The following is a 141,135-nucleotide window of genomic DNA, read 5'->3' on the forward strand; positions in this document are numbered from 1 at the left end:
CAGTGGCCTGTGGCGAGCTATTGCAGCATCTCTAAGCCAGGAGGAGGACTTTCCATTTCCAGCAATGGCTCTGGCTGGCGTGTGAAGCACGGATAAAGGGGAAGCTCAAACTGGAGGCAGGGAGGCCAGGGAGGCTGTGGCAACCTGCCCAGCAAGTTAAGACATTAAGGACATTGTGTATCCACGGCATGAACTTGTGAGGGGGTGAAGGAGAGAGGGAGCCAAAAGGACGCCCAGGCTCCTGGCTTGGATTTCTGGGTCCTCTGGGATGGAGGACCAGGAAGGCCCAGATCTGGGAGAAGGAGGGATGTTCCTTCAGATGAGTGGATCTGAGGAGGTGACGGCCGGCTCATCTGGGCGTGTGAGACTGGAACAGAGGAGAGGGGCCTCGGTGGAGAGTCATCAGGACATACTGGTAATTGTGACCATGGATATGTCCCAGATGGCCCGAGGAGGGGCGGGGTGAAGAAGCAAAAGAGAAGACTGCCTATGTCAGAATTCAGGGGACCCGTCCCCGTGAGGAGTAAGCAGAGCCAGAGGAGGCTGCACGTCTAAGCTGGGATGTCCAGAGAAGCAGGGGGAAGAGGGGTCCAGAGGGGAGGCGGGGAGGAGGGTCAGTGTCAGCACAGGCTGAGGTCACTCCTTGAGTCGTGCATCTGGTCACTGAGTGGCTTGGAATGGCAGGACCTTGGGGCAAGCAGAGGCGTGGGGGGACTGCAGGTGAGGGTGCCCAAAGGAAGCTGTCTCCGCAGAAAGCAGGAAGGCAGTAGTTGGGGCTGGAGCAATTGTCCTAGGCCTCCTTCTCCCCACACCAGCCCTGCACTAACCCCTTGCATTCTGCCCCAAGCCCTCTGTACCTCTTTCCTGCATGTGCATGTTTGCAAGGCGCCATCACCCATGAGCCAGCTGTGGCCCTGTGTTTGTCATTATCGACCCCGTGGCTGACGGTCGGCCCGGGTGCCTTGTGTCCCTCCCAGCTGGGAGCTCTCTGGGCCGGGGCTCGTCAGAGTGGGCCGCTCAGCCCGACCTCACCCACCCACCTCCCCCCGCCGCCCCCAGTCAGGGCCTTGGCAGGTGCCACCCTCAGAAACCAAACCAGAATCAAAATTACATTTGCAAGAAAGTGGGAAACTTTATTGAATTAGCTTTTCTGTTTAGTAGAGAAGCAGAGGAATCAGAGGAGACAGGTCAGGGGGAAGAGGAAGCAGACCCAGAGAGAAGGGCGGGGAGTGGCTGTCCTCGGGGGGGTGTGGGCCGAGAGCGGAGTGGCCGAGCCTCGGGTCCTGCATTCCCTCCTTTGCTCCTGCAGGGAACCGTCAGCTCTCTCCTCTGGGTGCTGAAGACAGAGGGAGGGCCTGCCCGGCAGATTTAAGGCTTATTTTTTTTCTATAAGGCGGCGAGTGGAGCTGGTGGTGCCGCTAGTAGAGATGATGGTGTTTCCTGGGAAATGGAAGAGGCAAAAGACCTTCAGGCTGGAGAAGACCCAGCTCAGGCCCCCCAGGAGGGCCCCAAACCCCTAGTCAGTCTGGTGGCGTGGGGGGTAGTTGATGGGGACTGTGTTATTGTCTGGGGGACTCCCTCCACGACAGCCCCGTGGGTCTGCGGGGACAGAGCCACCTATTCTGAAAGGAAAACAGAGGAGCACGTGACCACTTCTGCTCCAGTACCATCCCCCCTCCCTACACTGGGGAACCCGGCACTGCCGCCCAGCCCGCCCACAGGGCAGGAGGCTCATCGCCTCTCCCACTGGGTTATTTCCTTACCTCCTGCGGCGAAGGCAGGCAACCTGGGAGAAAGGAGAGAGGCAGCCATGAGCGGACGGCCACTGAGGACAGCCGCCTACCTGTCCTCAGATGGAGTCGCTCAGATCATCACTTGGAGCCCCTGAGTTGGGCTCTTTTCCCAGCTGTGCCCCCAGCCCCACAGAGCAGCAGCAGCAGGTGACTCCCAGGCCTGTCCTGTCTGTCTGTCTGTCTGTCTGTGAAGCCTCAGGAGGAGATATTATTAGGCATTTGCTGGACGTCTTATCCTCCCTCTGCTTCACTCGACCCCTTACCCCTCCCTTGATCCCACAAGGATGGCCTGATCCCTGCAGATAGTCTGAAGGCAGTTAAATCTCTATTTTAACAGCTTTGTTGGGCTGCCCTGAATCCAAGCTAATACTTTTCCAATATGAGATATTTTCTCCATAGTCCCTAGTCCTGCCAATCTAACCTGGAGGCCTGAATTAAAAAGTTAAAGGGGGCTTCCCTGGTGGCGCAGTGGTTGAGAATCTGCCTGCCAATGCAGGGGACACGGGTTCGAGCCCTGGTCTGGGAAGATCCTACATGCCACGGAGCGACTGGGCCCGTGAGCCACAACTACTGAGCCTGCGCATCTGGAGCCTGTGCTCTGCAATAAGAGAGGCCCGCGCACTGCAATGAAGAGCGGCCCCCGCTTGCCGCAACTAGAGAAAGCCCTCACACAGAAACGAAGACCCAAGACAGCCATAAATAAATAAATAAATAAATAAATAAATAAATAAATAAATAAATAAACATGCGGTCTTGCAAAAAAAAAAAAAAAAAAGTTAAAGGAAATGCCCCTACAGTCTGATGCCAGAGGACAAAGAGGAAGCTGTGGTCCTGGCTCTTGGTCCAGGCTGTTTAAGCTGACAGGTGTCCTTCCCTCCCAGACACAAGGGCCTGATCCCTAAGGCCCTGCCTGCCCTGACAGCCCAGGGTCCCACAGTCACTTTCCCACATGACCTACCTGGCGTCCTGGCCCTCCAGCAGGCTGCGGTAGGTGGCGATCTCCTGCTCCAGCCGCGCCTTGATGTCCAGCAGCATCTTGTACTCCTGGTTCTGGCACTCCATCTCACTGCGGAGCTCGCTCAGCTGGGCCTCGACGCTGCTGATGAGGCCCTGGATGTGCTGTAGCTGCAGGGCGTAGCGGCACTCGGTCTCCGCCAGCGTGCTCTCCAGCCCGGCTTTCTGGTGGGGCGGCAGAGGAGAAGGTCTGAGGGGAGCCGGGCCAGGGGGAGGGGCCTAGAGGGGGCAGCCACTGGGCAGGGGCAGCAGGTGTACCATGCTCAGCTGGGACTGCAGCTCAATCTCCAGACCCTGGAGTGTATGCCTGAGCTCCGTGATCTCCGTCTTGCTGGTCTGGATAACGGCGGTGCTGGAAGACACCTCCTTGGTCAGCTCTGCACTCTGGAATTCAAGCAGGACCAAGGTGACGGAAGAGCCCAGCTGGAAGGCCCGAGCACCCCCTGGCTCAGCGAGGTTAGAGGGCCAGGTACCTTGCCACGGAACCATTCCTCGGCATCCCGGCGGTTCTTCTCCGCCATGGCCTCATACTGCTCCCTCATCTCCGTCAGCACGCGGGTCAGGTCAATGCCTGGGGTGGCGTCCATCTCCACATTGACCTGGCCGACCACCTGGTTTCTGAACTCCTTCATCTCCTGTAGGGATGGAAAAGGAAGATGCATGAAGCTCCTCAGCCTGCCCCTCCTTGGCTCTGAATGCTACTGGAATGTTCTGGAAAGTGCTTCCAGGTCCCACGGTGGAGGGCTGAGCCTGGCTGCGGCAGAGGGCTCTCTGTCATCACTGAAGGTGATTCAGCCATGGCAAGCACAGCCCACCTCTCACCTCCTCGTGGTTCTTCTTCATGTAGGTCAGCTCCTCGGTCAGGTTCTCAATCTGCATCTCCAGGTCGGTCTTCAGCAGGGTCAGTTCGTCCATCACCCTGCGCAGGCCGTTGGTGTCGGCCTCCACGCTCTGGCGCAGGGCCAGCTCGTTCTCATACCTAAAGGATTGTTAAATTGAAAAAACAACATAGAAATGGTATTAGGAGTTTGGGTTTTTGAGCACAAGTCACCCATTCTCCTTACTTAGCCCTGCAATAAACCTTTCTCTGCTCCAATAAAAAAAAGGAAGGAAGGAAGGGAGGGAGGGAGGGAGGAAGGAAGGAAGAAATGGTATTAGACACTCCACTACCCCTGCACTGGACTCTGCTACTTCCGCAAGACCTTCACTCCTGGGATGCTCTGGTTACATTGTTCAGAGGAACATTTGTCTAAAACTATAACTGCTGGGAAAGGGGAATGAGGGAAATAAACTCACTTGAGCCTGAAGTCATCGGCAGCCAGCCTGGAGTTGTCAATCTCCAGAATGATGTGGTTGTTGTCGATGGTGGCTGCCAAGATCTGCAAAATACAAAAGGTAACCAACCACTGGAGGGTCCACAAGCTTGGGGAGCAGGACTGAGAAAACACGGGCAGGACGGGTGGCCATCAGACTCTGCCTCTTCTCTGCCCCTGTGAGCTGGGGCAGGGCACTTCTCTCTGGGCCTCAGTTCCTCTTCTGTAAAGTGAGAGACAGGACAGGTCCCCTTGGTTTGTTCTGTCACTCCATCATTCTATGTCTGGTCATGGTGGGAAGGATCGGGATGTACATTTCAGGGGAACGACCCCACCAAGAACATCTGTGGTTAGTCACGTCTCTGCAGCGTCAGACTGGCAACCTCTCGAGGCTGCTGTCTTGAGAGCCTTTCTTCTCCTTAAGATCAGGACAGAATCAGCCTGGCTCCTCACAGTTCATGATAACATCACTGGAGCTGGCCTCCCCTCTGAGCAGGGTGGAATTCCAACAAATACCCCCATCCATTTGAATTTCTTGTCTAAACTTTTGTGTTCCAAAACATTTAAAATCCACCCCACATAGCTGGGACTCAGCCCAGGCAGATGGATTTCTGTTCCAACAAGCTGGCATCACAGCGTGATGGACAGGCCTTGACGGAGAGAATCTCAGCTTAGCACTGCCTAAGCCTCTGCCTGCATCTCCCCTACCTGGTCGCTGCCAATTGAGAATGCCAGTTTAAAGGAGGCCCCTACAAAATAGTGTTCCCAAACCAATGAATGAACATGCATTCCTTTCTCTGTTGGTTTTAGCCATTCTTAGTGGCTTTTAAAACTTCCAAATAACCCAGCACAGCTTCCAAATAACCCAGTGGGTTAGGATTATAGAGATCAAGTCACTAATAACATAACTGGAAAGCAGTAAAAAATGTTGGCATGAGTAAGAACAATAAAAATGAATAATGGGAGAGAACACATAGCCTGAGAAAACCCATCAGGAATAGAGATGCTTGATAGGCAGTAAAAGACTAGATTTTCCCCCAAAGGAAGGGTAAGAATTCTGCCCACACTGCACCTTCTGGTCCCTAGGGACCCTGCTTTTCCTGGCCATCGCATCTCTGCCCTGCTCAGAGGAACCCTCCTCGACCTGCAAGGACTCACCTTGCCCCGGAGGTCCTCGATGGTCTTGAAGTAGGGGCTGTAGTCGCGCTCTTGGCTGACTGGGCTCTTCTTCAGATACCAGTCATGGATCTTCTTCTCCAGGTCGGTGTTGGCCTCCTGCAGGGCGCGCACCTTCCCCAGGTAGGAGGCCAGGCGTTCGTTGAGGTTCTGCATGGTGATCTTCTCATTGCCAGAGAGGAGGCTGCCATCACCACCACTGAAGTCACCAAAGCCACCTCCAAGGCCACCTCCAAAGCCACCTCCAAGGCCACCTCCAAGGCCACCTCCAAAGCCACCTCCAAGGCCACCTCCAAAGCCTCCACCCAAACCACTACCAGCCCCTCCACCGAAGCCGCAGCTTATGCCACCTCCAAAGCTCCCAGCTGATCCCCCAGAGAAAAACCGGGTTGAGCCGGTAGAGATACTGCGACCTCCTCCCAGGTTGCAGGAGCCACCCCCAAAGCCACCTCCACAGCTGGCAGAGGAATTCTGCGGGAAACTGTTCATGGTGAGAGCGAGATGGGCAGAGAGCTGGTGCAGTAGGATCTTGGCTTGGCCTGGCTGAGGTCTGTGGCTCTTCCCCGGAGTGGATGCCTTTTATACACCTTCCAGGGGGTTGGACGGTTGCCCCATCTTCTCTCCTCCCTTCCCCACCCTCTTACTGGTGCCAACTGCACGTCTGTTTCCCACAAGCTCATGACCTCTGTTCTCCAGGGTGGGTTGTGCCATTGGGGGAGGGGGCATTTTTTTTTCTTAATCCTTAACAAAAGTGATGATTCAGAGGGAACGGTGTTGTACTTGAGACTACCCTTTGACAACTGAATTCTGTCTCACCTCTCCACTTAGGGAACTCACTCCCATCGGCCCCACCCAATGTTAGAACCGGGACTGAGCTGCACCGGTCTGTCAGGGAGCCTCTGCCGAGGAAGGGTGGCTGCAAGGTGGCCCCGTGTTGTCACTTCAGCCCTCTGCCTCCCTTCTTCCTGTTTCTAAGAGGTCTGACTGGAATGTTCTGCGTCTTTCTCAGCATTTCATCTACTCCAGTGCTCCCAGCAACAATGACAAACTTTGCTTGGTCCTGTAGAATCAACAACCTTGAAGGCTTTTAGGCTGAGAAAAAAATGGCTCCAAGACCATCAGGTAAAGTCATGGTGGCAAGGGACCTTAGGGACCATCCAACACAGCTGGGGAAACTGAGGCATAGAAACAGCAAGTGGCCCTGCACATTATAATAGCTAACACCCTGAGATCCCTCACCATATGCAGGCACCGGGCTAAGAAATTTATATTGACTGCCTCATTTAATCTTTGCAACAGCCCAATAAGGTGAGTACTCCTATTATCCCCATTTTACACAGGAGGAAACTGAGCCTTAAGGGCAGAGTCAGGACTGAAACCCAAGTCTGGTCCTGTCTACACTAGGCTCATTTTTTTAGGCATTTTTTTCCTACAGTAAAATGGACAAATCATAAGCATCCAGCTTAATGCATTTTTACCCACGTATGAAATTTTAAGCATGTGTTTACTTTGTAACCACCACCCAGAACATTTCCAGCACCCCATAAAGCTCATTGTACCTTTTCCCAGTCAATCGCCCCCCCATACACTCCGTGCCCCTAACATACCCATAATTCCAACTCTGTCACCATAGATCAATTCAGATGTTCTCAGCCAGGGGCTATTTTGCTCCCCAAGGGACATTCGATAGTGTCTGGAGACATTTTGGTTGTCACAACTGGGGGATGCTACTGGGATCTGGGGGATAGACACCAGAGATGTGGCTAAATATCCTACTGTGCACGGGACAGCCCCCGCCCCAAAGAATTCTCCAGCCCAGAAGGTCAGTAGTGTCGAGGTCAAAAAGCCCTAGGTCAGTCTGGCCCATGGGTTGAATTACTCCATTATAGCAGCCACAGAGCCACGGCCACGTCCAGAAAGGAAGTCTTCTAATACTGAGCAGGGCTCTTTCTAGCCCCCCAACCACATGACACCTGCCCCAGCTTGTGAGTGTTTGACCAAGAGGCCACATAGAGGATGTGACCCAGAGCCTGGGGCCAGGGTCTCTGCCGAGGAGCCTGGGATGTAACTGAAACTCAGGGTGTACTTAGGAAGCCGGCAGAGGAGGCCTCACCACTCAGGCTGAAAGAAAAAAGAAATGGGCCATAAGCTGGCCTCTCAGAAGCCCGGGAGAGAAGGAGAGTTTCCAGGGCTGAGAGTGCAGGACACTGGACTCGAGCTCCAAGCCTCCACTCACCAAGGGGGCCAAGGTTGCCGTGAATGGCCTCCTGGGAGCTGCCTGCCCACAGCAGCCTGAAGGGCTGGGTGGGATAGGCCAGGAGCTGGGGTGAGGTGACACAAGCTTGAGGTTGTGCTGGAAGCCCCTTCGCTGATTCAGCAAGACCAGAAAGGAGGGCTCGGAGTCAGGGCTTTCTTGGCCTTTGTTTTCTGTGGGTAGGGAAGTGGGCCTGCGTCTCCCCCAGTGGGTGTCAGTGTCAGGGAGAGAGCCAGGCCAGGCTGCGGTGCTCTAAGACCACGGGGAGGCCAGGGATTCAGGCTGACCCCTGACCCTGCCCGGCCTTCCTGCCCAAACTGATGGCTCAGCTCTCTCTGAAAACGTGTGATTCAGCCCAAAGCAGGAGCCCTCGCTCTCTCAGTGGGGATCAAAACTGACAAGAAGGTGATTAATGGAACCTGCCAGACCTGGAATGACAATCCTCCTGGGGCTGAAGAGCAGGTTCAGCCAACGCCTCTTAGAGGAACAATAACCACAGATCCTCCAAAGCCCCATGGTGGCCAGGACATGCCTCCCTCACAGGGTCAGGGCACGGCCCCTCTGCACCCCTCCCGAGCAGGGTATGTGATGCCTTGACACCTGAATGCCTTCCTCTGACCCCAAGTGAACCCCAGGGCCCATGGGGCGGGGGGACACATGCCAGCGCTACTGAAGGAGCTGGGTAGAGACCCATCCTGGGGACCCCATTTCTCCTCTCCCAGCCCTTGTCCAAATGGGGCAGGACAGAGTGCTGGGGCTGAGGCACTGCCCACATGTCTAAAGCTTCCTTCTTTGCTTTCTGGCAAAATCACCTCCGCTATAATGTTTCCAGGGAAGGGGAGGGAAAGCCCCATTTATGAGTGACCCCTGCTGAGGAAGCTGAGCTTAACAGGTTGTCACACAACAACAGGAGAGGGGTTTTATTCGCCCCATTTTATAGATGCGGCAGCTGAGGTTCAGGGAAGCTAAGTCACTAGTCCAAGGTCACCATGAAGTCAGGATTTAAACTGGCATCTGGCTCTCTCTACCCCACCGGTTGGTGTCTTGGAGCCTTGCTGCAAACTCAGTGTCTGATCTCTGAGGGTTCCATTCTGTATGTGTTAAAAGATAATAAAATAACACTAGCTAACATTTCTGAATACTGTGTGAAACACTCTACATGCATGACTTCATTTGGTCCTTGAGACAACTCTGCTATTGTTATTGTATCCTTTTTGCAGATGAGGAAACAAAGGCCCAGACAGGTTAACTACATTGCCCAAACTTGAGTATGTCAGAGCCAAGATTCAAACCTCTGGCTCTAGGGTCTGCGCCCTTAACTACTGCCTGGTCGATCCCTTTCAGGCCAGTGTTAGCGCTGTCCCATCCAGAGGGCCTTCTCTCTTGCCCTCTCCATTCTCAGGCCTCCTGTCACCCAAGACCCAGCTGGTGGATGGTCCTGCATCCCACAGCGGTTAGGCCTGTGCAGCTGTTGGCCTGATGGTCAGCCTGTCTGCTGTCTGGCCTGATGTGAGCTCCAAAGCTCGGGGGCTTGTAAGGGTACTTACTCAACGCAAAATGTCAAAGCCTAAATTGTCATAGGAAATTCCCCATCCAACTCCTTCATTTCACACGTGGGAAAAACTGAGACCCAGAATGCCAAGGCCCAGGGCAGTGGGAAGGGAAGAGTAATGCATGGATCTCTAGCTCTACCACTGATTCATTGCGGGCCTTATGTTGAAATGACTTCTAAGTTTCCTTCAGCAATGCCCTCTGAGGCTCTTGTTCTCCAAAATTTATCCAGAGTCACCAGATTGTTCATCTGCAAAGCTGAGGCCTAGACCTCATCCCCCAGCTCCTAACCCAGCGGTCCTTGCTTGAATCTTGGGTCAGGCTCCTCCCTCCTTCCCTCTCTCCCTGGACAACAGGGGGCCCAGAGCCCAGGCTGGCTGACCACCTCCCAAAGGGTCCTAAGGCTCCCCCCCAGGGGAGGGGTCTCTTGTGAAAGGCAGACCCACCCCAGATGGTGGACCCGGGCCCTCTGGCAGCCCTCCACCCTCAGAGACACCTGCTTGACACAGCAATCCTCAGAAGCCTTCTCCAGACTAGCCTCAAGGCCTCAGGGCTTCACGTTTCTACATAATCAGCTTTCTAAAATCCCTTTTATACCACCAGGGCTCCCCAGAAACCCAGCGAGGCCAGCAAAGGCTTTGAGTTAGGTGGACCTGTTTCAACCCTACTTCTGCCACAGACTGGCTGTGTGACCTTGGGAACGTTACTCAACCTTTCAGTGCCTCGGTGACCGCAACTGAAAAATAGGCATTCGATGAGTTAGTATTTGAGAAGCACCTGACCCACAGGAGCTCCCGGCAGGCGGAAGGTTACTCTTCCCTCCCTGTTACAAATGAGGAAATGCGAGCTTCTCCTTGTTAGATGACCCGTCGGAGAATTCTTCTGGGCCTCCTCCATCCAGGGCCAGCTCGTCGCTTCGCCTCCCTCTCTGGTCTCTGCAGCCAGCACGGCACCCACGTCAACCAGACATGTGACAGTTGGTGGCATTCCTGTCTTATTTCCCCCACTCGGTCTTACATTCCCTGAAGACAAGGGCTTTGTCCTCCAAATACTGCTCCTGGCACAGGGGAGCTCTGGCTAACCGTCCGAGAAGCTGTTTCAGAGACACGCTGCCTGCTGGCTTTAGGTGAGAAGGAATATCTAGCAGGAATGGTATCAAGTGGGGTCACCCCAGCTGCAAATCTCATGGGAAAAGCTGCCACCTCCTTATTTCCCCTCGTACCGCCAGCTGCCCACGGAGGGACAGGTGACCCCCAGGTGGGCACATGCCCAAGACATGAGCGAATGTCCAGAGCCATGTCTAAGGCAAGAAAGAGCAGAAGAGAAGAAAGTTCATGCCTTCGTGCAACAGCTATTTATTGAGCTACCCTTCTGAGGACTCAGCAGTGCAGGGTGCAGACACAGCCCCTGCTGTCGCAGATCCCACAGGCCAGGCTCCCTTCGGAGGTCCCAGGACGCAGAGCAGCTCATAGACAACCTCGAGATCATCTCGTCCAGTCAGACGCCTCCATTTAAAGATGCGGAAACTGAGACCCGGAGGAGAACAGGGACCAAAGTCCTCGGGGAGAGAGGGGTGGGCATGCCCCACGCCTGCTCTGGGAAGGCCAGCCTGAACACAGGACACGCCCGGGGCCCTAATCCCTAGTCCCAAAGCTGCCCTCTCTGTGGGGAGGAGAGCGGCCTGCTGCCTGCTTCCCGGATTGGCTGGAAAGCCAGCCCCACCTCCATCCAGGGGCAGGAAGCGGGCTGTCTCTGCCCCGAAGATGATTTAAGGGCTCAGCCAGGCACGAGCTATCCCTAGGTGTGGGCATCTCACTCCACGGTCAGGCAGGGCACAGGACTTGGCAGGTTCCAAGGGCTTCTCTGATAGCCTGTCCCTGAATCCCAGCAGAGCAAGAATGGGGATTCGGGGGAGATAGAAGCAGCCTCCCCTTCCCACCCACCCCCAGCTCAGGGTCTGGCCCAGAGAGAAGGCTCACTGGATGAGGGCTGAGGCCCCATGACACCCTGCACCTTTGCAGATGTGGTTATTTTTGCAAGCAAAGAAGACTCTTCGGTGGCTGTTTAGAAGGCCTGAGCCCTCTCAACAGAGGCCCGGAAGTCGGCGAGACAGGAAAAGCAGCCCGGCCTCAGTGGGGTCGGAGAGTTCCCAAAAGGAGCCTGGCTGATCCCGGGATGTTGGGGACATGGAACCTGGTGCTCTGGGCTTGAACCACAGCGTGAGAGACCAAGGTGGCATGTGACGACAACCATTCTGACTGTAATGGCTGTGTGACACTTGAACAGGCTGCCCCTAGAGGTTAAGAAATGGGTTTCAGGGACTTCCCTGGTGGCGCAGTGGATAAGACTCTGTGCTCCCAATGCAGGGGGCCTGGGTTTGATCCCTGGCCAGGGAACTAGATCCCACATGCATGCAGCAACTAAGTAGCCTGCCTGCTGCCACTAAGACCCAGCACAACCAAATAAATAAATATTTTTTTAAAAAAGAAAAAAAAGAAATGGGTTTCAGACCAGCACACCCTCTAAGGAAGGTGTTGCCAGCTTCTGTCACCTTTATGGCATCCAGGGAAAAGCAAAGGTCTGGAATCAAAGAGACCGTCCCAAACCCAGTTTCACTATTTCCTAGTTTATGGCTTCATTCAAGTGACTCAGCTTCCCTGGGCCTCGGTTTCCTCTTCTGAAAACTGCCGCTGAAGTCTGACCCCCAGCTTCAAAAGCTGTCTGGAGAGTACATGAGATGCCATCCATTGAATGCCCTGCCCAGAGCCTGGCAGTGTGCAGACACTTAATAAATTCCCTTTCCTTCCTCCGGCCCCAGGGAAATCTGGTCTCAAAGTGTGTACTCAGGAGACACATTCCAGATTAAATCTCCCCCAGAAAGAACAGATGCCACCTTCTCTCCAGCCATGGCTGCTGGGTGAGGAGTTGTACCCAGCGAGACCTACGGGTTCCCTCTCAGAGGGCCTGGCCCTCCTCCCAAATGATCTGATTCTAAGGAGAACAGCGGCACCTCCTACCTGCTCTTCCCAGCAGAACAAAGAAACCGGTTCTCCCTCTCCCCGCAATCCTCACCGGAGCCCAGCCCAGCCATGGCACCCAGAGTTCTCCACTTCCTCATTCCCTGCCCTCTATCAGGGGCTATGAATCCCAGAGGAAACAGCCCCAAACCAGAAGCAACAAATCAGGTGTGCATGGATATCGCTGCTCTAATGAGCCCTCAGGTGGAGACTGGTGACAGGAGAGCAGGAGCAGGATTTAGACAGAGAAGGGCAAGTAGGGGTTGGTGTTGCTTTGGACTTAAGCTTGGAGAAATCAGGGAGGACTTCCTGGAGCTGGCGTTTTTCCCTCTGGGCACTTTCAGTGCTTTGTGGGGAGATGGCAGCTTCGGAGGGAATGGGGACCAGCTTTGCAGGGGGGCAGAGTGGGGAACTGGCTCAGCCGCTCTGGAGGTCAGGTGTGCCTGGCTGGAAAAGAGGGGAGGTTCAGGGGGTACATATGGTGAGGGCCAGAAGCAAGGAGGAAGGTCCTGGCAATGAGCTGTGAAGAACCAGGGCCTGGGGTCCCAGAACAAGCCCTGGTCTTGGAGTCATACAGGTGTGGGGCCCAGCCCCAGCCCTGCTGCTTACGATCCATCCACGAGGCCTCTGGGCAAGTCATCAGCCTGACTTCCTCATCTGTAAGTTTCTCTAAGTTCCCTCATCTCTAAGATGGAATAATAAATCCTGACCACCGGCAGTTGATTAAATGAGACCCATAGGTGGGTGTGCCTAGCACAGTGCCAACCATACAGTGGCGAACCAGAGCCATCTATTCAGTCAACCATCCAGTAAGTGATTAGTCCATGTGTCCAGCCCTGTGCTAAGTACAACACACTGCTCTAAGGAACCCCGCATCCTGCTTCCGTGATCCCTAAATGGGGTAAGCAAGACAGCAAGTCATCTGAGCCACCTGATTTGTCCCAGGCGCTCCAGGTACCCCAAAGAGTGACCGCGCAGGGACGAGTTCAAAGTCAGGGGCAGATGGCAGCGTGTGGGCCCTGGGCTTCCTCAGAGGCCACCAACAAGAAAAACTGGACATACTACCAAGAGATATTTGCAAAAGGAAAAGCAATTCTTTATTGCATGGACATGGTACAATCTATGAGCTTGTTACACAATACAGCTGTTTCTTGCACCTCCCTGCTCTAAGGGAGGTGGGAAAGCTGGAGCGGGGTCCGGGAAAGCATGTGAAGCACCCAACTAGGAGATGAGGGACCCCTTGAGCTGGACCCTCTGAAGGCAGGGCCTGGAGTTTGCTTTTCTGGTCCCTCCGGCCAGCTGTCCACTCAGCCTGGGGAGGGTGGGGATGACGGGGGTGTCTCTCCTGCGCTGGGCACTTAGATGTCTCTCTTTCGAGAAGAAACCACCTTCCCATCCACTGACTCCTCAACGTTGATACGGACTTTGCCACTGCCACCACCTCCCAGGGAGGCTGTAGAAAGAAGAGGCAAGCTTTAGAGTGGGAGACTCTCCCTGTCCTCCCTCCCAAGGGGCCAGGACCTTGGCTGAGCTCTGGGAGAACTGCACAGCACCCCTGATAATGGCCATTGGCCCATCCTCCCAGAGCTGCCAGGAGGACTGGTGCTGAATCACTCATCAAAGAGATTGGCGGCGGCAGCGGCAGGTATGCTTTGCACTGAACAAGAATGTTAGGGCTTTTAAGCTGTACATAAACAGAAATTAATCATGGGCATCTTACCATAAGTGCATGAAGGTGGGGTGGGCGGGGTGGGGGGGAGGCAGTGGGGGGGCTATGCCCTGGACAAAGCTTACCCATCCTGGAAGGTTCTGAGTAAATCTTCAATCCCAACCCTACCTGGGGCTGATAGAGGGGTCCCACTGGGGAAGAGGTACCTACTGGAATGGGCATGTCCCCACCCTATTGGGATGCTTGGCCTCTTTCACCTTCCTCCCCATTCCAAGAAGAATTGTGGCTTCAATAGCTTCCCTCTCCCCTCAACTCAGGAAGAGTTAAGTCTCTTGGACTTCTCTGGCGGTTCAGTGGTTAAGTCTCCACACTTCCACTGCAGGGGGCACAGGTTCAATCCCTGGTCGGGGAACTAAGATCCCACATGCCGCCCAGTGTGGCCAGAAAAAAAAAAAAAAAAAAAGAAGAGTGAAGCCTCTTACCTTCTCTGGTACCAATGCCAGCCATCCTGAAAGAGAGGGGGAAGCAGATGTAAGCAACGGACAAAAGCTCAGGTCTGCCTACAGGAGGCCCCAGGAGACAGCTAAGCCGTCCTCCCCAGCCCTCACACCACCCTCACTCCCACATCTGACTTCTCTAAAGCCTGGGACATCCTGAGAGCCACCCCCAAGCACACAAATTCTGATCTATGATAACACCCCATCTATTTCATGCTGGAAATGGAACCAGCCTTAAATCCAAGACCACAAGCCCAATTGCTATCATTTACAGAAGGCACACAGGTCCAGAGAGGTGACATGACCTGCCCAAGGTAACGGCCAAAGACCAGAGCGCAGAGTCCGGAACCTCTTACTCCTTGTTCGGTTCTCTTTTCACTGTAGATGCTGCACTTAAGATGACTCTCCCCCCCTCAACCACAACTGGCCCCTCCCTCACTGCCCCCTGCACCCGAGCCCCTGCCTGGCGTCCTGGCCCTCCAGCAGGCTGCGGTAGGTGGCGATCTCCTGCTCCAGCCGCGCCTTGATGTCCAGCAGCATCTTGTACTCCTGGTTCTGGCACTCCATCTCACTGCGGAGCTCGCTCAGCTGGGCCTCGACGCTGCTGATGAGGCCCTGGATGTGCTGTAGCTGCAGGGCGTAGCGGCACTCGGTCTCCGCCAGCGTGCTCTCCAGCCCGGCTTTCTGGTGGGGCGGCAGAGGAGAAGGTCTGAGGGGAGCCGGGCCAGGGGGAGGGGCCTAGAGGGGGCAGCCACTGGGCAGGGGCAGCAGGTGTACCATGCTCAGCTGGGACTGCAGCTCCATCTCCAGCCCCTGCATCGTGCGTCTCAGGTCTACGATCTCCGTCTCGCTGGTCTGGATCATCTCTGCGTTGGAGGCCACCTCCTCATTCAGCTCCTCCGTCTGTAGGTCACGCACAAGACAAGTGAGCTCCACGGGCCTCCCAGGAGCTCAGGGAGCTGGAGCGGGGCTGGCAGGTCAGGCCCACCTTGCTGAAGAACCAGGCCTCGGCATCCTGGCGGTTCTTCTCCGCCATGGCCTCGTACTGCTCCCTCATCTCCAACAGTACGCGGGTCAGGTCCACGCCCGGTGCTGCGTCCATCTCCACGTTGACCTGGCCGGCCAGCTGGTTGCTGAACTCCTTCATCTCCTGCAGGGTGGGTGGGGCCCATTCAGAGACAGAGGGCGGAAGCCAGAGCCGAGTCTGGGGTCCCACGTGCCAATCCCGGCTCCATCCCTAACTCACCACGTGACGTTGGCTCTGCCCCGTACCCACCCCGGGCCCCTGTTTCCCACTGCGCGTGAAGAGTTTTGATCGCACGAGCCCCTCAGCACTAAGGGTCCCTCCTCCGCTCTAGGTCCTGCCGAGGGAAGACCTCAAGACGGTAGGGCCCTTGTGTGAGTTCATGGAGCAAATCAGGACAGCAGTGCCCACGGGCCGCCTGGCCTGGCTGTGGATCAGAGGAGAAAAGGGGTCTGGGTCGACAGTGCCCCTTCCTCTCCATGGGGACCCCTGTGTTGGGGGGTGTGCATATCTGAACCACGAAGCCCTTCCCCCAACTATGAGGAGACCCCAGAGGCCCCACTCTGCGTCCCATCAGCCCCAGCCACTGCCTGGCTCTCACCTCCTCGTGGTTCTTCCGGAGGTAGGCCAGCTCCTCGTTCAGGCTCTCGATCTGCAGCTCCAGGTCGCTCTTTGCCAGGGTCAGCTCGTCCAGCACCCTGCGCAGGCCGTTGATGTCGGCCTCCACGCTCTGGCGCAGGGCCAGCTCGTTCTCATACCTGGAAAGGAAGAGGGAACCCAGGTGAGGAAGGGTGAGGGGTCTGGGCCGCTTGAGTCGGGAGACAGGGCAGAAGGAGCATACTTGAGTCTGAAGTCATCCGCAGCCAACCTGGCGTTGTCAATCTCCAGGATAACCCGGGAGTTGTCGATGGTGGCCGCCAGGATCTGCAGGAGACAGGGAGCTGGAGGACCCCTCCCTCTTCCCTGCTGCTCTCCCCGCCCTGCACCCCAGGTGGGACCCCTCACTAAACATCTCCCCTCTGACACCAGCAACGGAAGCCTGTAGGACCCCGGGGCAGAGTCCAGGCCACCACTTGGTCTGCCCCAAGCCACCCTCCTCGTCTCCAAAACGTGAAAGACCAAGGAGCCAGGGTTGCAGGGAACCCCCTGTGGAAACTGCCTGGCCTGGAGAGGGTGCCCTCTTGGGGGTACTCCACCAGCCTCCCCTGTAAACAACTCATGGTCGCCAGCCTCCTGCACACCTTAACACAGCCATGCATCTACAGAACATTCCAGTCAGGGGGAAACTGGAGGGCAGCTGCAGAAACTGGTGCAGGTGAGTGAAGGGTGAGTGAGTGGCTGGGAGAGCCCATACCCAGTTCCAGGTCTCCTAAGGTCCAACAGTGCTTTTGCCACCCAAGACATTCGAAGGGTGAGGCAGGCAGTCCTGGCGTTCTGGACTCCTAGAACCTGAGGTTCATCTCTACACCTCCGTTCTTGCAAAAAAAACCAAAGGAACGCTCTAGGCAAAGCCCTGCAGGGTGTGAGCACTGCCCCCTCCTCGGCCCCTACTGGTCGAGACCAGCGTGCCAAGATGCCCCGCACTGCCAGGCTGAGCAAATGTTTGCGGGCATCCACACCTGGAACGCATTCCCCGTGCTCCAAGTTTGCCGAGGTTACACATCATTACCTGGGAAGGAAAGGATTTCCCCCAGGCGGCTGGCACCAGCCACCTGCTCCCCTCTCCCTGACACCTGAGGACTCACCTTGTCTCGGAGTTCTTCTATGGTCTTGAAGTAGGGGCTGTAGTCCTTGATCTCAGTGGGCCGTTGCTTCTGGTACCAGTCGCGGATCTTCACCTCCAGGTCAGCGTTGGCCTCCTCCAGGGCGCGCACCTTCTCCAGGTAGGAGGCCAGGCGCTCGTTGAGGTTCTGCATGGTGAGCTTCTCGTTGCCAGAGAGGAGGCCGCCACCGCCGAAGTCACCAAAGCCACCACCAAAGCCACCTCCAAGGCCACCTCCAAAGCCTCCACCCAAACCACTACCAGCCCCTCCACTGAAGCCGCCCCCATAGCCCACTGCTGACCCCGAGGAGACAAACCTGGCAGAAGAAGCTGAGATACTGTGGCTCCCACCTCCCCCATAGAGACTCCCCCCAGCAAAGCCTCCTCCCCCAGCCGTGAGGGAACCCCCCCAGGTCGAGCCACCCCCAAAGGTGGAGGAAGAAGTCTGCAGAAACGTGGTGCTCATGGCCAGGCAGCAGCTCTGAGCTCTCAGCGGCACAAGCAAAGCTGGCAGGAGGCGTGAGCTGGGCTGAAACCCGAGGGCTGCGCCTGTCACCCCCAGCCCCAGGCTCCTTATATACCCCTCCCAGGGTGTTGTGGGACCATGTCTCCTCCCCCAAAGGGAAGCCAACTCCTTCTGCGTTCCTGACAAACACAGCTACCTGCACACCTCTACGTGGCTGGTATGGGGTTTTTCTTTTCTCTCTTTCTTTTTTTTTTTTTTTTAATGCAACAAAAGTGATGATTCAGAATGAACGGTGTTTTGCCCCGGGCCATGGTTTTAACACTTGGATTACAGGTTCATCTCTACACTCCAGGAGAAAATCGAAAGGAGCAAACTCGCATCACATCTGCCAGGCCTCCGCCTGCACTCTTAGAGGCTCAGGCCAACTCCACCCTCCGCTGGACTTCTCTGCTGCCCGCAGGTGGCCGGTTCCCTGCTCTCAGTTTGAGAATCCACTTTCCATCGCTGCCCTGTGTGGTCCCTCTCACAGATCCCATGTGCGAGCCTGCAGGCTCTGGGTATTGGCTGGCAGAGGTACACAGAGGAATGCAGGGCCCACGGGGACAGACTGAGGACAGGAGAGGGATCCTGAGTCAAGTTCCAGCTGAGGTGACCGGAGGGGCCAGCATCTGTCACTTCCCTGATGTTCCAAATGGACCCCTCTCCTCCTCTCCTCCCCCACCCACAGTCCCCCTCCTTCTTCTCCAGCTCCCCCCACCCCCGCCCTCAGCCCCATGGCACTGGCATCCTCACAAAAGCCAGCGGGCTCAGGGCTGACAAGGGGCTGATTGATAATCCCACCACCTGCCAACTACATGTCACTGAACCTTTGCTTGCTCCTGGGACGAGTTGGGGCAAACCTCTGCAGATAAGATGGGAGCAAATTCCAGAAAGCCCCTGCTTTCTCCAGGGAGAGGCAAGTCGCTGCACAGCGGGGCTAGATTAACCCTGTTTGTCCTGTCAAGCACCGCGGGGCTGGGGAGGGACCCGATCCAGAAAGCTGTACGTGCCTGAGCACCATGAGGAGGGAGGGGATAGAGGGGCTTGGCGGGCGGGCTGGAAGACACCTCGGAGATCTTGAAGGTCAAGGCACCGCTTCAGAGAGCAGGATGCTGAGGCCGGAGAGGGGAGTCCAACACTCAGGAGATCCCTTTTCTCTGCCGCCAGCTCAGGGGCCCGCTCTCCGGGGATACCTGATACCTGTGGGCAGTGCCACTGGAGGCGTGGCCTGGCCCTCTGGCTTTGGCTGCGGGGTTTAGAGAGAGCCAGCGGTGGGGAAGTGAGCAAGACCAGGCTGGAGAGTCAGGAGGAGGATTCCTGGACCACAGCTGCAGCACCGTGAAGTTGACGGAGCTCTGGATTCCCTGGGACCTGGCTTCAAGCCTGGCTCTACCCATCACTGCTTGGAAAACCTTGGACACGGTACCTTTCAAGTCTCAGTTTCCTTGTGGCAACGGGCACTCTCAGCTCCCACTTACGGGGAAGCCCTGAGGCCCAAGAGCCCCCATCCTGCCTCCTCCTTGCTCCCCGTCTTCTGAGGCGCCGGATAGTGGGGTGCACGTCCAATACTTAGGACTCCCAAGTACCATCACCTGGGGGGACTTTTTTTTGTCCTTGGGCATCAGATCTGCCCTGTGAGTGACCATCACACTCTGCCATATTCTTCCATAACCAGCACCTATTGGGCAATGCGGGTCATTGTTATTATTGCTCTAATAACAGTAAATTCTTACTTCCACGGCATCCTTCAGTTTACAAAGCACTTCTGCATCCACGCCTCCTCTGTTCCTCACAGCTAAGAAGATGATTCCTGCCCCTATTTCAGAAGAAATGAAATTGCAGCTCAGAGAGGGAAGTGATTTGTATAAGGTGGCACAGCTAGTAAGAGGGCATCGCCAGGACTCACTGGGTCCTCTGACCGCTCCCCCCCCACTCAAACAGGAGACAGGAAAAGAAGGTGTTACCCTCCCCAGACCCCAGATTCCTGCACCTGAGCAAGGGTAGTGGAGTATTCCTGGTATGTGGGGGTGGGCTTCTCCTTGCCCAGCATCACAGTAAGCCAGCCTCTGAGTGCTGGGCCCAGACAGTGAGGTATTGTCTCGAGGGTGGGAGGATACTGTCTTTTCCTCTGAAAGAAAAATAATCAAACTCAGATCAACCATAGCTCATTAAAGCCTCTGCAGACATTACGGCCCCAGCAATTACCCCGGGGAAAAATTATGTGCCATCACCCCGGGATGAGGGAGGGCTGGACCCCAGCCAGCCTCTCTCTGCACCCTGACTCCCCTCCAGCAGCCCCTCAAGGGGGCTTTCCCTACACTCTCAGGCCCAGGCCAGGCAGCAGCTGCCCCAGTCACAAATCCCTGGTTTCGGTCCAAACAGTTCCTATGAGCTCAAGGTCTGGGTGGCCGGAGTCTACTCGTAGCACCAGAAGGTGATGGCTGGGCAAGGGCAGAGATCAAGCTCCATTTGGCTCCAGCCCAGACTGCAGACCTGGGCCCTGCCCCAGGCAGCCTGCCCAGGTTGCTGTGCCAGTTTCTGTCCTTTGCCCACTGCAGGCAGACAGGCTGCGCCAGAGCCGGCCTTCCCTCCTTGGGATGGGACGATGCAGCCCAGTGGAAAGAGCCTGAGCTGGACTCCACCTCTGGGTGTGACTTAACATCTCCAAGCCAGGTTCCTGACTTAAAATTGGGTCATTTTCCCACTTACATGAGGTACTAAGAAGAGTCAAAATCAGAGACAGAAAGTGTAATGGTGGTTGCCAGGGGTGGGGAGGGAGAATGAGGAGTTATGGTTTAATGGGGATAAAGTTTCAGTTTTACAAGATGGAAAGAGTTATGAGGATGGAGGGTAATCATGCTTGCACAACAACGTGCACGCACAGAACTGCCACAGGACTGTGCACCGAGAAATGCGTAAGATGGTAACGTTTATGTTATGTGTATTTACCACAATAAAAAAATTTAAAAAAAAACAAAACACTGACCCCGTTAACACTGGCCCCAGCTACAGGGCCACGGTGAGCATTCAGCGTCACAGGGGGAGTGGGGACCTCCACAGACGTTAGGATCCTCCCTCACTCCTCCGCTCCCCAGGGAGATGCCAGGGTCAGAGAGAGGGCATGCCCTGGGGCCTGGAGAATTCCTCATTTCTCATTTATTAGTTATGTGGCTTTGAGGAATCAAGCCTCCTCTCTCCGAGCCTCAGTCTACCAATTGGAAAAATGGAAATAACTCTGGCCCAGTCTGATTCACGGGGATGGAGCAAGATGACGGACTGGAAATGCTTGCAAACTGAAGTGGTCATGATGACCAGCAGGGCTGGAAAGACCCTGCCCCCCCAAATCCCCTCCCCCCGCCTCTCGCTCCCTTTCCTCTATCCCAGCTGCTTCTGTCAACACGGTACCCCTAGTTTCAGCTCCCAGACTGAGACAGGAAAGTGTCCACACACACACACACACACACAAACACACACACATGCGCGCGCGCACGCACACAAAGGAAAGCTTTCTTCCTGACACCCAGACCTGAGACCCCGTCACCAGCCCCACCTGTATGGGGCCCAGACCCCGCCTCACAGCCACATTCCAGGGACCTCTGGGGCACAGGGGAGGGTTTCAGCTGTGACAACAGAGGCTTTCATGAACAGGGGACAAATATCTCTGGGCAGTCCCAGGCTGGGACTGGGGGTGCAGCCAGGCCTCTGGCCTCTAGCTCCAAGGCCTCCTAAGTTAAGTGGGAGAGTGGGCCTATAGGTGCTGATGGCCAGAGCGGAATAGCTGGGGAGGTGGCAGAAGGGGCTCCTGGCCCAGGGCTGCGGCAGGGGAAGCGGGAAGAGCTGGGCTCTGGGGTCACCAGCCTGTGATTTGGAGTAAACTAATGAGCCTACCAAGCTCCACGGAAAATGGCGAGAAAAGCACCCCCTTCAGGATGAACACCAGGTATGGCGGGGTCCTGAGCCTCCTAGCGCAGTGCTGAGCACAGGTGGCAGAGCGACGATCTGTCCCCCCAGAGACCTTCCGCCTCACTCAGCCCCCTCCCTCACAGGGTCGGCCGCTGTCACAGACAGATCCACGGGGCCTGAACAGACCCGCTCAGCCTGAACCTCTCTGCTGGGGGAAGTGGGACTTATTTACCTTTAATTGGCCTCCGTTCTTGGCAGCTAAGTTGTAAACCACAGGGGCAGGACCATACCAACCGAAGGGCAGAGTTGTACCAGGAAGCTGCGACTTGCATTCCTTTGGGGGCCCAGGACGGGCCCCAGGCAAGCCAGTTTGGGGGTCTCTGTGGGAGGTCTGGGTCACAGCTGGGTCCTATTCCAGGCTCTGGGCCCAGGTATGGGCTGGTGGGCGTAAGGAGCTTACGCAGGGCTGCCAGGGGATGGAAGGAGGTGTCAGTGCATGCGCACACACACCCCTACGAGGGCGCCCTCTACAGCTCTGTTCTGAGCTGGTGTCCGCCCCCTGACCCCAAAGCCCCAGTTTCTCCTTAAGTTAGGTGGAGAAACCTGTCAGGAGGAACTGCCTCAGGGGCCTTCACACAGAGCAAGACTGGAATGTACTGAGGAAATGGCACAAGCAGTGTCATCCTAGGAGACGGGGTGCAGGGGTGGCACTGTGGGTTAAGAATCAGGAAATGTAATTCTGGTCCTAGCTCTGCCATGTAGTTGCTATGTGGCCTTGGTCAAGTTACTTAACCTCTCTGAGCCTGTTTCCTACTCTATAGGATATAACTCATACTACCTTTCAGGGTTGTTTGATTAAATAGCACTTAGTAGGTGCTCAGTAAACATTAATTACAGATACACGAACACACACCAACCCTTGGGGTGAGTTCAGTGGAAAGAAAACTAAATCTGGAAGCAAAAACCAGTTTCAAATCCCACCTTTGCCATGTGTTAGAACAGTTATATATTACAACAACCCACCTCGCCTCTCTGAGTCTTAGTTTATCCCTCTGTAAAATGGGAGCAATGCTTATTTAACAACCTTGTTTTAGGGAACAGGTGAGATCCAGGAAGACCTCTGCAAACAGGAATTCCTGTAACAGCTGGAGTTTGTGAGCGCCCTCCCTCCCCTTTCCTGGGAAAGCGTGGACTCTGGTCCAAATGAAACCTAAACAATAAAACCTAAACAGTGCCAAGGTCTGGCCCCCGCACCCCGCCCCGCCATGGGCTGAAATAACAAACTCAACGTCCTTCCTCCCCTGGGCCATAAAGTTTTATTGGAAGGTCAGGGGGAGAGCCAGGGATAAGGGTCCCTCCCCTCCCATGCCCCTACCCAGGGGAATTCCTCTGCAGCAGGGTAGGAAGGCCAGGAGGCTGCCAGACTCAGAGGACCTTCGGGGTGGGCAGGTTGTTGTAGAAGGCGTCCTGGCCCTCCAGCAGGTTTCGGTAGGTGGCGATCTCCTGCTCCAGCCGGGACTTGATGTCCATGAGGTGCTGGTACTCCTGGTTCTGCCGCTCGGTGTCGGCACGCACATTGCTCAGCTGGGCTTCGACACCACTGATCAGCGCCTGGATATGCGCCAGCTGGGCTCCGAAGCGAGCCTCCGTTTCGGCCAGCGTGCCTTCCAGGGCAGCTTTCTGAGGGCAGGGAGAGGGAAGGAGACTCAGCAGAGCCTGGTGCCCAGCGATGGCACGGGCCCAGCCACCACCCGGGCTGCCCGAGGCCGCAAGGACACGAGTGTGCGTCCCACAGGGCAGAGGGCACATACCATGCTGAGCTGAGACTGCAGCTCGATCTCCAGACCCTGGAGGGTACGCCGCAGGTCGGTGACCTCCGTCTTGCTGATCTGCAGCTGCTCCGTGTGGCCAGCGACCTCCCTGTTCAGCTCCTCGGTCTGCAGTGAGAGGAGGCAGAGGGAGTAAGCACTGAGGCAGACCCTTGCCTGGGAGCATTAAGCCCGCTCTCCTTGCCACCTCCCGAAGGGGCACCTGCCTCCCCCTCCATACCTGGCTGGTGAACCAGGCCTCAGCATCCTTCCGGTTCTTCTCAGCCATGACCTCATGTTGGCTTCTCATGTCGCTCAGGATCTTGGCTAGGTCGATGCCCGGAGCGGAGTCTACCTCCACGTTGACCTGACCTCCCACCTGGCCCTTCAGGACACTGATTTCCTAGAAAGATACAGCAGAGATGGGCATGTCAGGGCCCAGAGCCTGCTGGGCCTGAGCCACGTCACTCCCCTATCCCCCAGGCCATCGGGGGGCTGGTTTTCAGGTGCAGACCTAGGAGCCAGCACTGGGGTACAGACGGGGTCACCACCATCCCCTGCTGGAACCCTTGGGATCCACATGACACACTCAGGGCCAGGTCAAGGGTGCAGCAAATGTGGCCACAGTCAGAGGATACAGGATAAAAAAAAAAAAGTGTCCTCAGCTCTGGGAAGCTGGGCTGGGATGGATGGGAAGCCCAGCTTGAAACCCACCTCCTCGTGGTTCTTCCGGAGGTAGGCCAGCTCCTCCTTCAGACCCTCGATCTGCACCTCCAGGTCAGTCCTGGCCAGGGTCAGCTCGTCCAGCAACCTGCGCAGGCCGTTGATGTCGGCCTCCACGCTCACTCGCAGGGCGTGCTCCGTCTCGAACCTTTCAGAGGAAAGAGTTGCAGTCAGGCCAGCATTTCCTCTGCACCTCTGAAGACTTGCCCACCTCCCCTGGGTTCAGGGGCCCATGGGGGATGGGGTGTGCTTCAGACCAGCTGGGGTGGGTGAGAGCAGAGTCCATTCCCCCCAAGGCACTGAGCCCCGTAAGGGCCTGAGATTGCCCCCCTCCCCTGCCCTGGCTCCTGCAGCCCCCAAGGCAGAGACACTCACTTGGTTCGAAAGTCATCTGCAGCCAAACGGGCGTTGTCGATCTGCAGGACTATCCTGGAATTCTCAATGGTGGCACCAAGAATCTGGAAGGCAGAAGGCAGGAGGTTGGCACCAGTTCAGTATATGGGCACTGTCCACCCACCTTCTTCCCAGAGGAGAGAGAAAAGCAAAGGAGTATGCGTGCCTGTGTGCCTCCACCGCCAGGAGACCAAAGCCTCGGCCACCCCAGGCTGCCCATCAGCCTGCTCTCTGGGAGGCCTTGGAATGGGTCCAGGCCCGGGAGCTGGAGCAGGAGAAACTACTGCGAGGGAGGCTGAGCCAGGGGGAAACGGGAAGGGCAGGGAGGTAAGCCTGGGGGAAAAGTCTCCACGACCTGCACCCAGGGAAACTCTAAATGCTCGTAGGGAGGCAACTTCTAGTGATTCGCAAACCAGACGCAGGGAGCACAGGGGTCACCCTGTGGTCTGACCCCCACTCAAAGCACATTCTGCCTTCAGGGAAGGGAAAGCCTTCTGTTGAGCACGTATTACGTGCCGGCACTTTGTGCCTCCTCTTTGAGGCAAAATGTATTCCCTCGTGTAGGTCACAGTTTATAAAGTTTGAAAGCACTACGCTCGTTGTTTACATCTCTAGCTCTCCCTCATCTACGGGTCTGGTCTAGGCCCCTGGCACCCAGCACCACGCCAGGCACAGGGTGGGCCCAGGCCTACGCTGTGGGGACTGTGCGTTTGGAGACCCAACGTGTGAGGCTGTTAAATGTCCCACTGGCTTTTGAAACATTTCTTCTGGACCCAGATCCCAGCTCCGAGCTGTTCCCTGTGGGCAGAGACCAAGCCCCACCCTGAAGGACCCTGAGGGCCCCCTAGCAAGAGGCTGTGGGTGAGACCTGGGGTCTCCACCCACACGGCACTGGGCCTCTGCACAGAGGTCTTCACAAGCTCAGCATTCGTCTCTCCTTTACCCAGTTCGGGGGCCACAGCATATGTCCCTCCTTGACCACGGGCCAGAGTTGGCCTCTCCCATTCTTCCTAGAGCACTTCTAAGTCCCTAGTGGCCCCCTGGGCGGGGGGAGGGGCTTCAGCCTCAGCGTGATGGAAACCAGACCCGCCCGGCCGGGAGAAAAGGAATGCAGAGGGCCTCTCACCGGGGGCAGCAGAAGGCAGGTCTGGCCCGGCGAGAACCAGATTCCTCCCTGGCCAAACTCTTGCATTTCCCTGTTGCACAGAGACTCCGGTCCAGACCTCAGGGCAGCCCACATTGCGCCCCATCTCTTCCCCCTCCTTCCTCCCCCCTTTCCCAGGCCTAGCCGACCGGCGCGCCTTCTTCCTCCCGCCCTCGAGTCCCCCACATTAACCCGCCGCCCCCCCTTCCCCGCCCCACCACCCCCCCAGGCCTCCACTTCCTGCCCCGTGGTCCTGCCCCTCCTCCCCGGCCGGCTTCCCTCCGCCCCACCCTGCGGGCCCTCCCCGATCCTAACACTCGCTCCCGCCCCGGCCGGGAGGGGGCCCTGGCGCCCGCCGTCCCCGCCTCGGGCCTCACCCGGCCCGCGGGGCTGGGTATCCGCGGCAGGTGCACTTCCCGCGGCCGGGCCGCCTCCCACCTGGCCCCGCAGGTCCTCGATGGTCTTGAAGTAGTGGCTGTAGTCGCGGGCGGGCCCGGGCCCCTGCTTCTGGTACCAGTCGCGGATCTTCACCTCCAAGTCGTCGTTGGCCTCCTCCAGGGCGCGCACCTTCTCCAGGTAGGAGGCCAGGCGGTCGTTGAGGTTCTGCATGGTGACCTTCTCGTTGCCCGCCAGCAGCCCGTCGGAGCCGGCCAGGGCGCCCGCATAGCCGCCGCCGTAGCCCCCGGAGGAGGACGAGGACACGAAGCGGGCGGAGGACACCGACACGCCGCGGCCACCCGAGCCCCCGTGGATGCTGGGCGCGCGGAAGGCGCCTCCCGCCCCGAAGCGCATGGAGCCGCTGCCCAGACCCCCGAAGGACGAGGTGGCCGACGACTGGCGAAGACTGTAGGAAGTCATGGTGAAGGAGGACGCGGGCGACACCGGTCGGAGTGGCTGCAGTCGGCAGGAGGAGTGGCGAGGCCCTCACCTGGCGCCTTTTATGCCCGGGGTTGGGCGGGGGAGGAGGGACGGTGTCGGGCGGATATCTGAGGGCCCAGGAATTTGCAGGCTCCTGAGTGCAAATACGGGCGCTCTCCCCATTGGTCAGTTCCTGGCGGCTCTGCTTCCGACTCTCCCCTCCCAGGGGCCAGAGGCTCCTGCCCTCCGGAGAGCTGCCCCACACCAGCCCACGCCGACGCCCAGCCGCACACCCCGCTGGCACACTCGTTCGGATCTTCACCCCGACCACACGCACACTTAGATATCCCCGCAATTCACATTGCTGGCCCTCCCCCATTAAGATCACCCAGAGTTTGACACCCCCCAGGAATTATAGTTTTTCTGAGAGTACACGCCGAGACGTCAGCCCCCCCAGTGATCCCTCACTCAGAGTCCCCCCATCATATTCTGAGCCCCTTCCTTGTGATCAAAATTAACCCCCCCAAAGTACATTCACCTGATTCCTACGCCCCACTGGGAATTACAGCCTCTCAGAACCTGCCCCTTGGGGATCACCCACACCCTGACCCCCCCTCAGTCCCCCACATGAGGTGCTCTGAGCTGCAACTTCCCAGGCCTCCTGAGACAAAGCCACCCCACCCTGCTGTGGCCATACAAAGCCCCAAGGTGACAATAGGCTCCTGGGAACAGCTGCTGGGAGGGGTTCTGCAGCTGGACTGTAAAAGGCACCTTCAGAATCCGGAGCTCAAGCCAGAACCCCACCTGGGAGCTGAACCCCCGACTCAGTACTCTCACCAACCATCCACCCACGCTGCCCCCCCACAACCAGGACAACCCTCTACCCTCCAACCCCCAAAGCATGCATTCGACACAGACTTACTGAAGTGATGCTGTAGTGAGGCATCTGAGCCTAAGGGAGGCGAGTAACTCGCCCATGAGATTTTAGCACCTGCCGCCCAGAGACAGGATGGAATCCCTCCCTCCTGTGAGCATCTCCAAGGAGGGTGTCAGAGGCTGAACCCTCCTGTGCCTAGCAGTCCTGTCCCAGTACATGGATGAATGACTGGATTCCTAGGGAGGGCGCCCACACACAACGTGGAGAGTTTCGATAATAGAGGAGGGAGTCCCTCCGCTCCACACACAACCCCCAGCCCCGTTCTTCATCCAGCTCAGTAATTCCACCCACCTTTTTGATCGCCTTGGAGGCCCCCCTGCCAGACACTGCAGGGCCCTGAAGCAGCCTCACCCCGGTTCCTGTCCGCAGGGACCTCACCCCTCCTCAGAACTGTCCCCACAGTTCCTTTGCATCCTTATGTCAGAGCAGCCACCCAATCTCAGGACAGAGGCCCGGTGCCCTTTAGACAGGGTGGTAGGGAGATGGGTCAGTTACTCTCGGTTTCCTGTGAAATCTTAGGCCTCCTCTCTGCATATTATCACCTGGGTCACCTGTGGCTAGATGAAGACCTGTCCCCAGCCTCTGAAACCTGTCCCCAATAAACTGTCTTCTGGCCACCAATTGATCCAGGAACAGGGGCAGCAAACCCCCCCTACACACACACATACACACACACACACACACACACACACCCATAACCCACCAGGAGCAGCCCCGAGCCACTAGGAAGACCAGCCTGAGGCTGTTTAAACTAGTGAATCAGACCTGCAAATGGGTCCAGGGGCTCCAAGGGGGAAGAAGACTCAAGGCTGGCCCTGAAAGCAGGGTGTGGCTGGGCCTTCACAAAGGTTGTAGCTGCCAGGGCTGATCTGACGTGAGTCACTATTTGGCCTTAAGGAGGAGGCCTGCTCCTGGTCGGGGAAGGGGGAGATTGGCCAGAGAGTTGCTAGCACACCAAGCCCCAGCTGGAACCTCTGCTTCTGTGGCCTGATAGGAGAGTTTGGGAAGGGACTTTGCATTAGGAAACAAAGAATAGGACCAACAGTTCTCCTCCAAAGATTAACGGGTTGTGAGTTCACTAAACTTCAGAAGAGCTTAGAGTCCCAGCCCCCTACCCCAAAGCCATAAGAACAATTGACTGCAGGGTAGTACCATTTACAAAGCCTTTTCAGATCTCATTGGATCCCCACAGCAGCCCAGTGGAAAAGGTATTCTTATGCCCATTTTACAGATGAGGAAACAGAAGCTTCGAGAGGGACAGCCAGGAGCGTCAGATTCTGGCTTCCAGCCTCTTAACCCTCAGCCCCATGGCCTGGATTCCTGAGTGCAACAAAGGCTGCACTCTCCCTTCCAAGGAAGTCCCAGCTCCAAAACAACTCCTTTGGGTCTCTTTCCCCCCAAATCCTAGGCTAACTCCAAAGACAGTCCCCTGCTCCCACTCTGGCCAGAACAGTGCCTAGCACCTTCCACCATGAGTTGTGTGGCTTTTAAACACTTCTCTGGCACATCAAGAACTCAAGAGAACAAACTGTAAAGTCTGCCCCCCACCCCGCCACCCCCAGAGACAGAACTGAGGAATCAAGCTGCGGTTCCCATTCGGTAAACAGACTGCCCACGAGCAGAGTCCTTGATCTGCCTCTGGCTGAGTGAGGGCAAGAACCTGTAGAACCTGATCGAGTAGCTCCTTTCCCAAGTCCTGATCTCCAGCCTGGTGATCCGCAGTCTGCAGAGGAGGGACACACAGGGTCAGGAGTGATGAGAAGGGAATGTTTGAGCATGAAGGGATCCCAGAGAGGAAACTGCCCAGCCTTCCCCCCGCCCCCACTTGTTGCTGCAGAGCCGCAGCCCCACGACATCCTTGTGGGAAAGGGGGGCCACTGTCAGATAGGATCAGAAACACTGATGTCCCCACTCCCTTTTGGAAATTCACAATGCACAGTACTAAAGGCTGTGAAAACCTCAGTCCTTCATTTGTAAAACAGGGATAATAATCATAATAACAATCTAGTTCCTGGAGTTGTTTCAGTGGTTAAATAGATGCTAATTAGATAGATAGTAATGTACTATTTAATAATAACAATGTGACACAATAAATACTTATCATTTGATGGTATATAATGTATTATATACATGTACGTATTATATTATTATAAGTATTATTATTTAACTTCATTGAATCAGCAGTTCCAAAATATACTGGACCATGGCGTCTTTTGTCAGGTAATGCCTATTAATAATCCATATATCACAAGAAAAGCTGATCCAGTCCAAGGAAGCTCAGAGAGGTAAAGTGACTCGCCTGAGGTCACATGGCTAACTTGTGTCCAAGTCCCGAGGCCAACGGTTCTCTCTGCATCTCAACCTGGACCTACCCTAGAAGCTTCTTACACTAGAGCAAATGCAGATTGCAGTTCCCAGAGGGGAGAGATTGAAGGTAGGGGAGTTTTCATCATCCCTGAGGAAATGAAATAGTGGTTGGGGACCACTGGAAAGAAGTGAGAGTCCTAGTCCCTGAGTAGAATGAAATGGTGTGACTATGACAATAAGGGCGACGATGATAACGATGACAAAGGTGATAATGATGACGAAGGTGATGATGATGACAGCCAGCATCTACTGGGCCAGCCTCTAGGTTAAACACTTTGTATACATTATCTCAACTAATCCTGTGACTTAAAGTATTATCATCCCCATTTTACAGACCAAAAAACTGAGGCTCAAAAAGGTTACTGACTTGACCAAAGTCACACAAATAAATAGTGGACCCAGGATTCAAGCCCAGATCTTTAACTCCCTAAAGCTGTAGTCCCAACCACTAACGCTGTCCCTCCTCTCATGAGTTGAGGGTTAAGGTGACTTCTTCCACTGGTCTGGAGAAAGGGTCATCAAGTTGGGAAAGGCATAGTGTCACCTGCCAAGGTCCCAACTTGTCCTCCCTGCTTGGATACGCAAGTATCTATTTGGTCAGTCAGTGGGTCATACAAACAAGATTCAAAGTTCAGCCTTGAAGAGGAGATGGGCTCGTGTATATAAACAGAACAGAAGTCGTAAGCTGGAGGACAGAAAGGAAAAGGATGCAAGACTTCATGAACTTGCCTGTCATGTAAATTGGTAACCCTTCCCTAAGCAACATCCCCTTCCTAAGGACCATCATCACAAGATGCTCAGCTATCAATACTTTCTCACTCGCTCCTCCATTCAGCAAAAGTGTATCAAGTCCTATCCCCTATTTGCCAGGCAAGATGCTAGATGCTGGGATACAGAAGTAAAAACGAGCCTTTCCTGCCTCTAAGAAGCTGACAGTCAGGGGATTATAGAGACATTTCGTTTTGATTAAATGTGGTAGATTGAATACCCACATTAATCTTTGCACCTTCCTAAAACCCTGTTAAGCTGACAGTAAAGGACTATTTTAAAAGAATAAAAGAAGAGACAACAGAAGATAATAAATGGTCACAATAATTTTAAAGCTCGAAAATGGTAACTAAAAGCAGACAAGAGGAAGCTGAGACCTAGGGCTTGGGAGCATAGGGAGGGGACAGAAGAGAGGAGGGCAGGAAATCCACAGAAGCAAGAAGATTCTCAACACAAAACCCAGAAGCTCGGGAACTGGGGCACCAGGGACCCTGAAAGGAGAAGTAGAAGATGGGACTATGAACAGGGCTAGCTAGAAGTTTCTATAAACAGCACCAAGTTAACTTGAAAGAATAGATGTACACTTATATGTATAACTGAATCACTCTGCTATACACCTGAAACTAACACAACATTGTTAATCAACTATACTCCAATATAAAATAAAAATTAAAACATGAAGTAGGAGTTGGGAAACTATGACCCATGGGCAAAAAAAAAAAAAACAGCACCAATTTCCCCTCCCAGATCCCCAGCCCAACTAAGGGCAACCAGGAGAAGATGGGAGATTCACTCTTCCCTATTAGACTGGAAAATTACAAAGTTTGATAACATCAAGTGCTGGGGAAGATGTGGGCAAATGAACTCCCACAGACACATTAGTGGGAGGCAGGTTGCAGCTACCACTTTGCAGGGCCATTTGGCAGTGTCTTTCTTTAAAAAAAATCCACACACCCTGCAAGCCCCAGTTCCACTCTTCTGCATTTACCCCAAAGAACCCTTGTTCATATATTCAGGGAGGCATATAAAAAGATACTCTCTGAAGCATTGTTTGTAATAAAGGAAAGACGGAAACAACAACAGGTAGGGGGACAGTTGAGTAAACTATGTAACATTCACATGATGTGAGAAGAATTAAACAGAATGAGTCATGTCAATATTTAGTGACGTGAAGAATCTTAAAGAACCAGTTGCTGGGTAAAATAAAAGCAGCGGGAGAGCAATACATATAATTAATGCTGACATACACTTAAAAAGATGATATTTCTACAAGTACATATGAATATGCACATAAGCACATAAATAAGGAAGGAAACACACCAGACCGACAACAGAGATTTCCTTGGAGAGAAGCTGATTGAAGGATAGTAGTCAGGGGAACCCAGGCTTGTCTCTGCTATTCTAATTTTTACAACAAGAATGTATTTACGTATTACTAGTTAATTAAAAATGATTAATTGCTAATTAAAAATAATTTCTTAGGAAACACTATATGATGGACATTTAGAACTGGCCATATTTAATACAGTAAATCCCTCTTCCCCTCCCCGTACCCACAACACCGACCTCTGTGTCCCCACTCATACACTCTGACATTCTAGTCTTGGGTTAGGAACGGAGAGAGGAAGTTTTGGAAAGAGGAGCGGTAGATGTGGGGAGAAAAGAGCCCGCCACAAAAGGTTTCTAGGCTCCTGCCCCTTCCCCTGGGTCCTTTGCTCTGATTTTCCCTCTTTATGAAGCAAGAGGGTGAGAAGGGAAAAGAAGAGAAGGCGACAGAACTTTTCTTTTCTTTTTTCTTTTTTTTTTTTTTGGCCACACCACGTGGCATGCAGCATCTTAGTTCCCCGACCAGGGATCGAACCCATGCCCCCTGCAGTGGAAGCACGGAGTCTTATCCACTGGACCACCAGGAAATCCCATGACAGAACATTTCAAGAGGGACTTGGAAAGAGTCTGAGTGCAGGAGGGCTCCTTCAGCTCGGATGACTTGGACCCGGGGGGTTGGGAAGGAGGTCCCTTCTGTTCTGGTTCCCCAAGGATTGGAAACGTTAGGAATACCCGGTGTCACCCTCTGGCGGGGACCTGGGGGTTCCCACGACGGGCAGCCAGCCTCCCCAGGTAGTGCACGTGGACGGGTGAGCTGGAGCTGGAGTGACCCCCGCCTGAGCCTGCCACCAGCAGCCACCTTGAGAGCACATGGGAGACATTTGTGGGGGAGTTTCTAGGGGTGCTGGAGGGAGTAGCCACTCTATGGGCCACGATTCTGAAGCTGTTGAGTCAGGCTTCCCTGGTGGCGCAGGGGTTAAGAATCGGCCTGCCAATGCAGGGGACACGGGTTTGAGCCCTGGTCCGGGAAGATCCCACATGCCGCGGAGCAACTAAGCCCGTGCGCCACAACTACTGAGCCTGCGCTCTAGAGCCCGCGAGCCACAACTACTGAGCCCACGTGCCGCATCTACTGAAACCCGTGTGCTCTAGAGCCCGTGCTCCACAACAAGAGAAGCCACCGCAATGAGAAGCCCCCGCACAGCAACGAAGGGTAGCCCCTGCTCCCCACAACTAGAGAAAGCCCCCATGCAGCAACGAAGACCCAACGCAGCCAAAAAAAATCATAAACAAAAAATAAAAGTAAATTTATTAAAAAAAAAAAAAAAATATATATATATATATATATAACTATTGAGCCAGTAGGCATGTGGACCTCAAACAAATCAGTATAATCGGGTGTGTGGGTGCCGGGAATTCCCACGCAGGAGCGGGTGGGCGGGGAGGGGGGCAAAGGGAGGGAGCCCTCATTTCTGCCTGGGAGCGAGATGTTTCACAGAGGCACCACCCTCGAGCAAGAGGCTGAAAGACCTGTTGGTGTTTATCAGGCAGGAGGTCCTGGGAGAGTGGGAGCACTGGGGCCAACTCGGGGGCCATTGGACATTCAGTTCAGTTGGGGGCATGTGGGGGAGGGGCGAAGCCAGGGAAGAAGTCACAGGGGCTGTAAATCTCAGCCAAGGAGTTGATTTATCCTGAAGACAGTGGAAAGTCATTTCAACCAGGGATGTGATGTGGTCAATTTCATATTTTAGAAATTGCCGTGGGTTCCACGTGTTGAATGGGTTGGTCGGATGAGCGAGGCATGGCCAGGGGTGGGGAGACCAGGTTAGGTCTGTTGAGATGGTCCCCGTTGGGGATAAAGAGGGCCTGGACTGAGTCCTAGGATTGATGATGTAGAGTAAAGGATGGAGACAAGAAACGGTTGGCCATGCTATGGAGTGGCTTGCTCAGGCCGGGTGGGTGGTGTCACGGGGACCGAGGCCGGCGGTGGGGTGGGAGCTCCCCCCGACCCAAGTCCGGCTCCCTCTGCGGCAACTCATCGCTGTCACTTCCCACAAGTGGGGACCCAGGGAAGGTGGGACACAGCAGGCTGGCCCAGGATGACCCCAGGTGTTCCTCTTAGAGTCCCCAGGGGAGGAAAAACCAGCCTGACCGGAAAGGGGACCAAGCATGGGGGAAGGGAGGGAGCGCTGAGTCCTGGGGAACTGCCCCAGGTCCAGACCAGGGCGGGAGGGAGAGGGTCAGCCTCCCCCCAAGTGCCACATTCCACGCCCCAGGGAGACAGGACTGCCTTCTCCCTGCCCTGTCCCTCCCGCGGGGCTGAGTGTACGTGACCAGGTTCAGCTCCTCTCCATACAAGCAGGGCCCTGGCCGGCCTCTCAGCCAGGGGTACCTCTCTCTGCCTCTGCCCTGATTCTGGGCTACTTGGGCCCCATTTAGAGTCCTGCGCCAAACCTCGGCCAGTACCACGTGAGCTGGGGCATGGGGAGGACCAGACACAGGACAGAGAGAAAGAAAAATGTCCCGTGTCTGCCCTGATTTCCTAGAGCCCACCGTGGTCCCCTGAGTGGTCTTCTGCTAACTTCCCTCCCGCCAGCATCCTCAAGGGAACCGGCGCTTCCTCCCTCAGGGGCAGAGGCTCTAGGATGTGGGATCCTTTCCATTTCAAAACTGATCTGATCCTCTGAACCCTACAGAGCCCTTGCTGACCTCCCCAGAGCAAGGTTCCTGTCCGGGAACTGGAACTGTCTTCCTGAAAATCAGGTGTGGCTCCTGGACTCAAGCTATCTCAGCATTTTCACCAAACACCTGCTGTGCACCAGAGGCTGACCCGAGGCCGTGAGGGCCGCATCCCTGCCCTCCAGGAGGGGAGCAGGCCCTTCCTCAGACCTGGCGCATCGTCCCTTCTCACCTGCCTCCTTTACCTGGATGCCAGTAGCTCTAGTCCCTCTTTCAGCGCCCAGCTTGGCCATCACCTCCTCTGGGACGTCCGCCTGAGCCACTCAGGCTGGGCCAGTTTTTCCCAGCCTCCCCGGCCCCAGTCCCCGGATTCGCCCCATCACATGCCCTGGCTCTGTCTCCCCAGCTAGACAGAGCTTCCCCTCCGCATCTAGCCCCAGGCCAACACCAGCACACGAGTAAATGCTTAATAATTATTTGCTGGAGAAGCTGAAGAAAAAGGGAGAAGACTTTTTTTGTTTTCATTCGACCCACAATTACAGATCACTCTCTATGTGCCAGTCACCTTCTAGACTCTGGGCTTCTAGAACAAAACAGTCAAAATCTCCCTGCCCTCCTGAGCTTTCATGCTGGGTTTCTGCCGGCTTTCACACTGGCAGACAGTGTGATTCTAGGAGTGAGGGGCACACGGGGAGAAGCAAAGAAGGGAAAGAGTGAAGGGCGCTGGGGGAGCGTGGAAGAGAGGACCCTGAGGAGGTGGCACATGGACAGAGACCTGAGGGAGGCAAAGGAGCCTCCAGATCCCTGGGGACCGGGCTGAGGGCGCAGCAGAGGCAGACTCCCGGAGGAAAAATGCCCGGAGCTGAGAGGCATGTGCCAGGGGCGGGTGTGCAGGAGGCGAGTCCTGGAGGAGGCCAGGCACACAGGTCAGCAGTCTTACTAGGGAGCTGGGCTTTCTTCTGAGAGTAAAGGGGCTTTGATCCGAGGAGCCCTGGGATCCCTGTGGCCGCTCTCCAGATCACAGACCAGGAGCCAACGGAGGAAGCTGGAGATCTGATAAGAGACTCTGACAAAAGTCCAGGCGAGAGAAGCTGGGGGCTGGATCCAAGGAGATGTGAGAGGTTGGTGAGAAGTGGCCTGACGTGGGGCGTATCCTGACGCAGAGCCTACGGATGGAGCTGATGGAGTCACGAGGAGCACGAGGGAAGGAGAGGAATCTAGAATGGCTCCTAGCCTGGGGCCTGAGCCTGGCATGTGCACTACAGTCAGAGGACTGGTCTGGAGCCGTGGCTTATCCGATTCCGCCCCCCAGAAGGTCAGTGGTCACCCCCCACGGTCATCCCTGGATCTGCTTTGGATAAAGTCCAGAAATAGGTTCTAATTGGGTTCTACTCACCAAGCACTACCTGTGCGCACGTCTGCCAGCGCTGATGCCCACTGAGGGAGGGGGAAAGACAAAGGCTGTGTCCACACAGGCCCTGCCCACACGGAGCCCACAGTCAGGGCCAGGAGTACGGAGGTGACTTCTGACCAGAACCTGCGTTTTCCAAAATCTCAACAGAGCAACAGTGAACATGTATCACCTCTATAATCTGGGATGGAAGGTGTTTACATATTTTCAATTCTGACTTGCCCTAGGCTTCAGTGGCCTCAATCTGGCAAGTGCGGCCCAGCAGACTGGGAGAGGGGTGATCAGGTTGGCCAAGCTCCTGGAAAAACAGCTACCTCCCCAGGGAGGAGGGCAGATGGAAGGGTGTGTGTTGGGGGACGAGGGGTAGGGTACATTCTTGAGAGCAGCCGGAATTCAGAGCCCTCTGGAGACAGAATGCTGAGCCTTGACCCTCCTGGCCCTTCCTGGCTCCTCTCGGCTCTTCCTGGCCCCTCCTGGCTCCAGCCGGCTGCAGGATAAACATTCATTAAGCAGAAACCGCAAAGAATCCCAGAACAAGGCGGGCTGCCAGAAGCTGGGAACAAAGGAGGGCCCCAGGTCTGGGGTGTGCTGGGAGAGAAGCCCTTTGCCCAGAGAAAGAACGACTGAGGCCCTGTCCTCTGCCAGGGGCCTGGTATCCAAGGGGCGTTTTGGTCAACCTACAGTCGATTGGGAGGGAAAATGCGCCCTGCCCCAGACAAACACACACACACACCATTAATGGAGGACGAAACCTCATTGGCACCCTTGGGTGCTTCACTGCCATTCCAGGCAGGACCTATGGGATGCCAGCGCCAGCCCTCACCGGGGCACCCAAGCACCAGGCCTGAGGCCTCCCAGCCGCCACCAGGGAAGCTCGGGGAATCAGCTCTGGAGCCCCAGGGCCAGGAAGCCTTCCAGCCACCCCGGCCTGAGCCCCAGCCCTCTCCAGTGGAATGTGCTGGGGTTGAGGGGGGGCGGGGACTTCCTTTGCAGGCCTGGTCTGGGATTAGGGCAGGGGACTGACGAGACCAGAACATGCAGCGAAGACATCAATCCTAGCTCAGTAAACACACAGAGAGGTCCCCGGTGGGCAGAAACCCAACCAACACCTTCAGGCAGAGATCCATATCTGGGGTTTCAGAAGGAAGGGTTTGAGCCAGGGAGGGGGAGGGGAGGCCCTGGGAACCCAGAACTTGCCATTCCTGCCAGGCCCACTTTACCTTGTCCTCACCGGCATCTTGACCACTAAGAAATACGGTAAACCTCCGCTGCAGGCCGATCAAGAGGACTCAGATGAAACTCCTACACCTGTAGGACGGGAGGGCGGAAACTTCCTCACCCCGAGGTTTTCAAGTCTGGCCTGAGGAGCCCTCCGCAGAGATGCCAACTGAGCAGACCTCTGCTGACCCCACACACTCACACACACTCACACACCCACACTCACACTCATACATACACATTCATTCACTCACTCTCACACAGGTGTGCACACACTCGCTCACTCACACACCTGTACATATGCACACGTGCACACGCTCTCACACCCTCCACACTCAATTGAGTGCTCACACATACACTCACACACTTACACACACTCACATGCTCACTGTCACATGCATACACACTCATTCACTCACACACGTGCACACACTCCCCACATGCATGTAGTCACGCACTCACATGCTCACACATACACACACACACTTACACACTCACATTCCTCCATCCAAAGCAGCTCTGCTCTCACTGGTTTCGCACAGCCAGCTTCCTGTAAGGTTTTGCTTGAGCAGAGGATTGTCCCTCTTCTAAAGCTCAACGACTGGCACTTTCACCCAACTCCATCAGTTTGTAGGTCAGGAGACAGAGACAGGAGAGAGACTTGGCCTCCCTGAGGTCACACAGCTGGTTTCCCGCAGCCGAACTGAGACCAGCAGGCAGGTGCCCTGGAACCAAGCTGTCTGACCCCAGGGGAAGACCTGAGCTCACGGAAGAGAAAGGGGTTAACACTGCAGGCTCCTGACAAGAGCAGGTGACAGGCCAGGGGCAGAGGAGGGACACGTACAGAGGACTGCGGGAGCTCAGGGAAGGAAAGCCGCTGTGTGAGGCCTGGGGTGAGCAGGGAGGCACCCCTGGAGGAGGCGGAGTGAGCAGAGCTCAGGGTGAGCAGAGTGAGGACACCAAGGTGGCAGATGGGTGGAAAGTTCCAGAAAGGATGCTGTAAAGACAGCCCAAATGTATTGAGTCCTTACTACATGCCTGGCTCTGTTCAAGTATGTAGGAAACTGACTTGTTTCAATCATAAAAGCTCCCCTGTGCTGTAGATACTGTTGCAAACAGCAATATCCCCATTTTACCAACTAGGAAACTGAGGGCCCACACAGGGATGGTGGACATATCACATCCAATCCTCCTATTGGTGTTACAAGCTATCGGCTATTGAAGGCTCTCCCTGTGCCAGGCACTGTTCATTACATATGATTTTTATTTATCTTGCACAAGCTCTCTGAGGTTGATGCTGTTAGCCCCATTTCAGAGATGGGGAAACTGAGGTTCTGAAATGTTAAGTAACTGGCCTTGGATGACATGGCCTTAAAATAAATAGTGGATCCATGAATCAAACCCAGGCCACATTTTATAGGGGAGGAAACTGAAGCTCAGGGCGGTGAAGCAACTGGACCAGGCTAATGAGTAGCCTTTCACTACAGAATTTGTGGGAACAACCAAGGGGAAATATTGGCAAGCTATATCATGAACCCACAGCCAATAGCCTTAAGACATTTAGAGTTCCTACAAATAACCAAGTAAGAGATCAACAACCCAGGAGGGAAAAAGAGCCAAGCATGTGAGCAAAGAGTTCCCAGAATATATATATATATAATATATCTCAGGATATACAAATTGCATTTAGACATATGAAAATGTTCAACGTCACTCACAATAAGAGAAATGCAAATTTAGACTATCATGATTTCTCATTTTTTACATGTCAGATTGGTAAAGATGAAAAGGGTTGATAACTTACTATTTGTTGGGCATATGGGGAACTGAAAAATCCACCCATTATTGATAGCAGGAAAATCAGTATAAAATCTATGAACAGTGATTTCCAACTTCCATCAAAATTTTAGATATAGTTCTTTGACCCATCAACTTCTCTTACAGGTATTTATCTTTTGGGTGTATTTTTGCACACATGCAAAATGACATGATGTACTAGGATGTTCATTGCAGTGTTATTTATAATAGCAAAAGGTGGAAACATCTAAATATCCATTATATGATACCTCTATACAATACAATACTGTGCAACCATCAAAAAGAATGAGGCAGCTCTATATGGGACTGATGGGAAAGATTTTCCAAATACTTAGATGAAAAATAAGATTGCAGAGCAAAGAATATCGTTTGCTACCCTTTGTATGTGTGCTCCAGGGAAGAACTTGAACACACGTATATTTGTATATGCACAGGATAGCTCTAGAAAAATACACAAGAAAGTGATGGCAAGGAATGCTTCCTGGGAGGGGAGCTAGGAGATTGGATTCAAAGGATGCAGGAAGACTAACATTTTGTTGTCTATCCTTCGTACTTTTAAATTTTGTACTATATTGTGCATGTAGCACCTCTTCCAAAAGCTACATATAAAATACATTTGTGAAAAAAAAACAAACTTGGGCTTTCAGACCCGCCAAGAAATTTGGATGGCCTGGGACCCCAAGCCTGGGCCCAGTAGGGCCTCAAGACTTCAGCCACTCTGGATCTCCATTGCTGCAGGTGGCCCCCCTGACCTGTGTCCAGAGCCACGCCCAGAAAGTATCATTCACGGCCTCACTCATTTGTCTGCCACGCATGTGCTCTGAGCCAGACCCTGCGCCAGGTGCAGAATACAGAGCGAGATGAAAGAGACCCAGGCCCAGCCGCTGGCCAGCTCCCTGTAGAGTGGGCAAGGTGGAGGCGAAGCAAAGAATATCTGTACAAATAACTACGGGGCAGAGGCTAAGCAGTTTAGTGCAGCAGTTAAGATTAATGAGTGACTGTGTAGTAGGCCAGTGACAAGCTGGCCTTTGAAACGAGCCACACCTCAGTTTATGAACTACTCATTAGCCTGGTCCAGTTGTTTCACCGCCCCGAGCTTCAGTTTCCTCCCTTATAAAATGTGGCCTGGGTTTGATTCATGGATCCACTATTTATTTTAAGGCCATGTCATCCAAGGCCAGTTACTTAACGTCTCAGAACCTCAGTTTCCCCATCTCTGAAATGGGGCTAACGGCACCAACCTCAGAGGGCTTGTGTGAGATAAATAAAAATCATACGTAATGAACAGTGCCTGGCATAGGGAGAGCCTTCAACAGCCGATAGCTTGTAACACCAATAGGAGGATTGGATGTGACATGTCCACCATCCCTGCGTGGACGGCCGCTCAGCAGGTGCTGATTTTTGTCAGTGAATGCAGGGCATTCAGGAGCTGGGAGTGGTTCAGTGTGGCTACGGAGTAAAGTTGGAGGCGTGGAGGCTGGGGAAGGTCATGGAGGGGAGCAAAGTCCAGACCCACACTTTCACGGGGGAGAGAGTGGTACCGATTCTAAAGCCGTCAGCTGCGGGGGTCACATGGGTGGGAGGGGAGCAGGCTAAATGGAGAACAGTCACTGAGGGACAATTACAAAGGCCAAACTGGCCATGACTGGTACCTCAATAAAGCAGGGGAGTGAAAGCTAAACGCAAACTGGTACCCACAGGGCCCGCCCCAGCCCCACCATCCCTCTGGGGCAGTGTTTGCCCCCTCATCTCAGAGGCCAACTATGTGGATTTGGAAATGGAGCAGGCACTGGCCTTTCAGCTTTTCCAGGCCTATTCCCCAAAACCACACCTTCCTGCAACCAGACGCCAGGTGGCGGCAGGAGCTGCTTATGTCCTCAGGCTCCTGTATGCTCCACCATCCCCTCCACCTGCGGTGTCCTTGCCCTCAGCCATCAGAGCTCGAACCCTAGCCCTTCTCCAGTGCCCGATGTGATAGGCAGATAGTGACCCTCCAGAGATGTACAAATCCTAATCTCCGGGACCCGCGACTATGTATCTCACATGGCAAAAAGGGAGTCTGCGAATGTGATTAAGTTAAAGACCTTGAGATGGAGACATTATCCTGGATCATCTAAATGGGCTCAGTGCAATCACAAGGGTCCTTATAAGAGGGAAGGAAGATGGTCAAAATCAGAGACAAGAGATGTGACCACAGAAACAGAGGTTGGAGTGATGCACACTGAAGAAGGAAGGGGCCACAAGCCAAGGAACGCAAGTGGCCTCTAAAAGCTGGAAAAGGCAAGGAAACAGATTCTCTCCTAAAACCTCCAGAAGGAACACCGTTCTGCTGACACCTTGATTTTAGCCCATAAGACCCATTTCAGACTTCGGACCGTTAGAACTATAAGATACTAAGATTGTGTTGCTTTAAGACACTAAGTTTGAGGTAGCTTTTTCGAGCAGAAATAGGAAACCAATACACCATTTCCTCCTTCAAGCCTCTGTGACCCTGGCACCCTCTCCACCCCAACTCCTTCCCTCCTCTAGCCCATCTGGTGCTTTATCTGACCCTCTCCTGGGGCTGTCCTCTCCCCACCTGGTGAGAGTTAATTGGCTCTTATCTCCTCTACTAGACGGTGAGCTCCTTGAGGGCAAGGTCTGGCTCTTTATGTTTGTGTCCCCACCGCCCTGATAATTCTTCTGCATCCTTCCAGATGTATTTTCGACCCTTCTTGGCCCTGCTCTGTGCCCCGACGGCTAATCTCTGGCTGCCCCGTTGGATCAGCCAGTGGGAGGCAGCTGCAGGAGATGGAAAGGAGGGAAGAAAGAGGCTGGGCATATACTCCCCCACCAGGACAGCTGTGGTCGCTGCTTCGGCAGAGCAGCCCTCCTGGCCTCAGCCCCCACCAGCTCCCATCACACTGCTCCCCCCTCCACTGTCCCTTCAGCTCCCATGCTCCCCCCCACCCCGGTTGCTACCCCATCCCTGCTCCTGTCCAGACCTCCAAAAATAGTTCTTTCTCTAAAGTCCTTTCAGCTGACCCTGAGAGTCATTGTATTCTGCGGGCACCCTGACCCGTGCAGACGTGGCAGTCAGCTGCAATGGGCCTGCTGCCCATGTGGACACCGCCTCGGTCTGTTCTGTCTTAGATGGTGACTCCACCAGGGCTGGGAGAGGCCCACGGAGCATTCCCCTCCACCCCCAGCCATGCAGGCAGGAAGAAAAGCCTTAGCAAGGGGGGAGAGCAGGAGGGAGTGGGCAGCAGGTGGAGCAAAGCAGCCTGGCCCTCACCCCCATCAGGTTCTCTGGACCCCAGTGCCCACACCTGGAGAGATCCCAGCCACATTTCTCCTCTGGCTCCACCCCTGCTCCTGGGGCACGTGGGCAGGGCAGGAGCTGGTGGGGTGGGGCTGGCACGGTGCCACGCCCTCGCCTCCTTCTGCAGGGCTGCCTCGGTGCCTGGTGTCTGGTGCCTGGTGCCACCAGGCCTGGCCAGCTGCCGTACTCCTTCCCCTTCACTCCCCAGGGTCTGGGCTGCTAAGTGACTCACCCCACATCCCTCACACCCTGACCCTGCCCCTGACTGGTTCCAACAGCCTGAGCAATGCTGCCCCACGCTCTGCACCCCCAGAATCCAGGGAAGCTCGCCCCTGCCTCACGGAGATACAGCAGGCCTCTGATGTCCCAGCCCAGACACGGCGCACCCCACATTTCCAACACTAGCTACCCTAGACCAGGCGCCCAGATGTAACGCGTTGCATCCATTTTGTACAACTTTCCAAGGAAGATCACCAGCACCAGCACCCATTTCACAGATGATGACACTGAGGCACAGAGAGGTAAGTGACTTGCTGAAAGCTACAGGGGCAAGTGGCAGTGGAGCGAACTCCAAAGCCCTCTGCCTCCAGCCACCGCAGCTTTCCTGTTTACCCTGAGCCAAACTCAGGGAAGTCACAGTATGGAGGAAAGGGCGCTGGGTGTCGAGTCCAAAGCACTGGATGGAGTCTGGGCTCTGTCTGAGAGAAGAGGGAATTGCAAGGCGGATCAGAGGCTGGCATCTGAGCCACGGAAGGAGGCGGTGGTGTCCGCCCCGCAGCCAGCCACGGCTTCGGAAAGAGCAGGCTGCGGGCAGGCTGCGGGCCACCGGGCTGACTTTACAAGCTCCCCGGCCGCCTGCAGCTCCCTTTGTCCTCAGCGTGCTGAGCTCATTACGCCTGTGCGGCGGGCGCCCAGGACCAGGCCAACTCGGTGCCACAGCGCCCCCTGGAGGCCGCATGGGGACTCGCCGCCCTGCCACGGGATGCGGCCCTCCCCTTTCTGCATCTCTGACTGCTCAGTTCTGAGAAGAGAGGAAGGGTCAGAGAGGTCTGTCTGGGCAAGCGCAGGCCCTACACTCCAGTCTACTCCTTGGCCTCCCTATGGAGAGCAAACGGGCACTGAGCTGAGAGTGGTACAAAAGAAAGAGCCCCAGAAGGGCTGGAAGTCCAAAGACCCAGATTCTACCTGTGGGACCCTGGGCGTGTGTCTTTCCCTCTCTGGGCAACAGAGGAGTGGAGGAGGCCATCTAAGGAAACGTACCTCCCCTCCCAATTCTAAAATTGTAGTTTGTCTGACACTTAGTTGCCTCCCTGCAAAATGGCCACAAGGGGGCGCTGCAGCCACAGCTATGAAAGAAGCTGGCACTCATAGAAACTGGCCACACCTTCCCAGCTGAACTACCTGGCCGCGCCACAGCCCCGGCACGACCCCGCGGGCAGTCAGCCCAGCCTCCCTCATCCCAGTACCATCCCTGCCGGAATCATAATGTAACCCAAATGTTTACAACCTTCCCAGAATAGGACAGTCCCCTCAATTCATAGTTCTATTGGGGGTGGAGCTTAGTGGGACCATTAGGAGATGGAGCTACAGAAAGCTGGGCAAACTAGGAGCATATATCCAGTGAGACCTAGAAACACCCCTAAATCCCTTGCAAGGGGCTAAGACAAGATGCCAAAAGGAAATCCGGTCAGCCATGGAATCCCATGTGCGTGGGCTCAAATCCAGGAGGGTAGGGAGTCCCCAACTAGCTGTTGGTCCTTAGACAAGTCAATGAACCTCTCTGAACTTTGATTTCTTCCCAGAACCACCTGGTAGGAGGAAACCCTCTGCAGGTGGGGTCAGTATTTGAACTGGGGGACCCACCCCCAAGTTCCCCCCATCCCCAGCAGTTGCCCTGCACAGATAGGAAATGTGGGCATAGGCAAGGGGCTCATAGCAGCCTCAGAGCAACCCTTGAGATCACTCTAGAGATGTGACATTAGAAGATTCCTCAGCCTAACCCTCCTACACTGCTGTAGGGAATGTAAATTGGTGCAGCCACTATGTAGAACAGTATGGAGATTCCTCAAAAAACTAAAAATAGAGTTGCCATATGATCCAGCAATTCCACTCCTGGGCATATATCCAGACAAAACTGTAATTTGAAAAGATACACACATCCCTATGTTCATAACAGCACTATTCACAATAGCCAAGACACGGAAGCAACCTAAATGTCCATCAACAGATGAATGGATAAAGAAGATGTGGTACATATATACAATGGAATACTACCCAGCCATAAAAAAATGAAATAATGCCATTTGTAGCAACATGGATGGACCTAGAGATTATTATACTAAGTGAAGGAAGTCAGACAAAGACAAATACCATATGATATCACTTATATGTTGAATGTAAAATACGACACAAATGAACTTATCTATGAAACAGAAACAGGCTCACAGACATAGAGAACAGACTTGTGGTTGCCAAAGGGGAGGGGGCGGGGGAGGGTTGGATTGAGAGTTTGGGATTAGCAGATGCAAACTATTATATATAGAATGGATACACAACAAGGTCCTATTGTATAGTGCAGGGAACTATATTCAATATCCTGTAATTAACCATAATGGAAAAGAATTTTTTTAAAAAAAGAAGGATCCACAGCCTGAACACAGGACTCTACATGGGTACCCCTCTCCAGCATGGCTTTTAAAATCCTTTGTGATCCAGCCCAGCCTACTTCTCCACCTCCAACCCTCATCACTCTCCCCCTCCCACCATTCCAAACTTCTTCTGGTTTCTTTCTCTTTTTTTAATTTATTTATTTTATTTATTTATTTTTTTTTTTTTTGGCTGCGTTGCGTCTTCGTTGCTGTGCACGGGCTTTCTCTAGTTGCAGCAAGCGGGGGCTACTCTTCAATGTGGTGCACGGGCTTCTCATTGCGGTGGCTCCTCTTGTTGTGGAGCACAGGCTGTAGGCACACGGGCTTCAGTAGTTGTGGCTCGTGGGCTCAGTAGTTGTGGCACACAGGCTTAGTTGCTCCGCAGCGTGTGGGATCTTCCTGGACCAGGGCTTGAACCTGTGTCCCCTGCATTGGCAGGCAGATTCTTAACCACTGCGCCACCAGGGAAGCCCCTGGCTTCTCAAATGTGCCAGGCTGGCCCTTCCCTCCAGGCTTCTGCAAGTGCCCTCCTTATTACCCATTCCACCACCAGCAGCACCTCCACTTTGTCCTCTCCCACCTGTGTCTCCTTAATCCTCTCCCTAGTCTAGATTGGGAGTCCCTGCACCGAGCTCCCCAGCCTGTATTCCTCCCCATGTTTACCTGTGTGTCCCTGGTGGGTGGTGAGGTCCATGGGAACGAGGGGCTATGTGCTCATGGAAGATTTGCCAACTGCACGGATGACCTGGGAAGGGGACTGAGGACCCAGATTTAACGGCAGGAGCAGCTTTGGACACAGCCTCTCTTGTTTTCCTTTACCCTTAGTCCCACAAGCTTCACTCCATCTCACAGGGTCTTAGAGGCTCTGAATACTCCTTGTTCATTCCCATAAAGTTCTCCCTGTGCTTCCCAGACATTTCCTCTGAAAATGCCAAAGCATCTCAGACAGAACCAAGAAGAGAAGGGAAAGGAAGAAAACCAAGAGAAGAGAAAAGAGGATTTTTTTTCGTGTTTGGGCCTAAGAAAAAACTAGAGCAACTTTCCCCTGCGGCTGAGGGGAGCCATGACATTGGAGAGAGAGATGAGAGGCCCTGCAGGGAGGCGAAAGCTTGAGGAAAATGCAGATTTTCTTTGAGATTGATGAGTTTCGGAATCATAAATCAGTAGAGCCAGAGGGTCCCCAGCCCTGGCCGCTGTTCTTTCATCAGTTACACTTCAACATGTGTTCAACAAGCACAGACCTCAGCCCCTCCGCGGAGGAGAAGGGGTTGGTTTAGAAGTCAGCACAGCTTGGGTTCTCACCTATCTGAACCCCTGTCATCGGAGAATTGATGGGAAGTCTTCTCTGCCACTTTGGAACCAGGCCAAACCTGGTCACTTATATGTTAAGTGACCTTGGGTGAGTTGGTGAACCTCTAAGACTCAGGCTCTTGAGACAGCAAGACCTTCCTCAAATCGTGGTTGTGAGAATTCATGAAACAGCATATCTAACCTGCCTGGGACAGGGCTGGGACCTAGCTGAAACTCGACCAATGGGCGTCATTTACTTTGTTTTTTTTTTTAATTAGTAGTAGTAGTTGTAATATGGTTCTTGTGGCACACGTTGCAAGAGAGAAGGTCCCCAGCTCAGGGGCTTAATACGCGTGATGGTGAAAACAACGCGTGATGAACTGACACAGACATCCGTTGGGACAATGGCAAGGCTCTGCCTTGATAGTTGCTGGGAGGAGAGATAGGCTGGGAGGTGGTGATGGAGGCAAGGAATCCTTCTACCATTCCCCACGCTCTGCTTCTACACACTGAGGTAGAGCCACAACTCTCTTTTCCCTTGTCCCATGTGCCCTGGGGCTGGAGTTTCTCAGAAACTCTGAGATGACCTGTGTCCATCTTCAGTGGGGGCCCCTTCTAGAAGTTCTCTGCCCAGCTGAGGAAGGTGGGTTGGGGGACCCCAACCACCCTATCAGCATCCTTCAGAGAGCACCAGCTCTTCAGCAAACTGATGAGGGAATTCTGGGTACTGTTACCTCCTCTTGGAAACTCACAAAGCACTTTAAGAAAACAAAGGCTTTAAAAAGTCCTGCAAATACAGAAAACTGTTTTGACTTGTTTACTTCCATGTTTCCCACTGGATTTGATCTCAAGAGTTTTGGTTGTGGGGGGGGGGGTTATTTTTATTGGCACCCCCGGGAAAATACATTGGAAAACTGAGAGCCTCAAAGAATCTAGGAAGGGACTTCTGTTAGGAACTATTATTAAGAGGATGCTTTGAGCAAGCCCACCCCAACACACATACATACTTTTTGCACCTCAAACAAAACTATTTGCAGTGGATTTTGAATTTTGTTTCCTTTGTATTTATCTGAGATATCTGCCAGGGCTGACAGAAGTTCCCTTGGAAAATCCCAGCATGTCATGTTGAAGAGAACAGAGAGAAGGGATTTGGTTTGGTTCATGTTTGGGCCTGAGAGAAAGAAGATGGTGTGGCCCTGAGGTTGAGGGGGTAGCAACAAGACAGATGGATATAAGACCCCAGGGGCAGAGAAAATTCAGAGAGATTATGAATGATGGATTTCCCTGGCTCCGGAAGTCCGTGGAGACCACCCACCCCAGTGCCCTCATCCCTTCAGTGTCAATCCATTTGTTCCACACACTGAAGACCTCTAGTGGGGAAACTGAGGTCCAGAGACAAGAAATAGCTGAGACAGGGACTCATTGTTCATTTGTGGCTACTTGCTTCCTAAGAAGAGAATTTCCAAAGCTTTCCTGCTCGTGGGAGGTGTTCATCTCTGCACTCAGTAGGTGCCCAGGGATTATTTTAGATGGCATGAGATGATGAGGGTGGGCTTGTGAGTCAGACCAACCCAGATCTTTTGTCAGCTGAGTTATGTCATCTGTCTGAGCCTCAGTTTCCCATCTTTGAAGTTGGTTGGTTGTGGGCAATCAAGTAGATGACTTACGTAAAGGCCTGCCACGGGGCCAGCACAAAAGAGGTGCAGCTGCAATCATGATGAGGATGGGGTGGAGGCGGAGGACAAAAACGACAAGGAGACTTAGAGTTGTTACCAATGGAGCATAACTTTGGAGAAAGGAAGGGACCCAACTCAGGCACAGTTGTAAGCTGGGGGGCGGGGTCCTCACCAGTGATGGGTGTCATGGGCGCACACAGGGAGCTATTGAAGCCGTGGATACAACTCAGCCGTGGTGTTTACGCAGAGAAAGCAGGTGCTGGGAGTTTGATAAATGATGCTTCCCAACTCTAGTGTAGCTTCCGACCAGATTGGAGACCATGTATCTATCTTCTTGCCAGACTCATTCTCTACTAGGAGGATTGCATCCGGACCAAAGATGGTGGCACTTTTTGGCCAATGGGGCTTTGTCCCCCACACAGGCTGGGAAAAGGTGAGTGTAGAGAGGTCACGGGCTTACCTGGGGCCCTCGGGATCCAGTTCAGTCTCCTCCCCTTCACCGAACAAGTCCTCCCCTTGTCCCATCCCCAGCCCCTGCCAACCCAACCTGCCCTCTCACCAGCCCCAGAAAGCGGGTTCCAGTTCCTCCATTAGGCCACACTCAGTGTCACCTCCAGGCCTTGACAGCTGCCCCTGCCCAGAGCACTGGCCTCTCCGCAACACACACATGCACACAAACACCACACCCCCATCGATTTTCACCTGGATAAATCCAACCAGTCCTTCAGGTCTCGGCCCAGCCCTGACTCCGTGGAATGTTCCCTGACTCCCAAGGCTGGGTTAGGACCCGTGCTGTGTGCCCCAGAGCCCCCGGGCTTCCCAGAGCGGAGCTCAGCACCCTGGGTTGTGCTTCTGCTACTCGTTGGTCTCCCCCCATAAGACTCCGGGGCAGAGCCCGTGTCCACCTGGGTCCCTGTCGTAGCCCCGGTAACCAGCAGCGTGCACAGAGCAGACCCTGGATAAGTGCGTGTTGTGAATGAAGGGGTCAATGACTTGGTAAAGGTAGACAGGGGCTCCACTGGGGACCCCCATGAGCAGGAGGCTCGGAGGAGCCAGCTTCCCCCCCACCCCTACCCCACCTTGGGATCTCAGACTTGACTCTTTCTTACAGGTTTTGTGTTTTCTTGATTCACTTTCCTGAGGTTTCCCTCTCCCTTGACGAAAGTACTTCTGATAATGGCCCACGTGTCTCAGTCATGCCGAGGGGAACAGATGAGAGAGATCACAGTTGGCTGGGTCGGGCCTGAGTTAAGGTGAGAATGGCAAGTCCCTGCGACTGAGGGTGCTGGTGGCAGCAAAGATGGATCGAGAGTCTCCAGGACTAGAGACTCCCCAAAGTTCAGGAAGATCAAAGCCATCTGAAGATGTCTGAGTGTCAGAACCAGACAGTGTTGGGGCAGAGGAGTCCTTAGGGACCATCTGGTCCAAAACCCTCATTCTTCCTTAGTGTCATTCATTCATTCATTCCCTCAACAAGCTCAGACAAAGTGCCTTCATGGGGGAAACTGAGGCCAGACATCGCAGAGCTTGCCTAATTATTTGCACAATTGTCTCAGAACAGCTCTCCTCTGCTCTTCAGAAGCCCATCTCTGACCTTAGAAAGTGCTAGAATAAACCATAATGGAAAAGAAAATGAAAAAGAATATATATATGTATAACTGCATCGCTTTGCTCTACGGCAGAAATTAACATTATAAATCAACTATACTTCAATAAAATAAGTTTTAAAAAAAGTGCTAGAAATTGTTAGAGGCCACATAGGCAGAATTAGGATGGCAGCATCTGGAGCCAGAACAACCTTGGTGTGTGTGACTTGGGCAACTTACTTCCCTCTCTGAGCCCTGGTTTCCTCATCTGTAAATGGAAACAACAATAGCTACCTCTCACAGGTGTTGTGAGAAATAATGAGATGTTACGGAACATCCCTGTACCACACCTGTCATAGGAAGCGTCCCCTGCCGCCATGGTCAGGTCAGCGGGCCTGTGTGCTGTCTCAGCCCCTGTTCCCTCCCATCACCAACTGCACACACCACATTGTCCAGCAATGACCAGGCTGCTTATCTGCCCCCAGCACTAGACTGCGAGCCCCATGGGGAAAGAGACCTCATCTGTTTTGTTCACAGTTTTATTGATTTCCACCCCCTGACCCAGAAAAGGCACCAATAAATATTCGTCGAATGAATCAACAGATGAATGAATGATCTGAAGAAGCAATTAAAATAGAGACTGCAGCTAGAGATGTTCACAGAGGCACAGTCCCCACACCCACCTTTCCTCACCATCTTTTAACCTCACACTGTACTGTGGCTGCTGGGTTTTATTTGTTGCTGATGGTGGTGGCTCGTCCCCTTGAACTTTATTTTCAGTTTCACAGGAACCCCCTCCGATAATCCCAGTGATCTCAGTCTAGTAAGAGTTACAGAGAAGGGAACTGATTATGTTCCTGTTTGGGCCTGAGATAGAGAGAGAGCCTCAGGGCTCCGAGGCCAAGAGGGCCGGCAGCAGCCTCGACATGTAGCAGAGACTCGAAGGGGAGGGAAACGCAGGGAGATCAAGGCACTCGGGGTTTATGAGTGTTGGAGTAATAGATGCTGGAGCCAAGAGGATTCTTGGAGACCATCCAGCTGTCACCCTCATTCCTCCACTATCCGCTCAGTTACCCGCACCTCCCATTGTTCAGCACTGAGCCAGGGCCTTAGGCGGGGAATCAGGTCCTGGGAAAGAATCCGCGTGTGGAAAGTCACCCATCTTCTTTTTTTTTTTTGTATAAATTTATTTATTTATTTATCTATTTATTTATGGCTGGGTTGGGCCATTGTTGTTGCTCATGAACTTTCTCTAGTTGCAGAGAGCAGGGGCTACTCTTCATTGCAGTGCGCGGGCTTCTCATTGCAGTGGCTTCTCTTGCTGCGGAGCACGGGCTCTAAGCGCACAGGCTTCAGTAGTTGTGGCATGCAGGCTCAATAGTTGTGGCGTGCGGGCTTAGTTGCTCCACGGCATGTGGGATCTTCCCGGGCCAGGGCTCGAACCCATGTCCCCTGCATTGGCAGGCGGATTCTTAACCACTGCGCCACCAGGGAAGTCCGTCACCCATCTCCTTCCCAGCCCTTTGTAGAGTCATTGCCTCCCACACAGGGCACTTCTGACAAGCTTCTGCCTATGGGAGTTGTTTGTCTCTGTATTCAGTGGGGGCTCAATAATTGTTTGAGGACAGAGAGGGCAGGAAAAAGCACACCTGCTTTGAAGCCAGGCCAAACTGGATTTCAGTCTTTACTCAGTCACTGATAAGCTGTGTCGCCTCAGACACGTTACTTAACCTCTCTGAGCTAGAGTTTCTTCATCTGTAAAATGGGCATAATAACCCCTGCTTTGTTGGATCAGACGTCCCATATTCAAATCCTGGCTCCACCACTTAGAAGCTGTGTGATCTTTTGGGCAAGTCATTTAATCCCTCTCAGCAAGTGTACTCATGTGTGAAGCGAAAATATAAGCAGCAGCGTGAGGTTGCTGTGAGGATTGAATAAGGTAATATATATAAGGGGTTTACCACAGTGCCTGGCACGCAGTAAGCATTCAGCGAATGCTTGACCCTGCCCATTCCTTTTGTGGACAGTTGTTCTTCCTCTTGGTCACCCAACTCCTTTGAAAAGGAATTCTCCATCTGGTGGCTATGCTCCCCATGGCAGAAGCCAGAAATTAGCCTTCCAGCCTCCCTTGCCTCTGGAGCACAGACACGTGACATGACCAGGATCCCCCCAAACAAACACATCACAAAAGCCTGCAGGTGGCAGCTAATGTCCTAAGAAGGAGGTGCTCCATGGAATCCCTCTGGCAGGAGTGGCCACAGAGACATCCAGCTTCCAGAAGCAGCAATGCCAGAGATGTAGCAGTAGCCACGAGTGGAACGTGCCGCCATGTCTGTGCCCCCAGATGGTGGCACGAGTGGGATTCCTCTAGCTGTGCAGTCTTCAAGCCTCGTTCTCTGGAAGTTCTTCCTGAAGATTCTAGGACTTACCTCACATCCCTTAACAAACTGGCTTCGAAGTGAGGGTTCTGATCTTTGCAGGTAAAAACACTGATTGATACAGAATTTAGTAAACGGAGTGATTGCAGGCAAGAGACACCTAAGAAATCTCTACTTGGGGGCCTGTCTTAGTCTGCTTGGACTGGCACAAAATGCCACAGACTAGGTGGCCTACACAACAGAAATTTATTTTCTCACAGTTCTGGGGGGTGGAAGAAGTCCAAAATCAGGGTGTTGCAGGTTTGGTTTCTTCTGAGGCCTCTCTCCTTGGCTTACAGATGGCCGCCTTCTTGCCGTGTCCTCACACGGTCTTTCTCTGAGGAAGCACAACCCTGATGTCTCTCTGTGCGTCCAAATTTCCTCTTCTTATAAGGACACCAATCCTTATAAGACTGATTGGATTAGGGCCACCCCAATAGTCCCACTTTGACTTAATCTCCTTTTTTAAAGGCCCTATCTCCAAATACAGTCACATTCTGAGGTACCAGGGGTTAAGGCTTCAACATATGAACTTGGGGGGACACAATTCAGCCCATAACATTGTCTAACAGACCTTGTAAATCTAGCATGTCCAAAACGGACTCACCTTTCACCCGAACCGCCTCCACTCACAGCCTTCCCATCTCGCTGGGTGGCAACCCCTCTCATCCAGTTCCTCAGACAACAGACTCGGAGACATCCTTGACTCCTTCCTTTCTTCAAGAATCCTGATGGCTCCACCTTCAAATTACGTCCAGAACCAACTGCCTCTGACCATCTCCACAGCAAGTGCCATTGTCTCTCACTAAGATTACCTCTGTCCCAACCGATCTCTCTGCTTCTACCACTGATCCCTCGGCCTCTTACCAAACAATAGCCAAAGAGATCCTCTTAAGACGTAACTTAGATGGGGCTACTTCTCCACTCGAAGCCCTGTGTGCTAGTCATGCTTGGCAGTGCTGGTTGCTGTAACAACCTCAAAAACGCCACTGGCTTAACGTGATGAACATTTGTCACTTGCTCACGTAAGGACTGTGTGATTGACTGTTCCTAGCTCCCCTCCAAGCAGTGAACTCAGGAATTCAGGCTTCTACTATCCTCTGCCATCTGCCATCTTGGAGTCCTTCACTTTCACCTGTGCCTTCGGTGGCTCCCCGTTTCACTGGGCATAAAAGCCAAGTTCCTTAAAGGGTCCCACAAAGCCCTAAGTGAGGTAACCACTCATCTCTCTGACCTCGTCTTCCATCACTTATTTCCTCACTCTCTCTGCTCCAACTACACTGGCCTCCCTACTCATCTCTGAACATATGAAATACGTTCCCACCTTAGGGCCTTTACACACCCAAGCCCTGTGCCTAGATTGCTCTCCCACCGTATACCCACCTGACTGCCTCCCGCACTCTGTCAAGTCATTGCTTACATTTCACCTTCTCAATGGCCCTGACCTTGGCCACCCTATTTAAGGTTGCAACCTTCCCCACCCCACCACAGCACTCCAATCCCCCCACCATTCCCTTCTTCTCTTTGCATTTATCACCTTAAAATATAATAATTTATTTATGACACTTAGTGTTTTCCCCTCCCCCTACCTATATGGTAAGCTCCACGTAGGCAGGAATCTTTGTCTCTTTTGTCCATTGAACAGTGTCTTGCATAGAAGGAATTTAATGTATATTTATCCAGTAAAGTTTGTTGCATGAATGACATGAGAATCAGAATGGTTATCCGGCTTAGATGGGCCTGAAGGCAGTGAAAATCCAGCTATTATTAAAATATGGGACTCTAGAAGCCCATGCATGCAGTGATAAAAGAGGGGTTGTCTAGTTTCTTCTAGTTGCACTGGAGAATTTCCAGAAAGAGTAATATACTCAAATTCCTAAGGTCTGGACTCTATGGATGGTCACAGGACTGGGGACTTTCCATGATAATACAGAAAAGATCTCTTATTTCTTGTACTTACAAGGCTGAAGTAGCTAATAGTTCATCTGAAAGCTGACTTCTCCAAGTTGCCAAACCACAGCACCAGTTGAAATCGTAATCTTGCCAAGTCTCTTATGTAAAATTTAGACCATCGATCGAGAAAGAGGAGCACCCACAGAACTGGAAGAGAAATAGATGAGTCAGTTTAATTGACTTATAGTACCCCCAAACTCCAAATTATCCTCACACTCCACCCTACCATCCTTTATCGTCTCCAAAATTATAAATCAGACCCCCAAGGGAAGAGGTCCATTATAAAGCCAAAGCTGAGAGAAAAAGTCTTACTCGCCAAGAGAATTTCAAGATGTTACTAATCTGTATCAGCAGTAATGTGAATACTGGGTTTGGGAATGGACCCTAATTTTTGATCAGGCTGAATTAATCAATATAGAGGCATTAACCAGAGATTCACAATTCAGCTGCTAGCTTGAGTGTCTACGAGTTGGTCTAAATATTAGTTCAGTTGGGTGGCAGAAACTGAACTCAATAGTGGCCTATACAAAATAAACTTGAGTTTCCATAAAATCCTTGTTGCAGAGAAGGAAGGAATAATAATAAAGGAAGAGGAATAAAGAAGAAGAAATGCAACCAGCCAGGGAAACAGAAATGTTGGGGTGGAGTTATCATGTAGAACCCATTCAACCAGTTCCCAACTATGAGAGCCCAGAAGGCACTGTCTAGACTCTGGCAATTAAGAAATACCTAGACAAGAGGGAACACAGTGTCTTTGAAAAGCATGGTAGCAGTTGTTCTTTGGAGTTGTGGATGGGAGATGCTACAGTTGAATTAGCCTCCCTGATTTCTATAGAAATGGGGTCCCAGGTGGCAAAGGACAAGTAGGGACCCTTCAATGCTGGAGGGCTGGAATAGTAAGCAGAATGATAAGACCTGTAGGGATCCATATGATGATTAGTTCATCCTGGATCTCTATGACCAAAAGACGAGGGCAGACCACCAAAATCCTGCTTCAGTGAGCATTCAGTTTAAAGTAACAGAAACAAATCTCACTTTCTTAACAGGAAGGAATTTAATACAGAGCATTGGCTGCTGACAAAAATCATTAGAAGGCTGGAGGAGCAGACTCTAGGTTGGGCCTCTAGGAAGGGCTCCCAGATTAACACCACAGAACCACCCCCCAAAGGAACTCCTGGTCTGACACAATAAGTGGCCCTAGGACCATATAGTAACTGGTAGATCTATTCCAACAAAAAACGCTTCCTTCCTCCAGATCTCTTTCCACTCAACTCATGTCCCACAAAAGTGCATCTGATTGGAAAAACCCAAATTACACCTAGATCTGTAACTGTAAGGGAGTCTAGAAAAAGTAGGGTTAAAGATTATCTGTCTCTAGAGAATAGGAAAGTTCACTAGAAGGATGTGGGAGCTGATATGAGCAAGTCAGTCTGTCATATCTGCCATAGTTTCCTACCCCACCCCCCAAAAAGAAAACTTTAGGCCGGGAAGAGGCCTGTCTTAAGCCTTGTGATAGAGAATGACAGACTCTTATCCAGTTCCAAGACCAGAATCAGCTCCTAGACCCAGAGGACTTTGAATAAAGGGAAGTCCAGGTACCCTTGAGGAAGGGCTCTGCAATAACATCACAAGCAAGTACTGTACATCTACCTCCTAACCTTCCACATAGGAGCCTGTGGGCATTTACAAGAGTAGTTGTGTACTGGGGGAAGGAAAATATCCAGACCTTTGGGGATTATTGGACTCTGGCTCCAAACTAACTCTAATCTCTGAAAATGCAGAACAACACTGTGGTTCACCAGTTAGACAGAAAGCTTATGTGGGGGTAGGTTATATCTGTCATTTTGATCACTATTCTTTCCCAGGTAAATCCAAAAACTACATTTCCCAGCTTCCTTTGTCACTAAGATAAGCCAGGTGATTTAGGTTCTACCAATCAGGTGCACCATGTGAGACTTAGAAGGGAGGTATGTGAAGTATGGGCTCCACTTGGGGCATCTAGTTTGCTGGCATGGATGGCAGAGACAGTGTTGTCCTGAAGCCTAAGCTGGGGAGGCTGTTGATTCAGAAGGCTGCATCCTGACTTGAAAACTTCCTAGTCTTGGCAGAGGCAACAGCTCCCTTGGCAGACCCATTCTGCTGTGTCATTTTGGGAGATGTTAGAAATTCAGCGTAAGTCCTATTTCTCTAACCCTCCTAATGATTCTTTGATTTATCTAGAGCAACTATAAATCCCTTACTTGTTAACACAGCCAGAGTAGCTTCTGTTGGTTGCAGCTGAGAATCTGACCATTACAGAGGATCATATGGCAAATGGAGTTTTGACCTAAGTCTGCCTCTCCTGAGCCCAATAGTACCCTGGACCCAGCCTGTGTTTTTTTTCCCAGTCTCTGAAATGGAATAGAAGAAGACAATAAATGGCTCCCTGATCCATGGAGTAAGGATTATTGTGGTGAGAAGAGTCAACAACACTATATCTCTAAGGGAATGAGAGAGATTAGTGCCATATGAAAGATCTGATAAATTCAGCGTTGATGACTCTGATCACTTTCCAATTAACTTGTCATTTTCTCCGTGCAGAATACGGGCAGATGTTAGGGAAGGATTATTTTACAACTTACTACATGTCTATTCTAATAGCAATCATTGATCCACATTGGATCACAATAATCCTTGGCACCTGATATGGAAACCTCTTTTTTCTCTATCCCAATAAGCAAAGAATACCAGAATATGTTTGCTTTCACCTACAGAGAAAGCAGTACATCTTTTCCAGCATTTTCAGAGAATCAGACTTGGGGGTTATGCAAACAGAAGCCATTGCCCAAATCACACTAAATGATTGCTCCAGGAAGACACCACTGCTGTCACTGCTGGCCACAGACATTGCAGCTCGAACCATTGATGTTGGGCACTGCATATCCCTGCAGAACCACTGCTACTGTAACCTTAATAAACTCCCTGTCTCTGCCCCAGCCCTGTTCCTGCCATATTAGATTCCACTCAGCGCTTCCTTCACATACAAATCAAAGTCTTGTGTAGGAGCACCTGATTGGCAGAGCTATGCCACATGGCCATGCCCTAGCAGCAAGGGAAGTTGGGAAAACCAGTTCTTGGGGAGTCTCAGACTCAAGATGGAGCATTCCCCAAATAGAGATAGGGAGAAGATAGGAGAGGAAGGGAGCTGGTAGCAGGAAGAGAACCAGAGAAGATTGTCACCAGTTGCACATTAAGGGCAAAGCACTAGAGAATGGATCACAAACTCTCGATGCTCAGGCATCTTGCTAGAGCCATCTTGGACCCAGAGACACCATACAGCTTCCACCTCCATAAATCCCAGGATCTTGGGTGTTCCTGAGCTTCCATGTTTGCTTAATGTCCTAAGTTTACCTTTACATAATCCCTCCCCCAATGATTCAGAGAGTCTGTGGCAAATTATGTTTTCCAAAGATCAATATATCTCATTCCACATGCTGTCCTTCAATGTGACATTGCCACTCCTCCATCTTGAGATGGGGTCTTTGTTTTCTATTTCTGCCAAGCAAATTACTGTAAATGTAGCAGCTTCAAAGAGCACCCATTTATTAGCTCGCAGTTCTACAAGTGTGACCGGATTCTCTTTGCAGGGTATCACAAGGCTGAAACCAAGGTGTTGGCCAGGTCGAGTTCTCATCTGGAGACTCTGGGAGAAAATCTACTTCCAAACTCTTTCTCATCCTTGGAAAAACTCAGTTCTTTGCAGCTGAAGGGCTGAAGTCCCCGTTTCCTTGGTGGCTCTCAGCTCTTAGAGGCCAGCCACATTCCTTGCCTCATGTCCCCTTCCATCTTCAAGCCAACAATGGAATATTGAAATCTTTTTATGCTTCAAATCTCTGACTTCCTCTTCTGCAACCAACCAGAGAAAGCTATCTGCTTTTTTTTTTTTTTTAAGGAATTCCTTTATTTTTATTATTTATTTATTTTTAGCTGTGTTGGGTCTTCGTTTCTGTGCGAGGGCTTTCTCTAGTTGCGGCAAGCGGGGGCCACTCTTCATCGCGGTGTGCGGGCCTCTCACTATCGCGGCCTCTGTTGTTGCGGAGCACAAGCTCCAGACGGGCAGAGCTCAGTAGTTGTGGCTCACGGGTCCAGTTGCTCCGCTGCATGTGGGATCTTCCCAGAGCAGGGCTCGAACCCGAGTCCCCTGCATTGGCAAGCTGACGCTCAACCACTGCGCCACCAGGGAAGCCCAGCTATCTGCTTTTAAAGAGCTTACGTGATTATGTCAGGCCCACCGGATAACCTCCCTATCTTAAGGCCAACACAGTAGAGACCTTAATTAATTCTCCAAAATCCCTTCACAGCGGCACCTAAGTCTGTCTTTGATTGAATAACTGGGATTATCTTAGAATTCTGCCTACTGCAAGGTCTACGCTTCCTCCCCTTGAATCTAGGCAAGCCTGTGAGTACAGCAGAAGTGACACTGCATGACTTCCAAATCTAGGCAATGAAGAAAAACAGCTTCTTCCCGGTTCTTTCTTGCTTAGAACATATGTCTTGGGAGCCCTGCGTCAGCATGTAAGAAGTCTGACTACCCTGAGGTTGCCCTGCTGGAGGGATCACACTGAGAGTCTTCATACAGAGACGCCAAGGAACCCCTGCAGGGCCATCCCCAGGTTTTAGTGTTTCCAGCCCAGGGGCCAAACATGTGAGCAAGCAAGGCTTCAGATGACTCCAGCCCCCAGCCTATGAGCCACGGTGACACCAAGTGGAGCAGAAGTGGGCTGTTCCCACCAAGCCCCCAAATCAACATTGTTCTTTTAAGCCTCTAAGCTTTGGGGAGGTTTGCTACACAGCTGTAGCATCTGGAACATAGGCTGAGGGCTCTGTCTGAATCTGTCTCTAGTCAGAATCCTTGGAGAACATTGTCAGCTGCTGTCTTGTGAGAATGTTCCTCACTTTGCCTTGGAGCACTTTATTTGTGCCTATACGTTTCACCATCTGTGAAATCTTCCAAGGCAAAACCCACATCATTTTTGTCTTGTTTCCCTCTGTAGGTAAGAGACCTTACACACTTCCGTTCATTATCCAGACTTGCTTGAGCCAGCTGGCTGGAGGATGAGAGTCATGTGGCCCTTTCACCCCTAACCAGTATGCAACCAAGCCCCTGATGCAGAGCTATGCATCTGACTCGGAGCTGACCACAGATGCTTAAAGGAAAACAGAACTGCCCAGTCCAAACTGTCAACTGCAAAAGCACAAGCTAGATAAATGGTTGTGATTTTAAGCCACTAAATTGTGGGTTGCTTTGTTACAAGCAAAAGTTAACTGATAGAAAAGCTAACCAACACTCTTAGAGTGGATTCACTTGATTTTCCCTTCACCTCCTTTCTGCCCCTTCTCAATCCCAAAGAACAAATGGGTCAAAGTCCAAGTTTGATTTGCAGTAAGAAAGCTTTATTGGGAAGTCGAGATAAGACAGGGAGTGGGTCACCCCCAGACCAGACAGAGGGAGAGAGGTCTCCCCAACCCTCCCAGAGGAGGGAGCCAATGGGCAGTCAGAAGAACGACATGCCCAGTCAGCCCAGTTCCAAATGGGCCTGGAGGCTTGTTGCTAGCTATTCCCAGTGTCACAATGCAATGAGCAGGGTCTGCCTGTCTGGGGGATGCTTTCCCAGCTGGGGCGGGGCTGGGAAAGTTTACAGGGGCTCTCGTATCACAGCTGGTAGCCTATGGAGAGACAGAAGGGAGGTGAGAGTGAAAAGAGAGGACTTAGAGCAAGAGACAGAGAGACCAGGACTTGGAGGAAGATGGGCAACTGGGAGCAAGGAGGCTAGAGCTCAAAGAGCTGGAGAATCCTGAGATGGAAGGACCCTCGGGTCCTAGTGGCCCCCATCCAATTCCTGAAGATCTCCTGCAGCAGCTGGCAGATGCTGGCCATATCTGAGGATGGAGGCTCATGAGGCAGCCCCCTCCTCCATGCAACAGTTTTTGTTAGTAAATCCCTTGCATGTTGAGGCAAAGATGGCCTCAGCCTCTGCCCATAGATGCACATCCATGGCTCTGCAGTGCCACCCGACACACAAAACCACACCAGACTCTCTAGAGAAGACCAGCTCCCAGGCACCTCAAGGCTTCTCTGAGCCAAACATTCCCAATCATGTTACCCAGCCTTTCGCTACAACTTCATAGTAAATTTTTATTTTACAAGATTCAACATGCACAAGGGAAACTTTCTCTGACCTAGAGACCACTTCACCTGTGTGACTCTTTCTTGCATTTAGACTTTATTTTTAATATATGCTCCTTTTGGCAGTTTCATCATAAAACTGGCTTGTCCAAGCCAACCACTGACTAAAACCCCTGAGCCTCTTTTCTGCCTGAACCATGGCTGACCCAGGTGTCCCCATCCTCATGATGATTAAAAGTACTGGCTATGGGGCCCCACAGAGCTGATCTCTCATTTATGATTTGTATGACCTCAAGTCAGTTACTTATCTTCTCTGAACCTCTTTTTCCTTATCTCTAAAATGGGGATAATAACAATACCCACCTTGTAGGGTGTGGGGAGAAATAGACAAGCTAATACACCATTTCCAACTCATCTCCTATGCTTTTGAGACTTAAGCCACGTGTGTCCTAGCCTTACCTAAGGCTCTGTCAAAAATAATGATCACTTCAGAAACAAGGACAAGTCTATGGCACTCACCAGAGACCTCCCTAAAATCTAGCTCTGTTTAGAATATCTTTTCTCTCTCTAGAGAGGCTCAAGGATATTCACAAAGGGGTGGTACCTTGACAGGTAACCCCTGTTCCTCCCCCACCCCAGAACCTAGAGTTGTCCCTTACCTTGTGTATCACAGCCACCAGTATTGAGGAATAGGACGGGGGCTGGGATGTCCTTCCACGTCCTCCTCCAGAGCTACTTCCTCCACCACAGCTGCCTCCACTTCCACCCCTGGATCCACTTCCTCCTCCACAGCTGCCTCCTTTTCCACCCCTGAATCCTCTTCCTCCTCCACAGCTGCCTCCTCTTCCACCCTGGCTCTTCTTCCGTAACTGCCTCCACCTCCACCTTGAGATCCACTTCTTTTGCCACCTCCAAAGCCAATTTGTCCAGCTCCATGAGATTCACTGAGAAGTAAAGAAAACACAGATGGGGGCTTCCCTGGTGGCGCAGTGGTTGAGAGTCTGCCTGCCAATGCAGGGGACACGGGTTCGAGCCCTGGTCTGGGAAGATCCCACATGCTGCGGAGCAACTAGGCCCGTGAGCCACAGCTACTGAGCCTGTGCGTCTGGAGCCTGTGCCCCGCAACAAGAGGGGCTGCGACAGTGAGAGGCCCACGCGCCGCGATGAAGAGTGGCCCCCACTCGCCGCAACTGGAGAAAGCCCTCGCACAGAAACGAAGACCCAACACAGCCAAAAAAAATTAAAAATAAATAAATAAATAAATAAGTCAGGAGCTCTTTAAAAAAAAAAAAAAGAAAACACAGAGATAAAATGAGTGACCTCCACATATGTATACAAGGATGAACCTGGAGAGAAGACCCAAATGTGAGTCCTCCTAAGTCTTCCTTTCCTCAAGGCAGAAGGCAGAGGCTGGGCTAGCACCACAGCTGGGAGGGGAGAGCTTTCCCCTCCCTGGAACAGGAAGCCCTTCTTCAAAGCCCAAAGGCCCCGAGGTTCCCCCCATGGGATGAAGAAATCCTCGATCCATCAGACTCTTGTGTTACAGGAACTTTCCCAGCCGCCTCTATCTAGAAGAACAGAAGTAGCATCAGGGGCCTAGGACTTCTTAGGGGTTCCACAGAGCCCTGGGGCACCTACAAGTCCTCCTGGCCACCCTCAAGGAGGCTGCGGTAGAACTTGGTTTCCTGCTCCAGCCACATCTTGGTACTGATGTATTCCTGATTCTGACATTCAGTCTCTGCCCAGATCTCAGCAAGCTGGGCCTCCAGCTGATCTGCTCCTGGATCTGCTGCAGCTGGCCACAGTAGTGGTTCTTTGTGTCTCCCAAGGATTTCTCCAGGGCCAATTTCTAGGCAGCAGGAGGAGGCACTGAGAGGGCTGCTACCTCATAGCTGCTCCCCTTCCTGCCCCTGGGGATCATGCCCAGCCTCCTGTGCCCCACCCGGGCAGAGGGTCCAGAGCAGGGCCACCACCCATGCCGAGCTGAGACTGCAGCTCAATCTCCATCTCCTGGACACTGTGTCGAAGCTTGGTCACTTCCTTTTTGTTGGACTCTGTCACCTCCTGGCCACAACTTGTCACCCCCTGCTCAATCTGGCTCATCTGCAAACAACAAAAGCTCATTGGGCAGCTCATTGAATGAAGAAGGTTCTTCCCCACTCGTCAGCACCTTCGCCTCCAGGACCAAGACTGAGCCAAAGCCGAAGACAAGTCGTCTTGAGTTCTGGGTCCCTCCAGCCAGGCAGGGTTGTCAATTTCTCTCAACTCAACATTCCCTCTCAGCAAGGCTTCAAGGCTCTTCATACTTTGTCCCTAAACCACTTTTTAACCTTATTTCAAAGTGCCGCCCAAACACATGCACGCACACACACACGCACGCATGCACACTACAGATCATGCCCTCCCGTGCCCACCTCTACGCTAGGTGCTGGAGACCCATCAGGAAGGGAGTCATCAAGGAGCTCAGTGCAGTGTGAGGGGCACCTGGGTACCTCTGCTAGAGTCTGACAGCACACAGCCTAACGTAAGCTGTTCATCCTCTGCCTTTGTTCACACATGTAATAAACACTGAGCAGCTTCTCGAGGGCAGCGATCTTGTGTGGCTCGTCTCTGAGACATCAGCACTCCACATGAAACCTGGCACTGGGAAGCTACTCGATAATTACACCTGTGGGCAGTGAATTCATTTGCAGAAGGATGACTGAGAAGCCCAGCTGGGCTCAGAGATGGAGGGGCGGGTGGAGGAAGAGAAGGATACGTGGACAGAGGGAGAAAAGGTTGAACTGGTGTCCCAGGCTGCTTACCTGAGTCTCGTATTGCTGCTCAATGTCCCTTCAGGTCTTAGCACTGAGCTGCTCATACTCCTGCACATGTCACTGAGGATCTTGGCGAGATCTCTGCCAGGAGTAGCGTTCATCTCCACACTGACATCCCCGGTGCCCTGCCCACACAGCTGGTGCATCGCCTGCCAGGGAAGAAGGGGATATGAAGTCAGGGGGCTGGGATCCTCTCCATCACCTCTCAGCCCTCTCCCTCTCCTCCCCCTGGGGTGCAAAAATGGGATGGGACACAGGTGTGAAGTCAAAGCCCGACCACCACCGTAGGCTGGGCGTGTCCTCCTCGAGTGTGAGGGAGAGGGTGTCTCCCAGGCAATGGTCCAGAGCTCCCCTCCACCCCCAGTTGTCCCTGCACTTCTGTTCCTCCCTCTCCCCAACGAGTGGTAAGTAGCCAGGACCCTACATCCTCATGATTCTTCTTGAGGGCCACCAGCTCCTCCCACAGAGACTCATACTGCATCTCCAGGTCAGACTTCTGCATGGTCAGATCATCCAGCACCTTCCGCAGGCCATTTATGTCAGCCTCCACCGCTTGCCGCAGGCTCTGCTCCATCTCAAACCTGCAGACCAACCAGGGGTAGGGCATGAGCAAGGGGGTACCAGCCCCTACAGGGACCTCCAGAGCACTAGGGGCTGGAGGAAGGATGGATGACAGGAGAGGGAGCAGGACTCACTTCATCCTGAAGTCATTCAGGGTCGTGTGACTGTTGTCGATGCCCAGGAGAATCTTCTTGTCGTCCACTGTGATGTACACAATCTAAAAAAGAGGAAATGGCATGGAACCCATGCACCCCTGCTATGACCCACTTCTGGGAGAGCAAGAGGCCGGGCAGAGCCATAGGAGGTGAGGATCCCATCCAGGAAAATGCCCAAGAGGCAGAAGGAGCTTCCAACAGCTGGTACATGGCACAGATCCCTCAGGCTTCAGCAGGGATGTTCAGTGTGGCCTTCGTTCATTCATTCAACAAATATTTGAAGATCTACTACAAAGCACACTGTGGTGTTTAGAGATCAATGAGATACTGCCCCTCAAGGAGGCCACAGTCGACTACAGAGTCCAGAATATCCTAGAAGAGTTCAAGGAAAGGAGAGTTGACTTATGGCTACAGGAAATCAAGAAAGACTTCAGGGAGGAGGTGGCAATTGAATTGGTCCCTGAAGGATGGCTACGGCCACACATGAATAAACAGATGGAAGAGGTTTGGGGTAGAAGAAACAAGATATCCAGAGGCTGTTCATCAGAAGCTGTGAAGGCAAGGGAAACAGGTGGAAACTGTGACTTAGCTAGACTATGAGCTCCTCAAGGGCAGAGACCAAGTCTGGGACATCACTATGTCTGCCCAGAGCAACACTGAGGGTACTCAGTCTCTAAGTTGAGTGGATAGATGGACATGTGGATGGATGGATGGCTGAATGGATGGATGGGTGGATAGATGATGTCTACCCCCAGAGTTCTCGATCGTCTCCATCACTTGAACAGCTACCATGTGTATCTGGATCCAGCCAAACTGGAAAAATCAAGACAGGTCCTTATAGGAGCCCAGGAGAAGTAGGAAGTGAGAGATAGGATTTCTAATTTTCCTAACTAGAAAGCTTTGAACTCTTAGGGGTTAAGAGGAGAGACAGGCACAGATGCTCCCCTCTCCTAAGGCATGCGATCCACCTGTTTTGGACCACAGCACTCTGGTTTTTTTTTTCATAACATAACAGAAATTTTAAACCAACAGGGACCTGAAATCTAGTCTGCCCATCCTCTGCATTAAAAGGATAGGAGAGGGGCTTCCCTGGTGGCGCAGTGGTTGAGAATCAGCCTGCCAATGCAGGGGACACGGGTTCGGGCCCTGGTCTGGGAAGATCCCACATGCCGCGGAGCAACTAAGCCCGTGCACCACAACTACTTAGCCTGCGCGTCTGGAGCCTGTGCTCCCCAACAAGAGAGGCCTCGATAGTGAGAGGCCTGCGCACTGCGATGAAGAGTGGCCCCCGCTTGCCGCAACTAGAGAAAGCCCTCGCACAGAAACGAAGACCCAACACAGCCAAAAATAAATAAATAAATAAATAAAATAAACCCAAAAGTTTAAAAAAAAAAAAAAGGATAGGAGAATAGGCCCAGACAGGGCATCGGGCTTCCCAACATCACATAGTGAATTGGTGTCAGACTCAGGACCGGGTTGCCCCATTGCTACGTTCCCTCCACGCTGCCTCTGCATTCCCCACCTAGGCCAGGCCAAGAGTTGTTTCTGATAAAAGTTAAAGTTTCCATGGAATCTAAAATATGACACAAATGACCCTATCTATGAAACAGAAACAGACTCACGGACGTGGAAAACAGACTGGTGGTTACCAAGGGGAAGGGGGTTGGGGGAGGGATGGAGTGGGAGGCTGGGGTGAGCAGATGTCAGCTTTTATATATAGAATGGATAAACAACAAGGTCCTACTGTAGAGCACAAACTATATTCAATATCCTATGATAAACCATAATGGAAAATAATATTTTTAAAAAGAATATACATATGTATGTATAACTAAATCACTTTGCTTTACAGCAGTAATTAACACAACACTGTAAAGAACTATACTTCAATTTAAAAGAAAAAATTTAAGTTAAAGTTTCCAAGAGTTGGATTCTCCAGCTACTGTCTAAGCTTAGAGTCCGGCATCTTGCCTTTTGGAGGGAGATAAAGCATGTGAGTGAGTGTGTGAGCGTGTGTGTACACGTGTGTGAGAGAGAGAGACGGGGAGACAGAGATCCGAGTTTCCCGGGCCTACGTGGTTCTTGAGATCCCAGATGGGGTCATGATAACAAGAGTAATCCTTTTGGACGGTCCTAGGCCCCTGTCTTTTGTACCAGTCCCAGATCTGACTCTAAAGGTCGGCATTGGCCTCCTCTAGTGTCTGCACCTTATCCAAGTAGGAGGCCAGCCAGCTATTAAGTTCATGCCCCCATCTCCGCCTTCAGCACCACCGCCAAAGCCCCTGGAACCTCCACCAAAACTCCCAACACTAAAACCACGCCCAGATCCTCTGCCATAACCGGAGCCAGAACGGCCGCCACCTCCCCTCCCACAGGCCCCAGAGCTCCCCACACCATAGCTACTGGTAGAGCTGAATCGGCCCCCTCCTCCACCAGCCCCAGAGCAGCTGAAGCGGCTAAAGGAGGACCTCATGCCTCCCCGACCCGGCTCCAGCAGGACGATGAGAGCTGTCTGCAACTCACGACACTGCCCGCAGCTTGTGGCTGAAAGCAGATGCAGGAGTGCCGCCAGCTCTGGAGCCACGATGCAGAGCAGTTCCCAAGGCTGCCTACTGATACCCTCCGTGATGGTGGCACGCCTGGGTGTGCCCGCTGTCTGCCCCCGTCTCCCCCAGACAGACTCCAAGGGAGGTCCGAGATCCAGGAGGGGGCCGGGCTGCCCCAAGCAGCCCCAGGCTCTGCATCCTTTGCTGAAAGCCTGCGCGCAGCAACGAAGACCCAACACAGCCAAAAATAAATAAATAAAATAAATAAATTTATTAAAAAAAAAAAAAAAACAGCACCTCTGGGACCCTGCTTGTATACTCCCTGCAAATGCATTCATGTTGGGGGACCCTAAGAATGCAGGCCTGTCCGTATCAGGGTAGTCAAGACCCGCCTGACTGACCAGAGGTTCCCTGCTGGCTCTCGTGAGAAATGGCCTATTTCCAGCCCTGGTCCCAAGCCCACCAATCCCTACCTCCAGCCACCTCCTCGACTTCCCACCCTCCAGGCTTGTCCTATCTCTCATTCAGCTCAGAGCAGCAGGCCCCAGTCCTGAGAATTCCATCGCAGCTGCCCTGGAAGGCTGACTGCCCGTGGGAACCACTGCACAGCCGGCCCTCTCCCCACACCCCCTTCCCAGGGCCAGCGAGATGAGGACTTGACAGTTTATTTGCTCCGGGTTGCTCGTTACACCTGACTGTCCCCTGAATTTTGGACTTCTCTGGCTGATTCTCTGCCCTCATGGAGGGAACCCTGACCACTGCCAGCTCCCCTCCCTTCTTTGAGAGCTAAGAGGGCCGGGGCCTTCCTCCCACTTCTGACCCATCCCTGCACATCTGCTCCAGTACCTGCTGCTTCTTCCCAAGGCTGCCTCTGCTCTCACCAGCTGGGCCTCCCCACTGGGGCTCGGGGGAGCAGTGCGCTGGAGAGAGAAGGAGCCGCCTCCCAGCCCCACTGTCCCTACCCCTGGGGCCTTGGCCTCAGTTGCCCCATGAGACGCTGCTTCGTGCAGAGTTGTCAGGGGCCATAAAGACAGTGCGTGTGAGGTCTTACCTGGAGGGGCCTCTCGATGAGTGCCCACTACTCCCCATGTGCCGCCCTGCTCCCCACATCTGTCCTCTTCACATCTGGCCCTGCCTCCAATACAAAAAGGAGCTTTCAGTGCTCACAGCTCCTATGGCGCAGAAATGAGGTCCTACTCCTGTCAGACCTGGGGGCCGTCCTCTCCCTTCTCCCGAGCTCTCTGTCTGGCCCAGGGAACCCGACTGGGCAAGGTGGGGTCAGGGATGAGGGAGGCTGGCAGAGCCCTGGCCTGAGCAAGCAATTTCTTCTAGGCCATGTGATACGGCTCACTCCTCTCCCCTCTCGGGGCTCAGGGGCTGCCCTCTGAGCCCACCTCCAACACCCGCCATGGGAAACCTCCAGGGCGTGAGTGAGGAACGGCACACACGCAGCTCGGGACACCCTGGCGCCTGAGACCCAGGCAGAGTCAGCTGCCTCTGCAGCCCCGTGGGCAAGGCTGCAGCCGGCACCCCGGTGCAGCCAGCATCCGCCGTGCCGGCCGTGCCCTTGGATTGCAGAGCAGCACACAGAGAGAAGGGGCTTCAAGGACTCCAGCAGACAAAGGACGGAGAGGGAACCACACAGCTCCACCTACAAGGTGTCCCCAAAGGACGGAGGCTATGGGGACTTAGGGGACAATGACAGCCTTCCCCCGGCCACAGGGACCCCGCTGCTTGCCTGTAGCCAGCTTCTCACACCTCCCACTTGCTCCCCCCGACTTGCTGTCTGTCACTGAGCCCAGGAGGGGCCCAGGGAGGGCCCTGAGTCATCATGTAGCTGGCTGCTGGGGGAGGGAAGGCAGCCGTGGTGGGTAGGCCTGCCCCTCCATTAGCCACCTGAGCAGGGCCAAGGGGCCTGCACCTTCTGTCAAGGCTGAGTCTTTATTCACATGTTAGGCGCCTGCCACCACCCCACCCAGCCAGACATCCCCTCCTCCAAGACCAACAGGCAGGGGCAGGGGCAGGGGGGATGCGGTAGGCCCTCAGAAGGCTTCTCCCCTGAGCCTGGAACACCCCAGCCTTGTGTCTGCGAGGACTCGCCTAGCAGAGGAGTTTGGGGCACTGGCTTTGGAGCAGAACAGGTCTGAGTCTAAAGCCAGGTTCTTCCGCTTACTTGGGGAAAGTTGCTTCCCCTCTCCGGACCTCAATTTCCTCACTGTAAGTTTGGATCCATCCTTTCCTGAGCACCTACCACGTGCCAGGCATTGTACTGGGTGCCGAGGACGAGGTGATGAAGTCAGTCAGAGCCCCTGCCTTCCTGGGCAGCTATGGGACAAAACAGACTCTCAAGAATAAATATGTAATTCAAAACTGGGCTGAGTGCTGCTGTCCGTAGGAGAATGGGAGACACATAATGAGGGTGTGGCCCGGTCAGGAAGATCAGGGAGTGTCGCCATGAGAAAGAGACCCTTGAGTGAAGGGTGAGTACGAGTGAGCCAGTAGAAGAGCATCCTGGGCTGTGCAGCGGGGGGTGGTGAGACAGAGCATGTGCAAATGTCCTGAGGTGCGGAGGAGCAATACGGTCACAGAACAGAAGGCCAATATGGCCAAAGGGCAGTGAGTTGTCAAGCAAAGGATTTGGGTGGTGAAAAACAGTTCTGACCTCACCAGGTTGCTGTGAGGCTCAAAAGAGCTAATATTGTAAATCTGTGGGTGTGGATTTGGTACACAGCAAGACATTTTTCTGACTGTCAATGGCAGTGTGTGCCCCCAACTTCCCCTTGGACTATGGACAACTTCAGCTCTCAGCCCTCTCGATAATAAGTCCATCCTCCTAATCTGTTGAGCTCCCATTCACCTGTGCTAAGTGGGGCTTAGAAGGGCACACAAAGCTTGGAGGATCATGGTTTCTTCCATCAGAGACCCTTCAGGCCTCCAGGTAAGAATCCTGTTGCTTTGCCTGCCCTGTCGTATTTAATCTTCAGAGTCATTTTATGAGGTAGCTACTAATTTTGCAATCGTTTTACAAGTGAGCAAACTGAGGCTCAGAGAGGGTAGGTATCTTGGCCACAGTCACAGAGCTAAATAAGGAAGTGGAGCAGGTTTGTCCTGCAGTGAGTGGGAGCTAAGATGGGCACAAGGCCTGGGGCTCCCTCTCTCCACCACCAGCCTCCTCACTTTGTCTCTTTCCTTGTTCAGTCTGTCTCAATTCATCCTTAGGTTTCTCCACACCTAGAAGAGTAAGATTTAATAAATACATATGAATGAATGAATGAATGGATGAATGAATGAATGAGCCTCACTACCTTTTCCTAGCCCAGGGCCTTCACTCTTGTCTTTCTCTGATTCTGTTTCTGTCTCTTTTTCTCTGACTCCTCTCTCTCTCTCTTTCTCTCTCTCTGTCTATATGCACGTCTATTTCTCTCCATCTCTCTGTGTCTCTTTTCACCCTCTCTCCTATGCCGTCACCCCAAAGTTCATCAGAAAAAGGAAAAAAACTTTCTTGCCCAGGCCTGCCCTACAGCTGCTAGTACTGCACTGGGAACCCCATCAGGAAAGTGCTGGCCTGGCAAAGGGCAGCTCTCGGAGCTGGTGCCTGTCTTGTGTCAGCCTGAGTCCGGACGTTGCCCTGGAAGTCCCTAGCGCCCCCTTGTCCCCTTTATGGCAGCATCCGATCTCAGCGAGGGTCAGGTCAGGACGTCGGGACCGCCATCCTCCTGGGCTTCAGGCCTCCTTGGGGCTGCCTCGTCCAACACCAGCCCATGGGACTAGCTGTCTACATTATCCAAACCAGATCACCTGCTGCCGTGAGGACGTGCCCTTCACCTGATCAGAGAACCATAGGGAGATAGACCACTTGTTGCCTGTAAAAGCCCCTGGACATGTTTGAGGTCTTTTCACAATAAAAAGGAGCCCCCGTTTCTGTGCGAGGGCTTTCTCTAGTTGCGGCAAGTGGGGGCCACTCTTCATCGCGGTGCGCGGGCCTCTCGTTATCGCGGCCTCTCTTGTTGCGGAGCACAGGCTCCAGACGCGCAGGCTCAGTAGCTGTGGCTCACGGGCCCAGTTGCACCGCGGCATGTGGGATCCTCCCAGACCAGGGCTCGAACCCGTGTGCCCTGCATTGGCAGGCAGACTCTCAACCACTGCGCCACCAGGGAAGCCCAGGTCTTTCTTTTTTTGGGGTGGATACTTGTGGCGCCAGGGCCTGTGGACGAGAGCCCTGGTCAGCAGCTGGACACAAAGTGTTGGCTTCACTCTCCCTGTGGGGTAGGGTGGTGAGCCAATGGGCTCCGTGTGGGACCCGTAGACACTTGCCTGTCTGCTCCTTCCCTCTAGGGCCCCGCATACAGGGTGGGACCACCTCAAAGCGCACTACTTGACTTCCTCCCCTCCCACTTCTGAGCCTGCCCCCTGCCAGGCGGCCCCCAGCTACACCTTCACCGTCAAGCAGCTACTCACAAGGAGGGGAAGCTCACCCCACCGCAGCCAGGTCTAAGAAATCTCACATTTCTGTATTCCTCTAAAGCAGATCTCCTTTGGGGGTGGAGACTTTAATCCGGCACCACCTCCAAGGCAGAGTGATGTCTGGGGATTCTTAATGCAGTCCTCATTGGTGCCTAAGGATACGTTTTGCTCTCTGCCCGGGCCCATGTGGCCTCCCGAATGTGGACCGCTTCCCCAGACTCCATGCCACTTGAGCTCATTGCCCAGCTGAGAACACTGGTCCCCAGGGTCCAGTATCCCTAGGAATATCAGGCAGCGCCTCCCCGCCAGGGTCCCATCACTTCTAGGGCCATAAAACCATCCCTTCCCAGTCTCCGAGGAAGATCCTTCAAACCTCCCGCCTCCCTGAACTGTCCCCTCATTCCTCCAAAACTCTGCCACTCACCTCCAGAATGGCCCACCCTCACCCAGAGATCACCCCGGATAAACCCTTTTTAGAGCCAAAACTCAGGTAAAAAGACATCCCAGAGTTTCAGGCCTCCTTTCCTGAGGTGAAAATGAGGTCAAAGAAACCAACATTACTTCATTCCTTTTCCTAATAACTCACACTCTTACACTTCCATTTACGGAGCACCAGCTGTGTGCCACCTACAAGGCTAAACCCATTCCTACATGAGATCATTTGATCCTCCACGGCCTTATGCAGTGAGGGTTTTCGTTGCCTGTTTTGCAAAAGAGGATCTTGCCCAGATTCTTCCAGGCTAGTCAGTGTAGGAGCTGTGACTCCAACTCAAGAGGTCTGATTCCAGCCCAGGCTTTTAGTCCCCTTGCCTTCAAAGACTAAGTCTTTTCTTTAACCCTAGTCCCGCCCTTGACTCCCCCCTCAAAGCTTCATTCATGTGGTTAAATGAATGAGCTGTAGAAAGTGACACAGTTACTAGTCAACTCTTTCCTAGCTTGGGGCGGTGAGCCCTCCCCACCTCATTCAGGTGACGTCCTCCCCTTCCTCCTCTTTTTCCAGCCCCCCAAAGAGAGGAAAAGACACTCCCCACCAGAAGAGGCTCCTACAGCCCTGGCTCTTGATGTGCCTTCACTCACTGGATTCCCATATGAACTCCAAGAAGCGGAGTTCACCATGCTTACTGAATAAATGGGGAAACTGAGACTCTCCAAGGTCATGGAGCTGATTCAGAACAGAGCCAGGCAGGGCAGGAATAAAGACACAGATGTAGAGAGCAGGCTTGAAGATGGGGGGGGGGGGGGAAGCTGGGACGAAGTGAGAGAGTAGCATTGACATATATACACTACCAAATGTAAAATGGATGGCTAGTGGGAAGCAGCCGCATAGCACAGAGAGATCAGCTCGATGTTTTGTGACCACCTAGAGGGGTGGGATAGGGAGGGTGGGAGGGAGGCTTAAGAGGGAGGGGATATGGGGATATATGTATACGTATAGCTGATTCACTTTGTTGTACAGCAGAAACTAACACAACATTGTAAAGCAATTATACTCCAGCAAAGATATTTTAAAAATTTAAAAGAAGAACAAAGCCAGGGTTAGAAACCAGTCAGTCTGTTCCCAAGCCTCTAAAAAAACTCTCATTATGGACGAGAGTCACCATGGACAATAGGTAGCTCACACAGTATCACACACACAGCCGTGCCCTGAGCCTGCAGTGTGCCAGGCACTGCGGTAGAGGCCTGGCATGCAAATCCTCACAAAAAACTCCCAGGGTAGGTACTGTCATTGTGCCCGCCTTACAGATGTGGAAACTGAGGCTTGGCAATGCTAATCAACTTGCTCTATGTCAACTAAGAGCAGGCAGGATTCAGACCCAGCAGTGGAGGCAAGGGCGGGTGGAATGGAGGGAGACAAAACTCTCAGTAAAACATGAGTTCTTACTGGGTTCATGGACCTCAACTGATGAGCTTTAGAGGACCCGTGAATCTCATGAATTATACGCAAATGTGTGTATGCTTATTAGGGGTGGGAAGAGATCTACAGTTTTCAATATATACTCAGAGGAATCCCTAAAGACCAAAGTGTGAAGAATCCCTCACCTAGCACAGTGCCTGGCTTACAAAAGTTACTCAATAATATCTGTTGAATGAATAAGTAAATGGAGCAGTGAGTAAATGAACGCATGTTCCTCCATGCCCCAGGAGACACCACAAATGACCTGTTACACACGTCTATCTTCTGCGATGGCGAAAGCAATCTTGGGACCTGAGCCTGATCTGCCCCCAGGTCCTTTCTCCCAGTCCCGGATGCCATAGCCAGGTGCTATGAGAGCTCCAAAGAGATGCTTCCTCCGTTTTCTCCCCACCACCCCTCCTGACAATGACCAGGCAGAGACGGGAGTTGTGCAACTCAGATAATGAAGCTTTATTGATTGCTGGGAGGGGCAAGGGTGAAACGGGGCTCAGGTGTGAAGTGCTTGTGGTGGGGGGGTGGGGGACAGGATAGGGGATTCCCCCAGTGAAATCTGCGTCCACATGGGGAGCTTTCTAGGCCTGAACAGTGCAGAACAGCTTTAGTTCTTGGTGCGAATGACCTGCTCGTGGGAGGACACCACCTTGCCATCGTGCACATCCAAGACTTTGGTGCGAATCTGACGACTGGAGGAGGTCACTGGGGAAGAGGGGAGAGAGGGCGTTATCAGCGGCGGATAGGCAATGGAGAAATCAGGAGGGCGAGGGCAAGGAGCCGAGGGCACTGGAACAAACTGTCTCCCTGCTGCCCTCTCCCCCGATTACCACTTCACCCACTGCTCTTGCCCCGGCACTGATATCATCAGCACATTTCTTTCAGACTAGAGCTCCCTAAGGTCAGGGGCAGAGTCTGTGTCTTCAGACTGGAGCTTCCTAATAACTCAGCCCAAAATGGTTCCATCCAGATCTGCCCACATGGACTGGTCTTGGTGGGAAGACCCATGTGGGGCTCTGCCCGTGATGCTGACCGCCAGAACTATGGGATCTGCCACAAATAGGGGGCCACCAACTCCTCGCCATAAGGAGGGTTTAGAAAATGGCTTATTCTACCCACAGACGTGCCTAAGGGATACTGGGTGAGAAAACCCTAGCTCAAGCCCTCCAGAAGCCCCCATCTAACATCCTAGACATGCTGGGAGACAGAGGGTGGTCTTGAGTCCAGGTTTGATGAGGAGGAAAGTCTTACCATCTCTGGATGACTGAGAGCCAGTGGAGAACTGGGAGGTGGAGAGGCTGTGAAGACAGAAAGGGGCAAGATGATCAGACACACAGGGGGCAGTGAGTGAACAGTGGGGGGCAGGACTGGGAGGGAGGGGGGCCTTCTCACTGGGTGTCCTCGCCCTCCAGCAGGCGGCGGTAGGTGCTGATCTCCTGCTCCAGCCGCGTCTTCACGTCCAGCAGGATCTTGTACTCCTGGTTCTGTTGTTCCATCTCGCAGCGCAGCTGGGCCAGCTGTTCCTCCATGTTGCTGATCAGCTCCTGGATCTGGCCCAGCTGCAGGCAGTAGCGGCTTTTGGTCTCCTCCAGGCTGTTCTCCAGGGATGCTTTCTGGGAGGGAAGGAGAGCAGATCAGGAATCAGTGAGGGTGGTCATTCTCTCCCTCCAGGGCCCTGGACACCGCCCCAGGCCTGGCAGCCGCCCCTACCATGCTGAAATGGGACTGCAGCTCGATCTCCAGGTTCTGCAGGGTGCGCCGGAGCTCTGAGATCTCGGTCTTGCTGCTCTGCACCAGCTCGCTGTTGGCGGCCACCTCGTGGTTCAGTTCCTCCGTCTGCAGAAAAGAAAACATCGTTGGCGCTGGAAGTTCCAGGGAGGCAGGCGTCCTGGGTCCCTTCCACTCCGAAGGCCACCCACCTTGCTGAAGAACCAGTCCTCGGCGTCCTTGCGGTTCTTCTCTGCCATCTTCTCGTACTGGTCGCGCATCTCGTTCAGGATGCGGCTGAGGTCCACGCCGGGGGCAGCGTCCATCTCCACGTTGACATCCCCGCCCACTTGGCCTCGCAGGGCGTTCATTTCCTGCACAACCAAAGAACGGTCCACAGTCAGGGGCCTCACTATGGCAACCGATGAGGGCTCCCTAGTCAGAGGTGTTCCTGGTCTCTGAACATTCCTCTCCACCATCTCTTCCCTCCCAGCTAACCCTCTAAGCTGGCTTTTCCATTTTGCTCTCACCTCCTCGTGGTTCTTCCGGAGGTAGGCCAGCTCCTCCTTCAGGCTCTCGATCTGCATCTCCAGGTCGGCTCTGGCCAGGGTCAGCTCGTCCAGCACCCTGCGCAGGCCGTTGATGTCGGCCTCCACGCTCAAGCGCAGGTTCAGCTCCGTCTCGTACCTGGAATGACCCAGCAAAAAAAGGAATGAGACACCCTCCCTGGTCACACTGAAGGCTCTGTTCTCTTCCCCCTGCAGCTTCTGCCCATAGTTGGCATCCTGTGGGCGGTTTAGTGAGCCAGTCTTGAAGATGGCATGGATGGACACAGAGCCCATTATTCCTCAGATCTGAAATTCTGGGGAGGCGGACAGTGCCAAGAATAAGACAGTTGATCGTGCTATAGAATTCACGGAGGGGGCGATGTTTCTGGCTTCAGCCAGCCAGTAGCACACGAGGTCTCCAGATATGACTACCTCCTGCACTTCAGGGGCAGGCGGGGAAGTGGGGACTGCCCCTCCCTAAAGCAGTGGCTCCCTAACCTGGCTGTGGATCAGGATCACCCAGGTAGCCTATTAAAAATAACTGAATCAAAAAAAATAATAATAACTGAATCAGAACTCCAAAGGTGGGGCCCAAGGGTCTTGTATTTTTACAAACACCCCAAGGGGTTTTCAACACAGCCATTGTGGCACTAGCCAGCTCTGTTCAGGGAACACTTCTCCAAAAATGCCCAACCCAGGGGATACTGGATGCTCTGAAACACCGCTGCAAACTCACTTGGTGCGGAAGTCATCAGCGGCCAGACGGGCATTGTCAATCTGCAGCACGACACTAGCATTGTCCACGGTGGCTGCAAGGATCTGCAAGTGGAAAGGGCACAGGTCATTGGTCCGGTGGACAGCACTAGCCAGACCTGACTGCAGCCTGCATCGGGACTTTGCTTTCATGCTTCTGCCTGAGTCCCTGCTACTCCTCACAAGCCTTTGCCACGGCAGCCTAAAGGATAACACCCAGTGGTCCAGATTTGACCCAGGACTTGGCTACTTGTGGTCAGCAGAATGGGTAGAAAGAGCCCTGACCTTAGATAAAAAGCCCTCGAGTTCTGATCCTGTATCTACCACTGAGTTGTTGCAAAACCTGAGATGGGTCTCAGGCCCTCGAGCGCCCTACCCACAGAGGAAGGGAGTGACCGGACTCTCCAGACCCCCTTCCTAATCTGAATTCTCCTCTCTCTGCACAAGCCAGCCCTGTCAGTCCTCTGTAGGCACATACACTCCTTTTCAAGTCTTCAGAGCACAGGACCTCAAAGTGGGGCTCTCCCGAAAGTTGAGATCCATCTGGCACAGGGGCTTCGAAAAGAAGAAGCAAAAGGAAAGAAAAAAAAAGGTAGACTGAACCCTGGACTGGCTAGAGTTCCCTCCCTCATCATCTAATTTCCCTAATCCACTCAAAGCATCAGAGCCAGACACCAAGGGAAGCAGGAACAGCAGACTCCTGGGGTGACATGGGAGCAAGGAACGGGGGCTGGAGTCAGATGACACAAGCCCCCCAGGCCCTCTCCTATGTGGGGCACGTAAAGTGGGCCACCACTGATTGTCTCTGTGGGTTTTCCATGCCCTCCTGGCTGTGGGGAGGGGCCACCGTGCCAGGGCGCATGGGCGGCAGCCCAGACTAATGAGCTAATGAGTGGTTTGGATGTCTAGCCTGGTGCAGTTAGAACCTCGCTCCTCCCCGGTGCTGGAGAACGGGTTGCTGCCTCCTGTACTGGCAGGTGGGTCACAAGGGCTTTAACCTTGGCTCGGCCATTAATTTGCTGTGTGACCTTGGGCAGACAGCCCAAAGCTTCAGCTTCTTCCTCTGTAAAATGTAAGGGTAGGAATCCCTGGTCTCTTGTAGTCTGAGAATCTGGAGCTCAGAGAGGCCTGAGCAAGATAGGGGAAGGGAGACCATCTTCTCATAGACCAGCTCTGTTGGGGGCATCCAGAGCCAAAAGAAGGGATCTGGAGCTGGAAGCTATCCTGTCTAAGAATCCCAAGCAACCAGTGGCCTGAGGCATCCATTGCTCCTAAATGAGCTAGCTGGAATAGCACCTCCTGCTGCCGGATCCACGCACCTTGTTCCTCAGGTCCTCGATGGTCTTGAAGTAGAGGCTGTAGTCCCTGACCTCAGTGGGCCGTTGCTTCTGGTACCAGTCGCGGATCTTCACCTCCAGGTCAGTGTTGGCCTCCTCCAGGGCACGTACCTTGTCCAGGTAGGAGGCCAGGCGGTCGTTGAGGTTCTGCATGGTCACCTTCTCACTGCCCACCAGGAGCCCATCACCAGAGCTAAAGCCACCACCCGAACCCCCACCGAAGCCACCACTGTAGCCGGCGCCAACGCCACAGCCATATCCTCCACTGAAGCCACTACCCAGGGCCCCACCAAAGCTGCTGCTGCTGCTGTAGCCGCCGCCATAGCCGCCCCCCAGCCCGTAGGCACACCCAGCGTTGTAGCGGGAGGAGGACTGGCCCCCGTAGGCGCTGGGGGCCCGGCAGGAGCCTCCGACCAGGGTGGAAGGCCCGCGGCTGCAGCCACCACCGAAGCCACTGGTGCCCTTCATGGAGCTGGAGGAGGTGAACTGGTGGCTAGTCATGGTGCCAAGGACGGAGGTGAGTGAGCGAGTGAGCAGGCGGAGAGGAGAGAAAGGTGCTTAGGCGAGTGAGAAAAGGATGCAAGGCTTTATACTCCTGGGTAAGGGCGGGCCTGGCATTTTCCATTCCCCTTGGCTTTCATCACCCAGGGGACAGTGCCAACTCCCAGGCACATCCCTCCTCTCCTCCGCCTCATCATGTCTGTCATATTTTACTGGAAACTCATTGTTCGGGGTGTTTGGGGTTTCTTGTCCCACCAGGTGTGATTCACAGGAGGACGTATGGGCCTGCAGGCTACACTTTCCCTTTGGGCCCTGGGAGCACAGCCCTCTGCATATGCTGGGCTCAGCCAGGTGGTGGGAGAGGGTCTCTGCAACATAAACCTAGTGACTTGTTAGTCCCCATTAACTAGGTGGCTCTCTGACATCCACCTAGAGGAAGCCCAGCACTCCATGTTCCAGGAGGAACACCGGCATGGCAAGGTCACATGGGGCACAGAGATGCCCCCTCAGCATTACCACCCATAAAAAGAAACAAGGTTTTGGGGCCCTCCCAACTCTGACCTGCTGGGCTGTGCCATGGGGCCCGTCACATCCCCGAAACATGCCCAGCCAGTAGTCAGGTGGCTCAGGCTTCTATCCCGACACCCCCAGTAAAGGGAAATCCAGGCAGCTCTCCCCAGCCCTAGGCACAGACCCTAAGATCCTCCACACATCTGTGGATGGGCCCATGGCATTGGCTGCTCAGTCTGGCCAAGGGCAGGTGGTGTCACAGGAGACACTGGGAAAGAGCGTGGAGCCAGACTGAGTCCTGACTCTGCTATTTACTCCTGTGTGACCCAGGCCCTGACCCTCCTCGGAGTCTCAGTTTGCTCATCTGTAAAGTGGGAGTACTGCAGAGTCAGCACTGAGAATCCAACGTGGCAATGGATGTGAAAGGGTTTTGTAAGCTGAGGGTGGCACAAAGTCTGGGTAGCACTGTTGTGGCCCCGTCTGGGCCCCAGACCGGATGAAGCAACACTACTGGAACAGGACTGGAGGGGCCTCTTTGCTTCCAGCCCCAGGTGTTTTCTCAGGCCCCCAGGGCAGCCCCTCGTGGGAGGGTCTGGCTCAGGCACACTTGTTTGAGCCCCTTGTGGAGCTGACTCAAGGGATGTTTGGGGTTTGTTTGTTTGTTTTCGGTGGCGGGAGGAGTGCAGGCACCTGAAAGTGAACTCAAGGGTCCCGGACTACTGAGGCCCCGAGGGTCAGGGGACATGTCCAGGGGTCCATCAAGTTCTGCCTCGGAGGTTTGTATATGGGGACCTCAACTATCCCAGGTCTCCCAGACAACCTCCAAAGGCACCCCCTTTGGCCTCACCCCGCCCTCCTGCCGCCCCTCAGCCCCACGGACCCCGGCAGGCATGTTGGGAGGAATGTGGTCATGTCTGGGGCTGCCTGACGCGTCCCATCTCCCCAGACAGGTCCTAACAGCCCCTGCTGGAGGCTCCAACACTCCTCCTAGGATCAACTGCTCCCTGAAGGGGAGCAGAGCCTCCCTCTCCCCCCACCCTAACCCAAAGCAGAAGTCAAGGAGCCGCCCTCCCCGTCCCTGCCTCTGGGGCTTAGAAGACAATGCTGAGACAGACACTCGAGGCTGTGGGTTCCCCAAAACTGCCATGCTGAGGACACTCAAGTACATGAGTATGTGAGTGAGTGAGTGACCACCCCTGACAGAGACCCCTAATCTCCTTCCGGAGGATGGTCCCCCAGGCTCAGCCCAGCCCTTCCTCTTCCTCAGTGAGGGGCAGCAGGGATTTGGGCTGAAGGAGGAAGTCTTTGTTAGAAGATGTTGCAGTCGGCTGTGGGGTGGAGGGGGGGCGGTGCTCTCCAGAGAAGAATGCAGCATCCAGAGGGAGCCGGGGGGCACCAGTGGGTGCAGAGCCCAGCACCCACTTCCTCTGTGCCACCCACCACCCTGTCTCTCTCCACCACAGGGAACCACGGATAGAATCCCTGGAGCACGGGACACAGGAAAAGCTCTTCTTCCCTCTCATTTGATTCAGTGGAACCCAAAAGAGGCTCCCTCCTTGCCCCTCTCCAAGGGGAATCCAAAAGACAAAGAGGGTAGGGAAGCCATGACATATAAATTCACGCACACCATCTAGGAAGAGACCTTTGCCAGCCCCCTCCCTACCTCCATGGACCCTGGAATCCCAGCATGGGAATCAAGTCTGATCTCCTCCTTCACCCAGGACTAGACCTTGGCTCACATCCTAAGGCCAGTCCCCTTCCCCCTGCACACAGGGATCTAGATGCAAGTAGCCCAGCCCGGTGTTCCTGACATTTTGAAGAGAGGCAGCTTTCGGGGGGCAGCCGTGGCTAATGTGATGGGGGGTTGTCTGTTGGAGCTGGAGTTCCCCCCCACCTCTAGAGTCCCAGGCAGGCTTTGTGTGGCATGTCAGGAGCCTGGGGCGGTGCCTCTTGTGGTTGGTGAGTGTCCCGGCACCAGCCTGTGGTAGGGCGGACCAATGCCAATCCAAACTGGTGAAGGGGCAGGGCGAGGCAGCCCCCACAGAGCTCACACTGTGTGCTGAGGACCCGGCTGGGCACAGGGGATGGGATCCTAAGGAAGGAGGGGACCTAGGGACAGCCCAGTCTGAGGAGGGAGGCACAGCCCCTGCTCTCAGAGCCCGGTCTAATGGAAGAGACTGTCTCTTTGGAAGCCCCCAGCCTGAAAGGAAAGAGAGGCTACACATCAGAATTACTGAAGATATGAACAAACATAAGAAAAGTGCAATTCGTGTGTATTCATTTCCTGGGGCTGCAGAAGTAAATTATCACAAACCTGGTGGTTAAAAACAACTGAAAATCTTCTCTCACCGTTCTGGAGGCGTGAAGTCTAAAATTAAGATGCCACGCTCCCTATGGATGTACTGGGAGAGAAACCTTCCTTGCCTCTGCCAGCTTCTGGCGGCTCCATGCATTCCTTGGTTTGTGGCAACAAAACTCCAATCTCTGCCTCTGTCTTTACGTGGCCAGCATCTCTGTGTCTCCATGTGTTCTTTTCTATCTAAGGACACTCATTGGATTTAGCGCCCACCCTAATCCAGTATGATCTTCTCTCAATTCTTACATCTGCAAAGACCCTATTTCCAAATCAGTTCACATTCTGAGGTTCCGGGTGCACATGAATTTGAGCGGGACACTATTCAACCCACTACACCATGTAACAGACCCGTAACTATCCGTGTTGCAGAGGCAGTGGTGAAAACTTGTTGGAGGGATGGTTGTGATAAGACGTTTGCAGGGCCAGTCCAGACGGCTTCTGGGAGCAGCTCTAACTCAACATGTAAAAGTGCCAGGGAGGGAGCAGCAGGGAAGCACAGAATTCTCAGGTCTCTGATCCACACTCCCCATCACCCAGTTTTTCTGACTCCTTCACAAATAGACAATGGTTCTGGGAGAGAGCTCTTTTTTTTTTTAACTTTTTATTTTGAAATAATTTTAAACTTTCAGAAGAAGTTGCAAAAATTGTACAGAGTCTATGTGTACCCTTCACCCAGCTTCCCCTAATATGAACAGATCACATAAACATCATACAACGATCAAAACCAACACATTAACGTTGACCCAATACTGTTAATTAACGACAGACTTGAATTTCACCAGGATTTGCACCAATGACCCCTTTTTTGTTGCAGGATCCAATCCGGGATTCCACTCACTTGTTGTCATGTCTCCTGCAGTCTGTGACAGCCCCTCCTCGTCATTCCTTGTCTTTTAAGACCTTGACACTTTTGAATAGTACTGGTCGGTTATTTTGTAAAATATCCCTCGGTTGGGGTTTTTCTGATATTTTCTCAACATCAGATTGAGGTGATGCATTTTGGCAAGAAAAGCACAGAAGTGTCGTTGTGGTCTTCTCAGTGCATCATCTCAGGCACGCGTGTGTTGATGTGTCTTAGGGCTGGTGACATTAACCTTGTTCATTGGCTAAGGTGGGGTTTGCTAGGTTTCTCCACTGTAATATTATTTTTCTCGCTGACACTAATAAATACTTTGAGGAAGATACTTTGAGACTATGCAACTTATCCTGTTTCTCTTTAAACTTTCACCGACCGGTTTTTGAATCCATCAGTGGAGGGAAAGAGCTCTTGATGGCCACTGGCTCTAGAGCCTCATTTATCCAGACTTGAGGGACTGTGGCTTTTAGGAGACATTGGGGGAGTGGTCCAGGCCCAGGAAAGAACTCTTTCTTCCTCTCTTGTCCAGGCCCAAAGCCAGCCTGGGCCCTCTCAAACCATCTCTGTACCCTAAGGTATTCCCAGGCCTCTTCCCTTAAGAGATACCAAGTGTTTCTCTAACCACTGATGTCTAGAGTCTCTTCTTAGCCCCCCACCAGCCATGGGGGAAAGGAAGGGACAGTCAAGGTCCTCCCCATGTCACAGGTAGGAAGTCTGAGGTCCAGAGAGGTTCACAGTCAAGTAACCAGTTGGAGCCCTCCTTGCGATTCTCAGACCACCTTCCTCTCCAGGGTCTGCTGGCTGGGCTTCTCATCTCCTCCTGGCAGAGTCCTATGTCCCCTGCCCTTCCTTCCTCATCTCTCCACACTCTCCCCTGCCCAGACCCCTTCACTTTGCCCATCCCTCTCTCCAAGTCCCAGCCACCTGTGTACAGCAAGGGTTAAGTCTCCTAGAGCTGAGGGCTGTCACTTCTAAGAATGACAAGCTGGGACCTGAACTGACCTGGACCTGAGTGTTTGTCGCCAGAAATGCAGGGCTAGCACGGGGGCCAGGAGCAGGCTGGCAGGTAGGATTGCAGGCCCAGGAGGCAATCAGGAGCCTGGAACACCCGGGTGCCCTGTCCCCTAGAAAGCTCTACCACCCGCTGGTTTCCCAGGCCAGCCTGCCTGTCTGGGCCAAGCGTCCTGTGAGAACCTGCGCTGACACAACAGATAGGCTGATTCAAGTGTTTCCGTGTCCATGGGCCCGTCTGAGCCTGCCAGCTGCTAGAGCTGATAGAACAGAGACTGACCATCCCACGTTTTAGATGCAGAAGTTTCAGAGGTTGAGGAAATCCTCAAGCGTCCACAGCAGGGAAGCTTCTCAGCCAGGATTCAATCCCAGCTCTACCTGGGCTGTAAGCCTCACTTTTCAAAGACAGGTCCCCTCCCGCCAGAGGGTCCCCAAAAGTCTGAGCCAGAAAGGGCCTCAGGGGTCATCTAGACAAGTCTCTTAACTTTACAGATGGGGAAACCGAGGTCCAGAGAGGGGAAAGGTCATGTTCAAAGTCACACACCAGAACCTGCTTTGAAAGTGCCAAGTGTTTAACAATTGTTAGCCAGGAATCTGAGCTAGGCAGGGTGAGAATGTATAGGGTGAAAAGAGCTGTGCCTGCACCCCAGAATCACATTTGGGTTGTTAAGAACATTAACGGTTGGGTAACCAAAGGCCAGCAACAGATGGATTCACTAACCCTCTATTAGCTCCCTGTTCAAGTAAAATAAGGCTTAAGTTCTCCAGCCAATAACCCGTGATGCCCAGTGCAAACTGAGCTCCACCCCAGCAGCCCAGGTTTCTCACTAACCCCAACATCCCCACTCATCTCCCAGCCTCTGCCTGAATTTCCTCTTCTGTCTCCTCTTTCTGCCCAACTCTCACACTCTTTGAGGCCAAGCCTCAGTTCAACAGACAGATGTAATATATGATTTCTGTAGACTGTGTGGCATAAAGTAGATGCTCAGTGAAAGACAGACAGAAGAGAAAGAGAGAGGGGCAAGGAAGGGAGGAAGGGAGGAAAGGGAAGATGGTAAAGAAATGCGGAAGGATGGATGGATGGATGGATGGATGGATGGATGGATGGATGGATGAATGGATGGATGGATGGATTGGCAAGTGAGTGGGGAGATGGATGGATGAATGGAAGGATAATGGATGGATAAATAGAAAAATGGAAGGTGGATGGATGGTGGGTGGGTAGGTGGGTGGGCAGGGGGGTGAAGGATGGTTGGAACACAGAGAAACGGATGTCATCCCACCCATCCCAAGGTGGGCAAGCATCCTAGAGGAGTTTTTAACTTCGCTGAACCTTGACGATGAATAGATGTTAAGCAAGCTAGGGAAGTGAGGAAGGACATACCATTTGCTCAGGGAAGCACCTGAGCAAAGACACATAGGCGTGAGACGTGGGTCTGTTGGAGAACGCAAGCACTTAAGCATTGCTGGAGCACGCTGCTGAAGGCTGGATCTGCCTGATGGAACTGAGAGCAGAGGCTGGGGGACGAAGGCTGTGCTAAGGAGGTCAGACTTGATCCTGACAACTCTGGAGGCACTGAAGGGTCCTAAGAAGGGCAGTGACGCTGTCAGGTGCGTTTACAAGGGCTACTCTGGCGTCCCTGTGGAACACACTTTGGGAGAGGGGGAAGCGAAGGGAAAACGGGAAGGAAGATGCCGCTTGCCCTTATCCAGATAAGGGACAGGTTTGGTGGACTTCTCTCCCAGGGAGTCCCACCCCCTCACCTCAGATCACCTGGATCTCCCCTTTTTCAGCGCTCCCAGTACTTCTATGATCTGTGCACCCCCCCATTATAGTTTACTACTGTGCCTTCGGGGGCCAGCCACAAAGTGTCTGTCTCATGTAGTAGGTGTTCAGGGTGTTAATTTACTGTAATTACTCTGGCCTGACAGGAGAGACACAGCCCTTATGCTTGGGGGCACCCAGTGTAATGGGGGAGGGCAAATGAGCCTAGAGCCTTCTCTGCTCCGTAGGCTGAGTGGAGCCCAGAACCGAGGAGCCGCCGGCGGGGGCGCGGGGGCGGGGGTGGGTAGCACACGGAAGCCTTCTTGGAAAGGTTTGACTCAGGTTTGAAAGAAGGAAGATTCCTGGATGGGTGGAGTGGGAGCCGGCATTCCCAGACAGGGGCGTGGCTGTGAGAACTCCAGCGCCAGCAACGTCAGCACCTGGGAATCACAAGAGCTGTGTCAGGGGCCTTGAGCGACAGGCCCTGGGAGAGGGTACAGGAGACCCCGCAAGAAAGGCAAGGCTTCCCAGCCGGAAGGAAAGTCAGTTCCAGCCTGAAGGGTAGAAAGAAAGGAGCAGTTTCCACCAGTCAAAGGTGGGGGACCAGGTTCAAGGCCGTGCAGCCCACCCCTCCCCCCAGGCTGAGACACGGAGGAGCCGGGGAGGGAGCAGGGCCTCCCAGGTCCGTCACACTTGGGGTTCCAGCCTGGGCTCCCCCACTGACCGGCTGTGTGACTTTGGACAAGTCACTGCAGCCCTCTGAGCCTGTTTCCTATCAAATGGGCAAAATTATAGTTCCTCCCTCGCAGGATTATTGAGAGGAGTAGACAATTCATGGCAAGTAGCCAGCACGGTGCTTGGCACAGAGGAAATTTTTAGCTAAAAACTTATCTTAAATGAAGCCCTAGAGGTCAAGGGCGGGCAGGGGGTGAGCACAAATGGAAAACAGGTATCAAAATTCAAGCAAAGGCAGAGGCAAAGAACAAAGAGGAGTCCAGGAGAGCGCTGGGGCATTGGTTTGACAGGAGGAGGGAGACCTCGGGAGAGCTGCTGAGGCCAGCAGGCCACGGTGATGAACTGGTGAGTCTGCGAGGGCCTGGCCAGGGCGGAGTCACTGGGAACTGGTAGATGCGGAAGCCCTGCCAAGGAAGAGTCAGCAGGACAGCTTGGGTGTGAGGGGAAAAGGCAGGGGCCCACATCCTGAGGTTGGAGGTCCAGCACCGTCCCCCTGCACCTCCCGCCCCCCACCGCCCCGGGCCTGGGAGTGAGGGAGGCGGGGAAGCAGCAGCTCAGGGATTCCAGTGAGACCCCGAGACCAGGGAAGTCCCACCAGTCACTCGGCATTACCTGGTTCTCCAAGCAGCCCTGGCTGTCGGTGCAACGGGGGCAACATCTGTCCTCAGACACACACACATACCCATTTCTATGTCACTCACTTCCAAATGAGGGGACTGGGCAGCTTATGAGAAAAGACACATGTACAGCACAGCAAAGGAAACCATAAACAAAAGAAAAAGCACACAGGCTGGGAGAAAACATTTGCAAACGATGCAGCTGACAAGGGGTTAATTTCCAAAGTATACAGATAGTTCATACAGCTCAATATCAAAAATCAAACAACGCCATCAAAAAATGGGCATCATCAAAAAGTCTACAAATAATTAATGCTGGAGAGGGTGTGGAAGGGAACCCTCCTACAACGTTGGTGGGAATGAAAATCGATGCAGCCACTATGGAAAACAGTATGGAGGTTCCTTAAAAAACTAAAAATAGAGTTACCCATATGATCCAGCAATCCCACTCCTGGGCATATATCTGGAAAAAATGAAAACTTTATTTCGAAAGGATACATGCACCCCAATGTTCATAGCAGCAGTATTTACAATAGCCAAGACATGGTAGCAACCTAAGTGTCCATCAGCAGATGAATGGATAAAGAAGATGTGGTATACATACAATGGAATATTACTCAGCTATAAAAAGAATGAAGTAATGCCATTTGCAGCAACATAGATGGACCTAGAGATTATCACACTAAGTGAAGTAAGTCAGGCAGAGAAAGACAAATATTATATGATATCATTTATATGTGGGATCTAAAATATGATACAAATGAACTTATTTACAAAACAGAAACAGACTCACAGACATAGAAAGCAAACTTATGGTTACCAAAGGGGAAAGAGGAGGGGGAGGGATAAATTAGGAGTATGAGATTAACAGATATATACTACTATATATAAAATAGATAAGCAACAAGGATTTACTGTACAGCACAGGGAACTATATTCAATATCTTGTAATATCCTATAATGGAAAAGAAGCTGAAAAAGAATATATGTGTATATATACATATATATATATATATATATATATATATATATATATATATATATGTGTATAACTGAATCTACTTTGCTGTATACCTAAATATTGTAAATCAACTATAGTTCAATTTAAAAAAAGGAAAAAATTTATAACATAAAACTTACCTCATGTATAATAAAACTAAAAATATCCATTAAAGAAAAATAAATCAAGAATTAGATAATAGAGTATATTGATGAACATGTTTTGGTTGCAAAAGACAGAAACCCAAATTGAATTAGTTTCAAAAAGAGGCAATTCATTGATTCATCATTCTCTCTCTCTCTCTCTCTCTCTCTCTCTCTCTAATGCGCACACACACACACACACACACACACACAAGGCTGGAACCATGGCTGAAGGCAGTCCTAAACTCATCCTTAAGCCTCTTGGCTAGAGAGGATCAACTCGAATTTGAAAAAAACCCAGGGAAGGCCACCTGCATGGCCTGATGTGGCCAGTAGCCAGAATCCTATATGACCAACCCAGCAGGCATACTTGCCCCACAGCCCCAAGCCCCAACCAAGGAGTAAAGGTCCAGTATCAGAAAAAGTGAGGGGCACAGATTTGGCGCCAACCTCTATGATCTAAGCAGCCACCCCAATTTGTGTCTGCTGCAAAAGGGAGGTGGTGGTAACTATAGGGAGGAGGCTGCTATACCTGACATCTAGCTCTGGGTTTCCCGGCAGCCAAGGCAAAAAAGGAAACATGATGAAATCTAAAACTCTCACTAACTGAAAAGGAGGCACATCTGACTGTCAAGAGAGATAAATATCTTCTAAGGTCTGAGGTCTGAGAAGGATCTGTCTTCATAGACTCTGAAGGACACTTAGAGCTTTCATTTCCTGAGCCCTGGGCTAGGCACTACCACCGATATTCTCACTTAATCCTAAACCTCTTGGGGAAGGTGTTACAGTGTCCATGTTATAGACTTAGAGAGGTAAAGGCAAGGAAGCTCCCTGGGCCTCAGTCCCCAAGAGCTGAGCCCCTCCCAGCTGCCACTGAATGTGCAGCTGTCCCAAAGCTGCCAGGATGCTCCATAACGCCAACCCCTGGCAGCATCACAGCCTCCTGTCACCACCGAGCTCCAGTCACTTCTCCTAGGCACTTACTGGCCAGATTTGTCAGCAGCAGAGACTTTTGCCTGAGGACCTTCTCTGGCCACAAAAGCCCATTCTGCCAATGAACAGGACAGGCCAGAGTGCTGGGCGGGGGGGGGATGGTGGTTAATGCCACTCCCCCTACCTGAGACTGATGGAATGGGAGGATAAATACCCCAGCTCCCTCGTCCTTTAGAAAGAACGCTGAGGTGGGAGTTCCCTGGTGGGATTAAGCTCCAGTTGTCCACAGTGTTCACTTGCTTGATAACACAGCCCTTATTAGCTTCCTTCCCCTCCCTGTCTCACTTCCCACTTCCTAATGGTGTTTCATGAGACATCACCCAAAACACTTCTTGCACTTGACATTTTTGTCTAAGGATCTGCTTCTAAAACCCAAACTGAGGCACCTGAGCTTTTGGGTTTTAACTATATGTGCCAGTGGTATGCTGGTAAATGTTCACCCACCAGATATCCAGGGAGAGGGGAAATATATACATTATACACAAATAATATATAATATATAATTTACTAATATATAATTATATAATTTTATAATATATTGTACATATATTATATAGACTAATATATTATATAATTTTACAATATATTGTATATGTATTATATAATAATACAGAATATGTTACAAATTATAATAAATATGTAATTTTATAATGTATAACTATATATTACACATAATATATTATATAGTTATATATCATATATTCTAATGTATCATTATTTATTATTATATTAATTACATATTATATTAATATATTCATGATATTATATAATTGTATATTATAAATATGTAATAGTCATAAATAATATATTATATATAATATAAATTCTATAAATTTATAATTAGTATATGTATAAATGATATATTTATAATCATATTTATAAATTTTATAAATATAAATATATAATCTATAAATTTTACTAACATAAGGGATGTCTAGCAGCAATTTACAAATAATAAGACGTACTCTTTAATTGTAGGTCCATAGAGTCAAATGATTCCCATAGGATGCTTTCACTGATTTTGCCAAACTCTTGCAATCTCTGGTTGCCGCTGATAATAAAGTGTTGTTCTGACATGAATGCTGGTTAAAGTTTGTGTTTACGTCAAGGGATAATATAAAACTGAAACAGCAAAGGCCTAGGCCCTAACTTCAGTCATTTACCAATGATGTGAGTGACTCTTGGCTAAATCAAATATCAGATTCCAAATACTGAAAGGATATTTTTTTGTATTTTTTGCTATTCAGAGGGCAATGGCTACAGACATGACACACTTTTCAGATTAATCTGCATTTTTTTAACATTTTTCTTCTTGAAATGTTAAAGCCTAGACTTTCTTAAGTCTGGACAATCACTAAAACACAACAAATCAAGCCCTGATTTGCAGCATGGGCCATTTCCATGGTGTTAATGCCCCACTGCCTTACCTAGAGGAGGGGGGGGGGAAGGGAGGCAGCAGCCAAGACCGGGCTGCCCAGGGGCGCTTGGCCACGGGGGAGCGGGGGTGGGGGGGGGGCGCGGGTTGCGGAACCACACTGCACACACCAGCGGCACCTCTAGGAGAAAGGCAAAGAGTGCCCTTCCCCGCGTAGTGGCCGTAAATCAGCATCTCCTTTAAGGCCAGGGCTGCTCCTGATTGATCACCATAGCCCCCACTCTGTGCCCACCCTGAGCCCAGCACACCTGGCCCAGAGCAGCCTCTAAGTGGACATGGGCTGAGTTCACTGGACTCCTGCGAGAACTCGTCTTCTCTGCAAACCTGATCAAGTCAAACGAGACCAGTGGTCTGCTCATCTGGAAGATCTACCCTAAAGTGGGATGGGTGGGGGGGACACCGTTCTAACACCCCACCTACCAGTCACGTGCCCTTCAGCAAGTGGCTCAGCCTCCTTGAGCCTCAATTTCCTCACCTGTAAAATGGGACAAGTGCGGTACGGGGAGATAGCAAGGAGTCCTGGCAGAGAGCGGGCAGGGAGGAGGCGTTCGCTTCAGCCCAGTCTTAACAGGCAGGACACAGAGCCTGCCCCCAGCCTTGCTGCAAGAATCAAAGGAGGTAACAACAGGTCGGGCGGCTTTGAAAACTGTCCGAGAGAGAGGGAAGAAGCAAGCAAACATTTATTGGGGGCCTACTGTGTGCTTTGTCCACCTTTTGTCTCCTTTCATTCTTTCATGAACCCCTTCAGGTAGATGCCAACACCCTAAATTTACAGAAGAGAAAACTGAGACTCGGAGAGATGAAGAGATCAGCTCAAGGTCACGCTCCAAGTTCAACCCATGTGGTCCTCTTGCCTCCTTCCACTATTCCACACTACCTTCTGCAAGGGACTACGATCTTACTTTAAGCTTGTTTTATTTTTTCTTTTTGGTTGTCACTTTTGATTTGTATAGCCATATTATTATCTAAATACAAAGTGAATTTTAAAATCTATTATATGGTGTCACATGCCACAACATGGATGAACCTGGAGGACATCACACTAAGTGAAATAAGCCAGACACAGAAAGGACAAATACTGTGTGATTCCACTCGTAGGAAGTACCTATAGTAGTCAGAATCATAGAAACAGAAAGTAGAAAGCTGGCTACCAAGAGCTGGGAGGAGGGAGGAGAGAATTAGTGTTTGGGTGGGTATAGAGTTTCAACGTTGCAAGATGAAGTTCTAGAGATCTCTTGCACAACAAGGTGAATATATTTCACACTACTGAACTCTACACTTAAACTTTAAGATGGTTTTAATAATCTATCATACAGCTACATGCACCCCTATGTTCATAGCAGCACTATTCACAATAGCACAGACTTGGAAACAGCCTAAATGTCCATCAACAGATGAATGGATAAAGAAAATGTGGTACATATATATGATGGAATACTACTCAGCCATAAAAAAGAATGAAATAATGCCATTTGCAGGAACATGGATGGACCTAGAGATTATCATACTAAGTGAAGTAATTCAGAAAGAGAAAGACAAATACCATATGATATCACTTGTGTGTGGAATCTAAAATATGACACAAATGAACCTATCTATGAAACAGAAACAGACTCACAAATATAGAGAACAGATTGCTGTTGCCAAGGTGGAGGGGGTGAGGGAGAGGGATGGATTGGGAGTTTGGGATTAGCAGATGCAAAGTGTTATATATAGAATGGATAAACAACAAGGTCCTACTATATAGCACAGGGAAATATAGTCAATATCCTGTGATAAACCATAATGGGAAAGAATATGAAAAAGAATGCTTATATATATATGTATAAATGAATCACTTTACTGTACAGCAGAAATTAACCTAAAATTGTAAATCAACTATACTTCAATAAAATAACAAAAAAACTTTCATATAGCAATATAAAATTGACAGTCCAACAGGGAGGGGGAAGGGGTAAGCTGGGACAAAGTGAGAGAGTGGCATGGACATATATACACTACCAAATGTAAAATAGATAGCTAGTGGGAAGCAGCCACATAGCACAGGGAGATCAGCTCGGTGCTTTGTGACCACCTAGAGGGGTGGGATAGGGAGGGTGGGAGGGAGAAGCAGAGGGAGGAGATATGGGGATATATGTATATGTATAGCTGATTCACTTTGTTATAAAGCAGAAACTAACACACCATTATAAAGCAGTTATACTCCAATAAAGATGTTAAAAAAAAAAACCACAATGATTTAAACCTTAAAAAAAAAAAAAAAAGTTGACAGTCCAGGATATTAGTGTGTGCAATCTGTTTTTAACTAGGAATTTGATGTGGTATTCAACAAATTAAGTGAACTGATTCTTTGGTTTTTAATTTTTTTGTTTATTTTCTTTGTTCATAGACACACATACACAATTTTATGTATATATATAAAAGTGTGTGCACTTTTTTTCCTTTCCTGTTTTTTTGGATCCCCTTTTCTCTTCTACTCTCCCCCTCCACCACATCAGTCTCCCACCCTACCACCAAGGTAATCCATGCTAATCACAGCATATGTTCCCATTTATATTTTTGGTGCTCATAACTGTACACACACACACATGCATTTATATAAATGGGGGACTGGCTTTTATTTATTCACACAAGTGAGATCAATATCCTACAAGTGCTTTTCTACATTTAAGGACTCTCTCTTGCCATCTGACATAGCTCCAATTTATTGATCATGACAGCTGTTGAATATTCCATAGTATGAATGGAGCACTGTTACTGAACCAAACCTGGGTCCACTTGCCTGCACACAGTAAAGCCAATCTACTGACACCGGGCTGTGGTGAAGGAAAGTGCAGCGTTTATTGCAGGACACCAAACAAGGAGTCTGGGACAGCTAATGCTCAAAAAGCCTGAACTCCTCGATGGGTTTCAGCAAAACATTTTTTTTTAATTTTTATTTTATATGGGTATATAGTTGATTAACAATGTTGTGTTAGTTACAGGTGTACAGCAAAGTGATTCAGTTATACATATCCTTGTATCTATTCTTTTTCAAGTTCTTTTCCCATTTAGGTTATTACAGAATATTGAGCAGAGTTCCCTGCGTTATACAGTAGGTTCTTGCTGGTTATCTATATTAAATATAGTAGTATGTGTATGTCAATCCCAAACTCCCAATTTATCCCTCACCCCCCCCCCACCTTTCCCCTTTGGTAACCGTAAGTTTGTTTCCTAAGTCTGTGAGTCTGTTTCTGTTTTGTAAATAAATTCATTTGTATCACTCTTTTTAGATTCCACATGCAAGCAGAATATCATATGATATTTGTCTTTCTCTGTCTGACTCACTTTACCTAGTATGATAATCTCCAGGTCTATCCATGTTGCTACAAATTGCTTCCATGTCTTGGCTATTGTGAATAGTGTGCAATGAACATTGGGGTGCATGTATCCTTTCGAACCATGGTTTTCTCTGGATATATGTCCAGGAGTGGGATTGCTGGATTATATGGTAGCTCTATTTTTAGTTTTTTAAAGAACCTCCATAGTGGCTGTACCAATTTACATTCCCACCAACAGTGTAGGAGGGTTCCCTTTTCTCCACACCCTCTCCAACATTTATTGTTTGTAGACTTTTTGATGATGACCATCAAAAAGTCTACAAACAATAAATGTTGACTATCATCAGCAAAACATTTTTAAAGGCCAGGTGAGGGAAGGGAGTCCCAGGGTATATGATCAGCTCATGCACAATTCTCTGATTGGTTGATGGTGAGGTAACAGAGTGGTATCACTCTGTTAAAATTATCAGTCCTGGGCTTCCCTGGTGGCGCAGTGGTTGAGAATCTGCCTGCCAATGCAGGGGTCACGGGTTCAAGCCCTGGTCTGGGAAGATCCCACATGCCGCGGAGCAACTAGGCCCGTGAGCCACAATTACTGAGCCTGCGCATCTGGAGCCTGTGCTTCGCAACAAGAGAGGCTGCGATAATGAGAGGCCCACGCACCGCGATGAAGAGTGGTCCCCACTTGCCACAACTAGAGAAAGCCCTCACACAGAAATGAAGACCCAACACAGCCATAAATAAATAAATAAATAAATAAATAAATAAATAAATACCTTTCATCCTTAAAAAAAAAAAAATTATCAGTCCTTAGGCTCCAGTAGGTCTGGGGGCTACATGCTCATGGTCATCAAGTAGTTAATTTCTTCCATTTGGTGAAGGTTTTAGCATCTGTAAAACAACTCAGGAAATGTGCATCAGATACTATTATCTAGGTACTTCAGAGAGGAGCTAAAGCAGAGGATATGGGGGAAGGGTCTGTCCCAGGAAGGCCCCATAGGGTCCTGCTTGGTTATGGCACTATCCCCTTTACTATACACTACCAACGGTTGTCACTTGGTTTTCCATTTTCAGCCACTATAAATAATGCAGCAATAAATATCCTTGTACATATGTCCTTTTATACTGGTCTTTTATTTCTATTAACTTATTCATTTAATAATGAAGCCCCTTAAGTATTTGAAAATCACCTTTGCCATGTACTCACATATAAGGAGGCCAGAAAGGAGCCTAGGAGAATAAAAATCTTGGGGACAGAACAATGGATGAATGTTTTGGTTTTTTATTTTTCTGTTTATGTTGTCACACTATTCATATGGCAGATAAAAACTGTTACTGAATGCAAGTTCATGTGCCCTATGCGCAGTGAGGCCAAACAAACCAAAACATCGGATTTTGGAGCAGAGAAAGATTTTTGCAGGGTCATGCAGGGAGAATGGGTGGCTCGTGCCCAAAAAAAACCCCAAACTCTCCGAAGGGTTTCAGCAAAGCATTTTTAAAGAAAAACTGAGGAAGTATGCATGAGATACTTCTGGGTACTTCAGAGAGGAGCTACAACAGAGGATATGAAGGAGGGGTCTGTCCCGGGAAGACTCCACAGGGTCCTGCTTGGTTATAATTGGAAGGAACAAAACATATCTGTTTTAGGTGTAATAATCCTATAATTGTAGGAAAGAAAGGAACATTTGGACCCCATCAGTGGGTTAACAGGGAACCGAGCCAGAAATGGACTCTCCTTCCAAATAACCTTTTATGCTTTAACACCCCTTGATCTGCTCAAAGCCCTTCTGGCGTCCTGGACAGATGGGGAAGCAGGGACACAGAGCTATGTCTGCCCATGGCAGTGACCACACAGCACATCAGAGGAAGGGGCAGCACATCAGAGGGAGGCCAGATAAAGAGCTGCACTTGCTCATTGCCTCAGCTCTCACAGCCCCGACTCCATCCCTCCATAGCTCAAAAATATACTTGCTTTCTCTTCTGCGGCAACCTTGGAGCAATGTGATGAAAGGCACGTGGAATCTAGAGAAGTCTGTCCCCAAGAATCTTCCTCCTGAAAACATTCCATGGAGGCCAGAGAGAGCAGAGTCTTCTACACCAAACCCATGGCTCTAATCCACAAATCTTGAGTATCCCTTACATGCTAGGTGCTGTCTAAGTTTGTTGGGGACAGGCAAAACCAAAAGCTTCATGTGTGTTATGTTTCAGGAAGCCATCAGAAGATCTTAAACTACAAGCTACAGCAATGGGAAGGCAAACAGAAGAAATCACTTATCTCAGATATCAGGAGTGACACAGTGCTTTTAATAGCTCTCGGAAACAATGGGCCCAAAGAACGCAAAACCTTTAGGAGCTTACCACTAAGCCATTGACATCAGCAGATACACTTTATGGGCTATCATTAATTCTCACTTCAGCCATTGTTTAGCACTTTATGCAATTATCTAAAACAATATTTTACCAACTTTGACACTTAACTCAAGCATTAAGAATTTGAGGGTGTGTTCAAAATAGACAAGTTACGAGGAACATTCAAGAGCACTCAACCTCCTCATCTCATGTGCCAGGATCTTAGGAAGCAGGAAAGACCAGCCAAGAGCAAAATGCAGTCTGATTTGACATAGAGAACAGACTTGTGGTTGCCAAGGGGGAGAGGACATGGGGAAGGGATGGATTAGGAGTTTGGGATTAGCAGAAGCAAACTAGTATATATAGGATGGATAAACAATAAGGACTATATAGCACAGGGAACTATGTTCAATATCAATGTGATAAACCATAATGGAAAAGAATATGAAAAAGAATATATATATGCATAACTGAGTTGCTTTGCTGTACAACAGAAATTAACACAACATTGTAAATCAACTATACTTCAGTAAAATTTTAAAAAATTTAAAATGCAGTTTGATTTGGACTTGAATCTTAGCTTGAGAAATCCAAGCATTTCCAGATGGAAAACCTGCTTCCTTTACTGAAGGTGAAATTTACATTTCTGCTTTGATAATGTCTTTCTGTAAAGGGGACTCATGATGAATATGACAAAACAGAAATAGACTCAGAGATATAGAGCACAAACTAGTGGTTACCAGCGGGGAGAGGGATGGGAGGAGGGGCAAGATAGGGGTAGAGGATTAATAGGTACGAACTACTATGCATAAAATAAATAGGCTACAAGGACATATTGTACAGCACAAGGAATATAGCCAATATTTTATAATAACTTTAAATGGAGTATAAGCTATAAAAATATTTAGCCACCATGTTGTACACCTGAAACTAATATAATGTTGAAAATCCACTATACCTCAATAAAATAAAAATATTAAAAAATAAAAGGGGCTCATGTTTTGTTTACACTGGACACAGCAATGAACAGGAGACACGTGGTTCCTGCTCTTAGGCCGTTTTTCTAACTAGCTGAGAGATCCAAAGAAATTTTTTTTTTCCTTGATTAGTTGAAATCTTAGTTTCCCCATCTGTCAAATGGAAGACTTTCTCATGGAGCTTCCCGAGGGTCCACCGATGGGTGGTATTCATTCTGAAGACACAGGCACAAACAGTTTTGTTAAAATCGCTCCCCACACCCAGGTAAAGTGTGTTCTGCACACTCTGTTCTGACATCTCGTTACTGAACAACTCATGAGCATGTGCTCAGGAGTTTTTAACAACCCAGGCCAGGACTATATGTCTGTGTCAGAGTTCTTGCATAACATCAGCTTTAAAAGTGACAGATGAATCAATTCACAAAAGATATTTTTTAATAAGGCAGTCTCTTCAATAAGTGGTGCTGGGAAAACTGGTCAGCTACATGTAAAAGAATGAAATTAGAACATTCCCTAACACCATACACAAAAATAAACTCAAAATGGATTAGAGACCTAAATGTAAGACCGGACACTATAAAACTCTTAGAGGAAAACATAGGAAGAACACTCTTTGACATAAATCACAGCAAGATCTTTTTTGATCCACCTCCTAGAGTAATGGAAATAAAAACAAAAATAAACAAGTGGGACCTAATGAAACTTCAAAGCTTTTGCACAGCAAAGGAAACCATAAACAAGACGAAAAGACAACCCTCAGAATGGGAGAAAATATTTGCAAATGAATCAACGGACAAAGGATTAATCTCCAAAATATATAAACAGCTCATTCAGCTCAATATTAAAGAAACAAACACCCCAATCCAAAAATGGGCAGAAGACCTAAATAGACATTTCTCCAAAGAAGACATACAGACGGCCACGAAGCACATGAAAAGATGCTCAACATCACTAATTATTAGAGAAATGCAAATCAAAACTACAATGAGGTATCACCTCACTCCTGTTAGAATGGGCATCATCAGAAAATCTACAAACAACAAATGCTGGAGAGGGTGTGGAGAAAAGGGAAACCTCTTGCACTGTTGGTGGGAATGTAAATTGATACAGCCACTATGGAGAACAATATGGAGGTTCCTTAAAAAACTAAAAATAGAATTACCATATGACCCAGCAATCCCACTACTGGGCATATACCCAGAGAAAACTGTAATTCAAAAAGACACATGCACCCGAATGTTCATTGCAGCACTATTTACAATAGCCAGGTCATGGAAGCAACCTAAATGCCCATCAACAGACGAATGGATAAAGAAGATGTGGTACATATATACAATGGAATATTACTCAGCCATAAAAAGGAACGAAATTGAGTCATTTGTTGAGACGTGGATGGATCTATAGACTGTCATACAGAGTGAAGTAAGTCAGAAAGAGAAAAACAAATATCATATATTAATGCATGTATGCGGAACCTAGAAAAATGGTACAGATGAGCCAGTTTGCAGGGCAGAAGTTGAGACACAGATGTAGAGAATGGACATATGGACACCAAGGGGGGAAAACTGCGGTGAGGTGGGGATGGTGGTGTGCTGAATTGGGTGATTGGGATTGACATGTATACACTGATGTGTATAAAACTGATGCCTAATAAGAACCTGCAGTATAAAAAAACAAACAGAACAACTAATACTAAACTTTCATTGGGTTATTTGTATGGAAATATGTTAATATAAATGTTTCAGACATTACATGAAATTTCTAAAAATCTTATATTTGTATTTGTATGGAAATATGTATGGAAATATGTTAATATAAATGTTTCAGACATTACATGAAATTTCTAAAAATCATATATTTGTATCTGTATGGAAATATGTTAATATAAATGTTTCAGACATTACATGAAATTTCTAAAAATCTTATATGTTCTGGTATAATGTTATAAGTAATAATCCTAGTTATTACTTTAAAATGTATATCTCAGAAATAACTAATTTTCTTGTCAACTGCATTATTATGAACTTTCATCAAATCTTTAACCATGGTCATTTTTAAGTCTTTTGTCATTTACAGACAGTTCTGGGTGTACTCTGATGATTTTGCAAATATGTTCCTATACAAGGGTTTCATCTTCAAGCAATTCATGGAAAAGACTCTGACAAGTACAGGTTTCTGGTAACTGACTGTACTGCTGAACTGAATGAATAAGCATTTTCAGAACTCTAATGAAAAACTGATGAACTCATAAAAGTGCTAACAAAAGATCAAGATGAAAAAAAAATTAATTACATGGGACTGAGTGAACTGATGAGGATGAGTATAATTTTTGTGACTTTCTGTCTGAATTAAAAAAAAAAAAAATCCCACAAGGACTCAGAGGCAAAGAATATACAAATCAATTTTCACTGCAAAGTAAAGGAGCTGTTACAGTGGAGGATTACTGGACTGAATGTCAATATTATGACATAGTATGAGTGTGTTTCATGTTTGGTAATTGCAATCATTGTTGCTTTGGTTGTGGTCATCCATGTACAATGCTTGGTGTCAGTCTATTTATCTCTTGTAAAAATAAAATACAGTGTGTGTGTGTGTGAAAAATAAATAAATAAATAAAGTAGGTTGTAGACTATAAAAAAAAAAAAAAAAGATAATACTCAAAGTTGGTGAGCATGTTTTGAAATAGGCACTCCCATTCCCTGAGGGGAAAATATGTAAATTGGTACAACTTCTCTTTAAATCAATTTGGCAATACAAATTAAGACCCTTAAAATATTCATTGTCTTCTCACCTAGTAATTATACTTCTGGGAATCTAGCCTAAAGAAATACTGCAAAAAATATATGAAAGCAAAGCTTTATGCAGAAAGATGTTCCATTGTTGCATTATTTTAAATGGCAACCAAAAAAAGTGGAAACAGCATTAAATTGTACTTGGTGTGATTGTAGTTATGTTTGTGTATGTATATATATATGAAAGAAACTCACCAAAATGTTATCAGTGAAGAACATGAGTTCCCACACTGAAAGATTCTGCTAAGTGCCTAATCCAACAGATGAAGACACAGCCACATCAAGGCAGAATATGTGATATTTCAGCCACTGGAGAGAAAGAGAAGAACCTAAAACCTTCTGGGGGAAGGGTGGGAATGGGATAGTATGAAGGATCTAGAATAAAAATAGAATTAGACTTCTCAAGTGTAATACCAGAAGCCAGGAAACAGTGAAGAAACAATACCTCCAAAATGCTGAGGAAAAATTGTTTCCAACCTAGAATTCCATACCCAGCCAAATTACCAGTCAAGAGACTAACAATATTTTCAGAAATGAAAGATCTCAAAAATTTAACCTCTATAAAACTTTTCATAAGAGTATGTGTTTCACTCAAATAAAGGGAGGGAGAGGGAGAAAAAAGAAGACATGGGATCCAGAAAACACGGGGTGCAATAGAGAGAGAAGAGATGTCCAAGACGATGGTGAAGGGAGATGCCTGGGTGACAGCAGGCCCAGAGAGCACCCAGAACAGACTGGAGCAGGAGGACAGAGGGCTCCAGGAAGGACATCTTCAAGAAGATGAAATTGATGGAATAGGCAGTGTTTAACACATTAAGAGGAGATGTATACATCTGGCAATGAATTAGTGATAGGTACAAAGAAAACTTACACAAACTGAAAAACAGATATTTATTCTGAGGAAATTTAATATAGTGTAAAACATGATTTGGTTGTGAATAATATTTAAATAGTCATAAAAATGTAAACATTAAACATTTATCTAATGAAAATTTATTGAGAGGGTAGGAAAAAGTGGATAGGGAAAATGCACATAGAGAGCTAAATTCTCTTCCTATACAGCAGTGATTAAAAACTAAACCTGAAAAATGGCCATACTACCCAAAGCAATCTACAGATTTAATGTGACCCCTATCAAATTACCAAAGAGCATTTTTCACATAACTGGAGCAAATAATCCTAAAATTTATATAGAGGCATGAGAGACCCAGAATTTCCAAAGCAATCCTGAGGAAAAAGAACAAAACTGGAGGCATAACCCTCCCAGACTTCAGACAATACTACAAAGCTACAGTAATCAAAACAGCATGGTATTGATACAAAAACAGACATATGGATCAATGGAACAGAATAGAGAGTCCAGAAATAAACCCACACACCTACAGTCAATTAATCTTCAGCAAAGGAGGGAAGAATATACAATTGGAAAAAGACAGTCTCTTCAGCAAGTGGTGTTGGGAAAGTTGGACAGCTGCGTTTTAAATCAATGAAGTTAGAACACTCCCTCACACCATACACAAAAATAAACTCAAAAAGACTTAAAGACAGTACTTCCCTTGTTGTCCAGTGGTTAAGAATCCACCTTCCAATGCAGGGGATGCGGGTTCAATCTCTGGTCAGGAAACTAAGATCCCACATGCCGCAGGGCAACTAAGCCCACACACTGCAACTACTGAGCCCGCAGGCCACAACTAGAGAGTCCACATGCCACAACTACAGAGCCCACTTGCTCTGGAGCCTGAGCACCACAACCACAGAGCCCATGCACTCTGGAGCCCCCACACCACAACTAGAGAGAAGCCTGAGAAGCCCGTGTGCCACAACAAAGAGCCCGTGCGTCACAGTGAAAGATCCCACATGCCGCAACTAAGACAGGATGTGGCCAAAAATAAATAAATCGATAAATACTTTTAAAAAAAGATTGAAATATAAGACATGACACCATAAAACTCCTAGAAGAGAACATAGGCAAAACATTCTCTGACATAAATCGTAGCACTGTTTTCTTAGGTCAGTCTCCCAAGGCAATAGAAATAAAAGCAAAAATAAACAAATGGGACCTAATCAAACTTATAAGCTTTTGCACAGCAAAGGAAACTATAAACAGAACGAAAAGACAACCTATGGAATGGGAGAAAATATTTGCAAATGATGCGACATACAAGGGCTTAATTTCCAAAATATACATACAGCTCATACAACTCAATAATAAAAACAAAAATCAAAAACTGGGCAGAAAACCTACACAGACATTTCTCCAAAGAAGACATACAGATGGTCAATAGGCACATGAAAAGATGCTCAACATCACTAATTACTAGAGAAATGCAAATCAAAACTACAGTGAAGTATCACCTCACACAGTCAGAATGGCCATCATCAAAAAGTCTACAAATAATAAATGCTGGAGAAGGTATGGAGAAAAGGGAACCCTGCTACAATGTTGGTGGGAATGTAATTTGGTGCAGCCACTATGGAAAACAGTATGGAGGTTCCTTAAAAAACTAAAAATAGAGTTACCACATGATCCAACAATCCCACTCCTGGGCATATAGCTAGAAATGATGAAAACTCTAATTCGAAAAGATACATGCACCCCAATGTTCATAGCAGCACTATTTATAATAGTCAAGACATGGAAACAACCAAAGTGTCCATCAACAGATGAATGGATAAAGAAGATGTGATATATACATATATATACAATGGAATACTACTCAGCCATAAAAAAAGAATGAAATAATGCCATCTGCAGCAAGATGAATGGACCTCAAGATTATCATACTAAGTGAAGTAGTCAGACAGAGAAAGACAAATATCATATGATACCACTTATATGTGGAACCTAAAATATGATACAAATGAACTTATTTACAAAAGAGAAACAGGCTCACAGACATAGAAAACAAACTTATGGTTACCAAAGGGGAAAGGTGGGGAGGGATAAATTAGGAGTCTGGGATTAGCAGATACAAACTACTATATATAAACTACATAAACAACCAGGTCCTACTGTATAGCACAGGGAACTATATTCAAAATCTTATAATAAACCATAATGGAAAAGAATATGAAAAAGAGTATATATATATACATATATATATGTGTGTGTGTGTGTGTGTGTGTATATATATATATATATATATATATATATATATATATATATATATCTGAATCACTTTGCTGTACATCAGAAACTAACATTGTAAATCAACTATATTTCAATTTAAAAAAAATAAACTAAAACTGAAAAAAAATCAAGAAATTATAGCATAGCTTGTTATTTAGAAATAAGGAGATCAATTGGTTCAAGATGGCAGAGTAGAAGGACATGCTCTCACTCCCTCTTGTGAGAGCACCGGAATCACAACTAACTGCTGAACAGTCATCGACAGGAAGACACTGGAACTCACCAAAAAAGATACCTCACATCCAAAGACAAAGGAGAAGCCACAGTGAGACGGTAGGAGGGGCACAATCACAATAAAATCAAATCCCATAACTGCTGGGTGCATGACTCACAAACTGGAGAACACTTATACCACAGAAGTCCACCAACTGGAGTGAAGGTTCTGAGCCCCGTGTCAGGCTTCCCAACCTGGGGGTCTGGCAACAGGAGAAGGAATTCCTAGAGAATCAGACTTCGAAGGCTAGCGGGATTTGATTGCAGGACTTCGACAGGACTGGGGAAAACAGAGACTCCACTCCTGGAGGGCACACACAAAATAGTGTATGCATCGGGACCCAGGGGAAAGAGCAGTGACCCTAGGGGAGACTGAACCAGACCTACCTGCTAGTGTTGGAGGGTCTCCTGCAGAGGTGGGGGGTGGCTGTGGCTCACCATGGGGACAAGGACACTGGCAGCAGAAGTTCTGGGAAGTACTCCTTGGCATGAGCCCTCCCAGAGTCCTCCATTAGTCCCACCAAAGAGCCCAGGTAGGCTCCAGTGTTGGGTCGCCTCAGGCCAAACAACAAACAGGGAGGGAACCCAGCCCCACCCATCAGCAGACAAGTGGATTAAGCCCCACCAGAGAAACAGCCAGCTCTACCCACCACCAGTCCCTCCTATCAGGAAACTTGCACAAGCCTCTTAGATAGCCTCATCCACCAGAGGGCAGACAGCAGAAGCAAGAAGAACTACAATCCTGCAGCCTGTGGAACAAAAACCACATTAACAGAAAGATAGACAAGATGAAAAGGCAGAGGGCTATGTACCAGATGAAGGAACAAGATAAAACCCCAGAAAAACAACTAAATGAAGTGGAGATAGGCAACCTTCCAGAAAAAGAATTCAGAATAATCATAGTGAAGATGATCCAGGACCTCGGACAAAGAATGGAGGCAAAGATCGAGAAGATGCAAGAAATGTTTAACAAAGACCGAGAAGAATTAAAGAACAAACAAACAGAGATGACCAATACAATAACTGAAATGAAAACTACACTAGAAGGAATCAATAGCAGAATAATTGAGGCAGAAGAAAGGATAAGTGACCTGGAAGACAGAATGCGGGAATTCACTGCTGCGGAACAGAATAAAGAAAAAAGAATGAAAAGAAATGAAGACAGCCTAAGAGACCTCTGGGACAACATTAAACACTACAACATTTGCATTATAGGGGTCCCAGAAGGAGAAGAGAGAGAGAAAGGACCAGAGAAAATATTTGAAGAGATTATAGTCGAAAACTTCCCTAACATGGGAAAGGAAATAGCCACCCAAGTCCAGGAAGCGCAGAGAGTCCCATACAGGATAAACCCAAGGAGAAACTCAGAGAGACACATAGTAATCAAATAGGCAAAAATTAAAGACAAAGAAAAATTATTGATAGCAGCAAGGGAAAAATGACAAATAACATACAAGGGAACTCCCATAAGGTTAACAGCTGATTTCTTAGCAGAAACTCTAAAAGCCAGAAAGGAATGGCATGACATATTTAAAGTGATGAAAGGGAAGAACCTACAACCAAGATTACTCTACCCGGCAAGGATCTCATTCAGATTTGATGGAGAAATCAAAAGCTTTACAGACAAGCAAAAGCTAAGAGAATTCAGCACCACTGAACCAGCTCTACAACAAATGCTAAAGGAACTTCTCTGAGTGGGAAACACAAGAGAAGAAAAGGACCTACAAAAACAAACCCATAGACAGCAACAGTCAGCTCTACCCACCACCAGAGCCTCCCATCGAGCCTCTTAGATAGCCTCAACCACCAGAGGGCAGACAGCAGAAGCAAGAAAAACTACAATCCTGCAGCCTGTGGAACAAAAACCACAGTTACAGAAAGATAGAGAAGATGAAAAGGCAGAGGGCTATGTACCAGATGAAGGAACAAGAAAAAACCCCAGAAAAACAACTAAATGAAGTGGAGATAGGCAACCTTCCAGAAAAAGAATTCAGAATAATGATAGTGAAGATGATCCAGGACCTCGGAATAAGAATGGAGGCAAAGATTGAGAAGATGCAAGAAATGATTAACAAAGACCTAGAAGAATTAAAGAACAAACAAACAGAGATGACCAATACAATAACTGAAATGAAAACTACACTAGAAGGAATCAATAGCAGAATAACTGAGGCAGAAGAACGGATAAGTGACCTGGAAGACAGAATGGTGGAATTCACTGCTGCGGAACAGACTAAAGAAAAAAGAATGAAAAGAAATGAAGACAGCCTAAGAGACCTCTGGGACAACATTAAACACAACAACATTCGCATTATAGGGGTCCCAGAAGGAGAAGAGAGAGAGAAAGGACCAGAGAAAATATTTGAAGAGATTATAGTCGAAAACTTCCCTAACATGGGAAAGGAAATAGCCACCCAAGTCCAGGAAGCGCAGAGAGTCCCATACAGGATAAACCCAAGGAGAAACTCAGAGAGACACATAGTAATCAAAGTGGCAAAAATTAAAGACAAAGAAAAATTATTGATAGCAGCAAGGGAAAAATGACAAATAACATACAAGGGAACTCCCATAAGGTTAACAGCTGATTTCTCAGCAGAAACTCTGCAAGCCAGAAGGGAGTGGCATGATATACTTAAAGTGATGAAAGGGAAGAACCTACAACCAAGATTACTCTACCCGGCAAGGATCTCATTTAGATTTGATGGAGAAATCAAAAGCTTTGCAGACAAGCAAAAGCTAAGAAAATTCAGCATCACCAAACCAGCTCTACAACAAATGCTAAAGGAACTTCTCTAAGTGGGAAACACAAGAGAAGAAAAGGACCTACAAAAACAAACCCAAAACAATTAAGAAAATGGTCATAGGAACATACATATCGATAATTACCTTAAACGTGAATGGATTAAATGCCCCAACCAAAAGACATAGACTGGCTGAATGGATACAAAAACAAGACCCATATATATGCTGTCTACGAGAGACCCACTTTAGACCTAGGGACACATACACACTGAAAGTGAGGGGATGGAAAAAGATATTCCATGCAAATGGAAATCAAAAGAAAGCTGGAGTAGCTATACTCATATCAGATAAAATAGACTTTAAAATAAAGAATGTTACAAGAGACAAGGAAGGACACTACATAATGATCCAGGGATCAATCCAAGAAGAAGATATAACAATTATAAATATATATGCACCCAACATAGGAGCACCTCAATACATACGGCAACTGCTAACAGCTATAAAAGAGGAAATTGACAGTAACACAATAATAGTGGGGGACTTTAACACCTCACTTACACCAATGGACAGATCATCCAAAATGAAAATAAATAAGGAAACAGAAGCTTTAAATGACACAATAGACCAGATAGATTTAATTGATATATATAGGACATTCCATCCAAAAACAGCAGATTACACGTTCTTCTCAAGTGCGCACGGAACATTCTCTAGGATAGATCACATCTTGGGTCACAAATCAAGCCTCAGTAAATTGAAGAAAATTGAAATCATATCAAGCATCTTTTCTGACCACAACGCTATGAGATTAGAAATGAATTACAGGGAAAAAAAAAGTAAAAAAGACAAACACATGGAGGCTAAACAATACGTTACTAACTAACCAAGAGATCACTGAAGAAATCAAAGAGGAAATAAAAAAATACCTAGAGACAAATGACAATGAAAACACGACAACCCAAAATCTATGGGATGCAGCAAAAGCAGTTCTAAGAGGGAAGTTTATAGCTATACAAGCCTACCTAAAGAAACAAGAAAAATCTCAAGTAAACAATCTAACCTTACACCTAAAGAAACTAGAGAAAGAAGAACAAACAAAACCCAAAGTTAGCAGAAGGAAAGAAATCATAAAGATCAGAGCAGAAATAAATGAAATAGAAACAAAGAAAACAATAGCAAAGATCAATAAAACTAAAAGTTGGTTCTTTGAGAAGATAAACAAAATTGATAAACCATTAGCCAGACTCATCAAGAAAAACAGGGAGAGGACTCAAATCAATAAAATCAGAAATGAAAAAGGAGAAGTTACAACAGACACCGCAGAAATACAAAGCATCCTAAGAGACTACTACAAGCAACTTTATGCCAATAAAATGGACAACCTGGAAGAAATGGACAAATTCTTAGAAAGGTATAACCTTCCAAGACTGAACCAGGAAGAAACAGAAAATATGAACAGACCAATCACAAGTAATGAAATTGAAACTGTGATTAAAAATCTTCCAACAAACAAAAGTCCAGGACCAGATGGCTTCACAGGTGAATTCTATCAAACATTTAGAGAAGAGCTAACACCCATCCTTCTCAAACTCTTCCAAAAAATTGCAGAGGAAGGAACACTCCCAAACTCATTCTATGAGGCCATAATCTTCTTGATACCAAAACCAGACAAAGACACTACAAAAAAAGAAAATTACAGACCAATATCACTGATGAATATAGATGCAAAAATCCTCAACAAAATACTAGCAAACAGAATCCAACAACACATTAAAAGGATCATACACCACGATCAAGTGGGATTTATCCCAGGGATGCAAGGATTCTTCAATATACGCAAATCAATCAATGTGATACACCATATTAACAAATTGAAGAATAAAAACCATATGATCATCTCAATAGATGCAGAAAAAGCTTTGGACAAAATTCAACACCCATTTATGATAAAAACTCTCCAGAAAGTGGGCATAGAGGGAACCTACCTCAACATAATAAAGGCCATATATGACAAACCCACAGCAAACATCATTCTCAATGGTGAAAAACTGAAAGCATTTCCTCTAAGATCAGGAACGAGACAAGGATGTCCACTCTCACCACTATTATTCAACATAGTTCTGGAAGTCCCCGCCACGGCAATCAGAGAAGAAAAAGAAATAAAAGGAATACAAATTGGAAAAGAAGAAGTAAAACTGTCACTGTTTGCGGATGACATGATACTATACATAGAGAATCCTAAAACTGCCACCAGAAAACTGCTAGAGCTAATTAATGAATATGGTAAAGTTGCAGGATACAAAATTAATGCACAGAAATCTCTTGCATTCCTATACACTAATGATGAAAAATCTGAAAGAGAAATTATGGAAACACTCCCATTTACCATTGCAACAAAAAGAATAAAATACCTAGGAATAAACCTACCTAGGGAGACAAAAGACCTGTATGCAGAAAACTATAAGACACTGATGAAAGAAATTAAAGATGATACCAACAGATGGAGAGATATACCATGTTCTTGGATTGGAAGAATCAACATTGTGAAAATGAGTATACTACCCAAAGCAATCTACAGATTCAATGCAATCCCTATCAAATTACCAATGGCATTTTTTACGGAGCTAGAACAAATCATCTTAAAATTTGTATGGAGACACAAAAGACCCCGAATAGCCAAAGCAGTCTTGAGGGAAAAAAAATGGAGCTGGAGGAATCAGACTCCCTGACTTCAGACTATACTACAAAGCTACAGTAATCAAGACAATATGGTACTGGCACAAAAACAGAAACATAGATCAATGGAAGAAGATAGAAAGCCCAGAGATTAACCCACGCACCTATGGTCAACTAATCTATGACAAAGGAGGCAAAGATATACAATGGAGAAAAGACAGTCTCTTCAATAAGTGGTGCTGGGAAAACTGGACAGCTACATGTAAAAGAATGAAATTAGAATACTCCCTAACACCATACACAAAAATAAACTCAAAATGGATTAGAGACCTAAATATAAGACCGGACACTATAAAACTCTTAGAGGAAAACATAGGAAGAACACTCTTTGACATAAATCACAGCAAGATCTTTTTTGATCCACCTCCTAGAGTAATGGAAATAAAAACAAAAATAAACAAGTGGGACCTAATGAAACTTCAAAGCTTTTGCACAGCAAAGGAAACCATAAACAAGACGAAAAGACAACCCTCAGAATGGGAGAAAATATTTGCAAATGAATCAACGGACAAAGGATTAATCTCCAAAATATATAAACAGCTCATTCAGCTCAATATTAAAGAAACAAACACCCCAATCCAAAAATGGGCAGAAGACCTAAATAGACATTTCTCCAAAGAAGACATACAGACGGCCACGAAGCACATGAAAAGATGCTCAACATCACTAATTATTAGAGAAATGCAAATCAAAACTACAATGAGGTATCACCTCACTCCTGTTAGAATGGGCATCATCAGAAAATCTACAAACAACAAATGCTGGAGAGGGTGTGGAGAAAAGGGAAACCTCTTGCACTGTTGGTGGGAATGTAAATTGATACAGCCACTATGGAGAACAATATGGAGGTTCCTTAAAAAACTAAAAATAGAATTACCATATGACCCAGCAATCCCACTACTGGGCATATACCCAGAGAAAACTGTAATTCAAAAAGACACATGCACCCGAATGTTCATTGCAGCACTATTTACAATAGCCAGGTCATGGAAGCAACCTAAATGCCCATCAACAGACGAATGGATAAAGAAGATGTGGTACATATATACAATGGAATATTACTCAGCCATAAAAAGGAACGAAATTGAGTCATTTGTTGAGACGTGGATGGATCTATAGACTGTCATACAGAGTGAAGTAAGTCAGAAAGAGAAAAACAAATATCGTATATTAATGCATGTATGCGGAACCTAGAAAAATGGTACAGATGAGCCAGTTTGCAGGGCAGAAGTTGAGACACAGATGTAGAGAATGGACATATGGACACCAAGGGGGGAAAACTGCGGTGAGGTGGGGATGGTGGTGTGCTGAATTGGGCGATTGGGATTGACATGTATACACTGATGTGTATAAAACTGATGCCTAATAAGAACCTGCAGTATAAAAAAACAAACAAAACAACTAATACTAAACTTTCATTGGGTTATTTGTATGGAAATATGTTAATATAAATGTTTCAGACATTACATGAAATTTCTAAAAATCTTATATTTGTATTTGTATGGAAATATGTATGGAAATATGTTAATATAAATGTTTCAGACATTACATGAAATTTCTAAAAATCATATATTTGTATCTGTATGGAAATATGTATGGAAATATGTTAATATAAATGTTTCAGACATTACATGAAATTTCTAAAAATCTTATATTTGTATTTGTATGGAAATATGTATGGAAATATGTTACTATAAATGTTTCAGACATTACATGAAATTTCTAAAAATCTTATATGTTCTGGTATAATGTTATAAGTAATAATCCTAGTTATTACTTTAAAATGTATATCTCAGAAATAACTAATTTTCTTGTCAACTGCATTATTATGAACTTTCATCAAATCTTTAACCATGGTCATTTTTAAGTCTTTTGTCATTTACAGAGAGTTCTGGGTGTACACTGATGATTTTGCAAATATGTTCCTATACAAGGGTTTCATCTTCAAGAAATTCATGGAAAAGACTCTGACAAGTACAGGTTTCTGGTAACTGACTGTACTGCTGAACTGAATGAATAAGCATTTTCAGAACTCTAATGAAAAACTGATGAACTCATAAAAGTGCTAACAAAAGATCAAGATGAAAAAAAAATTAATTACATGGGACTGAGTGAACTGATGAGGATGAGTATAATTTTTGTGACTTTCTGTCTGAATTAAAAAAAAAAAATCCCACAAGGACTCAGAGGCAAAGAATATACAAATCAATTTTCACTGCAAAGTAAAGGAGCTGTTGCAGTGGAGGATTACTGGACTGAATGTCAATATGTCAATATTATGACATAGTATGAGTGTGTTTCATGTTTGGTAATTGCAATCATTGTTGCTTTTGTTGTGGTCATCCATGTACAATGCTTGGTGTCTGTCTATTTATCTCTTGTAAAAATAAAATACAGTGTGTGTGTGTGAAAAAAAAAATAGTAAAAAAAAAAAAAAAACAAACCCATAACAATTAAGAAAATGGTCATAGGAACATACATATCATTAATTACCTTAAACGTGAATGGATTAAATGCTCCAACCAAAAGACACAGCCTCGCTGAATGGATACAAAAACAAGACCCATATATATGCTGTCTACGAGAGACCCACTTCAGACCTAGGGACACATACAGACTGAAAGTGAGGGGATGGAAAAAGATATTCCATGCAAATGGAAATCAAAAGAAAGCTGGGGTAGCTATACTCATATCAGATAAAATAGACTTTAAAATAAAGAATGTTACAAGAGACAAGGAAGGACACTACATAATGATCAAGGGATCAATCCAAGAAGAAGATACAACAATTATAAATATATATGCACCCAACATAGGAGCACCTCAATACATAAGGCAACTGCTAACAGATATAAAAGAGGAAATCGACAGTAACACAATAATAGTGGGGAACTTTAACACCTCACTTACACCAATGGAGAGATCATCCAAAATGAAAATTAGTAAGGAAACACAAGCTTTAAATGACACAATAGACCAGATAGAGTTAATTGATAGTTATAGGACATTCCATCCAAAAACAGCAGATTACACTTTCTTCTCAAGTGCACAAGGAACATTCTCCAGGATAGATCACATCTTGGGTCACAAATCAAGCCTCAGGAAATTTAAGAAAATTGAAATCATATCAAGCATGTTTTCTGACCACAATGCTATGAGATTAGAAATCAGTTACAGGGGAAAAAATGTAAAAAACACAAACACATGGAGACTAAACAATATGTTACTAAATAACCAAGAGATCACTGAAGAAATCAGAGAAGAAGTCAAAAAATACCTAGAGACAAATGACAATGAAAACACGATGATCCAAAACCTATGGGATGCAGCAAAAGCAGTTCTAAGAGGGAAGTTTATAGCTATACAAGCCTACCTAAAGAAACAAGAAAAATCTCAAATAAACAATCTAACCTTACACCTAAAGGAACTAGAGAAAGAAGAACAAACAAAACCCAAAGTTAGCAGAAGGAAAGAAATCATAAAGATCAGAGCAGAAATAAATGAAATGGAAACAAAGGAAACAATAGCAAAGATCAATAAAACTAAAAGCTGATTCTTTGAGAAGATAAACAAAATTGATAAACCATTAGCCAGACTCATCAAGAAATAGAGGGAGAAGACTCAAATCAATAAAATTAGAAATGAAAAAGGAGAAGTTACAACAGACACTGAAGAAATACAAAGCATCCTAAGAGACTACTACAAGCAGCTCTATGACAATAAAATGGACAACCTGGAAGAAATGGACAAATTCTTAGAAAGGTATAACCTTCCAAGACTGAACCAGGAAGAAACAGAAAATATGAACAGACCAATCACAAGTAATGAAATTGAAACTGTGATTAATAATCTTCCAACAAACAAAAGTCCAGGACCAGATGGCTTCACAGGTGAATTCTATCAAACATTTAGAGAAGAGCTAACACCCATCCTTCTCAAACTCTTCCAAAAAATTCAGAGGAAGGAACACTCCTAAACTCATTCTATGAGGCCATAATCTTCTTGATACCAAAACTAGACAAAGGTACTACAAAAAAAGAAAATTACAGACCAATATCACTGATGAATATAGATGCAAAAATCCTCAACAAAATACTAGCAAACAGAATCCAACAACATATTAAAAGGATCATATAAAATGATCAAGTGGGATTTATCCCAGGGATGCAAGGATTCTTCAGTATACATAAATCAATCAATGTGATACACCGTATTAACAAATTGAAGAATAAACACCGTATGATCATCTCAATAGATGCAGAAAAAGCTTTGGACAAAATTCAACACACATTTACGATAAAAACTCTCCAGAGAGTGGGCATAGAGGGAACCTACCTCAACATAATAAAGGCCATATACAACAAACCCACAGCAAACATCACTCTCAATGGTGAAAAACTGAAAGCATTTCCTCTAAGATCAGGAACAAGACAAGGATGTCCACTCTCACCACTATTATTCAACATAGTTTTGGAAGTCCTAGCCATGGCAATCAGAGAAGAAAAAGAAATAAAAGGAATACATACTGGAAAAGAAGAAGTAAAACTGTCACTGTTTGCAGATGACATGATACTATACATAGAGAATCCTAAAGATGCCACCAGAAAACTACTAGAGCTAATCAATGAATCTGGTAAAGTTGCAGGATACAAAGTTAATGCACAGAAATCTCTTGCATTCCTATACACTAATGATGAAAAATCTGAAAGAGAAATTAAGGGAACACACCCATTTACCATTGCAACAAAAAGAATAAAATACCTAGGAATAAACCTGCCTAGGGAGGCAAAAGACCTATATGCAGAAAACTATAAGACACTGATGAAAGGAATTAAAGATGATACAAACAGATGGAGAGATATACCATGTTCTTGGATTGGAAGAATCAATATTGTGAAAATGACTATACTACCCAAAGCAATCTATAGATTCAATGCAATTCCTATCAAATTACCAATGGCATTTTTTTTTAAGATTTATTTATTGATTGATTGATTGCTATGTTGGGTCTTCGTTTCTGTGCTAGGGCTTTCTCTAGTTGCAGCAAGCAGGGGCCACTCTTCATCGCGGTGCGTGCGCCTCTCACTATCGTGGCCTCTCTTGTTGCGGAGCACAGGCTCCAGACGCGCAGGCTCAGTAGTTGTGGCTCACGGGCCAGTTGCTCCGCGGCATGTGGGATCCTCCCAGACCAGGGCGCGAACCTGTGTCCCCTGCATTAGCAGGCAGATTCTCAACCACTGCACCACCAGGGAAGCCCTCAATGGCACTTTTTTACAGAGCTAGAACAAAAAATCTTAAAATTTGTATGGAGACACAAAAGACCCCGAATAGCCAAAGCATTCTTGAGGGAAAAAAATGGAGCTGGAGGAATCAGACTCCCTGACTTCAGACTATACCAGAAAGCTACAGTAGTCAAGAAAATATGGTACTGGCACAAAAACAGAAATAGAGATCAATGGAACAGGATAGAAAGCCCAGAGATAAACCCACACACCTATGGTCAACTAATCTATGACAAAGGAGGCAAGGATATACAATGGAGAAAGGCAGTCTCTTCAATAAGTGGTGCTGGGAAAACTGGTCAGCTACATGTAAAAGAATGAAATTAGAACATTCCCTAACACCATACACAAAAATAAACTCAAAATGGATTAGAGACCTAAATGTAAGACCAGAAACTATAAAACTCTTAGAGGAAAACATAGGAAGAACACTCTTTGACATAAATCACAGCAAGATCTTTTTTGATCCACCTCCTAGAGTAATGGAAATAAAAACAAAAATAAACAAATTGGACCTAATGAAACTTAAAAGTTTTTGCACAGCAAAGGAAACTATAAACAAGACAAAAAGACAACCCTCAGAATGGGAGAAAATATTTGCAAACAAAGCAACTGACAAAGGATTAATCTCCAAAATATTTAAACAGCTCATGCAGCTCAATATTAAAAAAACAAACAACCCAATCCAAAAATGGGCAGAAGACCTAAACAGAGATTTCTCCAAAGAAGACATACAGATGGCCAAGAAGCACATGAAAAGCTGCTCAACATCACTAATTATTAGAGAAATGCAAATCAAAACTACAATGAGGTATCACCTCACACCAGTTAGAATGGGCATCATCAGAAAATCTACAAACAACAAATGCTGGAGAGGGTGTGGAGAAAAGGGAACCCTCTTGCACTGTTGGTGGGAATGTAAATGGATACAACCACTATGGAGAACAGTATGGAGGTTCCTTAAAAAACTAAAAATAGAATTACCATATGACCCAGCAATCCCACTACTGGGCATATACCCGGAGAAAACCATAATTCAAAAAGACACATGCACCCCAATGTTCATTGCAGCACTATTTACAATAGCCAGGTCATGGAAGCAACCTAAATGCCCATCGACAGACAAATGGATAAAGAAGATGTGGTACATATATACAATGGAATATTACTCAGCCATAAAAAGGAACGAAATTGGGTCATTTGTAGAGACATGGATGAATCTAGAGATTGTCATACAGAGTGAAGTAAGTCAGAAAGAGAAAAAGAAATATCATATATTAACGTGTATATGTGGAACCAAAAAAAATGGTACAGATGAACCAGTTTGCAGGGCAGAAATTGAGACACAGATGTAAAGAACAAACTTATGGACACCAAGGGGGGAAAGCGGCAGGGGTGAGGGATGATGAATTGGGATATTGGGATTGACATACATACACTAATACGTATAAAATGGATAACTAACAAGAACCTGCTGTATAAAAAAATAAATAAAATAAAATTCAAAAATTCAAAAAAAAAAAAAGAAAGACCGAGGTAAATGACAAAAGTAAGAACTAAGACTTGAAAGTGGGAGGTAGGTATGGAGGTGTGTGACACCTGGGGATGTCAGCCTGGGAATGGCTCTTTTTCTTAAAAATCTAATTATGTTCTACAGACATAAATTTGATTTTTTTTGTTGTTTTGTTATGTTTTGTTTTGTTTTGGCCGCGCTGCATGGCTTACGGGATCTTAGTTCCCCAACCAGGGATTGAACCCGGGTCCCAGCAGTGAAAGCGCCGAGTCCTAACCACTGGACTGCCAGGGAATTCCCATAGCTTTGAATTTTAATCAAAATTTTAAAATATGGAAGGCATCCACAGCAAGTGAGAAGTGTGGTACACCTCAATAGCCAAGTAGGGTGGATTCATGGGGTGCAGGGGGTGGGGAGAGGCACCATGGTGGGTTGAGACGAAAAGGCCAAGCATCCCAGGAGAGAGGGAACAACACAGGTGGTTGAACAGAGGGGTCCTGATGGCCTCCTTATTCTTGATCTGTACCACATTCTCATTAGAAAGGTCATTAGGCAGAAATGAGGGTGGGGGAGATGGACAGCAAGGGATTCCAATTAGTAGGCTGGGCCCAGTTCTAGGGAGTGAGGAAGCAAGTCTGATGGCGGCAGTGGTTGTGGGGATGAAAAGGAAGCAGGGGTGACAGACATTTCTAGGGGACTCGCTGGCACACGATTCACTGGCTGAAGGGAACGAGGAAGAGGAGGGAGTTGATGGGAGTGATGAGGGGGAGCAGGTTGGAGAAGAAAGATTCAGTCCTAACCGTGGACACCACCCCCAAGGCAGAAGGCTCTCCCTCCCCCATCCAACACTAAAATCATTGTGTGCAAAGGTGAGGCTCCAAGGGGTAGAGTTAGGAGCTCAAGCTTGGGAGTCTTGGGTTAAAATACCTAAAAAGATAGAGCCGTATAAAAGAAAGGCATGGACTTTGCAGCTGGACAGACTTGAGGCACAGTTGTGCCACGTCGTGTCTGTGTGACATTAAGCACCAAGATGAGCCTGACCACAGCCCCCTCACAGTCGCCAGGTGAGTCGGAGGAAAGAGCTGCTGTAAAACGCCTCACACAGCATCTGCCAACACGAGCGAGCTCCCTCCCATCCTACGTCCCAACTCCCACTCCCCCGACGGCATGCAGGTCTTCAAGGAAGACCCTACAAGCTCTTCTGAGCTTGGCTCTTTCCTGCATCCCTCAGGCTGTGAGGTCCCAGAAGATTCCTGGGAGGCACCTCCAATTCCCCTCCCATCAGCTCAGGAACGGAGACCACACAGGATTGATGCATCAACCAGAAAGTCAGCTTTATTAGCCCACCACCAGCAGAGAGGGAGGGAAGACAGCTAGGGTGAGCAGGGGCTGGACCCAGGCCTTGAGGTGGTGAGGTCGGCGGGTGGGCAAAGGCGGCCCCGGGACCCTCAGGAGCCTTACCTTAGCAGGAAACATAGTTCTGGCCGGATGGGTGCTGGGAGGACAGGCTGTAGGGAAGAAAAGGTAGAGCGGTTAGGTGTGTTGGGAGCAGCAGGGGTGGGGCTGAAGGGTCTGTGGGGCAGGACAGGGGGGGGTCCCCACTCACTGGGCGTCCTCGCCCTCCAGCAGGCGGCGGTAGGTGGTGATCTCCTGCTCCAGCTGAGTCTTCACGTCCAGCAGGATCTGGTACTCGTGGTTCTGCTGCGCCATCTTGCAGCGCAGCTGGGCCAACTGCTCCTCCACGCTGCAGATCAGCTCCTGGATCTGGGCCAGCTGCAGGCAGTAGCGGTTTTTGGTCTCCTCCAGGCTCTTCTCCAGGGATGCTTTCTGTGAATGTGAGAGAGCGAAAGAGAGAGTCAACGGAGGGGGTCACTGCTGTCCCCCCAGGTCTCTGGGCATGTTTCCTGAGAGGTGCATGGATTTTTGACCCCAGCTGGGCTACTGATGGGCTAGGCAACGTGGAGAAAAGTTATTCCACTATTTGTTCTGGGCCTTAATTTCTCCATCTATATAATGGGTACAGTGATCCCTCCAACCCACTCCTGGGAAAAGAGAGACGGAACCGTACTGCAGCGGTGTTCCATTACAGGGGGTGGTGCCATTACTGGCGACTTGGAGGCTGGGGCTGAGCCTGATCCTTCTTACCATGCAGAGCTGGGACTGCAGTTTGACCTCCAGGCCCCGGGGCACCCTTCGGAGCTCATTCAACTCATTGCGGCTGTTCTGCATCAGCTCGCTGTTAGAGGTCACTTCTTTGCTCAGCTCCTCTGTCTGAGATAGGAAAGAACAGAAGGTGTGAGGCACTCCAGAGGCACCCCGGCTGGGAGGTCCTGCAGGAGGACTGAGGACCCACATCACCTTGCTCAGGAACCAGGCCTCGGCATCTCTGTGGTTCTTGTCTGCTATCTGTTCATACTGGTCGCGCATCTCATTCAGGATGTGGCTCAGGTCCACGCTGGGGACAGCATCCACCTCCACGCTGACGTCCCCTCTGGTCTGACTCCGCAGGGTAAGCGTCTCCTAGGAAGGGATGGGGGGAGGCGGTCAGCTCAGCTGCCCCCTTCCCTGGCCCCAGGTGCATCTGCAGACCCACTGGATCAGCCTCCCACTGCCAGCAGCAGTCTTAACTCCTCATGGTTCTTCTTCAGCCAGCTCCTCCTTCAGGCCCTCGATCTGCATCTCCAGGTCAGTCCTTACCAGGGTCAACTCGTCCAGCACCCTGCGCGGGCCATTGATGTGAGCCTCCACGCCCTGGCGCAGGGCCAGCACATGCTCATACCTGGCAAGACAAAGGTCAGGGCCTCAGGGTCCATCATGAAGTTTCTGAGGCTCCAGACCTGCTGGTCCTCCTGTCTGGACAACCCCACTTCTCACCCCCTGCCCTCTGCTCTCTGCCCTCAGCCCACCACTGTGCTGCTCACTTGGGCCTGAAGTCATCGGCTGCCAGCCTGGCGTTGTCAATCTGCAGAAGGGGCTGTGTATTCTCTATTGTGGCCTCGAAGATCTGCAGAGGGGGTGAAGGACAGGTCCGGTTAGCCAAGGCCCTGCTGCTCAGGGGTGAACAGCAAAGAGGGGAGAAAGGAGCCTCCCCATACTTGGGGTTATCTGGCTGGCAGGTCAGTCTTTACTCTCCCCAAGACAGCCTAGGGTGCCTTCTCCACCCAGCTCAGCATGTGCAGGGGATGCACCCACATATCCACCACCCCATCCTGGGCCCCATCTTACTTTGGAGAGAAGCTGATCCAAAGAATGTTTGCAGGGAGCAAGAGAGTCAGGGTACCAGGTCCAGCTCAGATACCCTGATGCTAAAAAGGGACCCTCCGCCACCAGTTCTGAGTAGTCCATGGCCACTCCTCAAAAGCGGGCCTCAGTCCCCCTGTTTGGAAGACGAAGATGCTAAGCAAGCGTTTTTCTAGGGTCCACTGCAGCCATGATGACCTCTAGCAACACTCCACCACCAGAGCCGCCCACCTGGCCACCCCACCTTGTTCCTCAGGTCCTCGATGGTCTTGAAGTAGGTGCTGTAGTCACGGGCGGGCCCGGGCCCCTGCTTCTGGTACCAGTCGCGGATCTTCACCTCCAGCTCCGTGCTGGCCTCCTCCAGGGCGCGCACCTTCTCCAGGTAGGAGGCCAGGCGGTCGCTGAGGTTCTGCATGGTGATCTTCTCATTGCCAGAGAGGAGGTCACCATCGCCACCACTGAGGCAGACTCCAAGGCCACCACCATATCCTCCAACGAAGATGCGACCCAGGGCCCCACCAAAGCTGCTGCTGCTGCCGAAGCTGCCACCATAGCCGCCCCCGAGCCCGCAGACACCCCCGGAGGACTAGCGGGAGGAGGAGACAGACAGGCCCTCGTTGGCGCTGGGGGACCGGCAGGAGCCTCCGGCCGGGACGGAAGACCCGCGGCTGGAGCCACCGCCGATGCCGCAGGAGCCCTTGATGGAGCTGGAGGAGGTGAACTGGCGCCTGCAGGTGGTCATGGTGAGAAGAGAGAAGAGAAAGGTGCTCGGGGAGGCTGGGAGGATGCTGAGACGTCCTCAAACCCCAGGAACGTTTATATGCACGTGAGGAAGGAGGGGCCCTCCCGGCTGCTGACTCCAGGCCCCCCTCCGGATTCCATCACTCCAGATCCCATCCAACTCCCCTCTCCAGATCACTCAGCCCGGGGTCAACTCACTTCCTGTGTGCCTCTCTGAGTTCTCACCCAGCTTTTGGGGGTGTGGAGCCGAGAGAAAACATACCAACTCAAGTTGGTGGTGACTCATGCTAGGAAACGGGAATCTAGCTGGAGTTAGTTCCTGGAGCCTGAGGGGCCAGCAGTGCCCTGGCACAGGCGAATTTGTGGTGACTGCATCCCTGGGCAGTGAGTCAACCCATGGAAGGACTCCCTGCCCCACGGTGACAGCCTTGGATGAATGGCCTCAGCGACGCTGTCCAGGGGCTGTCTCGGGATGCAGCTGTGGGAACCCTACATGGCTGGCTGTGGACAGGAGAGCTGGGGTCATGGTCCTGCTCTGCTCTGCTCACTGTGTGACCTGTGCCCCCCCACCCGCCATCTACCTTCTCTGGGCCTCTGTTTGCCCTCAGTAAAGTGACAAGGCTGAACTGGGCAATCTCAGAGTCCTTTCGAGTTCTACAAATTCTATGACTCTTATCCCAGTTTCAGAGGCTGCCTTTGAGCCCCCAGGACCTCCAGAAGTGGTATGTACCATGAAACGAGCAGGTAGCAGCTTGAATCCCTGCCCTGCCCCGTACAAGCTGCATGGCATAGGTAGTCCTTTAGTCTATGAGCCTCTGGACCTCAGTTTTCTCATCTGTAAAAGGGGAGGGCACACCACCAGCCACAAAGGAACATGCATGAGGGACCCTGCTGGCCCCTCCCCAATGGCCAGCCCTGACCCCCAGCCTCCCCTTCCTTCCTTTCCAGCCCAGCTACCCCTCACCCACCCCTCCTCGCCCACCTCTATGCTCTGGCACCTGCCCTCTCCTCTGCTCTCCCACACTCCCACCCTTTGAGCAGCTCCCCCACCCAGCGCATTGCTTCACCTAATCACAGGCACCCACCGTAAACTGTGGTGGGAGGCACTCCCCATCCTGCTGCCGGTACTACCTGTGACCCCGAACCCCGCCACAAGACTCCAAGACCCCACACTGTATCCAGGGCTTAGATCCCAACAGTTTTCTCTGGAGAGTCCACAGCTTCCGGGCTGGACTTGGCAACTTTATTCGTTCAGTCGAGGAGACGGGGGAAGGTGGCTCTCTGGTCACCTGCCACGCTCAGGTATCGCATGGAGTTCCCTACACATGCCACACGGTTCTGTGAGGGGCCTTATTCCTGCCACCAGTTCACAGATGAGGAGGCTGGAAGGGTAAGTGGGCTTACCAAGACCCCAGTCAGGGGGGAGCTCAGGCTTGAACCCCTGTCTGTCTGCTCACCCAGCCCGAGTCCTCTCCACCATCCTGAACCACTCTCTTTTTGCCCCTCCAACATACATCCCTGTCTTGAATCAACCCTGTGAGGTGAGGAGGAGAGAGGGAGAACCAGAGAGAGCCAGAGAGAGAGGGTGATTTGCCCAAAGACACTGGGTTTAAGCCGCAGAGCCGGGACTTGATCCCAGAGATGGGCTGTCTTCAACTCTCCCGCAATGTCTGGCAGGCATGTCCGTTACCATCTGCCTCCCCGAGGTGCCTGGAATGAGCTCTGCCCATGGTGGGCATGATATTGGCCTGAGGGCTGAAGGCAGGATTGGGGGGTCTGGACCCCAACAAAGAGGCCTCCTTGGGGTGCCCTGGGGGGTGACCGACAGAGCTGGCCTCTGTCCTTGCTCTGCAGTGCCTCTGTGGAGGTGAGAGGAGGCGGAAGAGGGCTTGCCTCAGCCTGAGTCCTGCTGGGCAATACCACCTTGAACCTTGGGGCAGGAAATTCTGTCTCCGCATAACCAGGGCTTTGTTTCTGCCACATCATGTCCCTCATCTGGAGGCACAGGGCCCAGAGGGATGAGCAGAGCTGGTACCCAGCCTATGCCTTCAGGGCCAGGCCTGGGAGAGAGAACCTGCTATTCCCTCCCCTAACCCCCAAAATAGGCAAAAGGGACCCTGGAATCTTAGACAAAACCCCCACCATCCCAGGCTTCAGGATGGGCCTGGAGTTCAGGTCCAATCACAGATTCATCACCTTCGGAACTGGAAATGGCCTTCAAGATCAGCAAAGACCACCAAGCCCCAACCAGAGAGCACCAAAGACTTGTTCCATGTTAAACAGGACAGAAGCAGAGGAGCAGGGACTTCCCTGGAGGTCCAGTGGTTAAGACTCCATGCTTCCAATGCAGGGGGTGCAGGTTCAATCCCTGGTTGGGGAACTAAGATTTCACATGTTGCATGGCGCAGCCAAAACAATTTTTTTAAAAAAAGAAGAAGAAGCAGCAGCAGAGGAGCAGAGACTAGACCCAGGTCCAGCACCCTGACCGAAGTCCACACTGACTCTCCCAGTGGTCTCTGGGAGCTCCTCCTTCTCTGCACCACCCCCCAACCCTCCACCTCCCTTCTCACCAGATCGCCGCCCCTGCCCCCATTCCTGGAGGAATTGGGGGTGGGATTACACACAGGCCCAGCCCTGGAGGTCAGGGATCTGCATGGGCTGAGAAGCTGCCGGAAGTTGCCAACCAACCCGTCAGATCACTCAGTCAACACCACAGACCAAGCACCCACCATGTGTCCAGCATTTGGGGTGTGGCAGGGAGGAGAGAGATGCTGACGTGGTCTCTGACCTTGGAACTTATCATTTGACCCTGGAGAGAAAACTAAAGTCTGGGAAGACAACACAGTGCAGCAGGAAACCTGGGATGCTTGGCCTGCAGGATGCAGCTGGCATTTCCTACGTGCCAGTGAGGCACACCTGCCCCAAGGTTGCCAAGAGCCAGAATCACCAGACCTGGTCGGCACAGAGCACAGACTCTCACCATCCCTCCAGGCAGTGGGTTCCTTCCTCCACCCAAGCCTCTTTCCTCTCTCCTTGGCCCAGCTCCATCCCAGGTATCATCATCACATACTTGAATTGGCCAGGAAATATTATTGGCCAATGCCACACCTCAACTTGCAGTGGTTCCCAAATCTGACTGAACACGAGAATCCCCATACAGATTCCCGGGCCCTGCTCTGACCCACTTCATCAGCATCGCCCAGGACAAGCCTGATGGTGGGGAGGTTTTACAAGCTCCCAGGGGATTCTGGTGACCAGCCAGGCTGGGGACCAAGAGGTGTCTGGGGGAGGGAGGGGAGGGGAGGGGAAGGAGACTCCAGGGAGCCTGAGGGGAGAGAGGAGGCCGCTGCAAAGCCCCCAGCCACTGATGACAGCCACAGTCACAGGCTTCAGGGCAGGATGAAGAACGAGAGGAGCCAGATGAGCCAGGACAGAGCAGGCTGGAGTCGGGCCAGCAGGGGTCAGATACTAGGCAAGTCGTTCCTCCCCTCTGAGCCTCAGTTTCCTTCTCTGGGAAATGGGAATGGCAGCACTACTTCACAGGCACAGAGAGGTGAAATAAATAAAGCAGCTGTCACAGACTGGTGGCTATCACTGCATTTATCTCCAGGTATTTATAAAGCACCTACTATGTGCCACACACTGTGTGGACAGTCAGATGCAAAGAACAAGACAGAGAGGCCCTCAGGGCAGAATGTCTGGAGGAGGTAGAGACGCCCCCAACACTGAGTGTTCAGGCCATAACGGGGGGTAGGGGGCCTGCAGGGAGGGGACGGGCTCTCTGGGGGTGAACAAATGGCCCCCAGGCAGGCTCCGGCCCCGTGCCTGGTCCCAGGATCTGGGTGAGTCTGTGAGTGCCTTACCCGCCTTAGGCGATCCTCCCCCACAGTGTTGGATCTCCCTCTTCCAAGGCAGGGCCTCTCGCAGCCCCTCACAATGGTCTGCACAACCAGGGGCCCTCAGGGGAGCCTGTGGCTGAGTTAAGCTGGGTGACAGTCTGGACTCTGCCTGGGGGCTGAACTGTCCTGGCTCTGGTCCCTCTGTTCCCCTCAGCCCCCCAGAGCCTGGGTGGCACAGGAGACCCCACTGCATAAGGGCTGAGGGAGGATTGTCAGGCCTGCCACTGTGCCCGGCTTACCACTCCTAGACTGGGGTCCCTTGGGGTCCCTCAGGGTCCCTCCGAACCAGGGCCTGGGTCTCTGCCTTCCCCCGGGCCCAGTGCAGACCCAGGCACAGAGCGACGCAGTGCCGTGGACATTGTTACTGCCATGTCATTTCTCTGCAGAAAGCACCGTCAGGTCACCCTTGCAGAGTGTGGGCGAGGTGGAGGAAGGGTCACGGGGGCTGACTACCCGTGGCCGGCCCGAGCCTGGGCATCAGGTGTGTGTGTCCATCGTACGAGGGTGGGTGAGGCGGCACCCAGGGGAGGCACAGACCGGCTCACTGAAACATCTTGTGCAGCAGGTGGGTGGGCGTGGATGAACTGTGAGTCCCTTGGAGAGTCCCACAGCTGGGTCCCCCGGTCCAGCCGCAGGCACGTGCCCCAGCAGCCTGGGTCAGCGTGGTGTGACTGGACAAAGCCATATCATCCCCAAGGGGACCACAGGCCTCCACCCCCAGTCACTCCTCCCTGCGGCCCCCACTTGCCCAGGCCTGGGCTGAGCACTCCTGGAAAGGGCGGGGCTTTCCCTCTCTGGGCCCAGCACTCTGCCCTGTGGACCTCCAGCCCTGGCACCGCAGCCACTGCTCTCCTGGTGCAGCTCCCGGGACACCTGGCTGCTCTCCCATCGTGGCCTCCTGACCACCCACCCACTCGCTTTGTGGGCAGGGGCTTCTTCCCCCGCAGAAGGGTGAAGTCCAGGGCTGCCTCTCCCAGCCCCACACTCTGACCCCTCCTCACTCACCCCATCAGTAAAAGTGGACCCCCCAGAGTCTGCGGGGAGAGAGGTCCCTGCCTAAGAGCCTGGGGTTGGGCAGGGGGTGGGGCTCTGGCCGCTTTCCCAGCATAGCTGCCTCCCTTCCCACGCCCTACTCCACCCCTGACATGCCAGGCTCCAAACAGGGGCTGAGTCACCGCTCCTCGGAGCCGAAGTGTCCCCATCCACATAATGCGGCACCTCTTCCCGGACCCTCCCCTCTTCCTGGGACTGTCATTCAGGTAAATGAGATCACCCCCAGACGGACCATCCTCAGCCCAGGGCTGGTTCTCCCGGTTGTGGCTGGATGTACGGTGGGGGCCTGGTGGGTACGGTGCCTCCCTCCCTCCTGCCGTCCGTCCCTACCCTGATTGCTGCCCAGGCAGCTGAGAGAGGCCAGCCCCTGCAGGAGCGGAGCCCACGCTCCCAGCCTGCTTTGATTCTGGCATTTGCCTCTGCAGACACGGGCCCTGGACTCCAGCCTGCCGTCCCTGCCACGGAAAGGAACTCACTGTCTTCCCTGCCCCTGGGATCAGGGCCGGAAGGGCCGTTAGCTGCGGCTCATCTCACCCCTCCTTTACTGTGGCTTCTGAGATCCAGAGAGGGCCTGTGACCTGCCCAAAGTCCTCACACCCCGCTGCCCACGTCATAGACAGCGCTCATGCCACTGGCCCACCTCCTCTTCCCGGGCCTCCGCTGGTCCCACGCCTCCACCACGCCAGCCTCTTGGGGCTCTGGCTGCTCCTGTCCCCTCCCTGCCCCGGCCGCGCCCTCGGTCTCCAGGCACCGGGCGAGAGCAGGTGTTTGGAGGGGGCCTGTCAGTGAACCGGGGTGAGGGCATCCCTTCTCCCGTTAACCCCTTCCACCCACCCCCACTTCTTGAAGAAAACCAGGAAATCAGACCCGCCTGGCCCAGTGGTTTCCAGATTTACTCAAAGGAAGACTTCCGGGGCTCCTCTCCTGCCGGCTCAGCGCCCGCCCATGGAGTGACAGGGGCTGGGCTGGAGGGTGCTGGAGCGGCTGGGGCAGGACGGCCCCTCCCCCTTCCCCAGGAGGCAGCTTCCCACCTCCCCAAGACCTCCAAGCTGCTGGAACCAAGAGGGGACAAACTGCCAGGGAGGGCAGTGCCGTTCCGCAGGCACAACCTCCCCTGAACGCCCCATCCTGAGCTCACCATTTGAAGGCATATCCCTGGGAGAGGCCCCACCCTCTCTCCCACACCTGCCTTCTCAGCTCACATTCCTCGGGTTGAGGCGATGGGAGCCTCCGGACCCACAAACCCCTTCTAAGGGTTTCCTGAGATTCACACAGGAACCTGGGCCCTAATCACCCAGCCTGCCTCCCCGCCTTCCGTCCTCCATCCCCCCGTTCAGGAGGATCCTGATTCCTGTCCTGGCCTGCCTCCCTGCCCCCTCCCCACCTTGTCCCCTCTTAGAGGAGGACACAGCCCAGAGGACCGTGAGGAGCAACCGGTCGGATGCCTTATCCCCGCGTCTCTGGCTCCTGAGATCTTGTCCATTTATGGATGAGGAAATGAGGCTCAGGGAGGGGAAGGCTCCGCCCAAGGTCACGGACCCAATTACAGGCCAAGAAGAGGACACCTAAGACTTCCCCCTGACACGCTGACCTCACCCTGGGTCTGGCGCTGCCTGGACCACCCTCCCCGGGATCACCAGCCCTTGGGAGATAAAAAGCAGCCCCCACCCCTCGAGTTCTGCCCAGACCTAGTCTTCACCCTGTTCTAAGATGACCCCTGACCTCCAAGTCAACAACAGTGGGTGTCCACGGACTCCTCCCCCTGCCCCCATTCGCCCCCCACACCGGTTCACCCCTTCCGCACTAGGGCCACGTCAGTGGCCACAAACAGGGAGCATTCCATGTCTCAGTCAACAAGCTTTATTGGTCAGGGAGGGGGGATGGGAAAGGGACTGAAGCCGGGGGCTGGGGCTTGGGGTGTCTGCGGAGCCAATGGGGGGCCCCAGAGGGGCCGGCGGGGGGAGCAGAGTTCTCAGTGGGTGGTCTGGTGGACCTGCTCGTGGGAGGAGATGACCCTGCCATCCTTGACTTCTTCCACAATGGTGCGCACCTGGCGGGTGGTCGCAGCTGCAGGAGACAGACACTCAGGGTGGGCGGGGGCCAAGAGGTCCTGGCTCAGCCCCCAGCCCCCTGAGCGGAGCCAGCTTTCTCCTCCCCCATGGCCACTTGGTGTCCACACCTCTGCTGGCCCCTCAACATCACATCCGTACAGGTGTCCCCCTGACCTTGCCACTCCCTCCCTCGCACCCTGTTCCTTGCTGGTGCCCCTGGGTGAATCCTGCCTCCTGAATAGATGGTTTGATTCTGACCCACATGTCCTTCTGCAAGAGGAAGACTGCACAGACTGGACGCTACACGAAATGGGGTCTGTGTCCATTTCTCTGCAGTCTCAAGGGCATGGGTCATGCTCCCTTCAGAAGCGGATCTCCAAGACAAGACCCTGGTCCACGCCCTTAGACTAGATGCCCCAGGGCTGGGATTTTTTCTTCCCCATCAGACTGGGATCTGGAGGACAAGGACCAAGTCCCTTTCTGCCATCAGACAAGAGACTCCAGACACAAGACTGCTTTTGCTCATCTGTAGGGTCCCAAGAGCAAAGATCATGAGACCATGTCCCTATCTCCCCATCACATGAGAGTCTCCAGAGCTGGGACCATGTCTCCCACCTCAGACTAGGATCTCCAAGGTAAGGACCATTTCCCTGCCCCTCCCCCATTGGACCAGATAGTGTCTCCCTCATTTGATTAGGACCCTGAGCCCTACCGGGTCCCTTCGCCCACCCCTGCTGAGGATCAGCCATCATTTCCTGGAGCTCCTGGACACCCTCCCCCAGCAGCGTACAGGTGGGTCGCCTGCCCTGTGCAGCCCCACCCTCAGCTACCAAGATGCTTACATTCTTTGAGCTTGTGCTGAGTCAGCCTGCAGAAAAAAAGAGAGAGAGAAGATTAGATGTGGGTCTCAGCCTCACCTCTGCCCCAGGCCCCCAGCCCTGGCCCCGGGCCCCCTCTCACTGGCTGTCCTCGCCCTCCAGCAGGCGGCGGTAGGTGGCGATCTCCTGCTCCAGCCGCGTCTTCACGTCCAGCAGGATCTTGTACTCCTGGTTCTGTTGTTCCGTCTCGCAGCGCAGCTGGGCCAGCTGCTCCTCCACATTGCAGATCAGCCCCTGGATCTGGCCCAGCTGCAGGCAGTAGCGGTTCTCTGTCTCCGCCAGGCTGTTCTCCAGGGATGCTTTCTGCAGGAGAGCGGGAGGGGCAGGGGTCAGAAGGGTTCTCAGTGCCCCCTCCAGGGACCTGGGCACCTCGCCCCCACCCCCGAGGCCTGGCAGCCGCCCCTACCATGCTGAGCTGGGACTGCAGCTCGATCTCCAGGGCCTGCATGGTGCGCCGGAGCTCTGAGACCTCGCACTTGCTGCTCTGTGCCAGCTCGCAGTTTGTGGTCACCTCGCGGTTCAGCTCGTCTGTCTGCAAACAGGACACAGGACAGGGCAGCGTGAGCCCAGCTTCCCTTCTCCAAGTCAGGTGACCCCCATGGCCTCCATATGCTCAGCCCAGGGCCCACTCTGTGCCCAGACAGGCACCTGGGCTCTCCCCACTCCCCCCAGCACCCCCTCACCATGGCCACCTTCCTGACCTCCCCTGGGCCTCTCAGGCCTCCTCCCAAACCTGACTGTGGGAGCAGTGCCTTCTCACCAGCTTCCCACTTCCCAAAACCCAGAAGCCTTTGAAAGGATGTTAAGTTTTATCTTTAATCCCTGCAAGTGTAAAGCACAAGAATAGGAAACTTGAGAACCCCTGGTGCTAGTTTCTGACTTCTTGAGCGACAGATGCAAGCTCCTGGGGTCTTGACCCTCTGGTTTTATTCCTGAGGGGCGCTCCCTACCCACCCACCAGATCCCAACTTCAGCCAAGCTCCAGGCCTGTGGATGCAACAGGCGACCCTGACCCCTGGTGTCCGTGTGGCTCACCGGGGATAAGGCACCCAAGATGCCAGGCGCTGGGCTTACTGTGGGGACTCAAGCCTTGCACCCCATCCCCTGGGGGAGGCCTCTGGCCTGCGGCAGCCCCCACCTTGCTGAGGAACCAGTCCTCGGCGTCCTTGCGGTTCTTCTCCGCCATCTTCTCGTACTGCTCGCGCATCTCATTCAGGATGTGGCTCAGGTCCACGCCAGGGGCGGCGTCCATCTCCACATTGATCTCACCACCCACCTGGCCTCGCAGGGCGCTCATCTCCTGTGGAGGAGGGGATGGTGGGTGGTGGGTGTGGGCATGCATCCTGACCTCTCACTCCCAACCCTTCCCACGCAAGTTCTCCAGACCCCTCCCAAGGACACCTCCTTTGTTCTGCCTGCCCTCTACCCTCCGACCCTCTGAATGATTTTTATTCACCTGCTCTATGTGGGCTTTGCCTCCACCATCAGGCTAGAGGTTCCCTGAGGACAGATTCTGTGTTTCCCCCATTAGACTGAGGGCTTTCTGAAGATAAAATCTAATTCTTAGGCCTGAGCCCCCAAAACATCCCATCTAATTTCCAAACTTCTACCTAGGGGCCAGATTCGAGGGTTTGAGCTGGGACAAGGGGGCAACCTCCTCGATTCTCTCCTGTCCTGGTAAGGGAAGCCAGGAGGGGCAGAAGAGGCCTCTGCGGGCCCCTGGGAGGCTCCCCAGATGCAGGGAAGTGAGGTAGTACGTGGAGGAGGCTGTCCTGCGTGGGGACCAGGGCTCTGCAGCCAGGGCAGCGCTGCAAGGCGAACAGCCTGGACACCTGTGCCCTTCCCACGGTCTCAACCTGGCATGGCCCCAGAGCCCTGCCACCCACTCAGCATCCTCTTTGACCTACTGCCCCGGCTGCCTCACCTCCTCGTGGTTCTTCCGCAGGTAGGCCAGCTCCTCCTTGTGGTTCTCGATCTGCATCTCCAGGTCGGCTCTGGCCAGGGTCAGCTCGTCCAGCACCCTGCGCAGGCCATTGATGTCGGCCTCCACGCTCATGCACAGGGCGTGCTCCGTCTCGAACCTGCGAAGGGAACCAGAGACTTCCGTCAAGATGCTTGGACTGGCAGGTGCAGGTTCTGGCCAGGACCCTGCCTCCCAACAATGAGGGGGTGCAGTAGAAGCCCATCGCAGCCCTGGGGGCCTGGGACCACGCAGGGCAAGGCCCCACCCCCACCCGGCTTCCTGGCTCCTCTCCTCTCTGCCTCCCGCCTCCCCTCCCGCTCTTCCATCACCTGACTAAGCCCAGCAACCTTCAGCATCTGCTGCGTTTGCTGCATCCTAGGCTAAGAGGTGCAGGACTCTTAGCAGGGACTCCCCCACCCCCAGCTCCTGGACCTTGCCACCAGCAACTGAGGAGTCCTGGGGTAGGGAGGGGTGCCCCCAGTTCCTCCCCAGCCCCCCTGGCCAGGGCTCACTTGGTGTAGAAGTCATCAGCAGCCAGACGGGCATTGTCGATCTGCAGCAGGATGTTGGCATTGTCTGTGGTGGCCTTGAGGATCTGGGAAGATGGGAGAGTAATCAGGTCACTGGCTGGGAGTAGCTCAGCACAGACCAGGGTTCTGAGATGGATCTCTCTGTCTGGGGGCCAGGATGTGGCTGCCTCCTCCAGGAAGGCTCCCTTCCCACCCAGCCATTCCCCTTTACTGCATTACAGTTGGTAAGAGAGGCGGGGCCAGCCCGAGTCTGATGGCTGAAACCTTGCATCGCACCCTCATGCCAGGCTCTGCCTTAAACCAGAGTGGACAGCCATCTGGGAGTGCCAGTCTGGGAATGCAGGAGAACAAGAAAAGAATGGGAGGATGCCCCAGGGCAGAAGTTGTTCACGAATCCTGGAAAGAGGACGGATGTGGGAAACCTCATTTGACAGTTGGGGATATAGTGTCCCTGAGAGGCTCCCCCAAAAAGGAAGACTAAAGGAACCCTCACCAAAGAGTAGTTCCAAATCAGAAGTCATGACCCCTGCTAAGCCCTGATCCCGGGCTCCAGCAGGCAGCCCCGGCCCCGCCCCAGGTTTGCTGAGCCCCAGTCTTGAGGGCGCAGCAGGAGAGATGGGGAAGCCAGAAAAATCCCCAAATAAGGCACACAAGAGGCCTCCTGAGGCCCCGCCCCCTCTCTCTCACCTCCTCCTCCTAGCAGGTGCCAGCAGGAGCTCACTCAGACCCCTGACCTCACTGTAGCCCTAAATCCCCCTCTTGTTCCGAGGGAAGAGGTGCCTGAGTATCCGGCGACCCCAGGGGCCCAACCCTCCACATGCATCCATTCACCTTATCCTACAATCACACAAGGTGGCAAAAAGCTCCGTGATGGGAAACTGAGGCTCAGAGGAGCTCCACAAGGCCTGCTTGTCCCTAGTCCAGGCTGCTGCCCCAAAAACAGAGACCATAGGCCACAAGGTGGCCCCAGGATGGGCTCCCAGAGGCCAAGCCGGATCCAAGCTGTCCTTAGTTCCCCAAGACCCTGTGGCAGCCCCCAGGCTGGACTCCAGGCCTTGGTCAAGGTCAGGAGGTAGGGGAGGAAAAGCTGTGCCCCGCCAGGCCCCTCCCACCACAGCCCCTACCTGGTTCCTCAGGTCCTCGATGGTCTTGAAGTAGTGGCTGTAGTCGGGAGCCGGCCCTGGGATCTGCTTCTGGTACCAGCTGTGGATCTTCACCTCCAGCTCCGTGTTGGCCTCCTCCAAGGCACGCACCTTGTCCAGGTAGGAGGCCAGGCGGTCGTTGAGGTTCTGCATGGTGGCCTTCTCACTGCCCACCAGGAGCCCATCACCACTTCCCAAGCCACTGCCATAGCCACCAGTGCCAAAGCTGCCGCTGCCATAGCCGCCGCTGCCGTAGCCGCCACTGCCATAGCCGCCACTGCCATAGCCGCCGCCAGAGCCGAAGCTGTAGCAGCTGGAGTAGCTGCCATCCCCAAGGGCATTGCCCAGGCTGCCGGCAGACCCCAGCCTGCAGGAGCCGGCACCCAGGCTGCCAGACTGCTGGCGGGAGGTGAGGGACAAGCCGCTCCCCAGGCCAGAGGAGCCCTTGATGGAGTTGGAGGAGAAGAACTGGCGGTTGGTGGTGGTCATGGTGGCGGCAGCGGGTGGCAGGCAGACACGGAGAGAAAGGGCTCGAGAGGAGAGAGGCCCAAGGTGTGTGTTGCTGCCAGGGCTCGCCCGCCTCCTTTATAAGCCCCGACAAATGGGCGTAACGATCACAACAGGTTCGCTCCTCTGTTTCCATTCCCCTGGGCTTTCATCACCGCTGGCTGCCCGCCAGCTCCCAGGTGGCTGTGGGTCCCCTTCCCTCCCACCGTCGGGGCTTTGCATCATTCTTCCGAACCCCCGTGCTGGGCGTCTGCTTGTGTGTATGTGCGTGTTCCTGGTCTCAGGCCTGTCACCTGTGATTCAGGCAGGCCCTTCAGCTACACTTTCCCATGACCTAGTATGGACAAGAGGAATAGCAGGACGTCACCATCACTGAGCCCTGCCAGGCAGCTTCCCCAAGCCACACACCACGCCACACACGACCCTGGCCCTGGGCGAGGTGCAGGGGAGACAGCGAGGACCGGTACCGCATCCTGCCTTGGAAACTAGACCCAAACCCACCAGCCTCACCACACACAGTAGCTCAGTCAGGTCTCAGATTATCACCCCATTTACAGATAAGGAAACTGGGGCTCGTAGAGGGAAAGTGTCCCACCGCCCCACCTAACTCAGAACGGGGCTGGCAGGGCTTCATCCTTCATCCTTCATCGCACCCTGCCACAGCACCTATACGCCTCCCCAGGGGCCTGTGACACACTGGCCCCCTTCTGCAGAGCCCTGACACCAAGGAAGCACTGCAGGGGCCGTGGTTCCCTCTGTCCAGTTTTCTGACCCTGTCCATCCCTGGAACCCCCTGGAGACCCAGTGTCCTTTTCTGACCTTTCCCCATCTTTCTCTCACAAATGGGGAGTCCTGGGCTGGAGTGGGCAAAGGGGAGCTTAGCTGCAGGCTGGGGAAGTGGCAGGCTGAGAGGGGGCATCGTGGTAAAGGCAACAGGAAGAAGGGTGAGGGGCAGGCCCCTTCCACCCTCCTTACCCCTCCTATTCCCCAAGAGGCCTCAGGCAGGGGGCATATGCCTTTGGGTCCCAGCCAGCTGGAAATCTAAAGGACACTGCCCAAGAAGAGTGTCTTCCTGAGACGCCCCCCCACCGGCCAGTCCCCTCCCCCCCTCCCCTCTCCTCCCCCTCCCCCCCCGCTCCCCTCCCCTGCAGTCTCCCCCAGGGGCCCCACCCAATCCCCTGACCTGGCCCCTCAGGATGGGCCAGGTGCCCGCCCCACAGCCCCACCCTGCCCTGCCCACCACCCTCAGTTCCAGGGTCCCGGCAGGCCCAGTGGGCGGAACGTGCTCGTGTCTCAGACTGCCGATGGCTTCCACTTCCCAGACAGGCCCAGACAGCCCCTGCCAGCAGCTGAGAGAGATTCCCCAAGAGCCCAGCAGCTGCCAAGCCACCAAAGCAAGGAGGACGCCCCCCCGCCCATGCTCACACTCAGAGGGGCCACCCCACCCCACACACCAGCAAGCCCAACAGAGCCGGTCTGGTTTCCTGGACTGGCCGTGCCACTGCCACCCCTCGCACGCTTCAGCGCCCAGGACCACTTCTCCAGAAAGCGCCCTGCCCAGCCCCTCTCCCTCCGATCTTGACCTTGTACGGCCCCAGGCTGAGACAGGGAGCTGTCTATAACAGGTGTGGCTCCCCGGAAAGTCTGTGGGGCCCTCCCAGGGACGAGCCACAGGCAACAGGGACCCAGGGGCTGATCCTCAGGAACTTTCCCAACCTGATGCGCTATCCCATCTCTCAGCCCTCAAGCCTCCCGTCTCCCTCCTTTGAGCCCCAGGCCCGAATGGGGTGGGCAGAACAGGTTGGCAGGGGACAAGCAGCCCCAAACCCTCAGCAAACTCTCCTTGTCCCCCCCATCCCTCAGCCCACACTGCCCAAGCCAATGACCAGACCAAACCACAGGAGGCATTGAACTTCAAGCAAAGCTTTAATTGCAGTCACTGGGGCAAACTCAGGAGGTCCCCTTGGTGAGGGGCTGTGGGAAGCAGATACAGAAAGGCAACCGCTCTTGGGCGGTGGCCCAGACGGGCACTCGGGGCGCAGCAGTAGCGTGCTGGGAGCTGCAGGCAATGGCTGCCCCTTGACCCTGGAGGCTGGGCTGTCGCAGGTAGACGGGGCCTCAGTGGGGGGAGCGATGGACCTGCTCGCGGGAGGGGACCGCCTTGCCGTCCTGGACTTCCTCCATGATGGTACGCACCTGGCGGGTGGTCACCGCGGCTACGGGCGGAGGAGGAGGGAGGCACAGGGAACCTCAGGCTGGAGGCCCTCCCCAAGCCTCCCCCACAGAAGGGTCCTCAGCCTCTCCCCACCCGCCCTGGGCAGGACGGGGCAGGCTCTTACCTTCCCCGGTGGGCTGAGAGACCAGGGACGAGGAGTACTGGATCGCCAGGCTGCAGGGAAAGGGGGACCTGTCAGCCCAGTGGTGCTGGTTGAGAGCCCAGCCCCCTGGGAGGAGGAGCAGCTGGGGAGGCCCCCGGCCGAGGGGAGAGAGGTCCCAGCAAATCGGACAGAAATCACAGCAGGGAATATACAGGAAAGAATGGCAATCACAGGGTCAAAGGGCACAGGCCCAGTGGGCAGGAATAAGGAAAGGGGAAACCCCAACAGAAGGCCCAGAGGCACTTTGCGGCCAACCAGGGATTTACAAGGAGAAGCTGAGCAAGTGGTTTCTCCAGATCCTGAAGGGCCCAACAAATAAACTTAATTAAAGCAGGAGAGGCTGTGGCTAGACTGTAGATAAACTTAGCCATCATCATAGAGCAAAAAGCTGGAATGTGTGACTAAGCATGGAGACTCCAGGACATCCTCGGCCCCTTTACACTAGCTCCCCATCACCCATCCAACTCCAAACCAGATCACCACCCATCCCAGACAATGGGATCACCAACCATGCAAAAACTGGAACCAGAAAGCCAGGATCATCATTAACCACTTCACGTGCTAACTCAAACGTTCATCGAGTCCCGCCTGCAGGCCACGCTCGCCCCTGCATGCAGGCATCCAATCCTGCTGTTTTTAGCTATAACACATCCTGTTGGTGCACCACCTCCCCTTCCCTGCCCTTCGCCCGCCTTATGGCACGTCTTCTCTGGCCTGACGCCCTTGCTCCAGCCTCCTGACTGGTCTCCCTGACCCCACACTCACCCCTCGGATGCATTTCTCCCTCTGCAGCCAGGGTGAATGTTCTAAGATGTCTTGATGATCATACTTCTCTCTGCGCAAAAGCCCCCGCGGCTCCCCACTGCCTACTCCATCGAGTGGGACCCCAGCCAGTGTTCTCGGCTTCACCTCCTGCCTCGGCTGGTGCTGGCCCTCCCTGGGTGAAGCCACCCAGCCCACCGAGCAGGTGCGGGGCGCCCTCCACTCACTGGGCAACCTCGCCCTCCAGTAGGCGGCGGTAGGTGGCGATCTCCTGCTCCAGCCGCGTCTTCACGTCCAGCAGCATCTTGTACTCCTGGTTCTGCAGCCCATGTCACAGCAGAGCTAGCACAGCTGCTGCTCAATGCTGCTGATGAGCCCCTGCAGCTGGGCCAGCTGGACCCCCTAGCGCGCCTCGGTCTCTGCCAGGCTGCCCTCCAGCGACGCTTTCTGTGGGTCAAGGTGGAGGTGGCTGGTGAGACCGAGCCCCCAGCAGGGGGCCCCACGTGTGTGGGTTTGTGGGTGGGGTAGTAAGTGGGGCAGAGTGTGCTGTGGCAGGCGGGGCAGGCAGCCTCTGGTTCTCCGAGTGGGGGTCCAGGAGGCAGGGCCCACTTGGAGTGACGGGTACAGGACAGGGAGGGGACAGAGGCCCTACCATGCTGAGCTGGGACTGCAGCTCGATCTCCAGGTTCTGCACGGTGCGGCGTGGCTCCGCGATCTCCGTCCGGCTGCTCGGCAGGGCCTCCGTGTTGGTGGCCACCTCGCGGTTCAGCTCCTCCGTCTGGAAGGCAGGATGGGCCCTAGGGGCTTGCGGAGGCTTGCAGAGGTGGGGCAGGGGGCTGACCTCCCAGACCTGCCCCTCCCCGGCCTCTGCAGGGCCCCAAGCCCACCTGCATACCCTGGAACTTGTAGAATTCACCTTGCTCTGTGGTCGTTTGTTTCCTCACTGGACTGCAGGTACTGCTTGCTCTAGGGCAGGCCGTGGGTTTTACTCTTTTTGTGCCTGTCACTGTCCGGGCACTGCAGCTACTCAGTGCATGCTTACTGGGGGCATGAGAGTCTGCATCCAGACACACACCTACCTACCAATGCCCGGGCTGGGAGAATCCCTAGTGGGATCAGGAGACCTGGATCTGCTCCCCAGGCCACAGTGAAGGGTTGTGTGAGCGTAAGGCCTCTCTGAGCCTCACAATGTCCCCCTGAACGTGAGGGGTTGGTCCCCTGGTTTCCAAAGGTCCTTCCAGCTGGGAATCCACAGTCTGTGGATCTGTAAGTTTTCCAACATGTGCTCGGCACACAGCGCATGCACGCACATGTGTGCATACCTGCTCACGCGGGCCACCCACCTTGCTGAAGAACCAGTCCTCGGCGTCCTTGCGGTTCTTCTCCGTGATCTTCTCGTACTGGTCGCGCATCTCATTCAGGATGCGGCCCAGGTCCACACCGGGGGCAGCGTCCATCTCCACGTTGATCTCACCACCCACCTGGCCTCGCAGGGCGTTCATTTCCTGGGCAGAGAGGGGAGAAGGAGCTCACTCAGGGCCATCCTGGGAAGAGTCCCTGGGGCTGCCTCCTACGTCTGGGGGAGATGGGTGCAGAGGACAGACAGACACAGACAGGCCAACAGTTCCTCACCCTGAAGGTGGAGGTGGATGTCATCATGTCTCAAACATGCAGGGCTGTGGATATCAACAATCTCCCCCAACACACGCTCACGGGGTGGACTTTGCCCAGTCCCGGTGTGTGCTGGGCCGGGAGAGATGGCAACTCCCGGTCATGGTGGGGGATGAGCCAGGACAACCTCACTCCAGCCCTGACCACCCGCCTCACCCCCCCATCACCAACCACGCAGCACAGGCATGGGGAAAGCAGCCCCATCGGTATCGGGGGAGTCAGACCTCATTAGGAAATGTGAATCTGCTGGGGGATGCAATCCCTATAACCAGCCTCAAAGCCAAGTAGAGACATTTTCTGGACTCCTGCTACTCGGGCATTAGGCTCCCTCAGCTCAGGCCAGCCCAGAAGTCGGATGGGAAGGAAGCCACAAGGTTCATTAGTCCCCCTGCAGGGTCTTGGATCCCTATCCTTGGGTTGAGCCTTGGGGTCCCTGGGAGGTGGGAGAAGTGGCAGAGTGGTGGAGTCAGAGTTGGGTGTGGATATGGCTCAGGCAGACCTGAGGGAAGACCCACCCCTGTACAGCCTTGGACAAATTCCTTAACCTCTCTGAGCCTCGGTTTCTTCACTGGTAAAGAGAAGAACTTGCTCCTTTCTCCCAGTGAGGCTGTCCGTATCAGCTGAGATAATTGCTGTGAAACACTCATAATGGGCTGGGCAGATTTTTGTGGTTGTTATGACTATCACTATTACAATTAACTATAATAATTAGCCTGCGTGTTCTTAGACTGATTCGCCCATTAGATAGTTAACTGCCACCACACAGGAGGCAGTGCCTCAAGGGACAGAGAAGTATCTCTGGGGGGAAAGGGCCCTCCAGGCCTCAACCAGGGCCCAATGAGAGTCTCCCAGGGTCAGAGCCAGGAACCCAGCAGAGATGGGAACTGGATGGAGAGCGTGGCCTTGGCCCAGAAAGATTTGGGGGCCCCGGCCTTGCTTGTTCTCAGGCAAGTTTCTCCTGCATACACGAGCTGGCCTCACCTCCTCATGGTTCTTCCGGAGGTAGGCCAGCTCCTCCGTGAGGTTCTCAATCTGCATCTCCAGGTCGGCTCTGCCCAGGGTCAGCTCGTCCAGCACCCTGTGCAGGCCGTTGATGTCGGCCTCCACGCTCACGCGCAGGTTCAGCTCCATCTCATACCTTGGCAGGGCAGCGGGGGAGGCAGGGAAGCCTGAACCATGGAGTGCCATTAGGACACCCTCGTACACACAGAGAGCCAGACTTCCACCAGCCCCCTGAGCTGTCCCCAAGGCCCAGACTCACTTGGTGCGGAAGTCATCGGCTGCCAGGCGGGCATTATCGATCTGCAGCACCAAGATGGCACTGTCGATGGTGGCCGCCAGGATCTGGGGGACACAGTGGGCTTGGTGAGCAAGCGCCCTGGGCAGCCACAGGAAGACCTTGCAACACCCCTCCTGCAGCCCTTTGGAGAGTGGGCCAGAGTGAGGGAGATGAGGGTCCCTGTGGTCTCCTCCTCTGAGCGCCCTGCTGGGGGGCTCACAAGGGGTAGGGGCATGATACCCAGGCACAGGTAACCATGGTGCCAGGAAAGAGACCCATATGCACCCCTCTCCCACCATGAGGGTCACTGCCCAAGCTGCCTGGACCTCACTCCATCTTCCCCCAACTAAATTCACCTCTAGGGCTTCCCTGGTGGCTCAGTGGTTAAGAATCCGCCTGCCAATGCAAGGGACACGGGTTCGAGCCCTGGTCCAGGAAGATCCCACGTGCCGCAGAGCAACTAAGCCCGTGCGCCACAACTACTGAGCCTGCGCTCTAGAGCCTGCAAGCCACAACTACTGAGCCCACGTGCCACAACTACTGAAGCCCGTGCGCCTAGAGCCCGTGCTCCACAACAAGAGAAGCCAGCCACCACAATGAGAAGCCCGCGCACTGCAACAGAGTAGCCCCAGCTCGCCGCAACTAGAGAAAGCTGGCGCACAGCAACGAAGACCCAATGCAGCCAAAAAAATAAATAAATAAATAATAAATAAATAAAATAAAATAAAATAAATTCACCTCTAGGCTCAGTTGCCACCTCCTCCAGGAAGCCCTCTTCAACTCCCCATCTGGGTCCTTCTTCCCCATCATACCTCCCCTCGGCCCATCTCTCTTAAATAGTACTTCTCCCAAGTGCAATTTTTTTCTGTGACTTTTTTGTGTGTCTTTTTCTCTCCTCCACTGGACTCTGAGCTCCAGAGGAACAAGGCCCTGTCTCATGTCTGTCTCCTTCAGTTTGGAATCCCCAGCACTGAGTACAGTGCCTGGTCGAGAGTCAGCCCCCAGGAAACATTAGTTTAATTAAACGATTAATTAAATAATTAATAACGTTATGGCTAGCCCCGTGTCAAACCTAGGGCAAGGTTTTCTTTTCCCACAGGGTCATCTGGGAGGTTTAAATGACAACAGGGAAGGGAGAGGCTCTGGAAGGAGCAGAGGGTTGGTTATTATTACTGCTGCTGTCGTTATTGTTGGGAGAAATACCCAAGAGAGGCTCTAGTCAAAGGCCATGGGGCTGGGGGGAGGGGGAGGCCCCTCTACACTGCCCAGAGCAAGCAGAGAGGAGGTCGCGGTGGAGGTGGCAGATGAGCTGAGTAGAATCTGGAATTTTTTAAGGCTGAGGGCTGAAGTATAAAGCTGTAAGAGGGGGCAGCCCCAGTAAACTCATCCTGGGCCTCAGAGCCCGCTCGTGGCCCTAAGTTCTGAAAAGGCACCCTGAGTCAGGCTCCGTTTCCAGACTGAACCTAAGAGCCAGTCTGACTGAACCCGCCCCAGGGCCTCACTAGACCCATCGGCAACCTGCAGACTGGGCCCCCATCCACCTCCCTGCTTAGGAGGCTGATTGGGTCCAGCGAGGGGGCAGTGGTAAAAAACCGCCGAGGGGCAGTGACTCAGAGGCCTGGGGCGCAGTGCATCGGGGGCTGGCGGTGAGGAGCTGGCTGACCCCGAAGCTCAGGAACACTGACTCACCAGGGCTCCCCTGAGTTCCCTGCTGCCCAGGTCAAGCCCAGTATCTGATCTGGTACTCCCAGTAGCTCTGCTTCCAGTGGGCAACTGCAGGAGTTCCCTTCCGGGCCTGGGTCCTGGGCAGGAGCAGGCTAAGCCCCTCGCAGGGCAGCAGGCCTGGTTCTCCACCAGGAAACTGAGTGGGCTGACCCCGGGCCAGCCAGCCCCCAGCCCGGCTCTCCCCAAGCCTGGCTCTTGCACCTCTTTGACCTCTCTCCTGCCTCTGGAGGCTGCAGCCCTGTAGGTCCCTCCAGGGGCAAGGTTTGCACAGAAGACCCAGGTGCCGTGTTTACAGAATGCCAAGGTCATGTTCACAGAGATTATAGTGTGTGTGTGTGTGTGTGTGTGTGTGTGTGTGTGTGTGTGTGTGTGTTGTCTCCTCCATCAGACTAAGTTAGAGAAGTATCTCCTCCCCTTGGAAGCTTCCAGTCTGAGTGGGAAGACACAGCTCCTTTCCTCAGGGACCATCCCCCGCAATCTGCAAGCAGAGACAGCCTCTGCTCTTAGGGACCCCCAGAGTGACCATCATGGAAGGAGTGAGGAGGACCAACAATGAAAGCAGCTGTTAGAACATGTCAGACTCAGTGAAATCAGCCCAATGAACAGAGCATGGACTGAACCTCAAAGTGCAGAAGGGACCCCCAGATCCAAGGATAAAAGGCAAGTGCCGTCCATCCAGGAGGACTGCCTGGAGGAGGTGAGGCAGGCGGGGGGGGCAAACTCAAAGGGGAATGGGATAGTGAGAAGGAGACATTGAGCCTCATCTCCCAGCAGCCACACCAAACACGTTCCCACATCTATGCCTTTGTCCACACTGATCTCTATACCTGGAATGCCATCTGCTGCCCTCAATCAAGGTTCTGAAGCCTTCCCTGCCCACTCCTCTATCACCCAGCCCAAATACCCTCCCCCAGAAAGGAGGAACTCCAAACAGCCTCCCAGCGTGGAATGTCCTCCAGGCCTGGGACCAGTGACTGGTACAGGGCTGGGTTCCAGAGCAAGTGAGAGAGTGAGTGAATGAATGAATGGGCGAGGGATGGAGACCTAGGCTGGAGGAGAAATGTTGGCAAAGGTCCAAAGTTGGGATGGTGTGAGTCAGAAGCAGGTACGAAGGACAGAGAGCAGGGAGCGCCCACCTTGCTCCACAGGTCCTCGATGGTCTTGACGTAGTGGCTGTAGTCGAGGGTGGGCCCGGGGCCCTGCTTCTTGTACCAGTCGTGGATCTTCACCTCCAGGTCGGCATTAGCCTCCTCCAGAGCACGCACCTTGTCCAGGTAGGAGGCCAGGCGGTCGTTGAGGCTCTGCATGGTCTCCTTCTCGCTGCCCCCCCAGCAGGGCGTCTGCCACCCCAAAGCTGGAGCCAAAGCCCCCACCCAGGCTGCAGGAGCAGCCCCTGCCATAGCTGCCCCCCGTGCCCACAGAGAAGTGGGACGAGGACACAGACATGTTGCCAGAGCCGCTGGCTCCCAGGAGGCTGGGGGGCCGGCAGGCACCCCCAACACGGATGGAAGACATCGAGAGAAACCCCCGCCACTGGGCACACACAGGCCCTTGACGGAGCCGGAGGTGGAAAGCCGGTGGATGCTGGTGGTGGTGGCGGCCATGGTGTCCACAAGTCAGGCGCAGGGTCTGGTTTGCACAGAGACCCCAGGTAGCCCTTTATAGCCCTTTATAGCCAGGCTAAAGGGCGGCTGGGCCCCTGGCTCTTGAAGTCAGACCCAAAACCCCAGCTGTGTAATTTGCTTCTGTACCAGCCGCCCAGGGCCCGGGGCTCAGGCTGGACACACCGAGTGCATCCCGAGCCTGGCCTGGGCACGATGGCTTCTTAGCAGCCCACTGTCTGTTAGAAACAAAGGTGGTATTGGAGCCGCAGCCCCGGGGTAGGGTGATCCTCCATTCTCGGCCGCAATCAGGTGGTTGAGCTCATTCTTGGGGGGAGTCCGCAGAACCCAGCCCTGGAGCCAGAAAGGGCCTGGAACAAGGCTCTACAGGCCCAGAGCCTGGGGCTGGTCTGGCCCCCCACCCAGCGTTCTTGGGTCCCAGGGAGAGGGTGGAGAGATGCAGGGGACACCCTCCCCTACCCCGTACAATGTGGCCCTGAGGGAGCCCCCCAGGCTGGGGGTGGGGGGCGAATCAGCCTCTGACCTGAGGGAGCCCCCCAGGTCTCTTGGGATTATTCCAAGTCTGTGGGGGGAGGCGTAGGCCCTGGCCTGGGGGCTGCCCTATCTGAGGGGAATAGTCACAGCCACTGACCTGAGGGAGCTTTGGATCCAAACCTTTCAGGAAGTCAGTTCAAGAGCCTCAGTTGCCTCATTTGCAAAACGGGGTAATTGCTGCCTCCCAGGGGGGTCTTTGAGGGAATCTGGAGAGATGGTTGACATCAGTCAAGCTGGGGCTGAGGGAGAGAAGGAAGCAGAGGGTTAGCAGAGGGTTAGCAGAAGGAAGCAGAGGGCACTCCTGCTCACACACTCGCCCCCCCCCCCCGCAGTACCGGAGGGAAGACACTCCCAAGGGGCCCCCAGAGGAGATGCGGGGCGCAGGAGAAGCAGGACCTGTGCGGTGGGTACCCCCCACGGCACCGTGCCCTGGGGAAGTGTGGCCTCTGCGAGGACAAAGCACAATCCCACATCCTGGCAGCTGGCAACCGCCCACGCCCAGCCAGGAGATTACCAGCCTTAATCGCTTCAGTGCTAATGATTTATGTGCTGCCAGTACCCCGGCGTCTGCACCGGGCCTGTCTGAATGGGGAGCTTCCAGGGGCAGCGAGGCCTTCGGGCCAGGCAGGGGCGGAGGGAGACACGTGGCTGGCCTGGGCTCTCGGCCCACACACAGGGAAAGAAAGTGAGTGTCCTCGCACGCAAGGATGTCTCCTTGCTTGGAGAGTGGGGACTCCACAAGCTACTGTGAGAGAGGGGACAACCTGATTGACTTCATCCTGCTCCCACCCCGCCTGTAAAGTCTGGGGGTTCTCAGGGTTCCTGGGGCCACGGAGGGGGCTCAAGGTCAAGGCTAGGGAGCAAGGTCAGAACACAGGGGCTCTTCCATGAGGCCAGACACCAGGGAGGACTTCCTCCTACTCCAGGACAGTCTTGGGGAAGGGAAGCAATAGAACCTGGGGTCACCTGAATGGGTCAGAGGCCAGCCTTGCACCACCCGCTCACCTTCACGGGGAATGACCTTCCCCCTTCCCCCTGGAGCCACTCGCCCAGGAAGCCCCCTCCCCCAGAAGCTGACTGACCTCCTCCCTCCAGACAGGCCCCACTCAGTTCAGAGAAGTGAATTTGGAGCAGAGCCAGGGGCCGGGGGAGGGGGCCAGGCCACAGGGCACCACCCACCCTCTGCCTCTCTCAGAGCCTGCATCCCAGCCCGCATCCCACCTCCAAAGCCCTCAGACCTTAGTCTTGAGGCCCAGTTTGAAGGGGCAGAGAGTTTACTAACCTTCCTTTCTCCCTCCAAAATCACCAAGGTCCCACCATCCCCCCATCACTTCCATTTGCCACCCCCCGATGTCAGGCTGTG

The 141,135-nt window shown here is 51.4% G+C and overlaps 5 protein-coding genes and 2 long non-coding RNA genes across 12 annotated transcripts; 1 reads left to right on the top strand and 6 right to left on the bottom strand.

Moving 5' to 3' along the window:
- Positions 1 to 1,107: 1,107 nt before the first annotated feature.
- LOC309619372 (uncharacterized protein) lies at positions 1,108 to 63,496 on the bottom strand. The gene is made up of 19 exons (XM_082374474.1): positions 63,477 to 63,496; positions 63,206 to 63,362; positions 62,770 to 62,930; positions 60,875 to 60,909; positions 17,054 to 17,364; positions 16,150 to 16,232; positions 15,910 to 16,066; positions 15,273 to 15,434; positions 15,062 to 15,187; positions 14,748 to 14,968; positions 14,270 to 14,295; positions 7,533 to 7,723; positions 5,279 to 5,872; positions 4,104 to 4,186; positions 3,630 to 3,786; positions 3,281 to 3,442; positions 3,066 to 3,191; positions 2,729 to 2,972; positions 1,108 to 1,440 (listed from the first exon to the last, which is right to left on the bottom strand). The coding sequence occupies exons 1-18, from the start codon at positions 63,479 to 63,481 to the stop codon at positions 2,748 to 2,750; spliced, it is 2,982 nt and encodes a 993-aa protein (XP_082230600.1). The 5' UTR covers positions 63,482 to 63,496; the 3' UTR covers positions 1,108 to 1,440; positions 2,729 to 2,747.
- LOC309619299 lies at positions 13,191 to 14,260 on the bottom strand. Its single transcript, XR_014238885.1, has 2 exons — positions 14,045 to 14,260; positions 13,191 to 13,571 (listed from the first exon to the last, which is right to left on the bottom strand). It is a non-coding gene; the product is annotated as an uncharacterized lncRNA (long non-coding RNA).
- On the bottom strand, positions 22,772 to 26,485 carry LOC309619263 (keratin, type I cytoskeletal 19). Of its 2 annotated transcripts, none has more exons than XM_082374330.1 (6): positions 25,985 to 26,485; positions 24,385 to 24,467; positions 24,001 to 24,157; positions 23,528 to 23,689; positions 23,290 to 23,415; positions 22,772 to 23,158 (listed from the first exon to the last, which is right to left on the bottom strand). In XM_082374330.1, exons 1-6 carry the CDS (start codon positions 26,402 to 26,404, stop codon positions 22,904 to 22,906), a joined length of 1,203 nt encoding a protein of 400 aa, XP_082230456.1. In that variant the 5' UTR covers positions 26,405 to 26,485; the 3' UTR covers positions 22,772 to 22,903. The 2 variants fall into 2 exon arrangements, with proteins under 2 accessions (XP_082230456.1, XP_082230457.1); XM_082374331.1 differs by lacking the exon at positions 25,985 to 26,485 and adding an exon at positions 25,529 to 25,679.
- Positions 63,497 to 72,848: 9,352 nt separating the features above from the next.
- LOC309619258 (keratin, type I cytoskeletal 14-like) lies at positions 72,849 to 77,330 on the bottom strand. Its single transcript, XM_082374320.1, has 8 exons — positions 76,741 to 77,330; positions 75,405 to 75,487; positions 74,651 to 74,807; positions 74,333 to 74,494; positions 74,124 to 74,249; positions 73,806 to 74,026; positions 73,665 to 73,711; positions 72,849 to 73,118 (listed from the first exon to the last, which is right to left on the bottom strand). The coding sequence occupies exons 1-8, from the start codon at positions 77,257 to 77,259 to the stop codon at positions 73,021 to 73,023; spliced, it is 1,413 nt and encodes a 470-aa protein (XP_082230446.1). The 5' UTR covers positions 77,260 to 77,330; the 3' UTR covers positions 72,849 to 73,020.
- A 128-nt stretch (positions 77,331 to 77,458) lies between these two features.
- LOC309619298 lies at positions 77,459 to 92,769 on the top strand. Of its 5 annotated transcripts, none has more exons than XR_014238880.1 (5): positions 77,459 to 78,943; positions 79,233 to 79,362; positions 80,495 to 80,633; positions 80,940 to 84,837; positions 89,429 to 92,769. It is a non-coding gene; the product is annotated as an uncharacterized lncRNA (long non-coding RNA). The 5 variants fall into 5 exon arrangements; XR_014238881.1 differs by having other exon boundaries at positions 80,940 to 83,603; XR_014238882.1 differs by having other exon boundaries at positions 80,940 to 83,603; positions 89,433 to 92,769.
- A 22,337-nt stretch (positions 92,770 to 115,106) lies between these two features.
- LOC309619296 (keratin, type I cytoskeletal 16-like) lies at positions 115,107 to 117,890 on the bottom strand. The gene is given in 9 exon segments (XM_082374361.1): positions 115,107 to 115,305; positions 115,404 to 115,624; positions 115,943 to 116,068; positions 116,156 to 116,317; positions 116,425 to 116,446; positions 116,448 to 116,576; positions 116,719 to 116,801; positions 117,282 to 117,623; positions 117,627 to 117,890. Coding segments are annotated over 9 exon segments (1,284 nt in total). The 5' UTR covers positions 117,780 to 117,890; the 3' UTR covers positions 115,107 to 115,259.
- Positions 117,891 to 124,680: 6,790 nt separating this feature from the next.
- LOC309619373 (uncharacterized protein) lies at positions 124,681 to 139,235 on the bottom strand. Its single transcript, XM_082374475.1, is given in 19 exon segments — positions 124,681 to 124,797; positions 125,624 to 125,649; positions 125,742 to 125,962; positions 126,066 to 126,191; positions 126,798 to 126,959; positions 127,584 to 127,740; positions 128,135 to 128,217; positions 129,277 to 129,877; positions 131,739 to 131,997; positions 132,141 to 132,190; positions 133,169 to 133,268; positions 133,271 to 133,283; positions 133,287 to 133,343; positions 133,347 to 133,388; positions 133,594 to 133,719; positions 134,285 to 134,446; positions 135,594 to 135,750; positions 135,874 to 135,956; positions 138,753 to 139,235. Coding segments are annotated over 19 exon segments (2,988 nt in total). The 5' UTR covers positions 139,221 to 139,235; the 3' UTR covers positions 124,681 to 124,702.
- Between the last annotated feature and the right edge of the window lie 1,900 nt (positions 139,236 to 141,135).

The sequence above is a fragment of the Balaenoptera borealis genome (assembly GCF_965194805.1).
Source record: "Balaenoptera borealis genome assembly, chromosome: 20".
NCBI lineage: Eukaryota > Metazoa > Chordata > Mammalia > Artiodactyla > Balaenopteridae > Balaenoptera > Balaenoptera borealis.

Bases quoted from the DNA above. Each gene is read 5' to 3' on its own strand.
- LOC309619263 (XM_082374330.1), bottom strand. From the start codon at position 26,404: ATGACTTCCTACAGTCTTCGCCAGTCGTCGGCCACCTCGTCCTTCGGG. The intron at 24,158-24,384 runs GTGAGTGTCTCT...TTCCTCTGAAAG, and splicing joins GCAGATGACTTTCGAACCAA to GTTCGAGACGGAGCACGCCC. The intron at 23,159-23,289 runs GTATGTGCCCTC...CCCTGCCCTCAG, and splicing joins TGCAGTCTCAGCTCAGCATG to AAAGCTGCCCTGGAAGGCAC.
- LOC309619372 (XM_082374474.1), bottom strand. The intron at 60,910-62,769 runs GTAAGCAGCCTG...TTTACTTCTCAG, and splicing joins AGCAGCAATACGAGACTCAG to TGAATCTCATGGAGCTGGAC. The intron at 15,435-15,909 runs GTGAGAGCCAGG...CCCACCCTGCAG, and splicing joins TCCGGAAGAACCACGAGGAG to GAGATGAAGGAGTTCAGCAA.
- LOC309619258 (XM_082374320.1), bottom strand. From the start codon at position 77,259: ATGACTAGCCACCAGTTCACCTCCTCCAGCTCCATGAAGGGCACCAGT. The intron at 74,250-74,332 runs GTGGGTGGCCTT...TCTTTTCTGCAG, and splicing joins AGGACTGGTTCTTCAGCAAG to ACGGAGGAACTGAACCACGA. The intron at 73,119-73,664 runs GTAAGACTTTCC...CCTCTTCCCCAG, and splicing joins CTCTCAGTCATCCAGAGATG to TGACCTCCTCCAGTCGTCAG.